Source organism: Bos mutus, chromosome 7 (assembly GCF_027580195.1).
Source record: "Bos mutus isolate GX-2022 chromosome 7, NWIPB_WYAK_1.1, whole genome shotgun sequence".
NCBI classification, from domain to species: domain Eukaryota; kingdom Metazoa; phylum Chordata; class Mammalia; order Artiodactyla; family Bovidae; genus Bos; species Bos mutus.
Genome location: NC_091623.1, coordinates 64,851,555 through 64,995,733, shown reverse-complemented (window position 1 = coordinate 64,995,733; position 144,179 = coordinate 64,851,555). Strand labels below are relative to the sequence as shown.

General features: G+C 38.4%; 1 protein-coding gene across 1 annotated transcript; it reads left to right on the top strand.

Moving 5' to 3' along the window:
* Positions 1 to 32,288: 32,288 nt before the first annotated feature.
* On the top strand, positions 32,289 to 109,135 carry SLC27A6 (solute carrier family 27 member 6). The gene is made up of 10 exons (XM_005909322.2): positions 32,289 to 32,967; positions 48,355 to 48,558; positions 61,561 to 61,719; positions 63,024 to 63,148; positions 83,108 to 83,302; positions 96,817 to 96,907; positions 100,362 to 100,560; positions 101,534 to 101,631; positions 102,733 to 102,863; positions 108,566 to 109,135. Exons 1-10 carry the CDS (start codon positions 32,439 to 32,441, stop codon positions 108,740 to 108,742), a joined length of 1,908 nt encoding a protein of 635 aa, XP_005909384.2. The 5' UTR covers positions 32,289 to 32,438; the 3' UTR covers positions 108,743 to 109,135.
* Positions 109,136 to 144,179: the final 35,044 nt, after the last annotated feature.

The following is a 144,179-nucleotide window of genomic DNA, read 5'->3' as shown; positions in this document are numbered from 1 at the left end:
TATCCTGGATTATTCAGGTGAGTCCAGTGTAATCACAGTGGTCCTCATAAGCTTGTAAGTGAAAGAGGGATGAAGGTGTCAGAATCAGAGATGAAAGAAGGGACCATGACCCAAGGAATTCAGTGACCTCCAGAACCTAGAAAAGTGAAGGGAAAAGATTCTCCCCTAAAGCCTCCAGAAAGAATACAGTCCTGCCTGCACCTTAATTTTAGCATAGCAAAACCCATTTTAGACTTCAGACCTCCAGAAAAATAACTTGTGGTATAATTGTACCTCAGTATCCATGGGGAATTGGTTCCAGGAAGGCTATGCATAGCAAAATTTGCAGGTGCTCAAGGCCCTTATATAAAACGATGTACTGCAGTAACTATTATCCTTTTCAAAATCTGTAGAATCTGTACTGAGGTCATTTCTCCCATTGTTGATAATAGTAATCCATGTCTTCCATCTCTTTTGCTTATAAGTTGTCTATAGATTTATTAATTTTATTGACCTCCTCAAAGAACCAATATTTAGTTTATTTTCTTTTCTGCTTTTTGTTTCCCTGAATTACTATCTGATGTTCATTATTTTCTTAATTCTGCTTATTTGAAGTTTAATTTGATCTTCTTTAGTAGTTTTTTAAGGTGGAACTCAAGGGCCTTGGTTTTCTTCTGTGCACTGTGTCTCAAAAATTTTTAAATGGTATGTTTTTAAATTTCCTTCTATTCAAAATACTTTCTTATCCTTTTTTTTAGTCTTTGACTCCTGGACTATTTATAAAATTATTGTTTAATTTCTAAATAGTTGCAGATTTTCCAGATACCTTTTTTCTTATTGATTTCAAGTTTAATTTTATTGTAGTCAGAGAACATATTGTCCATGATTTGAATCATTTCAAATTACTAAGACTTGATTTATGGCCCAGACTATGATCTAAAAGTATTCCAAGGGTATTTGAAAGTACTGTATCCTCTGCTATTGGTAGATGGAGTGTTTTATAAATGTAAATTAGGTCAAGCTGATTGACAGTGTTGCTCACATCTTCTATAGCATTATTGATCGTTTGACTAATTGTTATACAATTTATTGAATAGGGAGGTGTTGAAATCTTTATATTTGTGCATTTATCTATATCTCCTTGTGATTCTATCAATTTTAGCTTCATATATTTAAAAACTATTGTTAGTAAGTGAATAAACATTGAGCAGTTATGTCCTTTTGATGCATTGATACTTTTATCATATAAATGACATTGATAGTATTCTTTCCTCTTGAATCTACTTTGATATTAATATAATATTAATAATATCTATATATTCTGTGTTTTTACTTAACATACTCAGCCTGTCTTTTAGTTTCTTGAACATACGGAATACAGTTACACTTATTGTTTAATGCTTGCTTAATTCTATCACGTATATAATTTCTGCATCAATTTCAATGGGTGGATATATCTCCTTAAAATGGGTCATGTTTTCCTTTTTCTTTTCATACCTGGTAGTTTTTGACTGGATGCTAGGCAGTGTGAACTTAATTTACCTAGCTCTGAATACTTTTGTGTTAAGTATTGATCTATTTTTCTGGGAGTATTTCTTTAAATATTGATCTATTTTCTGGGATACAGGTAGGGACACAGATAGTTTGAAACTTGTTCTTAAACTTTGTTAGGCAGAATTAAAGCAATGAATAGTGTATTGCCAAGATTGCCCACTACTGAGATAAAACACTTCTGACTGCTCTACCAAATGTCCTGTGAATAGTGAGCTTTTATACTCTGGATGGTTGGAATAGGAAGTATTCCTGGCCCTGAGTGAACTTTCTACAAAAAGCTTTCTCCAGAGCTTTTTGGCTCTTTCCCGGTCTTGATACTTTATTCATATACATTCACTGATCTGAACTCAGTTGAAATTTTAAATAATACCCTCTATAGATTTAAAGTTACTCTGGGTAGCTCTTTCCTTCATGATACTATGTCTTGCGACCTCTAAACATGTTGGTTCCCCTAGGATTGAGTTCCATCTCCAGCTCAGAGTGACTGCAAGATTCCACCTAGCTCTTTCTTCTCGTCCTGTATTGGGCTCCCCTCATTTTCTCCCTATAACTCAAGGATCGCTGTTCCTCGCTGATGGACTTCCAATGTCTAGAAAAGCTTTTATTTCATATATTTTGTCCTGTTATCATTATAAAGTAATTTAATTAAACATTATTTTATCCACCATAGTGGTAATTTATGAGTACCAGCAACTTTACCTGTGGCAGTAAAATTGTTTGCTTTACCCAAATGCATTTTACCGTATACCAGGGGAAGATTGGATCTTCTTTTTTTAAAAACTGAAGTATAGTTACTATACAATGCTGTGTTAGTTGCAAGTGTATAGCAAAGTGATTCAGATATATATATATGTGTGTGTGTGTGTATATTCTTTTTAAGATTCTTTTCACTTATAGTTATTATAAGATATTGAATGTAGCTACCTGTGCTATAGTCCTTATTGTTTACCTGTTTTATATATTGTAATAGATATATATATGTATATGTTATATGTAATATATATATTATATGTTATATATGTTATATATGTAATATATATATTATATGTGTATATATATATATATGTTAAGCCCAAACTCCTAGTGGCTCTTCTTGAAGAAGATGCATTTATAAAAAAGGATAAACTCCAAGAGAATTAATAACAAACACTTGACATTAGTGGACAATTTTGCTCATCAAGTGAAGACATTTCCACACAAATCTTTTATCCTGTATGAGAAAGAAGTCACACCTATCAGGATGTCAACACAAGAGCACTCAGGCTAACCAAGTCTCACTACACTCAGTTCCATTCAGTTCAGTTCAATTCCGTCACTCAGTCGTGTCTGACTCTTTCAACCACACGAAGGGCAGCATGCCAGGCCTCCCTGTCCATCACCAACTCCCAGAGTTTACCCAAACTCATGTCCATTGAGTTGGTGATGCCATCCAACCATCTCATCCTCTGTTGTCCCCTTCTCCTGCCCTCAGTCTTTCCCAGCATCAGGGTCTTTTCAAATGAGTCAGCTCTTCACATCAGGTTGCCAAAGTACTGGAGTTTCAGCTTCAACATCAGTCCTTCCAATGAACACCCAGGACTGATCTCCTTTAGGATGGACTGGTTGGATCTCCTTGCTGTCCAAGGGACTCTCAAGAGTCTTCTCCAACACCACAGTTCAAAAGCATCAATTCTTCACTGCTCAGCTTTCTTTATAGTCCAACTCTCACATCCATACATGACTACTGGAAAAACCATAGCCTTGACTACACAGACCTTTGTTGTCAAGGTAATGTCTCTGCTTTTTAACATGCTGTCTAGGTTGGTCATAACTTTTCTTCCAAAGAGTAAGCATCTTAAATTTCATGGCTGAAGTCACCATCTGCAGTGATTTTGGAGCCCCCCAAAATAAAGTCTGTCACTGTTTCCACTGTTTCCCCATCTATTTGCCATGAAGTGATGGGACCAGATGCCATGATCTTCGTTTTCTGAATGTTGAGCTTTAAGCCAGCTTTCTCAGTCTTCTCTTTCACTCTCATCAAGAGGCTCTTTAGTTCTTCTTCACTGCACTAGGTAGCTCTTAATAAGAGAGACGTGTTGCTTTGCTGTTGATTTCACTCATGTATTGTTTGGACTGGCAAGTTGGACCGTGTAGCAGCACTCCTCACACCAATGTTCAATCCAACGCCTGTCTGCTCTGCTCACCAAAGCAGAGCCAAGTTATTGATACTGGGTAATGGTCTTATTTTGTAAATTTTTGTTTTATATCATAGTTGAATTATTTATTTATTTTTGGCTGTGCTGAGTCTTCCTTGCTGCATTGCGGTGAGTAGAGGCTACTCTACAGTTCCTGTGTGCAGGCTTCTCACGGCAGTGGCGTCTCTTGTGGAGCACGTGCTCTAGGGTGCACAGGGTTCAGTACTTATGGTACATGGGCTCAATAGTTGTGGTGCATTGGCTTAGTTGCTCTGCGGCATGAGGGGTCTTCGCGGATCATAGATTGAACCCACGTCCCCTCATTGGCAGGCAGATTCTTTATCACTGAACCACCAGGAAAGTACTGATTAGAGTTGCTTTATAATGTTTTGTTAGTTTCAGGTGTACAGCAAAGTGGTTTGCCTATGTATCATACAACTGACCACTGTGGCTATGTAAACACAGGATTATCACGTCATATATCCTAATACTTTAGTCTTAGTACTGAGGCTGGTGAAGGAGAGAGGCAACCAGTTAGGAACCTGTGGGTTAGTGATGGGAGAGAATGATGGAGGCCAGGGTTCAAGTCTTGGAGAAGGGAGAAGAAGGCAGAAATTTTCCTGGGATGTTAGCTTGGTCCCTGAGCATCATCCAAGGAATATCTTCTTTATTTAATGGAAGGTCCAGGTAGAATGCCCTGGAGAAGAAAATGACAACCCACTCCAGTATTCTTGCCTGGAGAAGCCCATGGACAGAGGAGCCTGGTGGGCTACAGTTCATGGGGTTGCAAGAGTCGGACATGACTTAGTGACTAAAGAAAGAGAGAGGTAGAATGATTATGGAGGTGTGAGAGCTATAGTTTATCCCTACCAAGACTCCTAAATATGTATTGACATGGAGCCTGTAGGCCTTATTGACTATGGTTTTCTATCTCTGATCTACCAACTTTGAACCCTTTTATTTGTCATGCAACTTCTCTAAATCTTGGCCTGCTGTGAGAATAACCATAATGACAGTGAAAAGGATAAAAATGTCACAATAGAGAAAACGTACTTATTAAATACCTGGAGAGAATTACAATATGTTAACTTTGTCCCAAAAAAGTAAGTAATACACTAGATAATAAACCAGTGAAATCCCCTTCAGTTTACTATTTATTTCTCATTGGCATGGGAGTGGGTACTAAATAGAACTATTTAAGTACATGGAATTTTTGGAAAGGATTTACCAAGAGAAGAATATGAGTTAGAATCTTATCATGTGATCTTAGAAGCCAGAGGACATAAAGATCTGAGCGTTATAATCTGAAAAAAAAAAGTGAAAGTTAGTCAATCGGTTGTGTTCTACTCTTTGCAATCCCATGAATTGTAGCCGGCCAGGCTACTCTCTCCCTGGGATTCTCCAGGCAAGAACACTGGAGTGGGTAGTCCTTCCATTTTCCAAGGGATCTTCCTGACCCAGGGATCGAGCCCAGGTTTCCCATACTACAGGCAGATTCTTTACCATTTGAGTCACCAAGGACCATCTGAGGATTATTTATATCAGGGGGTTGACTTGGGCAAACTTTGCTAATATGAGCATGAAGACCTATGTGAAAGACCACTGAGACCAGATCTCAGTGTGCTTCGGGGTGAAGAGCAGGTAAGAAAACTATTTAGCTCATCTAGTCTAGCTAACAATGTCAGGTAGGTATCACCAGGTGACCCTGAAGCCCTGATTGTACACTTGATATTGCTGATGATCTACCAGTACTATACCAGAACACAGGTAGAGCCACATTCATATGCTTCCCTGGTGAGAAATGACTTAATGAACATTCCCTCTGAGTGAGTGAGTGAAAGTCTCTCAGTCATGTCTGACTCTTTGCAACCCCATGAACTATACCATCCAAGGAATTCTCCAGGCCAGAATACTGGGTTGGGTAGCTGTTCCCTTCTCCAGGGGCTCTTTCCAACCCAGGAATTGAACCCAGGTCTCTCGCATTGCAGGTGGATTCTTTACCAGCTGAGCTACTAGAGAAGACACATTCTCCCTAGAGCCTTGTCAAAGATGGTCCTGAGTTGCACAAGACACTCCTGTGCCTAAGTTTTGACAAATTAGGTGACCAAATGACAGCAGCCAGGGCTAACTGCGCTTCTAACCTCCTCAGCATAAATCCCCTAGCCACAGGTTTTATCAGCATATCATTGCTGGAAGTCATGTCTTTTGTATTCCAGTCTTTAAACAAGGGTGTCAGTCACTGTTTTTATTCTGGTTCTCATTTTGTTGAAACAGAGCCACAGAAACTGGCATTGACTGCTTATTGGAAACTCACAACTATGATGAAGGGTCAGGCTTTCTACATCTGTTATTGAGTGTCTTTCATTAACAGTAAAATTTATTATTACATTTGTATTCTGTTCATGAAATTTCCACATTGAGAAAGGTCCATATTAGGCCTTGTGTAATCTTTCTAAGGGTTCAAAAGCTGATTTTAGAGTCAATAAGTTTTTCCTCTTGGCATGCATCAGAATTTCCTTGTCTGTAATCTTTAGGTTCTCATTTGATACTACATTATGCAATTCACGGATATCAACTATTAAAGAGCCAAAATTTGAATGTACCTCTTGTAGCAAATAAGAACACACATTCTTATAATAATTTGGGGAACAGTATCTCTTTGAAGTGTTTGTACTGTATTTAGAGGCCACGTTGCTACCATATTTCTCAACTCTGAAAAGATATGTTAATTTAATTTAGCTTTTGTTTTAAATGTATTGTTCTAATTTACTGTATGATATAGGCTGGAAATTTAATATCATCAAAATCATAAAACATATGAATTTTGAATTAAATAGTGTCAGGAAATGTTTAACAGGAGGATTCCTACATGCTATTTCTCATAAATTCTCTGTTCCTTATCTGTTCCTATTCCAAGAACGAGTAGAGCGGCACGCAGCTCTCAGGACTGAGAGATCATGAGAAACAGTATCTGTGTGGATTCCTTTCAGTAACTCCCTTCAGTGACTCTTCAGCACCAGGGACCTTGTATGTATTAGACTATCCATATTGTGGCTATTGATAAAATTTCATCCTATGTAATAGCTGAGTAATCATCTTACTAAAGATATATAAGCCTGCATTTCTGCTAATAAAATACCTTTGCTCCATCAGAGCTTGGGTCCCCGTGTCTTTCTCTCTCTCTCTTTCTTTCTTTCTCTCTTTCTATCTCTTTCTCTCTCTCCCCCTCCAGCTCTCTCTTTCACTTTCTTATCATCGACTCTGGACCACTAGTTTCTGGTCCATTAAAGGACCCCAACAAGTGGCACCCGAACAGGGACCCTGGTATACATGGTATTTCAGATGGAGTGACTCATGGCCTATTGAGGTCAGGACCTATTGAGGTCGATAAGTACTGAGACACAGGTCAAATGGCTGGAAAGCCCCATCATTTCTCTACTTTACTTCACCATTTGTTTAAAGCTCAGGGACTTTTGGTTTCACGCCAATGAATAGAGGCTTGCTTTCAAACAGTGGTTAAATGTAATCCTTGGTTCCCTGATAAAGGCAGTTTTGATTTAGAAATTTGGCATCGGATCAAAGAAAATGTTGAATGAGCCACCAGGCAGGGAAAAAATATTCCAATTGATTTCTGGCCCCTATGGGCTCTCATTAAAGCTGTAATTCTGCCATTTCAAGGTAAATTCTAGTCCTCCCAATATTTGACAACAGACAGAACACTTATTACATGAATATAAATTAAATGATAAAACTTTACAAAAGGCCCAATTAGAACAACATAAAATATTTCAAAATTTTCCTACAATCCTTACCTTGGCTGCTCCAAATGCTCCTCCTCTGCCAGCACAAATCCAAAGTCTCTCCTTTGCTAAAACCTAATGATTCTAACAACAACTCTCCTGAAACACTTTTTGACATCAAAACTAGCAATACTTTTTTAGATAATAATGATAAGTCCTTAGCACAGACTCATATTTGCAAAAAAATTGGCTCTTACTCACTCTTCTCCACAACAGAGGCTCTCTGAATTATTGGCTTTGCAATCACAAGTCTCTGAAGCTGATGGCTTTGCAATCACAAGTCCCTGAATTCTCTCTCTGCCTTTCCAGTTTTAAGAAATCCTGATACTCAAGGGCACATAATACCTCAATATGAATGTATTAGTTTTTTTACATGCAACAAATGAAAAAGGCTATAACTGTATATGGCCCACATTCGCCTTTTACTAAAGAGCTTCTAAATGCTCCGGCATCTTCTATTGGAAACTTTATTCCCTATGATTGGCGAATTCTAGAAAAGCTCTCCTTAAACCAGGAGAATATCTTGAGTGGACAATGTGGTTTCATGATATAGCCAGAGATCATGCTAATAAGAAGGCACTCCCCAAAACCAAATTACTTTTGAAATGTTAACTGACACCAGACAATTTGATACCATAGAAGCTCAAATGCAATCCCCTCCTTTGTTGCATGAACAATTGAAAACAGTGGCCCTTGAAGCTTGGGATCGAATTACTCCTCAAGAAGAGCCTACAGGTAGCTACACTAAAATATTACAAGGACCTAATGAAAATTATGCTGATTTTTTTAACTAGATTAGAAACTGCTATTTCCCACACTGTAATTGGAGAAAAAACCAAAAAATAGCTAGAGAAATTACTTGCTTATGAGAATGCAAATCAGGAATGTCAAAAAGCTATTGCTCCAATTCGTGAGACTGGGACTATTATTGATTATTTGAAGGCTTGTCACAATCTAGGGTCAGAAACTCAAAAGATGCAAATGCTAGCTGAGACAATGGCTGCTGCCTTTAGAAAGGGAAATAAAGGATGCTTTACATGTGGAGATAAAAACCATTTAAAAAGGGACTGCCCTATGAAGGCTAATAAAAAACTTCCAAGAATTTGCCCTCGCTTCCATAGAGGAATGCACTGGGCCAAAGATTGTAAATCTAAATTTGATATTGAAGGAAAATCTATTCCAAGAAACTCCAAGCAGGGGACTCCCCCAGGTCCCCGTCAACAAAAACCAGGGGCAAATTCTATCTTTTCCCTCAAAACCTCAACATCTGGCAATGCTGCCGTCAATATACCAGCCCTAAATTATTTTTTCCTTTACCCTCAAGCAATTCCTTCTAAAATACCTACTGGATTTTTTGGACCCCTGCCCCCACAAACCTTCGGCCTTTTACTTGGCCAATCTAGTTTGACTTCTAAAGGAATTACTATTCACCCTGGAATAATTGATTCCGATTATAAAGGAGAGATTCAAATTATGATGTCATCTTAGATTCTATGACAATTCAAAAAGGGGGACAAAAATTGCTCAATTACTTCTTTTACTTTCTATTAACTCCTCTAATAATGTACGGACAGGCAGATTTGGCAGTACAGATAAAAAACAATCCTTATGGACATCACTGGGATCTGAATATGCCCAATCAAATATAAATATCAAAATTAATGGTAAAAGATTTTCTGGTCTCCTCAACACTGGATCTAATAATAATATTACTATTTTTTCCAAACACTTATGGTCCAAATCCTGGCCTATACAAAAAATCTCTTGCCAAATTGCAGGAATTTTTCAAACCAAAGTATAAGAAATTCATCAAAATGTTCAAATCTACCCATATGAAGGGCCAAAAGGCCAGCCTGCAACATTAAGACTTTATGTGATAGATGCACCCGTTCATCTAATAGAAAGGGACTTATGCAATGGCAAACTCAGATATACATTCCACATTTTTCCTAGGGGCCACTGCTCATTTAACAAACAAAGCAATTATTAAAATAACTTGGAAGAATGACGAGCCTATTTGGACAGAGCAATGACCCCTTATGAAAGAAAAATTACAGGCTATTAAAGAACTTATAGACACACAATTAGAATTAAAACATATTGAGGAATGTTGCTCTCCTTGTAATTCTCCTATTTTTGTTATAAAAAAGAAATCTAACAAATGGCATCTCTTAACAGACCTTAGAAAAGTTAATGCATCTATGAAACCTATGGGTGCATTACAACCAGGGATCCCATCACCTACTACTATTCCTCAAAATTGGCACATTATCATTACTGATTTACAAGATTGCTTTTTTAATATATCTTTACACCCTTTAGACAGAGAGAAATTCACTTTCTCTCTTCCTTTTCCTAATCACATCGGGCCTCATAAAAGACTTCAATGGACTATGCTTACTCCTTGGAAGGAACGTTATGACCAACCTAGATAGCGTATTAAAAAGCAGAGACATTACTTTGCCAACAAAGGATCGTCTAGTCAAGGCTATGGTTTTTCCTGTGGTCATGTATGCATGTGAGAGTTGGACTGTGAAGAAAGCTGTGTGCCGAAGAACTGATGCTTTTGAACTGTGCTGTTGGAGAAGACTCTTGAGAGTCCCTGGGACTGCAATGAGATCCAACGAGTCCAACCTAAAGGAGATCAGTCCTGGGATTTCTTTGGAGGGAATGATGCTGAAGCTGAAACTCCAGTACTTTGGCCACCTCATGCGAAGAGTTGACTCGTTGGAAAAGACCCTGATGTTGGGAGGAATTGGGGGCAGGAGGAGAAGGGACAACAGAGGATTAGATGGCTGGATGGCATCACCGACTCGATGGACATGAGTTTGAGCGGACTCCGGGAGTTGGTGATGGACAGGGAGGCCTGGCCTGCTGCAATTCGTGCGGTCGCAAACAGTCGGACACAACTGAGCAACTGAACTGAACTGATGTTACCTCAAGGTATGCTTAACAGTCCCACTATTTGTCAAAATTTTGTAGCCAAGGCTTTACATCCAATGTGACAGCAATTCCCTCATGCATATATCATTAATAATCTACTGTAACTACATAAAAGAGAAATGATATTTTTGACATTGAATGGCCATGATTTCTTTAGACTCCAGAGAAAACTGATTAAAATAAAATCTTTTTTGAAATTGCAAAACAGGTTCTTCTTACACATGCAGTTAGGAAAAGGTTAACTTGTTAAAATACTTTTTTAGAGCTCCAATTCTGCCTGGGAAACAAAAACAGGCCTAAGAAAAAACCTAAAGGTAACTCTTATCATGTCCTTGGGATACACAGCCCACTCTATCTGGGACTCTAGCCATAAACAAATTGGTGGAACTCAGAAAAAAAAATATATATATATATATCAAAAAGATATTTTAAATTTCAAGTGGAAAACTATGTCTGTCTATCTAAAATTATCTATGTCTCAATGTATGTCTTTCTTTTTGGATAATATGAAGTTAATGAACTCTATTTAAATTCAAGTTTACGTGAACTAAAATATATTCAATATTAAATATAATGTTTATTTAAATATAAATATAATTTAAATAGATAATTTAAATATAATTGTTTGCTAATCTAATTGAGACATATCTTAAGTCATCAACATTGTATAATAATTTTATTATGCCTAGATTTAAGGTAAAACTAAATTTGTCAACAAAAAGGTAACTCTTTTTTTAAAATATAAATTTATTTATTTTAATTGGAGGTTAATTACTTTACAATATTGTATTGGTTTTGCCATACATCAACATGAATCCACCACGGGTGTATATGTGTTCCCCATCCTGAACTCCCCTCCCACCTCCCTACCCGTACCATCCCTCTGGGTCATCCCAGTGCACCAGCCCCAAGCATCCAGTATCGTGCATTGAACCTGGACTGGCGACTCATTTCATATAGGATATTACACATGTTTCAATGCCATTCTCCCAAATCATCCCACCGTCTCCCTCTCTCACAGAGTCCAAAAGACTGTTATATACATCAGTGTCTCTTTTGCTGTCTCGCATACAGGGTTATCTTTCTAAATTCCATATATATGCGTTAGTATACTGTATTGGTGTTTTTCTTTCTGGCTTACTTCACTCTGTATAATAGGCTCCAGTTTCATCCACCTCATTAGAACTGATTCAAATGTTTTCTTTTTAATGGCTGAGTAATACTCCATTGTGTATATGTACCACAGCTTTCTTATCCATTCATCTGAGGATGGACATCTAGGTTGCTTCCATGTCCTGGCTATTAGAAACAGTGCTGCAATGAACATTGGGGTACACGTGTCTCTTTCAATTGTGGTTTCCTCAGTGTGTATGCCCAACAGTGGGATTGCTTGGTCATAAGGCTGTTCTATTTTCAGTTTTTTAAGGAATCTCCACACTGTTCTCCATAGAGGCTGTACTAGTTTGCATTCCCACCAACATTGTAAGAGGGTTCCCTTTCTCCACACCCTCTCCAGCATTTATTGCTTGTAGACTTTTGGATAGCAGCCATTCTGACTGGCGTGCAATGGTACCTCATTGTGGTTTTCATTTGCATTTCTCTTTATATATATTTATACCTCTTTATATATATATATAAATATATAAATAAGATGAAAGCTTTTAGATAAACTCTATTAAAATAATTATATTTTAGAAATGATAAACTAAATGATAAAAGTTTATTAAATAGCTAGGTCATTTTCAAATAAAATATGATTTTAAAACATTAATTACTGAACACTAACTTCCTCTTACAGAAAAACTAAAGAGATTTTAGACTATTAATAAATATATATTTATATAAAAATAAAAATATATATTATAATATATAATATAATAAATATATTCACCAATCTATAAAATGCTAACATACGAGACACTTCATAGTTGCTAAAGAAAAGTAAGATATATGATTTTAATAAAAAGATATAAGAAATGGCAAATAAAAATATGAATACAAAAATATAAAAAGGTTTATGACAACGAAAAGAGAATTTTATGGCACATGGATATAACTCATTGCCCTGAACTTTCTTCCTCTTCCTTCTTACATGTCTCAATTGATACAAATTCTTCTTTTATATGGGCCACACCTCTCCGAGGTGAAACTACATGACATGTTATAACCCACCTGTTAATTGCTTTGCAATAATGAGAACACCTAATTAAAACAGACAATGGCCCTGCCTATATTTCTAAGCAGTTCAAACAATTTTTACATTCATTCTCTATTAAACAAATTACAGACATTGCTTATAATCCACAAACACAAGACATAATTAAACAAACACATTACACATTGAAATTACAAATAAAAAATTAAATAAGGGGGAATACACAGGAACACTTTTATCTTCCTTATCCAGAGCAGACATTACTAGATTCCAACGCAATATATTCTTTAAGCCTATAACTATTGTTAAAATAGCTTTATTTGTTTTAAATTTTTAAAACTTACCACAAGGAGATATTTTGACAAAAGCAGAAAAACATTTTGAGACATTGAAGGACACCTGCCTTCCTCTGCCCATTTGGTATCAAGATGGATTAACTAATCAATGGAAATCTAGGAAACTAATCTTACAGGGAAAGGGGTATGCTTCTATTTCTCCAGATGGATCCAATGAACTCACATGGCTTCCTCCTCGGAAGATTTGACCTAAGGAGGCCCCCAACATTCAAACTAGAGATGAAACAACAAAAACCCCGGAAGGAAGAAATTCCAGTACAAGCCATGGCGGCTTTAAAATTTACAAAAAACGCCGCACTGGGCGTCATTGACCTTATGACCTCCCCTACTTGGAGACAGATAAAACCCCTTACTAATCAAGCTGAAAATGTGATTTCTCAATAAGGAATGCCTTGGAATCCTGAAAATATTTTTGTCGCTATGCTTGCTTTGCTTGCTTTTGCTTCCTCTGCTCAGGCTGACTTGATTGATCACACTTATTGGGCTTATATACCGAACCTCCCTTTTTATTGTAGGTAAACAACAGAATGGGAAAGACTAGAGATCTCTTCAAGAAAATTAGAGATACCAAGGGAACATTTCATGCAAAGTTGGGTACAATAAAGGACAGAAATGGTATGGACCTAACAGAAGCAGACAATATTAGGAAGAGGTGGCAAGAATACACAGAAGAACTGTACAAAAAAGATCTTCACGACCCAGATAATCACGATGGTCTGATCACTCACCTAGAGCCTGACATCCTGGAATGTGAAGTCAAGTGGGCCTTAGAAAGCATCACTATGAACAAAGCTAGTGGAGGTGATGGAATTCCAGTTGAGCTATTTCAAATCCTGAAAGATAATGCTGTGAAAGTGCTGCACTCAATATGCCAGCAAATTTGGAAAACTCAGCAGTGGCCACAGGACTGAAAAGGTCAATTTGCATTCCAATCCCAAAGAAAGGCAATGCAAAAAGAATGCTCAAACTACTGCACAATTGCACTGATCTCACACACTAGTAAAGTAATGCTCAAAATTATCCAAGCCAGGCTTCAGCAATACATGAACTGTGAACTTCCAGATGTTCAAGCTAGATTTAGAAAAGGCAGAGGAACCAGAGATTGAGTTGCCAACATCTGCTGGATCATGGAAAAATCAAGAGAGTTCCAGAAAAACATCTATTTCTGCTTTATTGACTATGCCAAAGCTTTTGACTGTGTGGATCACAATAAACTGTGGAAAATTCTGAAAGAGATGGGAATACCAGACCACCTGACCTGCCTCTTGAGAAACCTATATGCAGGTCAGGAAGCAGCAGTTAGAACTGGACATGGAACAACAGACTGGTTCCAAATAGGAAAAGGAGTACGTCAAGGCTGTATATTGTTGCCCTGCTTATTTAACTTATATGCAGAGCACATCATGAGAAATGGTGGGCTTGAAGAAGCACAATCAAGAGTGGATTCAAGCTGGAATCAAGAGTGCTGGGAGAAATATCAATAACCTCAGATATGCAGAAAACACCACCCTTATGGCAGAAAATGAAGAGGAACTTAAAAGCCTCTTGATGAAAATGAAAGAGGAGAGTGGAAAAGTTGGCTTAAAGCTCAACATTCAGAAAATGAAGATCATGGCTTCCGGTCCCATCACTTCATGGCAAGATGAGGAAACAGTGGAAAGAGTGGCAGACTTTATTTTTGGGGGCTCCAAAATCACTGCAGATGGTGATTGCAGCCATGAAACTAAAAGACGCTTACTCCTTAGAAACGAAGTTATGACCAACCTAGATAGCATATTAAAAAGCAGAGACATTACTTTGTCAACAAAGGTCCGTTTAGTCAGGGCTATGGTTTTTCCATTGGTCATGTATGGATGTGAGAGTTGGACTGTGAAGAAACTTGAGCACCAAAGAATTGATGCTTTTGAACTGTGGTGTTGGAGAAGACTCTTGAGAGTCCCTTGGACTGCAAGAGATCCAACCAGTCCATCCTAAAGGAGATCAGTCCTGGATGTTCATTGGAAGGACTGATGCTAAAGCTGAAACTCCGATAGTTTGGCCACCTCATGTGAAGAGTTGACTCATTGGAAAAAACTCTGATGCTGGGAGGGGTTGGGGGCAGGAGGAAAAGGGGATGACAGAGGATGAGATGGCTGGATGGCATCACTGACTCCATGGACATGAGTTTGAGTAAACTCTGGGAGTTGGCGATGGACAGGGAGGCCTGGCGTGCTATGATTCATGGGGTCGCAGAGAGTCAGACACGACTGAGCGACTGAACTGAACTGAACTGTTAGAATGGACAGATATAGGACCAATTGTATCCACTAATGACTCAACACATATGCCCTCTCCTTGGAGCTTGGAGAAGCCCTCTTATCCTGAGGAAGAAGGAAGACTAATTAACATTTCTCTAGGCTATGAAATCCTTCCTTTATGCATGGGCCCAACAAAGTTATGTATTAATGTTAGTCGACAAACATGGGCTTTCGTCCTGCCTTCATAAAGGAACTTCCACACATTGCTTGGACTGTTTACTGCCCTGTCATTTTATAAAAACCATGTCAGTACTACCAAAACTCTAGGAAAAGGACAAAGTTAGAATGTAAGGGGTTTACTTATAAAGACTTTAAATATACTCCTATTTATTGAGGTAGATGTCACGCTAAATCAGGAAAATTAATGTTTGTGGCCAGTTACACCATTGTTGATTGGGGACCCATGTTATGTGGGTATCTAACTGCTCAGATGATATTAACAACATTATGTGTGATCTGCTACTCAAGTAGCATAGAAGGTTACTAACACTACAATGGAGCATTACCATGACAAAGGACTTCTTAGGTGGCTTGACGGTGAAATGGCCCCCTCGCCCTCGAACCATCCTTGATAAACAGATTGGGCCTGAACAATGGGACATTTGGAACTTGCTGCAAGCACCGAAGAACTTGGGACTTGGACTGGACATCTCACAGGGACCTATCATAGTCATAGAAACTATTTCTTTCATTATAATCAATCATATTTCATACAAGCTTGTGTTCCCCTTCCTTTTGTTCTAGCTGTAGGAAGCTTACAATTCAATAAGACTTTACGTTCTGCAACTTGAATAAATTGCAAATTTTATACTTGTCTTAACACTTCTGTTTCCTTAAGAAATGAATCCCTTTTGATTCTTTGATCTCGACATAGTCTGGTTACCAATAAATCTCCAGCGGCCCTGGGAAGAAGGCCCCATAGCTGGACTTGCTTCCCGGTTACTTATTAAACTGCTCCAGTGATCTAAACGATTCTTGGCATTTTGGGATTAATAGCTATTTGCACCACTCATGGCCGTCACTGGCATTGCTTTACAAACCTCAATTCAAACACATAATTTTATCCAAAATTGGACTAAAGAAGCTCATACTGTGTGGGCCACTCAGGCTCAGATAGATGAGGATATTTAAGATGAAATACAGGAATGAAAAACAGCCATCGAATGGGTTGGAGATCAATTAATAGATGTACAAAAACAGGTGATGCTAAAATGTGATTGAAATTCTACTCAATTTTGTGTTACTCCTGTTCAATTCAATAATAGTGCCTACAACTGGGAACGAATCAAATTTCATTTACTAAACATACATAATAATGCCTCTCTGAATGTATAATTATCACAAAAAGAAATCTTTGAAACTTTTTCTAAAAATCTGCCCTCTTCCACTAATTTGAAAACTTTAGCTGAACAACTAGCTGATCAATTATCTGGGCTAGACCCACGCAGATGGTTTCAAAGCATTACTCACAGCATTGGGTCTAGAACTGTAATTTTGGTGATTGCCTTGACAATTATATTTGTCATTTACCATTGCCTTCGTGCAAAAATTGTTAAATCTAAACAAACTCAAATGGTCAAACTCTTTTTACAAATATCATAAATAAATAAGGGGGAATTGTCAGGGAATTTTTAACAGGAGGATTCCTACATGCTGTTTCTCATAAATTCTCTGTTCCTTATCAGTTCCCATTCTAAGAACAAGTAGAACTGCATGCAGCTCTCAGGACTGAGATCATGAGAAACAGTATCTGCGTGGATTCCTTTCAGTGACTCTTTTCAGCGTCAGCGACCTTGTATGTATTAGACTATCCATATTGTGGCTATTGATAAAATTTCATCCTGTGTAATAGCTGAGTAATCATCTTACTAAAGATATATAAGCCTGCATTTCTGCTAATAAAATACCTTTGCTCCATCAGAGCTTGTGTTCCCATGTCTTTCTTTCTTTCTTTCTTTCTTTCTCTCTCTCTCTCTCCCTCCCTCTGGCTCTCTCTTTCACTTTCTTATCATCGACTCCAGACCACCAGATTCTGGTCCATTAAAGGACCCCAACAAAATAGTTTTATGTAAAATAAAAGAAAAATTTACATTTGATAGGCATGAAACACTTTGGTAATAGTGTTATAAAACAGAACCAAAAGCTTTTCAATATATTTCATGAACTAACTTGTACATATGTGAACTAACTTGTATAATATGAAAATGTTATACATAGTCTCTGATATTTCCAGTTCAATGAAAGTCATTAGTAACTGCTTTTGCACTTCCTAAATACTTTCATACATTGATGGTGAGCATGCCAATGATACAGCTGGTTTGGAAATTGGCAATATCTGGAAAAATCACAGATATGTTTACACTTTCACACAGCAATCTCATTTCTAGGAAGATATCCCAAAGTTACACTGGCAAAAGTATATACTATGTACACAGACTCATTAACTGTAACATTGTAATGGCAAAAGATTAAAAACCAAGTCTATCAGTAGAGAGTGAGTTGAGCAGGTTATGATAATAGCACACAGTGGAGTACATGCAAGTACACAAAAGAATAGGGATTTCTAAATAATGATAGCTTATAACCACAGGGATTATTAGGTGAAAGAAGCAAGGTGGAGATAAGTGTATACACTGTATACAGATACCTTTTATCATCAGTAGTGATGTGCTATTTCAGGACAACTAGATATGTTTATCTTGATGAACTACAACATAAAGTATATAGCATCACCTAACGTTGTTATGTTATAACATATTGTGTTATGTTATAGGTGATGCTGTATAGGCAGTCTCAGCCAAAAATGTTTAACCTGAATCCCATCAGGCCCTTGAATCTAGTTGTCAGCTTGTTTTTTTTTTTTTTTTTAATTTTATTTTATTTAACTTTACAATATTGTATTGGTTTTGCCATATATCAAAATGAATCTGTCACAGGTATACATGTGTTCCCCATCCTGAACCCTCCTCCTCTTCCCTCCCCATACCATCCATCTGGTCATCCCAGTGCACCAGCCCCAAGCATCCAGTATTGTGCATCAAACCTGGACTGGCAACTCGTTTCATATATGATATTATACATATTTCAATGCCATTCTCCCAAATCATCCCACCCTCTCCCCTCCCACAGAGTCCAAAAGACTGTTCTATACATCAGTGTCTCTTTTGCTGTCTCGTATACAGGGTTATTGTTACCATCTTTCTAAATTCCATATATATGCGTTAGTATACTGTATTGGTGTTTTTCTTTCTGGCGTACTTCACTCTGTATAATAGGCTTATATATATTTATACCTCTTTATATATATATATAAATATATAAATAAGATGAAAGCTTTTAGATAAACTCTATTAAAATAATTATATTTTTAGAAATGATAAACTAAATGATAAAAAGTTTATTAAATAGCTAGGTCATTTTCAAATAAAATATGATTTTAAAACATTAATTACTGAACACTAACTTCCTTCTTACAGAAAAACTAAAAGATTTTTAGACTATTAATAAATATATATTTATATAAAAAATAAAAATATATATTATAATATATAATATAATAAATATATTCACCAATCTATAAAATGCTAACATACGAGACACTTCATAGTTGCTAAAGAAAAGTAAGATATATGATTTTAATAAAAAGATATAAGAAATGGCAAATAAAAATATGAATACAAAAATATAAAAAAGGTTTATGACAACGAAAGAGAATTTTATGGCACATGGATATAACTCATTGCCCTGAACTTTCTTCCTCTTCCTTCTTACATGTCTCAATTGATACAAATTCTTCTTTTATATGGGCCACACCTCTCCGAGGTGAAACTACATGACATGTTATAACCCACCTGTTAATTGCTTTGCAATAATGAGAACACCTAATTAAAACAGACAATGGCCCTGCCTATATTTCTAAGCAGTTCAAACAATTTTTACATTCATTCTCTATTAAACAAATTACAGACATTGCTTATAATCCACAAACACAAGACATAATTAAACAAACACATTACATTGAAATTACAAATAAAAAAATTAAATAAGGGGGAATACAGGGAACACTTTTATCTTCCTTATCCAGAGCAGACATTACTAGATTCCAACGCAATATATTCTTTAAGCCTATAACTATTGTTAAAATAGCTTTATTTGTTTTAAATTTTTAAAACTTACCACAAGGAGATATTTTGACAAAAGCAGAAAAACATTTTGAGACATTGAAGGACACCTGCCTTCCTCTGCCCATTTGGTATCAAGATGGATTAACTAATCAATGGAAATCTAGGAAACTAATCTTACAGGGAAAGGGGTATGCTTCTATTTCTCCAGATGGATCCAATGAACTCACATGGCTTCCTCCTCGGAAGATTTGACCTAAGGAGGCCCCCAACATTCAAACTAGAGATGAAACAACAAAAACCCCGGAAGGAAGAAATTCCAGTACAAGCCATGGCGGCTTTAAAAATTTACAAAAAAACGCCGCACTGGACGTCATTGACCTTATGACCTCCCTACTTGGAGACAGATAAAAACCCTTACTAATCAAGCTGAAAATGTGATTTCTCAATAAGGAATGCCTTGGAATCCTGAAAATATTTTTGTCGCTATGCTTGCTTTGCTTGCTTTTGCTTCCTCTGCTCAGGCTGACTTGATTGATCACACTTATTGGGCTTATATACGAACCTCCCTTTTTATTGTAGGTAAACAACAGAATGGGAAAGACTAGAGATCTCTTCAAGAAAATTAGAGATACCAAGGGAACATTTCATGCAAAGTTGGGTACAATAAAGGACAGAAATGGTATGGACCTAACAGAAGCAGACAATATTAGGAAGAGGTGGCAAGAATACACAGAAGAACTGTACAAAAAAGATCTTCACGACCCAGATAATCACGATGGTCTGATCACTCACCTAGAGCCTGACATCCTGGAATGTGAAGTCAAGTGGGCCTTAGAAAGCATCACTATGAACAAAGCTAGTGGAGGTGATGGAATTCCAGTTGAGCTATTTCAAATCCTGAAAGATAATGCTGTGAAAGTGCTGCACTCAATATGCCAGCAAATTTGGAAAACTCAGCAGTGGCCACAGGACTGGAAAAGGTCAATTTGCATTCCAATCCCAAAGAAAGGCAATGCAAAAGAATGCTCAAACTACTGCACAATTGCACTGATCTCACACACTAGTAAAGTAATGCTCAAAATTATCCAAGCCAGGCTTCAGCAATACATGAACTGTGAACTTCCAGATGTTCAAGCTAGATTTAGAAAAGGCAGAGGAACCAGAGATTGAGTTGCCAACATCTGCTGGATCATGGAAAAATCAAGAGAGTTCCAGAAAAACATCTATTTCTGCTTTATTGACTATGCCAAAGCTTTTGACTGTGTGGATCACAATAAACTGTGGAAAATTCTGAAAGAGATGGGAATACCAGACCACCTGACCTGCCTCTTGAGAAACCTATATGCAGGTCAGGAAGCAGCAGTTAGAACTGGACATGGAACAACAGACTGGTTCCAAATAGGAAAAGGAGTACATCAAGGCTGTATATTGTTGCCCTGCTTATTTAACTTATATGCAGAGCACATCATGAGAAATGGTGGGCTTGAAGAAGCACAATCAAGAGTGGATTCAAGCTGGAATCAAAGTGCTGGGAGAAATATCAATAACCTCAGATATGCAGAAAACACCACCCTTATGGCAGAAAATGAAGAGGAACTTAAAAAGCCTCTTGATGAAAATGAAAGAGGAGAGTGGAAAAGTTGGCTTAAAGCTCAACATTCAGAAAATGAAGATCATGGCTTCGGTCCCATCACTTCATGGCAAGATGAGGAACAGTGGAAAGAGTGGCAGACTTTATTTTGGGGGCTCCAAAATCACTGCAGATGGTGATTGCAGCCATGAAACTAAAAGACGCTTACTCCTTAGAAACGAAGTTATGACCAACCTAGATAGCATATTAAAAAGCAGAGACATTACTTTGTCAACAAAGGTCCGTTTAGTCAGGGCTATGGTTTTTCCATTGGTCATGTATGGATGTGAGAGTTGGACTGTGAAGAAACTTGAGCACCAAAGAATTGATGCTTTTGAACTGTGGTGTTGGAGAAGACTCTTGAGAGTCCCTTGGACTGCAAGAGATCCAACCAGTCCATCCTAAAGGAGATCAGTCCTGGATGTTCATTGGAAGGACTGATGCTAAAGCTGAAACTCCGATAGTTTGGCCACCTCATGTGAAGAGTTGACTCATTGGAAAAAACTCTGATGCTGGGAGGGTTGGGGCAGGAGAAAAGGGGATGACAGAGGATGAGATGGCTGGATGGCATCACTGACTCCATGGACATGAGTTTGAGTAAACTCTGGGAGTTGGCGATGGACAGGAGGCCTGGCGTGCTATGATTCATGGGGTCGCAGAGAGTCAGACACGACTGGCGACTGAACTGAACTGAACTGTTAGAATGGACAGATATAGGACCAATTGTATCCACTAATGACTCAACACATATGCCCTCTCCTTGGAGCTTGGAGAAGCCCTCTTATCCTGAGGAAGAAGGAAGACTAATTAACATTTCTCTAGGCTATGAAATCCTTCCTTTATGCATGGGCCCAACAAAGTTATGTATTAATGTTAGTGACAAACATGGGCTTTCGTCCTGCCTTCATAAAGGAACTTCACACATTGCTTGGACTGTTTACTGCCTGTCATTTTATAAAAACCATGTCAGTACTACCAAAACTCTAGGAAAAGGACAAAGTTAGAATGTAAGGGGTTTACTTATAAAGACTTTAAATATACTCCTATTTATTGAGGTAGATGTCACGCTAAATCAGGAAAATTAATGTTTGTGGCCAGTTACACCATTGTTGATTGGGGACCCATGTTATGTGGGTATCTAACTGCTCAGATGATATTAACAACATTATGTGTGATCTGCTACTCAAGTAGCATAGAAGGTTACTAACACTACAATGGAGCATTACCATGACAAAGGACTTCTTAGGTGGCTTGACGGTGGAATGGCCCCCCCTCGTCCTCGAACCATCCTTGATAAACAGATTGGGCCTGAACAATGGGACATTTGGAACTTGCTGCAAGCACCGAAGAACTTGGGACTTGGACTGGACATCTCACAGGGACCTATCATAGTCATAGAAACTATTTCTTTCATTATAATCAATGATATTTCATACAAGCTTGTGTTCCCCTTCCTTTTGTTCTAGCTATAGGAAGTTTACAATTCAATAAGACTTTACATTCTGTAACTTGTATAAATTGCAAATTATATACTTGTCTTAACTCTTCTATTTCCTTAAGAAATGATTCCCTTTTTGATTCTTTGATCTCGACATAATCCATGGTTACCAATAAATCTCCAGTGGCCCTGGGAAGCAGGTCCCATGGCTGGACTTGCTTCCTGGTTACTTACTAAACTGCTCCAGTGATCTAAATGATTCATTGGATGGCTGATTTTTGGCATTTTGGGATTAATAGCTATTTGCACCACTGCGGCCGTCACTGGCATTGCTTTACAAACCTCAATTCAAACACATAATTTTATCCAAAATTGGACTAAAGAAGCTCATACTGTGTGGGCCACTCAGGCTCAGATAGATGAGGATATTTAAGATGAAATACAGGAATGAAAAACAGCCATCGAATGGGTTGGAGATCAATTAATAGATGTACAAAAACAGGTGATGCTAAAATGTGATTGAAATTCTACTCAATTTTGTGTTACTCCTGTTCAATTCAATAATAGTGCCTACAACTGGGAACGAATCAAATTTCATTTACTAAACATACATAATAATGCCTCTCTGAATGTATAATTATCACAAAAAGAAATCTTTGAAACTTTTTCTAAAAATCTGCCCTCTTCCACTAATTTGAAAACTTTAGCTGAACAACTAGCTGATCAATTATCTGGGCTAGACCCACGCAGATGGTTTCAAGCATTACTCACAACATTGGGTCTAGAACTGTAATTTTGGTGATTGCCTTGACAATTATATTTGTCATTTACCATTGCCTTCGTGCAAAATTGTTAAATCTAAACAAACTCAAATGGTCAAACTCTTTTACAAATATCATAAATAAATAAGGAATTGTCAGGAATTTTTAACAGGAGGATTCCTACATGCTGTTTCTCATAAATTCTCTGTTCCTTATCAGTTCCCATTCTAAGAACAAGTAGAACTGCATGCAGCTCTCAGGACTGAGATCATGAGAAACAGTATCTGCGTGGATTCCTTTCAGTGACTCTTTTCAGCGTCAGCGACCTTGTATGTATTAGACTATCCATATTGTGGCTATTGATAAAATTTCATCCTGTGTAATAGCTGAGTAATCATCTTACTAAAGATATATAAGCCTGCATTTCTGCTAATAAAATACCTTTGCTCCATCAGAGCTTGTGTTCCCATGTCTTTCTTTCTTTCTTTCTCTCTCTCTCTCTCCCTCCCTCTGGCTCTCTCTTTCACTTTCTTATCATCGACTCCAGACCACCAGATTCTGGTCCATTAAAGGACCCCAACAAAATAGTTTTATGTAAAATAAAAGAAAAATTTACATTTGATAGGCATGAAACACTTTGGTAATAGTGTTATAAAACAGAACCAAAAGCTTTTCAATATATTTCATGAACTAACTTGTACATATGTGAACTAACTTGTATAATATGAAAATGTTATACATAGTCTCTGATATTTCCAGTTCAATGAAAGTCATTAGTAACTGCTTTTGCACTTCCTAAATACTTTCATACATTGATGGTGAGCATGCCAATGATACAGCTGGTTTGGAAATTGGCAATATCTGGAAAAATCACAGATATGTTTACACTTTCACACAGCAATCTCATTTCTAGGAAGATATCCCAAAGTTACACTGGCAAAAGTATATACTATGTACACAGACTCATTAACTGTAACATTGTAATGGCAAAAGATTAAAAACCAAGTCTATCAGTAGAGAGTGAGTTGAGCAGGTTATGATAATAGCACACAGTGGAGTACATGCAAGTACACAAAAGAATAGGGATTTCTAAATAATGATAGCTTATAACCACAGGGATTATTAGGTGAAAGAAGCAAGGTGGAGATAAGTGTATACACTGTATACAGATACCTTTTATCATCAGTAGTGATGTGCTATTTCAGGACAACTAGATATGTTTATCTTGATGAACTACAACATAAAGTATATAGCATCACCTAACGTTGTTATGTTATAACATATTGTGTTATGTTATAGGTGATGCTGTATAGGCAGTCTCAGCCAAAAATGTTTAACCTGAATCCCATCAGGCCCTTGAATCTAGTTGTCAGCTTGTTTTTTTTTTTTTTTTAAATTTTATTTTATTTAACTTTACAATATTGTATTGGTTTTGCCATATATCAAAATGAATCTGTCACAGGTATACATGTGTTCCCCATCCTGAACCCTCCTCCCTCTTCCCTCCCCATACCATCCATCTGGGTCATCCCAGTGCACCAGCCCCAAGCATCCAGTATTGTGCATCAAACCTGGACTGGCAACTCGTTTCATATATGATATTATACATATTTCAATGCCATTCTCCCAAATCATCCCACCCTCTCCCCCTCCCACAGAGTCCAAAAGACTGTTCTATACATCAGTGTCTCTTTTGCTGTCTCGTATACAGGGTTATTGTTACCATCTTTCTAAATTCCATATATATGCGTTAGTATACTGTATTGGTGTTTTTCTTTCTGGCGTACTTCACTCTGTATAATAGGCTCCAGTTTCATCCACCTCATTAGAACTGATTCAAATGTATTCTTTTTAATGGCTGAGTAATACTCCATTGTGTATATGTACCACAGCTTTCTTATCCATTCATCTGCTGATGGACATCTAGGTTGCTTCCATGTCCTGGCTATTATAAACAGTGATGCGATGAACATTGGGGTACACGTGTCTCTTTCAATTCTGGTTTCCTTGGTGTGTATGCCCAGCAGTGGGATTGCTGGGTCATAAGACAGTTCTATTTCCAGTTTTTTAAGGAATCTCCACACTGTTCTCCATAGTGGCTGTACTAGTTTGCATTCCCACCAACAGTGTAAGAGGGTTCCCTTTTCTCCACACTCTCTCTAGCATTTATTGCTTGTGGACTTTTGGATTGCAGCCATTCTGACTGGAGTGAAATGGTACCTCATTGTGGTTTTGATTTGCATTTCTCTGATAATGAGTGACGTTGAGCATCTTTTCATGCGTTTGTTAGCCATCTGTATGTCTTCTTTGAAGAAATGTCTGTTTAGTTCTTTGGCCCATTTTTTGATTGGGTCATTTATTTTTCTGGAATTGAGCTATAGGAGTTGCTTGTATATTTTTGAGATTAGTTGATTGTCAGTTGCTTCATTTGCTATTAGTTTCTCCCATTCTGAAGGTTGTCTTTTCACCTTGCTTATAGTTTCCTTTGTTGTGCAGAAGATTTTAAGTTTAATTAGGTCCCATTTGTTTATTTTTGCTTTTATTTCCAATATTCTGGGAGGTGGGTCATAGAGGATCCTGCTGTGATGAATGTCGGAGAGTGTTTTGCCTATGTTCTCCTCTAGGAGTTTTATAGTTTCTGGTCTTACGTTTAGATCTTTAATCCATTTTGAGTTTATTTTTGTGTATGGTGTTAGAAAGTGCTCTAGTTTCATTCTTTTACAAGTGGTTGACCAGTTTTCCGAGCACCACTTGTTAAAGAGATTGTCTTTAATGCATTGTATATTCTTGCCTCCTTTGTCAAAGATAAGGTGTCCATAGGTGTGTGGATTTATCTCTGGGCTTTCTATTTTGTTTTAAATACAGGGGACAAAGAACATGTTAAAGGAGATATGGGGAAGCATCATACCAGTGCAGAAGTTAGGACACTCTGCGAGACCACTGGCCTGTTATCTCTAACTAGGAAATGTCCTGGGCAAAAACACAGAGGTTATGATGAGGTCTATTCAGATTAAAAAGAGAACTTGGAGCTTGAGTTGATTCTAGTTTAGACCAACTAAATCTTAAAGACATTTTGGAAGGAATTAAATATGGACTAAGTATTAGATGGCACTAAAGAATTGTCATGTATGGATGTGAGAGTTGGACTTGAAGAAAGCTGAGCACTGAAGAATTGGTGCTTTTGAACTGTGGTGTTGGAGAAGACTCTTGAGAGTATCAGTCCTGGGTGTTCTTTGGAAGGAATGATGCTAAAGCTGAAACTCCAGTACTTTGGCCACCTCATGCGAAGAGTTGACTCATTGGAAAAAACTCTGATGCTGGGAGGGATTGGGGGCAGGAGGAGAAGGGGATGACAGAGGATGAGATGGCTGGATGGCATCACCAACTCGATGGACATGAGTTTGAGTGAACTCCAGGAGTTGGTGATGGACAGGGAGGCCTGGTGTGCTGTGATTCATGGGGTCACAAAGAGTCAGACACTACTGAGTGACTGAACTGAACTGAACTGAAAGAATTGTTAATTTTATCTCATGTAACTATGGTACAGCAATTAGGTAGTGAAACATCCTTTAATCAGATATGCAGGCACCCAGAGGTATTTATGGTAGAAATAGTCTATGTCATCTGTAATTTAAATATTTCAGGAGAAGAAAAAAAAGACAGTTGAAACAAAATCGGCAGAACGTTAACAATTATAAAACCCAGGTGATAAGTATGGAGGCGGGGGACAGGCAGGTGGCCTTATGAAATCAAGTCTCCCTAAACCGAGCTCCCCTGCTGAGTTTGTGATTAATGTCTCAATCAAAAACTTTATTCTCTTTCCTGCTCTGCCCCCTGTTCCTCTCAGGATTGAGGAGTAGCAAAAGAAAAGGGAAGACTGAAAAGTAGGACTCTTCAGGGCCTTCCTGGGTACAAAAGCCCCTCCATATCCTCAGTTTCTTGTTTGTAGAAAAAGGCTTTGGTCTCCTAGGCCTTCCCCATCCTTCTGAGGAGTAGACTCAGTTCAGTTCAGTTCAGTTCAGTCGCTCAGTCATGTCTGACTCTTTGTGACCCCATGAATCGCAGCATGCCAGGCCTCCCTGTCCATCACCAACTCCCGGAGTTCACTCAAACTCATGTCCATCGAGTCAGTGATGCCATCCAGCCATCTCATCCTCTGTCATCCCCTTCTCCTCCTGCCCCCAATTCCTCCCAGCATCAGAGTCTTTTCCAATGAATCAACTCTTCGCATGAGGTGGTGAAAGTACTGGAGTTTCAGCTTTAGCATCATTCCTTTCAAAGAACACCCAGGGCTGATCTCCTTTAGAATGGACTGGTTGGATCTCCTTGCAGTCCAAGGGACTCTCAAGAGTCTTCTCCAACACCAAAGTTAAAAGCATCAATTCTTTGGCACTCAGCTTTCTTTACAGTCCAACTCTCACATCCATACATGACCACTGGAAAAACCATAGCCTTGGCTAGACAGACCTTTGTTGGCAAAGTAATGTCTCTGCTTTTGAATATGCTGTCTAGGTTGGTCATAACTTTCCTTCCAAGGAGTAAGCGTCTTTTAATTTCATGGCTGCAGTCACCATCTGCAGTGATTTTGGAGCCCCCCGAAATAAAGTCAGCCACTGTTTCCACTTTTTCCCCATCTATTTGCCATGAAGTGGTGGGACCAGAAGCCATGATCTTCGTTTTCTGAATGTTGAGCTTTAAGACAACTTTTTCACTCTCTTCTTTCACTTTCATCAAGAGGCTCTTTAGTTCTTCACTTTCTGCCATAAGGGTGGTGTCATCTGCATATCTGAGGTTATTGATATTTCTCCCAGCAATCTGGATTCCAGCTTGTGCTTCTTCCAGCCCAGCGTTTCTCATGATGTACTCTGCATATAAGTTAAATAAGCAGGGTGACAATATACAGCCTTGATGTACTCCTTTTCCTATTTGGAACCAGTCAATAAAGGTGGTTTATATTAAAATAGAAATGAGGCTACACTGAGGACTCAGAATCAGTGATAAAACACTATATAAGTGTTTTATCTTTTCCAAATGGTGTATTTCACCAACACTGAGGAAGTTATCATAAACAGAAGTATTTGGGTGAATGCAAACTGTTTTTAAAAACCATGAATAAAATACGAGTGTAAAGTGTCTTCCTGGCAGAATTCTGACTGGCAAGAGTTTTTTGGCATAGTTTGTAGTCTGTAGCAGAAATGATAATTAAATATTTAGTTTATTTGGGAATTGTTCCCCAGACTATTATTATCAAATCACTTGTTTCCTACTATAAAAATTTTATACTTCAGGAAGTGTTTAGTGTATCTAAGACATGTAATGAAGTTAATGCCTCCCAACTCTCTAACAACAAGCCTCATCATCTTTAATGTTGAGTTGACTTCATGTATCCTTGTGAGGAATAATAATCTGGGCAATAATTGTTCATTAATACACACAGATTGCAAGCTTCCCATTAAAAAAAAAAAAAACAACTCTGATCAGAGAGTAAAACACTAATTAAAACCTGAGCAAAAGTCTGTTCTTTAACAGAATTTTAAAGGGAATAAATCTTATACTCAGCATTTCTCACCCTCCTTTCCGCATCTTTCTTTCTCACACATTCTACTCCATCCCCACCCTTTGCCCATGTGGGCTGCAGTGTAGGAACTCAGTGCTTCTTGGCACAGTGCAAATACCTGCTGTGGTATTTTGGTGCCAACGTAGCATCATCTGGTGCCTTTCTAAACCTCTGCCTTTCCCCCCAGACCTCCCATATTTTAAAATGTGGCTGCTGTACAGTTTCACCAGAAAACATGAACACAAGTAATTGATCTGCACAAAGTCAAAAGTTTTAACTTACATTGATAAAACCCTGTGGGTGTCAAGATGAGCCATGGCTCATCATATGAAGCTCTGTTCAGTTTTACTTTGATCTACTCACTAAACAATTCACCCTCAACATAACTAAGGCTACAGAGGTGGGTAGGAGTGGATTAGAGAGGAAAGTCAAATCAGAAATGAGAGAGGAGTAGAGTAGAGCATATTTAGACTGAAAATAAGCGGAAGTTCTCTTCTACATTGATTTGTATTTAGTCACAATAATTATTTTCAAATTACATTAAAATGTATATATTTTTTTATTTCCTAAAGGGGAACCTGAGAAATATTGCATTGTTCTTGATCAAAAGTAATGTTAACAGAAATGTCTAGACTGTGTGTGTGTGTTTATTTCTCTTTATTTTAATTAAATGATAAGCTTACTTGTAATTACTGTTACTGCCTTTCCCCCATTTTGTGTTAATTAACACTTGTGATTAATGATTATATCTGTTTTTACTTAGCTGTCTTTGACACTATTTGAAAGTGAATCAACATCCCTGGAAAAAATGAAAACAGATTCACGGGCTGATGTAGAAATACACACAACACTTCTAGCTGTCCCAAGATGATCACTGATTACTTCTTTTGTGGTGAGATTTCAGGCATGGAATTGGCTCTGGCCAATATAAATTTTGGCAACATATGTTTTAAGTTTTCCTAATAAATCAAACTGTCTTACATTTATGATGCCAAATATTTTCTCAACTCACATATATTAGTAGTTATTGAAATTTTGTTCCATGCCCTGTGATCACGTTGCTGCTGCTGCTAAGTCGCTTCAGTTGTGTCCGACTCTGTGCGACCCCATAGACGGGAGCCCACCAGGCTCCCCCGTCCCTGGGGTTCCCCAGGCAAGAACACTGGAGTGGGTTGCCGTTTCCTTCTCCAGTGCATGAAAGTGAAAAGTGAAAGGGAAGTCACTCAGTCGTGTCCAACTTTTAGCGACCCCATGGACCGCAGCCCACCAGGCTCCTCCATCCATGGGATTTTCCAGGCAAGAGTACTGGAGTGGGGTGCCATTGCCTTCTCCGTGTGATCATGTTAGGAGATCCATAATATGAAAAATCAGTGTAACACATGAGTTTTTCATGAAGTTAATTTGATTTATTCTCAAAGACTGTCTTTTATTATAATGGTATTCCTTTTCTTCTTTTTAATGCTTTAATAAATTCTTCTGTTTATGAAACAATGACAGTAGATGATAATTGTTTTAATGTGAGCTTCATGTTTTTAATTTTACACATTAAAAATATGGCACACCTATGTTTCTTCACTCATTTTCCACTAGAGAAGGACAGATTTTACTTGTATTGGAATTCAAAAGTCTGAGACCAACTGCTACATATTCTATTCTCTGCTTCAACTATTGTTTTCTAGGAGGTGTCTGATTCAAACTAGAGCTAGGAAAGAAAAGCATAGAATGTCAAAGATGCTTTTCAAGTTGTAAACTAACTTCTCAGTTGTAAACTACTGGATACTAATACTTTTCTTCAAATGGAAAGGTGTTTCTGAATTGAAAAGAGCAGTGTTTCTGAATAACTTTAGAAAGGATTTTCTTGATCTACACAAAAGAGTTTTAACAGCCTCTCATTCTTTTAAGCTCTTCACTGTGACTTCAAAGTAATCATTTTCAGATTAATAAACCAAAGTCTGCCTTGGAGTTATAGTTTTTCATTTATTAGGAAATCTGAGGTTATCTAGAACCCAGCTGGAGAACATGACTGAAGAAGGAAAAGCTGACAAAGTGAGGCAATGCTTAATTATTTCAATATGTGCCTTTAAGAAGTGTGTATAAATGGTTATTTATACACACTTCTTAAAGACAGAGAGCTGGAATGGTGGTATATGCAAGGAAAAACATATGTAATTAAGTACCCCTCAGTTTATCTTCAGTAAAATTTCACCATTGTATAAAATTTATTGTTATTTTTAATTACCTGTTGCCTCTCCACTTCGCCCTCCCCCCTTTTAGAATCTTTAGTTTGATGTTCTGATCATTTTTTAAATGATCTCACTGGATAAAAATCATTTTACCCTTTTTTTAAAATGTGATTGTGAATATGGACTTAAGCTCTCACCTCAAACAGTACTTTTGGAAAATTTTGTAAAAAGCACTATCAAGGCACTCTAAGGATTGAACTTTAGTATAAATGTCAATACCAACCTACTAATATAAGTTTTCAAAACTACTTTTTGCATAACCTCAAAGTCACTTTGTGATGTTTCATGAACAAAGAATTCAAATATTCCTGCATCTGTCCAATTCATAAATATCTTTTTCGTCTCCTGTTTCCCTGTTTCCTGCCTATCCTCCCACCCCCGCCGCCCCCTCTCGCCCCCCTCCCCCCCGCCCCCGGTGGCAGCTTTAGTTTTTCTTTACTTTAATTCTTCCCCTCGCCTCTGTAGCCTCTAGTTTAATTTCCTTTATTGACCATTTATGGAATGAATGAACTCCTTGACTCGGTTCCAGGAGCCTGGCTGCCCTCTGCCCCATGCAGTGCGGCTTTCTCTCCTGGGACTCGGGTCGCTGCACACCAGCCAGCGGAGGACGGCCGGAGGAAGCTGCTCCAGCGACCGCGGTCCGATCAGGGTTGGCCCGGCGCCTGGTGGCGGACGGGAGGCGAGCCCCTCCGTTGGGGCTCGGAGGAGAGATACCCCAACTCGGGAACCTAGAAGGGGAGCTGCGATCCGCGCAGGAGGCAGCTTTTCCAGCGGGCGCTGCGGTCACCTGGGAGCAGCGCGGGGACCCATCTCGCCCGAGGGGAGCCCAGGGGGCGCTGGGCTGCTGCGCGGGCACAGCCCGGGCGGCACTGCGGGCCGGGGGATCCCACAAGACCTGGCGACACCCTGGACGGAGGCGTGGCCCCGACACCCTGCGCGGTTCTGCAGGATCCAGGCGGGAAGCCGCTGTGTATCTCAGTCTTCGCCACCCCAGCTTCTCTCGGCTCGAATTCAGCCTCCAAGTTGCAGGCACCGGAGAGCATCTGCCCCCGAGGGTGGTGGGCTATTCTCAGGAGCTTGAAAGGCACCGGGGACTGATCCAACTAGCCCGGAGAGAACTGGTAGGTGCCTCAGAACTCCGCAGGGCGCGGGCCGCCGTCGGGGTTCAGAAGTCAATGTGTGCTGTGCTGCATTCCTCGATCCCCCCCGGAGGCCCCTGAGCTTATCTCACTCTTGAACTGTTCACCCGCCAGGTGTCCTAGGACTTATCCCCAGCATTCTTTGGAGCAACTTCTGTGCAGAAGACTTTTAACTCAGTTTCGCAAGAGTTCTTCTCCCTCCCATAAAGGTTGGGGCGAACTGCAGGTGCTAGCCTTGCACATTGCCGACTGGTGGTCTCGGCAGAGAGGTGCCCCCGGGAGAGAACAATGGCAGAACCGGGATCTGGGCTGCCTTCTGGTCTTGCGGTCCCCACTTTCCTGCCGTGGCTAACAGGACTAGGGGCTGGAATGGTCTTCCTGAGCTTCTTGCAGAAACTCCTGTACCCTTACTTCTGGAGTGACCTCTGGTACCTGCTGAAGATGGTTCGCTGTGGACTTTGGACGACAGGGAAGCACGGACAGAAAGGGGAGCTAGTCACTGTCCTGGATAAATTCCTGATCCAGGCCAAGAAGCGGCCCCAGAAACCTTTCATCATCTACGAGGGAGACATCTACACCTATGAGGATGTGGACAGGAGAAGTAATAAAGTGGCTCATGTCTTGCTGAACCATTCCCCGCTGAAAAGGGGCGATACTGTGGCTTTGCTGATGAGCAACGAACCGGATTTCGTTCACGTGTGGTTTGGCCTGGCCAAGCTGGGCTGCGTGGTGGCCTTCCTCAACTCCAACGTTCGATCGGTCTCCCTCCTGCATTGCATCCGCAGCTGTGAGCCCAGGGTCCTCGTGGTGGGTGCAGGTAGAGTATGGGAAATGAGCTGCTTGAGCAGAATGGCAGCCCTGCCTCCTATCCCACCCCCACCGGCCTCATTTTTTTTTTTGTTAGAACCAATTAGCAACTAGTATCCTGGGTATGTGATGAAGTGTGGATGTTAAGGGTACAAGTGGTTTAATTTCCCCTTCCCTCACTTCAATCACTGTTGTAGATGACTAATTATCAGGACAGCTTCTGAAGAACTTTACTGAAATCTCAGACTTTTCTGAAATCTTATTATTTTAGCAAAGGGACAGGATGAGTCTAAGGGGCACATTTTACTGTTCTTGCTACCTTCAGTGAGTACAAGAACACAGAGAGAGCTTGGTAAGTTCTAAATTTTGTCAGATCTGACAAAATTATCTGATGTGAAGGAAGACAATCCTGTTTCATTGTGGAATACCTTCTGCCTCTAATAGTAGCACTATTGAATTTGACTGCCTTTGCAGAAGAAACATGTTTAATTAGAAGTGCATGAATTCCTGTCTTCATGTCTGCTCTTATTCTGCACTGCCTGCAAGCTAGGATTTGCCTGGCAAAGTTGGACTTCCAGCCAGTGGCAAGCTCTTGGCAGACTCTCAGTCTCTTTCTCCCCCATCTCCTTACCCCACCGGTGCATCATTTTATCTTTCTTTCCAGTAAGTGCTGACCTTCTTCCCCTCCCCTTGGATTTAGGCTTTGGATACGTATACTGACAGTGAACTATAAAGAAAAGTTTTTGGTTGAGTGCCTGACTAATGAAGAACCTAGGATGATAAGTTGCATAACAGGGAAAACGAAGTATGAAAATTGATAACTTATTTGGTATAATCTAAGTGGTTTATGCACATGTTTCTTTCATGAGGGTAGGAAGGTAGAGGATCATGGCAAAGACCTTAGTGAAAATATTTAAGTATTTTAGGTTAATAGATACATTCTGACACCTCATATGGACTTCTCAGATGACACTAGTGATAAAGAACCGGCCTGCAAGTGCAGGAGACATAAGAGATGCGGTTTCGATCCCTGGGTCAAGAAGACCCCCTGCAGGAGGGCATGGCAACTCACTGCAGTATTCTTGCCTAGAGAATCCCATGGACAGAAGAGCCTGGTGGGCTATAGTCATATAGAATCTTTAGATTCACAGAGAAATATGGGGGGATCTACATTTATATACCACTGATTTATAAAGTATAGTACTTTGTGTGTACCCTTTTTTATATAATAATTGTATATCACATGAAAATGAGTTAGCCAATATATAGTAAAAAAAAAAAAAAAGTTATTTATTCAAGGCTTTCACTTTTGCTTGTTTCCTTTGTCCTTCCAGCTCAAATTGTGACTAGATGAAGAAGCAAAATGTTTGTTCTTTTTAATTTATGATCATATTTTTAATGGAAAGGCATTTTATTTTAAATATAGCAGTGTGTACATGTCAATCCCAGACTCCCAAATGTGTCTTATTACTCTTAAGGACTGATTTTATCTTAAATTACTGGAGTGGATAAACCAGAAATCCTCTCGTGGTTTTTTTTTGTTTTTTTTTTAATTCAACAGTTATATCCTCCAAGATTGAAATTCAACTCTTCACCTTGGAAAAAGGTTAGCTAGTATAACACTTCTTTGAACTGTAGCAATAAGTAGAATAAAGGAGTCACACAGAGGTTCCACAACATGGTGAAGCAGTGTTTACCTCTCGTGCCATGGGCAGTGATAATATGAATACAGCAGGGAAAACTATCACAGTTCATCTTAGGATATATTCTGACATTTTAGTTGCTCATTCTAATTTCACACAGAGGTTCCATAACATGGTGAAGCAGTGTTTACCTCTCGTGCCATGGGCAGTGATAATATGAATACAGCAGGGAAAACTATCACAGTTCTTCTTAGGATATATTCTGACATTTTAGTTGCTCATTCTAATTTAGATTGCAGTTTCTGGAGCAAATCTGAACCTTAGATTGTGCAAAGAAAGAAGAGCAAACTAGAAGGGCCACAATATCTCTGAAAAGATTTCTGTGGCCATGATGTTGAGGTCAACCTGAGAAACATCTCATATCCTGTCTCCTGAGGGCCTCCTCCTGAAGTGTGTAGGGCTGTTTAACTCTCAGAATAGAGTTTTCAAACTTTGGTGTTGACTGAGCTGTTGCCCAATTAGGACCAACTAATTTTGCAGTTTTACTTGTGCCAGCTTTTGCTTTGCTTGCCAATAACTAATAGCATTGTTTCCTTATTTTTGTTTTTACCATTACCAGACAAGTTTTGTGTATGAAAGCCACATTGGGATGCTGGAATTTAAGCCAAACATGTTTAATTAATTTGCTCAGTAAGTAGGTACCTGGAGAATTCAACCTTAAATCCTAGTAACAATTCTTTATAGCACACCTCCAAAATATATAAATAGCATATGTTTCTTTCAAAGATAGGAGAATTCCCTTTTAGTTAACTGCTAGTTTTGTTTTGTTTTGTAAGACAGCATGGCTTCCATCACAGTCACTTTTCTGTATCTGAAGCTCTTACCCTGAAAACTGTATTCTTGGCATCTTGAGTCTAATCCATGAGCAATATATACATATAGTTTTTAAAACTTTACATTTCAGAGTTCTTAAATTCCCATTGGATGTTTCTAATGGAGATGTACTATTAAATCCTTATATCTCCAGCAAGAGTGTATTGAAGTGGAAAGACCAGACAGTGTTAGATAAGCTGGACAGCCCCAGGTCTCACTTCTGATCTGCCACTTCTTAATTGTGTGATTGAAAAACAAGGTCCTCAGCTGCTTTGAGTGATATTTTGCTTTGCTGTGAATTGGTGAAAATACCATCTCCTTCACAGTGTAATTCTGAGGATTAAATGGCAGTTTTGGTGAAATGACTAGCTGAGTCACTAGTGCATACAAAGTAAATCCTTGGTGAATCGAAATAATTGCTATTATCATTGTAAAGTCATTGGAGGCTTTTACTAAGGGATTTCACTTGAATTTTGATGGCACATTCTAATTTGGTATTAGCTACAAAAAAGACTAGTAAGTCATCTGTTTGGTCCAGGACGTTTAACACTTTGCTATGTTTTAGCAAAATTCATGTTATATAAAACCAGCGTCAAACAAGTTTTATAGGCAGGCCAGGTAATGTCCACGGTGGTCCGTGGTGATAGATGACATTACAATCATGACAGTTGCCCGATAGTTCTGTCTCCAGAATAAGAATAAACATTATTCTTGCTCTAGTGGTTGCTAACAAAGATATCAATGTTGCCATTTACTCAAGGCTGACTATGTAAAAGGTGTACCCAGTACCTTTGAAAGGCAAGTGCACAGCTATAGTTTAGAAACTAAGAGGGAAAGAAGTTCACTGAGGGTCTAGGGTGACACAGCTTAGTAGGTGCAGATCAGACCCAAAACCTGGTCTCTGATCTAAGACTCTGCTGTATTACACATTATAGGTTTCTGGGGCTGTTAATCCCCTTTTGCTATAACCATGAAAAAATTGCATTCCAGTTATATAAATATAGTAAAATTAAAAGTTGCCAGTGTTAAGACATCAGGTTTTTAATGCTCCTATCACTAGAAAAAATGTAAATGCTTATAAAACTATTATTCCTTTTTCTCAGTCTGAAGACTCAAAAATAGTTGCAAAGAAGTGTTACTGTATTTGTGTAGTTTGATTTAGAAGATGTGTCAAGTGGCGTCCCAACTTTCTTTGGAAAATTTCAGCACTTATTGAATATTAAATCATCTTAGATCAAACCTAGTCCTTTCCCCCCAATATTTCAACTCTGATTTTGCCAACAGTGCCTGCAGCCAATATTATCATCTACCTATATAGGCTTTTCTCTTTACTCAGTACAAACATGAAATGTTGAGGTATTTGTATGTAGTATTTAAAAGTTTATGTAATTATATCCTTTGACATATGTAGCAATAATAAATAAGTCTCTTCCATTTTTATAGCACTGTGTAAGTAATAAACTATTTTTAGATGCATTGCCTTATGTCATCTTCACCACAGCCATAGTCTGGTTCTAAAGAGGAGGGAAGCATGGATCGGAGTGGGCAAGTACATTGCTCAAGCTCCTGCCTTTAGGAGAGGCAGTGTGGGACGGGAGCCTGGATTTTCTGATGTTGAGCACACCTTTGTCTTTGTCCTCATTTCTGCTCCGGCCCATTTCCTCATCTCCATCTTTTCCCTTTCTCTTCCCTTCCCTCCAGGCCCCTCCCTCTGCCCTGCTGCTTTCCCGGAGCTCTCTCTGTCATCTTCCATCTGGTCATCTACTTGGTTTTGTTATTTTTCCCACCAATCCTCTTGCCTCAGGCACTGTGTGCCATGGCTCTCTCACTGACTTGGTGGAATGGTAAAGTTGTGTTTGCCAGATCACGTAGAGGTACTTGTGCAACTTGGAGGACTTGGCCAAGAGCTCAAATGTAAGCTCTTTGAGCTGAGGGAGTTTGTTCTGTTTGCTGCTAAATTCTTAGAACTTAGTGTAAAAGAGATGCTCAATAAGTAATTACTGTCTGGATGAATGAATAGGTGATCAATCTAATGAAAAACTTTAAGGTACACAAGGGGCATTCAGTAACTGTTTATTTACTTGCCTGTTTTTGCCCAGGAATTGTCCCCGTGCTGTTCTTCTGGTAGCTGATTTTGGCAGTAGATATATCAATGAGTTACTGGTTATGTTATTTTATATCAGTGTTGCTAAATGTTAGAATCATGACTCCCTGAAAGTCAAAGCATTTTAAGCTTTGTAGTCTTTAGTTTCTGGAGAAGGCAATGGCACCCCACTCCAGTACTCTTGCCTGGAAAATCCCATGGACGGAGGAGCCTGGTAGGCTGCAGTCCATGGGGTCGCTGAGGGTCGGACACGACTGAGCGACTTCACTTTCCCTTTTTACTTTCATGCATTGGAGAAGGAAATGGCAACCCACTCCAGTGTTCTTGCCTGGAGAATCCCAGGGACAGTGGAGCCTGGTGGGCTGCCGTCTATGGGGTCGCACAGAGTCGGACACAACTGAGGCGACTTAGCACCAGCAGCAGCTGCAGCGGTCTTTAGTTTCTAGACTTAGTATCCACAAAATTTCAGATTTACTTGCATTTTTGTATTTTCTGGGCTCAGCAGTAAAGAATCTGCCTGCAGTGTAGGAGACGCAGGAGATATGGGTTCGATCCCTGGGTTGGGAAGATTCCCTGGAGAACGGCATGGCAACCCACTCCAGTATTCTTGCCAGGAAAATCCCACGGACAGAGGAGCCTGGTGGGCTACGGTCCATGGAGTTGCAAAGAGTCGGACACAGCTGAAGCGACTGAACATGCGTGCATTCATGCATGCATGTAATTTGCACTCTCTCCTTTCTCAGTGTATCACATATTAAATCGTTATAATTATAAGTAAACAACTGAAAAGTATATATTAATATTACCCTGGACCTTTTTACTTTAGATTCAATAGGATGTTGTGTCTCAACCTTCTGGGAAGGGTTTTGTTTCTCTTCACAAGAAGTACACTCTTATGTTGGTTCTCTAAACTTAAAATAATGCGTGCAGCATTGCCCTGTCCGTTTTCATGATCTGTTGCATTCACACTGTGCAGGAGCAAATGTTCCAGTTAACAATCAAACCATTGTAATTCTCCAAATGACTTTCAACCGTAAAGACATCTGCTTTTCAAAGACCAAGAGGAATAGTTAGAGGAAAAAATAAAAACCCTTTAAGTTCTATAGAAAGTAAGACATATTCAGATAGATGAGATGTGGCTCATGTGAACCTGTACTATTTTATCCATGTACTATGCTAGCCTCGACATATCTATTTTCATTTTCAAGGCATTTCTATACTTTTAAGTAGAGTAGACTGAATGGCTGTTTTGCCTTTTTTTTTTTCCTCTCATTTTAGACTCAGCTAGGTCAAGGAATACCTCCAAAAAAAAAAAAAAAAAAAAAATATATATATATATATATAATTAATTTTGATTGTTCATGATTTACTAGTTGGAAAAGGTAGTATTCTAAGGATGATTATTTTCTTCACTGATCATGAGGAGTTCTTATATACAGTTTATGCTGAACACGTGTTTGCTATAAGGGAATGAAACTTGAATACTGACAGGAGCAAAAACAATTTAAAGAGGGACTGTGCCTCCTCAGCGGAGAAGGCAATGTCACCCCACTCCAGTACTCTTGCCTGGAAAATCCCATGGACAGAGGAGCCTGGAAGGCTGCAGTCCATGGGGTCGCTGAGGGTCGGACACAACTGAACGACTTCACTTTCCCTTTTCACTTTCATGCATTGGGGAAGGAAATGGCAACCCACTCCAGTGTTCTTGCCTGGAGAATCCCAGGGACGGGGGAGCCTTGTGGGCTGCCATCTCTGGGGTCGCACAGAATCGGACACGACTGATGCAACTTAGCAGCAGCAGCAGTGCCTCCTCAGAGAAGTTGCAAGCCCGAACTGGAAAAACACACATCTAAGTAATAATTATTTATTGGAAATATGATGTGTTGCATTAACAACAAACGAAGTATTCTACATTTTACTTTCTTGCACAATTTTGCCTATAATAAATATACTGTCTATGCCCTAAAAGATGTGGGGACAGCTGAAAATGAAACCCGGAAACCCATTTACAAACTTGTGTGTACCCATTCAGAGCAGTTAATAAAATTGCTTCAGGGAAGAATATGTTATCATGAATGAATAATTATGCACTTCCTAGGGCTATTATTATCAGTAAACTATTATTTGTAAAAATAACTGACACATCGTTGATGATGAGATTAGTGTCTGGCTTGATAAGAACTATTGTTATCTACATCATGATATATATTGCTTTAGGATTGCTTACTTAAGCATCAATTTTCTTAGGCACCATAACCTGCCCAGGTGTTCTGTGAGAAACCCATTGAGCTGTTGTTAAGCAACAGATGGTAGCTAAGAGCGTGTGATGAGATCTACAATTTCAATTTGGTTTCTGTGTAAATATTGCTTTGTAGGATGGAAACCTCACATTAACCATGTGTAGTTGAATTTCATATTAGTTTTAGTAATGCATAAAAGTTTATTTTTTAATATAAATTTATTTATTTTAATTGGAGGCTAATTACTTTACACTATTGTATTGGTTTTGCCATACATTGACATGAATCCACCACGGGTGTACATGTATTCCCCATCATAAACACCCTTCCCACCTTCCTCTGGATCCCATCCCTCTGGGTCATCCCAGTGCACCAGCCCCAACCATCCTGATCATGCATAGAATCTGGACTGGCAATTCATTTCACATATGATAATATACATGTTTCAATGTCATTCTCCCAAATCATCCAACCCTCACCCTCTCCCCCAGGGTCCAAAAGACTATTCTATACACCTGTGTCTCTTTTGCTGTCTCACATACAGGGTTATCGTTACCATCTTTTTAAATTCCATATATATGCGTTAGTATATTGTATTGGTGTTTTTCTTTCTGGCTTACTTCACTCTGTATAATAGAGTCCAGTTTCATCCATCTCATTAGAACTGATTCAAATGTATTCTTTTTAATGGCTGAGTAGAAGGCACTGGCAACCCACTCCAGTACTCTTGCCTGGAAAATCCCATGGATGGAGGAGCCTGGTAGGCTGCAGTCAATGGGGTTGCGAAGAGTCGGACAGGACTGAGTGACTTCACTTTCACTTTTCACTTTCCTACATTGAGAAGGAAATGGCAACCCACTCCAGTGTTCTTGCCTGGAGACTCCCAGGGACGGAGGAGTCTAGTGGGCTGCCATCTCTGGCGTCTCACAGAGTTGGACACAACTAAAGTGACTTAGCAGCAGCTGCAGCAATACTCCATTGTGTATATGTACCACAGCTTTCTTATCCATTTGTCTGCTGATGGACATCTAGGTTGCTTCCATGTCCTGGCTATTATAAACAGTGATGCGATGAACATTGGGGTACACGTGTCTCTTTCAATTCTGGTTGCCTTGGTGTGTATGCCCAGCAGTGCTATTGCTGGGTCGTATGGCAGTTCTATTTCCAGTTTTTTAAGGAGTCTCCACACTATTCTCCATAATGGCCATACTAGTTTGCATTCCCACCAACAGTGTAAGAGGGTTCCCTTTTCTCCACACCCTCTCCAGCATTTATTGCTTGTAGACTTTTGGATAGCAGCCATTCTGACTGGCGTGAAATGATACCTCATTGTGGTTTTGATTTGCATTTCTCTGATAATGAGTGATGTTGAGCATCTTTTCATGTGTTTGTTAGCCATCTGTATGTCTTCTTTGGAGAAATGTCTGTTTAGTTCTTTGGCCCATTTTTTGATTGGGTCATTTATTTTTCTGGAATTGAGCTATAGGAGTTGCTTGTATATTTTTGAGATTAATTCTTTGTCAGTTGCTTCATTTGCTATTAGTTTTTCCCATTCTGAAGGCTGTCTTTTCACCTTGCTTATAGTTTCCTTTGTTGTGCAGAAGATTTTAATTTTAATTAGGTCCCATTTGTTTATTTTTGCTTTTATTTCCAATATTCTGGGACGTGGGTCATAGAGGATCCTGCTGTGATGTATGTCGGAGAGTGTTTTGCCTATGTTCTCCTCTAGGAGTTTTATAGTTTCTGGTCTCATGTTTAGATCTTTAATCCATTTTGAGTTTATTTTTGTGTATGGTGTTAGAAAGTGTTCTAGTTTCATTCTTTTACAAGTGGTTGACCAGTTTTCCGAGCCCCACTTGTTAAAGAGATTGTCTTTTCTCCATTATATATTCTTGCCTCCTTTGTCAAAGATAAGGTGTCCATAGGTGTGTGGATTTATCTCTGGGTTTTCTACTTTGTTCCATTGATCTATATTTCTATCTTTGTGCCAGTACCATACTGTCTTAATGACTGTGGCTTTGTAGTAGAGCCTGAAGTCAGGCAGGTTGATTCTTCCAGTTCCATTCTTCTTTCTCAAGATTGCTTTGGCTATTCAAGGTTTTTTGTATTTCCATATAAATTGTGAAATTATTTGTTCTAGCTCTATGAAAAATACCGTTGGTAGCTTGACAGGGATTGCATTGAATCTATAGATTGTTTTGGGTTGTATACTCATTTTCACTATATTGATTCTTCTGATCCATGAACACGGTATATTTTTCCATCTATTAGTGTCCTCTTTGATTTCTTTCACCAGTGTTTTATAGTTTTCTATATATATGTCTTTTGTTTCTTTAGATAGCTATATCCCTAAGTATTTTATTCTTTTTGTTGCAATGGTGAATGGAATTGTTTCCTTAATTTCTCTTTCTATTTTCTCATTATTAGTGTATAGAAATGCAAGGGATTTCTGTGTGTTGACTTCATATCCTGCGACTTTACTATATTCATTGCTTAGCTCTAGTAATTTTCCGGTGGAGTCTTTAGGGTTTTCTATTTAGAGGATCATGTCATCTGCAAACAGTGAGAGTTTTACTTCTTCTTTTCCAATTTCAGATCAGATCAGATCAGTCGCTCAGTCGTGTCTGACTCTTTGTGAGCCCATGAATCGCAGCATGCCAGGCCTCCCTGTCTATCACCAACTCCCGGAGTTCACTCAGACTCACGTCCATCGAGTTGGTGATGCCATCCAGCCATCTCATCCTCTGTCACCCCCTTCTCCTCCTGCCCCCAATTCCTCCCAGCATCAGAGTCTTTTCCAATGAGTCAACTCTTAGCGTGAGGTGGCCAAAGTACTGGAGTTTCAGCTTTAGCATCATTCCTTCCAAAGAAATCCCAGGGCTGATCTCCTTCAGAATGGACTGGTTGGATCTCCTTGCAGTCCAAGGGACTCTCAAGAGTCTTCTCCAACACCACAGTTCAAAAGCATCAATTCTTCGGCGCTCAGCCTTCTTCACAGTCCAACTCTCACATCCATACATGACCACAGGAAAAACCATAGCCTTGACTAGATGAACCTTTGTTGGCAAAGTAATGTCTCTGCTTTTGAATATGCTATCTAGGTTGGTCATAACTTTCCTTCCAAGGAGTAAGCGTCTTTTAATTTCATGGCTGCAGCCAACATCTTCAGTGATTTTGGAGCCTCCCAAAATAAAGTCAGCCACTGTTTCCACTGTTTCCCCATCTATTTCCCATGAAGTGATGGGACCGGATGCCATGATCTTCATTTTCTGAATGTTGAGCTTTAAGCCAACTTTTTCACTCTCCTCTTTCACTTTCATCAAGAGGCTTTTGAGTTCCTCTTCACTTTCTGCCATAAGGGTGGTGTCATCTGCATATCTAAGGTTATTGGTATTTCTCCTGGCAATCTTGATTCCAGCTTGTGTTTCTTCCAGTCCACCGTTTCTCATTATGTACTCTGCATATAAGTAAAATAAACAGGGTGACAATATACAGCCTTGACGTACTCCTTTTCCTATTTGGAACCAGTCTGTTGTTCCATGTCCAGTTCTAACTGTTGCTTCCTGACCTGCATACAAATTTCTCAAGAGGAAGATCAGGTGGTCTGGTATTCCCATCTCTTTCAGAATTTTCCACAGTTTATTGTGATCCACACAGTCAAAGGCTTTGGCATAGTCAATAAAGCAGAAATAGATGTTTTTCTGGAACTCTCTTGCTTTTTCCATGATCCAGCAGATGTTGGCAATTTGATCTCTGGTTCCTCTGCCTTTTCTAAAACCAGCTTGGATTCCTTTTATTTCTTTTTCTGCTCTGAATGCTATGGCCAAAACTTCCAAAACTATGCTCAACCGTAGTGGTGGGAGTGGGCACCCTTGTCTTGTTCCTGACTTTAGGGGAAATGCTTTCAATTTTTCACCATTGAGGATAATGTTTGCTGTGGATTTGTCATATATAGCTTTTATTATGTTGAGGTGTGTTCCTTCTAGTCCTGCTTTCTGGAGGGTTTTTTATCATAAATGGATGTTTGATTTTGTCAAAGGCTTTCTCTGCATCTACTGAGATAATCATATGGTTTTTATTTTTCAATTTGTTAATGTGGTGTATTACATTGGTTGATTTGTGGATATTGAAGAATCCTTGCATCCCTGGGATAAAGCCCACTTGGTCATGATGTATAATCTTTTTAATGTGTTGTTGGATTCTGTTTGCTAGAATTTTGTTAAGGATTTTTGCATCTATGTTCATCAGTGATATTGGCCTGTAGTTTTCTTTTTTGTGTGTGTGGCATCTTTGTCAGGTTTTAGTATTAGGGTGATGGTGGCCTTATAGAATGACTTTTGGAAGTTTACCTTCCTCTGCAATTTTCTGGAAGAGTTTGAGTAGGATAGGTGTTAGCTCTTCTCTAGATTTTTGGTAGAATTCAGCTGTGAAGCCATCTGGTCCTGGGCTAAAAGTTTAAAGTTAAATGTTTGCCAGTGTTTTAAAACACTATGCTATGAGCAATTACCATTGAAAATATTAGTTTGTTTTATGTAGAATAAAGTTATTTATGGAGTTGGAAATGGCAACCCACTCCAGTATTCTTGACTGGAAAATCTCATGGACAGAGGAGCCTGGTGGGCCACAGTCCACGATGTTGCAGAGTCGGACATGACAGAGCGACTGAGCACAGCACAAGATAATTTTAAAACAATGTCTGTAAGTCAGGCAGAGAAACACAAATATCATATGGTATCACTTATATGTGGAATCTAAAAAGTGCTTCAAATAGATTCAAATGGACTTATTTACAAAACAGAAACAAACTCAGAGACATAGAAAACAAACTTACAGTTACCAAAGAGGAAAGGAGGGAAGGGATATATTAAGACAGTACTATCCCTAAAGCAGTTAATCAGCAAAGTCCTGCTGTATAGCACAGGAAGCTACATTCAATACCTTATAATAAGCTATAATGAAAAAGAATATATATGTATGTATGACTGAATCATTTACTGTACATCAAAAACAAACTAACACAGCGATGTAGATCAACTATACCTCAATTAAAAAAAAAGTTTTTAATGCAGAATGAATAACATAATTCACACTAATGGTATATTCAAGGAATATATTACATTTTTACTCATTGATTTCATAGTCTCAGAAATGTGAATGAAACATAGCAATGGTATAGAAACAAGAAATTAATTTGTACAAACAGTGGTAAATGTTTATAAGCAGAGATTGTAATTAACCTCTTTTTATGCTTGCAACCCCACCTAAACCAATGCATGCGAGAAACAGTGTGTATTTCTTGGAAGAATGTATTGCTTTGAAAAGAGAGATTCTGTCTTCTCCTGTGTTGTAGACTTTGTTAAATCTCATGGAATTTTCATCTGTCTCAATTTCTTATGGTAACTTACTATTACTACCTGCACCTACAGTGGATCCCATGAGTTGGATTCCATATCCAGCAACTATGATTGTGTGCCAGGCACAGCTGGTGAAAGGGCAGAGCAGGACAGCCATTATTCTTCTGAGGTGCTTACAGTTCTGTAGCTTTCAGTGGTAGGACACTTCACTAAGAGTAAATCTTCACGAAACACAGCCAAGTCTTCATGAAGTATTTAAACAAAAGCTATTTTCGGGGGGGGGGCAGAAATAAATATGTAAAATTTACAAAGTGACACTAAAACTTGCCATTTTATTGAGAAAGCCTGACAGTGACAAGTAAATAATGATCCTTTATCCCCTACAAGATTTTTCAAATATCTATCTCAATTTTCACTCTCCTCATCCATACTTCCTACCACTATTAAAGAAATAACTTGTTTAGATAAAATTCTGTTTGTTAATTCTAAATGTCTCAGCTAAGTCAATTTCATTATAATCCATGAAGGAGATTAAATTGTATCTCCTCTGATTCCTAGAAATCCACTCACTTCCTTTTTCTTGTAAAGGTCATCACTCTTAGTAAATACTATGATTTTTTTAGACTCTACAGTTCCAACAAAGATTTTGATCCACAGTTAATCATATTGTAACTTTCTTGGCACCTATTTTGCCAATTTAGACACATATATTATTAAGAACATATAAAATTTATCTTGTTAATTTACAGTTCCAGGTGACAGACTTAAAGTTAAGGGAATGAAATGGGTTAGTTCAGACTTGTACTTATACATTCAAAATGCCGGAAAGAATCATTTAAGCAAAATCTAGTGCTAAAAATTAAGAGAAAATACAAAGTCCAGATCATTTGTTTGTCTTGCTTTTTCATTTATTTATGACTCATCCTTCCCCCAGCATTCCTTATGATTTTTTCACTTCTTCTTCTTACCAAAGCAATCTGTATAGAACAATATGCTGTGTATGCTCAGTAGAGAAAGATTTTTCTCTGGAATCTGACATCTTATTTTATTTGAATTTGTTAAAAAAAATAAAAATTAATGAAAAATATTTCAATCGCCAATTTGCCTCCCCAATCCTAACATGTCAACTCCTTACCATTTTTCTGTGTTTCCTTAGTTTTCTTGTGAGTTTCCTAGTCCAATTTGACATATTTCTCTTGCTGCTTCTTTGTAATCAATCTGGATTATAGATTTTGAGGAAGTAAATCATGAGTTTTTTTCCAAATGTTTTGTATTTATAGTAGACCTGAGTCAGGACTGACAGATAGCTTTTTGAAAGAACCAGACACTTCTTTACATTTCCAGAAATATGTTTAATGCAGCACCCTGAATTTAACTTTAAAATAGAATATATCTAGTGATTATTTTTTAATTCTTGTTTAAAAAGTATTTTTAAAAAGTACTTAGATGGACAGGTCTATAATTATGTGGACTTTACCATTCTGACCAGGGTATATTTTACATTTAGTTGTATTTTTTATCATTGGCTTCATTTATGAGGTAATATATAGATTTTAGAGTTAGTTAGACTTAGGTTAGACTAACAGTTCTATTCACCAACTTGTGACCTTGGTTGAGTTAGCTTCCCAGGGCTGCTGTAATAAAATAACACAAACTGGGTAAGCTTAAAATACAAAAATTCATTCCCTTTCAGATATGGGGACTAAAAGTATACAATCAAAGTATCTGCAGGCCCATGTCCCCTCTGAAGGGTCTAAGAAAAAAAAATCTTCCCTGTCGTCTTCATAACTTCTGGTGGTTGCTGGTGATCTTAAACATTCCTCACATTAACTCCAAAAGGCCACTGCTTAATGTCCCTGTGGATGTTAACATAGATTTTAAGATAAATAATGTAGCACTCAGAAATCCCTTTTATCTCAAAAAATAAAACTGCAGCACCCATGTAGAACATGAAAGAGGACATGGTTAAAGATCCATGTTAAAGGAAGGGAGCATTACATTTTAAAAGAATTTAAAGAATATTAAGAACTGTTTGTCTGTCTACTCTAGGGGAAAAAAAAAAAAAAAGATGCCTCACTCACTTACACGTCATCCAGGAATGATGATGCTCTGCTTCTTTTGTGTCCCATAGAGTGCCAGGTACCCTCACACTAAATATTTCCTCCTCAAGGATTTGCACCCACCTTCCAGCTCCCTCCTTTTCTACCAGTATTGTCCTGGAGAGATGACAGTGTCTCCTACATTGCAGGTCAGATTAAGAAGGTCTAGTCAGTCTCCCAGAGGTCCTCAACACAGTCTCCCCTATACAATCACGCTTTAGTTATCTGTACAGTAGATGATTCCTGAGATGAGTATCCCTTTGCCTTTCTCAAGCCTGGACTTCAACCCAGACCCTTGATACTGTGAAGACGCCTTAGCTCTTCAGGCCTGAAGACACCTGCGCTTGCAGTTTTCTACTCTTTTGACTTCTTTTTTGCTTGATGCTGGTTCTACTGAGGCCTTGGATCGCACTGCTACTGTACACTGTGAATCCTGCCACCTTTTCTGGAAAGTGTTCTTTTCCTTCTTTTGCTTTCAAAGACCTTTTACCTTTAATAATTCTGATCCAGAGGAAAGAGCATCTCTAAATCTCCTCCTTTAACTTTTCACTCTGAAATGGCATCTAAGGCAGACTCTTGTGAATCCATAATCTGGAATCTTGTGCTTCCGGAGCAGTCAGATGTTTCTCTTGGATTGTTGCATTACAGTGGAGCTGAGCAGTGACAGACAGATGGCTTTTTAGAATAATGAGATACTGAGTTGTATTTCAGAAAGAATGTTCAGAAAGAATGTTCAGATGTTCAGGGCAGTGTCCAGAATTTAAATTTAAGGCAAATTACAGAAACAGAGTTTTATTTAAAAAATTGAGGGGAAAAAAAACACAGCCTGGATAATGGGATCTCCAAATTTCAGTTTGAATTGGTTTTTTTGCATTGATGAAATTAGGTAATAACTAGATTTTCCTTTAAGTTGGTCATGTTGAAACAGAATCATAAAATGGCTAGGATGTTACTTATCCAATGTGAAAAGGAAGTTGGCATTGTATTTACATTTCATCCCTGTTCCAACAGGCAAAAGAACACACAAGGTGAGTGGTTTGAGATTTATGTCTTATTTACTTATTCCTAATCCTTTGATTTTTAGGTTTTCTAGAAACTATAGAAGACATTCTTCCAAGACTCCCAGAAGGTATCAGCATTTGGGCAATGAAAGACTCTGTTCCACAAGGCATAATTTCACTCAAAGAAAAACTGAGCACAGCATCTGACTGTCATGTGCCACGCAGCCACCATGCTATCTCAAACACCAAGACTCCTTATCTTTATATTTTTACTTCTGGAACAACAGGTATGATCCATTTGTTCGTGAAACTTAAAAAGAATGCAGTGTATTATATTTGAAAAGCAACCAGTTTGGACAAATCTTTGCCGTGTGTAGCTGTAACTGAGCAAAGGACTTGAGTACCCAAGGTATAGAAAGCCAAACTCTGATAGCAGGAGATTGCAGAAAAATAAGGATTTATTGCAGCCCACCAAGCCTCAGATCCACTTCAACTTGACCTTTGAGTTGGGGGTTTCTTAAAGGAGAAGAATAAAGAAGCTAGGGTTAGTCATCATCTTGTGACAGTTCTGTGACAATTTGGGGAGTCAGGATGACTCTGGTTTACAACTCTCTGGCAAGGTGGTCCTTGGCTTGAGGGTCTGTGAGCTCATCTTGCCCTGGAGAAACAATCTGTTAACAATAGCTGTGATAATCACTTTAGTGCTTTATCTATGTCATCAGCAACAGCATTTAGTCATCTGATGCTGGTTGATTACCTTTCAGTTCCCTGGGGATTGAGGTCAGAGGGGACAAGAAAGGGAACAAAGCTTTGGATAGAGAGTTCGTAAAAGAATTTGGTTTTAGTGGGGCTCAGTTTCATAGCTACCAAAAATCTGAGAAAGCGTGTATCCAAGAAAACCTGGGTTTTTTTAGATCTTTGAACTCTCAAACTTGGATGGAAAATGTAATAGCTTTACCTTTAGCTTGGCAAGTCACCGTGTTCACTTGGCCATTGTTGCAAGTGGAAAGATTTTCAAGTTTGGTAGTACAAATGGCACTGGAATATCTGAAGACTTGATCCAGCCCAGTTACTCAGAGTGTGAAATTTGGACTGCTTCTTTGGCAGGATCTTTGCTAGCCTCCCTTAGATGCCCGATATATAAATGAAAAGATGTTTAAATGTTTGTAATCATCCTTCTGAATTAAAAAATCCATTAGTCTACTTTAAAACAGGTTTCTCTATTCTTGTATAAAATGTTAATTCCTAAACACAATCCAAGTATAGAGCTACCATTGAAAAACCTGTAGTAAGCTCTCCTGGTTTTCCTTGGGTTGACTGGAACATGTGAGAAATAGGAAATCTTGAGATCTTTGCACGTTTGGGGGAGGTTACAAATAAGAATCAAGAAACTAACTTTCCTTTTATCAGGTAAACAACACACACACTCTTTGCGACACAAAGAATAATGAAACTACCTGGGAATTCAAAAGAAATGTTAAACTTAATTGATTCTGAGAAAAATTGAATGGTATTAATGGTAGTTTGAATAAACTTTTGTAATTAATTTGAAGATGACCAGGAGTTTGAACTGAGATGTGTTAAAAGCAGGGTACAGTCCATGGGGTTGCAGAGTCGGGCTTGACTGAGCGACTTTCACTTCACTTCAAAAGTTTTGGTACTTATTTTTTTTTTTTTTTGAGATTTACGTTTTATCTTTTATTTATTTTTTTAATTTAAATTTACTTATTTTAATTGGAGGCTAATTACTTTACAATATTGTATTGCTTTTGCCATACATCAACATGAATCCGCCATGGGTGTACACGTGTTCCCCATCCTGAACCCCCTCTCCCACCTCCTTCCCCATACTGTCCCTCTGGGTCATCCCAGTGCACCAGCTCCAAGCATCCTGTATCCTGCATCGAACCTAAACTGGCAATTGGTTTCATATATGATATTATACATGTTTCAATGCCATTCTCCCAAATCATCCCACCCTCTCCCTCTCCCACAGAGTCCAAAAGACTGTTCTATACATCAGTGTCTCTTTTGCTGTCTTGCATACAGGGTTATCGTTACCATCTTTCTAAATTCCATATATATGCGTTAGTATACTGTATTGGTGTTTTTCTTTCTGGCTTACTTCACTCTGTATAATAGGCTCCAGTTTCATCCACCTCATTAGAACTGATTCAAATATATTCTTTTTAATGGCTGAGTAATACTCCATCATGTATATGTACCACAGCTTTCTTATCCATTCATCTGCTGATGGACATCTAGGTTGCTTCCATGTCCTGGCTATTATAAACAGTGCTGCGATGAACACTGGGGTACACGTGTCTCTTTCCCTTCTGTGTGTGTATGCCTTGTGTATTTCCCTTCCCTTGGTGTGTATGCCCAGCAGTGGGATTGCTGGGTCATAAGGCTGTTCTATTTCCAGTTTTTAAGGAATTTCCACACTGTTCTCCATAATGGCTGTACTAGTTTGCATTCCCACCAACAGTGTAAGCGTACTTATTTCTTATGCACAGGTAGTATGGTAAGCAAAACTACTATTGCATAGTAAAGTTTTCTTACTTTGTTCTTTCCTTTTTTCTATTTGGAGGCTAACAATAATCTCTCTTATCCTGGAGATACGTGGTACTTTTCTGTTGTTGTTGTTCAGTTCAGTTCAGTTCAGTCGCTCAGTCGTGTCCGACTCTTTGCGACCCCATGAACCGCAGCACACCAGGCCTCCCTGTCCATCACCAACTCCCGGAGTCCACCCAAACCCATGTCCATCGAGTCAGTGATGCCATCCAACCATCTCATCCTCTGTCATCCCCTTCTCCTCCTGCCCTCTATCTTTCCCAGCATCAGCTCTTCACATCAGGTGGCCAAAGTATTGAAGTTTCAGCTTTAACATCAGTCTTTCCAATGAACACCCAGGACTAATCTCCTTTAGGATGGACTGGTTGGATCTCCTTGCAGTCCAAGGGACTCTCAAGAGTCTTCTCCAACACTACAGTTCAAAAGAATCAATTCTTTGGTGCTCAACCTTCTTTATAGTCCAACTCTCACATCCATACATGACCACAGGAAAAACCATAGCCTTGACTAGATGGACCTTTGTTTGCAAAGTAATATCTCTGCTTTTTAATATGCTGTCTAGGTTGGTCATAACTTTCCTTCCAAGGAGTAAGCATCTTTTAATTTCATGGTTGCAATCACCATCTGCAGTGATTTTGAAGCCCAGAAAAATAAAGTCAGCCACTGTTTCCACTGTTTCCCCATCTATTTCCCATGAAGTGATGGGACCAGATGCCATGATCTTAGTTTTCTGAATGTTGAGCTTTAAGCCAGCTTTTTCACTCTTCTCTTTCACTTTCATCAAGAGGCTTTTTAGTTCCTCTTCACTTTCTGCCATAAGGGTGGTGTCATCTGCATATCTGAGGTTATTGATATGTCTTCTGGCAATCTTGATTCCAGCTTGTGCTTCCTCCAGCCCAGCGTTTCTCATGATGTACCCTGCGTATAAGTTAAATAAGCAGGGTGACAATATATAGCCTTGATGTACTCCTTTTCCTATTTGGAACCAGTCTGTTGTTCCATGGCCAGTTCTAACTGTTGCTTCCTGACCTGGCTACAGGTTTCTCAAGAGGCAAGTCAGGTGGTCTGGTATTCCTATCTCTTAAAGAATTTTCCACAGTTTATTGTGATCCACACAGTTAAAGGCTTTGGCATAGTCAATAAAGCAGAAATAGATGTTTTTCTGGAACTCTCTTGCTTTTTTGATGGTCCAGCGGATGCTGGCAATTTGGTCTCTGGTTCCTCTGCCTTTTCTGAAACCAGCTTGAACATCAGGAAGTTCATGGTTCAGGTTGTTGTTGTTACTCTGTTTAAAACAGCTCTTATAAATGAACTGGGAAATGCTAATGTGTATCAAGTTGTCAGCATAAAGATGACCTGACTTAACTTTGAAAGAGACAATAAAATTTTGGAAATTATCTTTGAAAACTTCCAACAGAAGGTACTTGACAATTTGTCTTTATGCTGTTTTCTTATAAAAAGTGACTCTGGTCTTCAAAACAGTCTTTACCACTCTCCTCTCCCTGCAACCCTCCTCACCCCAAAGAGAATAGTGGGGAGCAGACTATTAACAGCTCCCGTCTTGAAGATTAAAACCAGTGTTTGATACATTTGCACAGCAGGCTGAAAGCAAAAGCACTATTAATTTTATTTGATATTTATTCATATTAAAGTTATACAGTACAAAGATGAAAATGCTAATAGTTTTAGAAATATTAGAGAGAAGTACCCTGCTAACCTATTCTCAAACCAATTGCATTCGGTATTTTTCTTGTTATTGTCATTCAGTCACTAAGTCGTGTCCAACTCTGCAACCCCATGGACTGCAGCATGCCAGACTTCCCTGTCCTTTACCATCTTCTGCAGTTTGCTCAAACTCATGTCCATTGAGTCAGTGATGCCATCCAACCATCCCATTCTCTGTCACTCCTTCTCATCCTGCCTTCAGTCTTTCCCAGTATCAGAGTCTTTTCCAGTGAGTCGGTTCTTTGCATCAGATAACCAAAGTATTGGAGCTTCAGCTTCAGCATCAGTCCTTGCATTGAATGTTTGGGGTTGATTTCCTTTAGGATTGACTGATGTAATCTCCTTGCTGTCCAAGGGACTCTCAAGAGTCTTCACCAGCACAGATCTTTCTGTAATCATCTCCATATATCTAAATAGCTTGAGAATTTTATTGGGTACTTCATAGGTGCACCCCCAAAAAATAGGTACTGCTTGTCCACAATGGAAGATGAAAATTTTATCTTCTTTCTTTACCACTCTCTCCCTCCAACTCAGATTTTTTCCTCTGATACACATACTTTCTCTCTCTGACATCACTCTATATATTGTTTCATCATAAATATTGGTTTGATTAGTTATCCATATCATAACTTAGTATTGATAGTTTGATAGTTATCAGTATCATAACTATTTCTAGCTGCCTTCTATAGTATAATAAAATTATATTTGTTTCCTTTCATGTAAAACTCTCCCCAATCTGGAATTGATCATCTGTTTTTTCATTTGCTTGCTTAGTTTTCTCTACATCTATGACCAGTTTGTACCCATCCTTCTATCAAAAAGTAACTCACCTTTAGACATTGAAAAGCTTGTCTGTATTTTGTCAAGCCTATATTCTTTCTGTTGTTTTTGTTCTATTTTGTTTTGATTGGGGTATAGTTGCTTTAGTTCCTCTTTAGTTCTTTAGTGAAGAGGAACTAAAGAGCCTATTGATGAGGGTGAAGGAGGAGAGTGAAAAAGCCAGATTAAAACTAAATATTAAAAAACTAAGATCTTGGCATCTGATCCCTTTCATTTCAGTTCAGTTCAGTCGCTCAGTCATGTCCAGCTCTTTGCGACCCCATGAATCGCAGCGCACCAGGCCTCCCTGTCCATCACCAACTCCTGGAGTTCACCCAAACTCATGTCCATCGAGTCAGTGATGCCATCCAGCCCTCTCATCCTCTGTCGTCCCCTTCTCCTGCCTCCAATCCCTCCCAGCTTCAGGGTCTTTTCCAATGAGTCAACTTTTCGCATGAGGTGGCCAAAGTTTTGGAGTTTCACCCTCAACATCAGTCCTTCCAATGAACACCCAGGACTGATCTCCTTTAGGATGGACTGGTTGGATCTCCTTGAAGTCTAAGGGACTCTCACGAGTCTTCTCCAACACCACAGTTCAAAAGCATCAATTCTTCGGCACTCAGCTTTCTTCACAGTCCAACTCTCACATCCATACATGACCACCAGAAAAACCATAGCCTTGACTAGGTGGACCTTTGTTGGCAAAGTAATATCTCTGCTTTTGAATATGCTATCTAGGTTGGTCATAACTTTCCTTCCAAGGAGTAAGCGTCTTCAGTCCCTTTACTTCATGGCAAACGGAAGGGGAAAGGTGGAGGTAGTGACAGATTTCCCCTTCTTGGGCTCTAAAATCACTGAGGATGGTGACTGCAGCCATGAAATTAAAAGAAACTTGCTCCTTGGCAGGAAAGCTGTGACAAATCTAGACAATGTGTTGAAGCAGACATTACTCTGTGGACAAAGGTTCATGTAGTCAAGGCTGTGGTCTTCCCATTGGTCATGTATGGTTGTGAGAGCTGGACCATAAAGGAGGCAGAATGCCAGAGAATTGATGCCTTATGTGGTGCTGGAGAAGACTCCTGAGAGTTCCTTGGACAGCAAGAAGATCAAACCCATCAATCTTAAAGGAAATCAACCCTGAATATTCATTGGAAGGACGGATGCTGAAGCTGAAGCTCCAGTATGTTGGTCTTCTGATGCAAACAGCCAACTCATTGGAAAAATGCCTGATGCTGGGAAAGACTGAGGGCAGAAGGAGAAGAAGGATCAGAGGATGACTGGATGGCATCACCCATGCAATGTACATGAACTTGGGCAAACTTTGGGAGATGGTGAAGGACAGGGAGGCCTGGCATGCTGCAGTCCATGGGGCTGCAAAGAGTCCGACACAACTGAGCAACTGAACAACAATGACAACATAGTTGCTTTACATTGTAGTGTTAGTGTCTGTTACACAGTGAAGTGAAGCAGCTAGATGTGTATATATATTCCCTCATTTTTGGATTTCCTTCCCATTTAGGTCACCACAGAGCATTGAGTAGAGTTCCCTGGGCTATACAGCAGGTTCTCATTAGTTTTCTGTTTCATATGTATTAGTGTATATACGTCAATTCTCGATCACATCTTTCGCAAAGCTTTCCTCCCTACGATTTCAATCTTGACATGTCCTGGGTTCATTTCTCACCATCACCCTGAGAATTCCCTTCAGACCTTCTTTCCAATCCCCTGATTCTTGGATTCTAAATTTATTTCCTTTGTTTACTTTTCATTTTATCACTGCACTTATTTTAGCAGCTGCTTGTTAGTAGGTAAGTTGAAGTTCTCACATGCTTGAATGTTTTTTTCTAGTTAAGAAATGATATTGGTGCAGGGGTTTGAAGGCATTGCTTTTTTTACCTTCTGTCTTCCCGTATATATATTGAGAAGTCTTTTTCTTCTGCTTTCATATCCTTTACGTCAACCTGGTGTTGTTTTTCTTTCTTTTGGCAGGGGTGGGGGTGGTGGGTGGCAAAAGGGAGGAATTTTTAGAATTTCATGAGCCTTCAGTATTCTATGATTTCAAGATTATTTGTACTGGGACTAGTCTTATTTATCCATTTTGCTGGTAAATTTGTCAGCCTTTTAAATCTAGAAACTCATGTCTTGCAATTCTAGGTACTCGAAAAATTTTTTAAAGATGTCTGCATATTCTTTTCTTTATTTCTATGTTTTTCTGCCCATTCTCTCCTTCTATTATTTTTTTTTGTTGTTCATTCTTTTATCTTTGGATCTCTAACTTTTTAAAGCTTGGCCTCCCTGAACTGTTATTAATTTTCTCATCTTTTCTATCCTATTTTCCTTCTCTTACCTATGGGTTTACTTTTTGAGAGATTTCTATTTTAGCTCTATGTTCTCTGAATATTTCTCATTTTGTAGCATGTTATTTTTGTATTCTTGATACTTCATTGTCTCATACCTCTCAGAATATTAATATTTTTTTTTAAAATTTCTCCTCTCTACCTTGTCTCTATTTTCTCTAATGACCTTTTACCTTTTATTTTACAGTGACCTCTGTTCTTTAGAGGATTTCCTCAAATATCTGTTGACCTTTGGCTGCTCATGTTTAAAGTTTAGCCGTCAAAACACACATACCAAAACAAACCAAATCCTAACTGGAAGCTCTGTGTGACTGAGTGGGATTGTGAGCTGGTTAGTTTCAGTGTCCAGGACGTTTTCTTGGCAGATTCATGACTATCAGTTTTACTTCTAGGTGCTTTATATTCCTCAGACCAGAACCTTGAAGGGAAAACTAGTAAACTATAAAAAAGGACCTGGAGGAGAATGCCCACTTTCTCTTATTCCCGTGATATGTTCAGTCTCTCTCTTTCCTGATGTTTCCAGAGGCTCATCTTTTTCCAGAGAATACATATCAGATCTTTACCAGTGTGGGGGAAGCAATCTGGTGCGGTAATTTCATTTTATTTTTTACATTTTAAAATGTAAAAAGCATTTATTGACATTCTTTCAAATTTGGATTGTGAATGATCCTATACAGGAAAAGTTACACAAATATCATCTCTCTTTAGCTTAAAGTTCTGAGCAACTTGGGGTCTTATAGAGAGCAAAGCAACATACAGAATTGGGCATTCAGTAGATGTCATGCTTTATAAATACAAAACTGTCAAAAAATGTAGCAAAATCACATTTGCTACAGACTAGGATCCTTGGACTCTTTAATCAATAGAAAACAGAAAGGGATCAGATGAGGAATTCAGGCAAGGCTTGATTGGGACTCATGCTGCCGCAGCACAGAGAAGTAAAAACAAGTAACAAGCGCTCCTGCTGGCTCCCTAACTAGGAAGGGCAGGCTGGTTCCTAAAATGGGGTGCGGGTAGGGGTGGATTGTTGGGCGGGGCTGCAGGGGTAGCTTAAGTGGTCTGCCCACCCCCTTGGAGGTGCTGTTTACAGGCATCATGGACAGTAACCTCCTTTTGCTCCTGGCACCTCAGAAATGGCAGTTGATTTGTGCCCCTTTTGCATGTTTTTCATAATTGCCTCAACTGTACATGCAGCGGTTTTTAGTCCCTTATAGTTTCTTCTATTCTGTCACTTGAGGTGCAGGCAGCCCAAGGAAAGGATCACAGGCCCCAGATCCTAGCCTGTCTCATGTTGAGCCTCATTAAAGATTGAATTGATGTTTTTTATTTAAAAGCATCTCTCTCTCTCTCTTCCTTGATCTCTCTCTCTCTAAACTGATGTTTTGCAGCTCAAAACCCAGAGCTGGATTAAGTGATAGTAGTTGTAATGATCATGAGAATTTATATTAGTATTGCCCATTATCATAAAAATCAAGCAGATTTTCTCAAACAAAAAATCTTATAATGTTGATAATGAAGTAAGTGTTGATGCAAGTTAGGGAGTGATGTAAAGAAGTGAGACTTAGAAAAGTTAAAAATGATGGGAGCAGAGTCTGCTCACTGGCCCTTTCAAGCAGGTTGTATGGGAGCCCTTTGGATGACATCAAACCTTTCCTAATCGTTTTGCTACTGTGAAGCTCACCAAAATATTATATTCATCAACCTAGGGACAAACTTAGAATGTCTCTGAGTAAGGAAAAACTGAGGTCAATTTTTATACCATTCGTGTCTTTGACCTGGGAGATTCTGTAAGATCTTGATGAGCAAGAGAGCCTTCCCTTATTTGTGACTGGTGGAATTGCTTCTTAAACAGAACTCCCATTTAGCTCCCTCTTTATAGTTCCATATTGATACTCCACTCTGGGAGGTACCTAGTCCCCAAGTTTCTGAGCCTTGCTGGGACTTTGTGGGAGCAAATCAACTTTCTTTCAGGCTTGTCTTCTTGGGTCTGATGTGTCAGTTGTCCACCTGCCTTTCTAAAATCGTGTTGCTATCACCTCCAATTCCATTCTTTTTTGCTTTAAGGGCCTATGTATGTGTTCAGTCTGCCAGTATCTACTTCCGAGGTGGCTCGTTGAGTTTCATTAGGTGCCTCAAGATCTCCAGGAAAGGCTTTTTAACCCTGGACAGCAGCCTTGTGGTCAGCCACTCCTGCAAGCAGTGGAAGGAGGAAAAAGATGGACCTGCCTTCCAGGCTGCACTGGGACTGGTTGCAATCACCATTAAGTTTATTTCCTTTTGTCTTGCCTGCTTAATCTTAGGGGTTCTTTCCCTTTTCCAAAATCATCCCCAGATTCCCAGATTTTTTCATCCCTACTCATAAATTGGTTTTCTCTTACTAGCATATCTTCTTCCTTCTTCCTGCTAATCACCAATTCACTGGACAGAGCCTCACTCCCACCTTTATGCCTGGACCACATCACAGTGGTCTCCCCACATCTGTGGGCGTGTGGAGTTTTAATGCTTGGGATCCACGGAAGGTTAGAAAAGCAGAGGATTTCAGAGACCATCTAAGGAAACATTTTTCCAAGCTTGTGCCACACATATCCCTTCATGTCTACAAAGAAAAAAAATTAAACTTGAAGAGGTGCTTTATGACCACAGGGGTTTGAGAAACACCATTGAAAAAAACAGTAACATTTTTGTACAGTTAGGCCCCTCAAAGGCTTTAGTATGGTAATGAACCAACTCTTCCAAGAGAGACTCTTAAGTTGCAGTTTTAACAAGCTTCATTTATTCTGTTGGCTCTTTCTTTAAAACTTTAAGCTTCATGAACCTTTGATCATTTTCACTGTTGGATAAGCTCCTATCTGTTGTCTCCTTTATCAAAAAGTCTGAGTACCTTAAATAATTTATAATAACTTTTATAATAAGTTAATGAGATCATTATTCACTTAAAACTAACCAAAAAAGGAACCAAAACATGAGTAATTTGTTTGTTACTAAAGCTCATTACAGGAGTGACATAAGCACACAGGTGAAAAATAACTAGATAAAGCATCCTTCATTTTTTGACACACCTCCACCTGAAAAATTATTTTTAAAGCTGGGCTGCCATGAGATCAGGAACAATATGGAAAGTACAGAATATGGTAACTGAAGATCAGCAGGTAGGAACTTCTCAGAGGCAGAAAATGCATAAATATTAGATTCTCTGGACAAAGATGAGAAAAGCAATTACAGTATGAAGAATCAAGGATGCTAGTCTCACTCAAAATCTTTATAATGGCTTTGACAAGAAATTTTGGAGGGATTCTCTATCCATGTGGAGGACAAGGAACTCTTTCAGGTTGTGAGATGCCTAGCTATCATAAAGAGCCACGGAAATTTCTTTTGAAAAAACTTAATAAATGAATTTTAGTTAGGATTGTAGGCAAGGCCATGCCAATTTTGTGTCTGAGACCAGTCTCTTCCAGTTGATGACACTGAAGCACAAAGGCTGTCAGAAAATGTCAAAGCAGGTGCAGCAACAAGGCAGACATGAAGCTCACTCTGGAAGAGTGTCCAGAGGTCACTGTAGACTGGGGTTTGCAGTCACATGTGCTGCTTTCACTAAAAATCCCATGACGACCTTAGTTTTATTCAGTAAATAGGTCAAACCAGAGAAAAAACTGTGTAATTGGGGCATTTTTATAGCAAATATGGCTCTTTGAAGCTTCCTAGATAAAAGAAATGCAAAAAAGCAAAGTGGCTGTCTGGGGAGGCCTTACAAATAGCTGTGAAAGGAAGAGAAGCAAAAAGCAGAGGAGAAAAGGAAAGATATAAGCATCTGAATGCAGAGTTCCAAAGAATAGCAAGAAGAGATAAGAAAGCCTTCCTCAGCGATCAATGCAAAGAAATAGAGGAAAACAACAAAATGGGAAAGACTAGAGATCTCTTCAAGAAAATTAGAAATACCAAGGGAACATTTCATGCAAAGATGGGCACAATAAAGGACAGAAATGGTATGGACCTAACAGAAGCAGAAGATATTAAGAAGAGGTGGCAAGAATACACAGAAGAACTGTACAAAAAAGATCTTCACGACCCAGATAATCAGGATGGTGTGATCACTCACCTAGAGCCAGACATCCTGAAATATGAAGTCAAGTGGGCCTTAGAAAGCATCACTATGAACAAAGCTAGTGGAGGTGATGGAATTCCAGTTGAGCTATTTGAAATCCTGAAAGATGATGCTGTGAAAGTGCTGCACTCAATATGCCAGCGAATTTGGAAAACTCAGCAGTGGCCACAGGACTGGAAAACATCAATTTTCATTCCAATCCCAAAGAAAGGCAATGCCAAAGAATGCTCAAACTACCACACAATTGCACTCATCTCACACGCTAATAAAGTAATGATCAAAAATCTCCAAGCCAGGATTCAGCAATACGTGAACCGTGAACTTCCAGATGTTCAAGCTGGTTTTAGAAAAGGCAGAGGAACCAGAGATCAAATTGCCAGCATCTGCTGGATCATCAAAAAAGCAAGAGTTCCAGAAAAACATCTATTTCTGCTTTATTGACTATGACACGGCCTTTGACTGAGTGGATCACAATAAACTGTGGAAAATTCTGGAAGAGATGGGAATACCAGACCACCTGACCTGCCTCTTGAGAAACCTATATGCAGGTCAAGAAGCAACAGTTAGAACAGGCCATGGAACAACAGACTGGTTCCAAATAGGAAAAGGACTACATCAAGGCTGTATATTGTCACCCTGCTTATTTAACTTATATGCAGAGTACATCATGAGATACGCTGGGCTGGAAGAAGCACAAGCTGGAATTAAGATTGCCAGGAGAAATATCAATAACTTCAGATATACAGATGACACCACCCTTATGGCAGAAAGTGAAGAGGAACTCAAAAGCCTCTTGATGAAAAAGGAGAGTGAAAAAGTTGGTGTAAATCTCAACATTCAGAAAACTAAGATCATGGCATCTGGTCCCACCACTTCATGGGAAATAGACGGGGAAACAGTGGAAACAGTGTCAGACTTTATTTTTCTGGGCTCCAAAATCACTGCAGATGGTGACTGCAGCCATGAAATTAAAAGATGCTTACTCCTTGGAAGGAAAGTTATGACCAACCTAGACAGCATATTCAAAAGCAGAGACATTACTTTGCCAACAAAGGTCCATCTAATCAAGGCTATGGTTTTTCCAGTGGACATGTATGGATGTGAGAGTTGGACTGTGAAGAAAGCTGAGTGCTGAAGAATTGATGCTTTTGAACTGTGGTGTTGGAGAAGACTCATGAGAGTCCCTTGGACTGCAAGGAGGTCCAACCAGCCCATTCTAAAGGAGATTAGTCCTGTGTGTTCATTGGAAGGACTGATGCTGAAGCTGAAACTCCAATACTTTGGCCACCTCATGCAAAGAGTTGACTCATTGGAAAAGACCCTGATGCTGGGAGGGATTGAGGGCAGGAGGAGAAGGGAACGACAGAGGATGAGATGGCTGGATGGCATGACCAACTCGATGGACATGAGTTTGGTGAACCCCGGGAGTTGGTGATGGACAGGGAGGCCTGGAGTGCTGCGATTCATGGGGTCACAAAGAGTTGGACACAACTGAGCGACTGAACTGAACTGAGATTTCAAAGTCTTATATAATTTTATAGTTTTAATTCTCTGGGTAGTTCCAAGATTCTAGAGATTGGCTAAAGTCTGTATGGCCCCTTTTACCAAGCATATAGACCATTTTGATGTATTTTTGTCTTGGTTGCTGTTGTAGTTGATACCAACACAGTATCTTTTCTGTTACATTTTTTTTTTTTTTCCTTTTCTTCCAGGTCTACCAAAAGCAGCTATGATTTGTCATCTGGCAGCTATGAAGAGTTCTACTGGATTATGGGCTTTTGGTTGTACTCCTGATGACATCATTTATATAACTCTTCCTCTGTATCATAGTGCCGCATCTCTTGTGGGAATTGGTGGATGTATTGAATTAGGTACGCTTTCATTGTCTGTTTGAATACGTTTTCACAGTGTCTAATAATTAAAACTTGTCTTCATTAAAGTTTGAAATGCTATTGGTAGAATTCAGAGTAATTGTGTGCATGTTATACAGCTATAAAATGTTTACTAAAAGGACACAGCTTCATCACCCTTTGGAAAGAGCAGTGCTGTGGGAATTTGGCCTTGTGGTTGGAACTGGCTGTTGACAGGATTTCCTTCTCCATGTGATCTCTCACTGTTTAGTGGCCAAGCCCTGCCTCCTTAAGTGGAGGTAGGAGCTTTCCCAATCAGAAGCCTAGTATTTCTTAAGTCTTAGCTTTGGAAGTCACATGGATCATTTTATCTGCATTTTGCTGATCAAAGCAAGTCACAAGCCAGCTCAGAATCAAGATTTGACGAGTGGGGAAATAGACCCCACTTCTTGAAAGAAAGAGTGTCAAATTCACATTGTGAAGGTAAGTGCAGAGGAGGAGTTATTGAGGTTATCTTTGCAAACATTGTACTCCAGATACCCAAGAAGTCATTTAGTGGAACTGACAACTCAGTATATTCCACTGATAATCATGCTGAGATTATGTGTCTGTTACTAGCTCACTCAGAAATAATTTTTAGAGATCACTCATCATGATTTATATTTATATATATATATATATATATATATATATATATAAAATACTATAAAGTAATTTTGTAGAATGGTATGTTTAAAATGTGATAAATGTCCACAGTAAATAAAGATGAAGGTCAAGACATTAGCGTTTTCCTTGGAACATATTCATATGACTTAAAATTGTTATTAAAATTAGGTTGTTAAAATTAGGTTCTCCAGTCATCAATGGACCTTTTTGTTGGTGCTTTCTTACTAATTCTACCTTGCTAACTCAACCTCAAAATATATGAGGCTGCTTTAAAATTTTTAAAAATAAATACTATGTATATATTCAAGGTCAAAAGTAAGTGAATATTCTTGGTCTCTGTGAAGAAGGATGAGCCTTATCTATATTCATTCTCTACTACTTATAATTGTCCTGTTTATTTTGACTGCTTCTTTCATCCCATGTATTGTAAGAAGCATATCTACAGTCAAATATAGAATTACAGCATGAATATTTTTAGAAGATTTATTGGACTGTAAGATTAATGTTTTCAAATGAGCTTGATATAAATGGCCGCTGATAGATTATAAAAGCCTTGAAAGTGAGCAAAACTCTTCTGGACGGAGCAACGTCATTTGTGTTTTATGTTAATTCTGCCCTTGAATTTTCTCCCTTGTGCCTTTTTATGCCTTTTCTCATAGGTGCCACTTGTGTGTTAAGGAAGAAATTCTCAGCAAGCCAGTTTTGGAATGACTGCAGAAAGTATAATGTGACTGTGTTTCAGTACATTGGAGAACTTTGTCGCTACCTTTGCAAACAACCTAAGGTAAGAGAAAAAGTAATTTCAGAAAGAAAAGGTATTGAGAGATAATAATTTTTGTTTGCTTATACTCCATTTTTTTTCCAGAACATAGTTTAACTGACTTACAAGGATATATGCAAAACCCCAAAATAAAATAAATATAAAACAATCAAAGAAAATAAAAGAAGAGCTATTTAGGAATGTACTAATGTGCTTTTTATTGAGGCAAGGGAAGAGAGACTTGCAATCCGGTCCACTTCATGCTTATACTGATTAAAATGTCTGTAAACAACAACAAAAAAATTTCTATAAACATAGCATGCATCTGATTATGAAATTACTTTCTGTTTACAGAGAGCAGTTATTCCAAGGGTTGAATTAGATCATCTTTTACAATGTTGGTCTTTTAAAAAAAAACACAAAAACTAATGACACTGATTATACTTGTTTTTCTATTTTTTTTTTTGAACAAGTGATTACATTAGAACATTTTTTTGTTTGGTTTTGCTGTAGACTTAAAAAGAAATGTTGCTTTGCACTTTGCACTTATCTTCCCGCTAAGGTGGTCATTTTCATGACCTTTTGATAAATCACCCCTTCTGAAAACAGACAGGTAGGGACAGTTGTGTAAGCCTGAAGGCTGTCTTTATATTAGTTGGTTTGCTTTTTTGCCTTCAGGAGTTACCGTCCTTTTCCTGGTCTCATTTGTATTTCAAGATGCTTATTTTTCAACTATCTGATGGTCTAAACATACTTGAGGCTACAAAGAAGGGACTCTGTAATCAAATCTACACCAGCCCCCTGAAGGGTGCTAGTAAAGGATGCCTCACTATGCAAGGTGGAGCAGCAGAGCCTGACTGATGCCCTGCCCTTGACCTTTGAGAGAAACACATTTTCTAAGACATGTCTCACTCATTGCCTTTTCCCATCTTCACCCTGGCTTAAGGCATGGATGGTGGACTGGAATGCCTTCTCTGGCAGCTAAAATATGGACATGTAATCCTTCCTTACCCACAGCACAGCTGAGGCTAGACTGGAGGCATTTAAATAAGACTGTATTAAAGATATGGAATTACACAGGAGAAAGAACACAGAGAAGAATCTGAAACTGGAGAATCTTATTTACAAAATGCTTGTCATTTTAAGCTTGGAGTTTACCATCGTGAGATCTCCCATCTGACTCCTGACCTGTGTCCTGTGGGAGAGGCCATCCTACCCTTTTGTCTGGTCAAGAGTGCTTCAAATCCCTATGCATTCCCCACGTTCATGGCTTAGACAAGGAGTCTCATAAAAGTGTTTCAGCTTTTTGACTTTTATTCTTCTCCAGGAGAGTTTGCCAGTGTCAGAATTGTGGTCTTACCTGAAGATTCCCAGTAGAATAATTATAGGGGTACAGACTGATTTATTTCTTCTTACAGATTTTATTGTATTTTTCGATGATGTGACACCTGAACTATTTGAGGAATTAATGCCCTCCAGTAAAATGAAAGGCTTTTTCAGTGCAGGACATCGTAAGCACTACCTAACAAACTTCTTCATAGCATTTCTAGACCGTGGCCCCAGACATTCCTATTTCCTCTCATCCTTTATTAGCAACACGAACTTTTGCAAGATCATTTGCTCTGTAAGTCATTATTACATGGTTGGATACATTCATTAAATTTTTTCTATAAGTTTTACCATCTTAAATGATGCTATATTTAGTATCCTCATGGAATATAGTCGGTGTGGGGCCTCAGAAGTGAAGGTAGTCAAAGAACACAGACGTTTTGGTGAGTTTTACGGCATGTTTCCAGATTGCTGTTCAGAGTGATTGATGTGATTTAGAATCTCATTGACAATTTGGAGTATGCCCACTGCACAGTCTCTTATTGATACTGAGTGGTATTAAAAATAAGGGTCTTCCAGTGTCCTTCACGGAAAGCAAGACACTAGTTGTTTTTGTCATTGTTGTTGTTAGTAGCGCTTACATTTTATTTACGTGGGTAACACTTAAAATACATTATGCTTTGTAAGTTTCTGCAAAAGTCCCTGTAGGATGGAGAACAGGGAGAAAAGACCAGTCTCCCTGGCTCACTGTTTCAGATATAGTGGATGAAACCCAACTTGCTTGGGCTTTGTAGTAATATTGTTCAAGCAAAGAATGTTGTTTCTTTTTTAAAAAAATGAGGAAAAGAGTTTTAATTTTATTTCTAGTTTAATAAACTAGAAGCTAACATATTTTTGATTTCTTTGTTAAGATTACTGGCAAAATGGGGGAGCTTTTTAACTGTAGCTCCCTTTTAAAATACCTCTTTTACTTATTTATCTCTTTGGCACATGTTTTATCTTATTCATTTGAGCTCCTATTTCGTATAATAAATTAATTAAGTTTGTTATATTTGCTATAAGCCTTTTTTCATGATGTTTTCCTTTGACGTTTTTAAGCGAGGTGAAATATTCTTTTCTCTTCTCTAAACTTGTACTGCGCTGATTTGGGAGAAATACTGTAGCTGAAGAAAATTTGAGAGAACTGAATTGAGAGCAGAACTCCTGGTTGTTTAGTTAATTATTTTAATTCTTAAAGTTCTTTGAGGAAAGACTCATGTTTGTGAAATAATCTGTAAGCACTTACCCAAAGACAAGTTGATGAGGAGAGAGGGAAATAAACATATTTGCTGAAAGGAAAACGTAACGATTTTTTTTTGAACAGAGATACATTGTATTACCTAATCTTCTTTGTTGATTTCTCACAGACAGAGTACAAACAGTTCTTGGCATTAAAGATTGGGAAAAGAAGAAAGTCATTTTGTTATGACATCTTATCCCTTCAAGGGGATCTTGTTCTCTTGCTGCCCAGTGTTCCTTCCTTTCAATGAACTTCCCTGAAAGGAAGTGGCAGTGTGTGCTGAGCAGCCAACACAGCAGTGGGTTCAAGTCGGGCCACAGAGTTAACAAGTGACACAGTCCACACACCTTCAAAGGAAGTAAATTGCACGTCTCATTAGATGTGGTTTTAAGCTCCAGAGATATTTAATAGACATATTTAAAAGAAAGCAAAACCACATATTCTCTATATCTAGAGTTGCTGTCCATCTCAGGGTAAGTAATATATTCTGGACATTCACCTGAAGGCAGAAGCCACAGTCTGAGTTGAGTGTTTGTATGTAGTTGCATAAAAACCTCCTAGAGTTGACTGTCCCTAGCTGGAAGCACTTATCCACCCCCAGACTCAACCCCATCATTTTTCTCTTTTTAAAAACTTTAGTTACAAAATTTCCTTTGGCATAAACATTTGGATGTGCCTCAAACTGCTGGCAGCAGCACTGTCCTTAAAGAAAATCTAAAAAAAAGTATCTGAGGTACTCGCTCCTCTTAGTCATGGAGTGTTGGAATTATCTTCTTCCCCTGAGACTAGAAAAGCAGCTCTTTCCCCATCTTCCAATCTTACATATTTTCTACATTACTGAAGGCCATCATACATTTTATCATAGATCTAGCCCTATATTTTCTTAATATTAGGGCTTTTCAGGTGGCACAGTGTAAAGAATTTGCCTGCCAATGCAAGAGACACAAGAGACACTCAGGTTCAATCCCTGGGTCAGGAAGATCCCTTGGAGGAGGAAATGGCAACCCACGCCAGTATTACAAAAGTGATTACAGATAATGATAAATATTACGGAGAAACAAAACCTTTTGAGGTGATGGAGACCAATGAGTGGTAGGAGTGAGGGATTGCTGATTAGATGGAGCGGTCAGGGAAGACTTCACTGACATGGTAACCTGAGAGCTGAGGAATCATGATGGTGTGGGTGGGATACTGCCAAGGCAAAGCTAGCGGACTGCAGTCATGATGGAATAAACTGAAAACAACGCAGCCCACAGCGGACACACCACTGAGTGTTTAATGAGATGCAAACTGGCTGGGCCATCCATGGACCAGATCTTACGGGGCTCAGTAGATCCTGGAGGTGAAATTTGGATTTTGTACCCTTCAGAGCATTTGGGAAAAGATGAAAGTAAACTAGAAAATATACCCATTCGGGAATCCATTTTGAAGGAAAGATAGCAAGATAATAAGATTCCCATTAGTTCAGGAATAGGGAGGGAAGAGTGAAGAAGATTGCAGTTCAAATGTCTAGGCAATTGTGAACTATCTGTTGAGATAAGGAAAACTGAGATTCAAGAAGTGAAAATTAAATATCTTTTGGACATGTTAAGTTTGGTGTGTTAGACATCCAGTTTAAGTAGTAAAATAGGCAGTTGAATGCAGGAATCTGGAGCCCAAAATGTACAGGGAACGGGGCCTAATTAACAAAGCCCTCTGTTATGATGCATATGTATTATGCCTCTTTTTCAAGTTAACATTATAGTCTATCATTTACACTATATAGTTTGTCTATAGCTCTCAATGTGGAACACCCACATTTTGACATTCTCAAAGCATAGCTTATATTCTTTAGTATATGTACATTTGTATGTATGTTTTCTATTAATTATATCCTATTTCCTTATATTATTTTCTTAAAATTTAAGAAATTTACTGGGAACTAGAAAATATACTTATGATTCTGAATATTATAGTGAATATTAACATTGAATATTAAACTTTGACAATATTAAAACTTTGACAAAATAGTTTATGCTCAACTCTCATCATGAAGAGAGACATTTTAAAACATTTTAAACGTATTTGATATATTTATTGAATATTTTTCATTAAATATTAAATATTCTTCATTCAATTCTGTATAGATTATACTAAACTTTCTTTTTAAAAAATTTTTATTATTATTTTTTTACATTACAATATTTAGTAATGTTTAGACAGTCCTGAAGTGAACCCTTAAGTGTTTGCTGTGTTTTTTTGAAGGTAGCAAAATGAAAATGTTGGCATTGATGATGTGAGATTTTTTAAGACTTCATTATGAAAGGGAACCTGCTGTACTTTCTCCAAAGAGAATCCATCATTTCTTTCAAGCTTTAAGAGGTTTCCTTCCATGGACAAAGAAGCCTGGCATGCTACAGTCCATAGTGTCACAAAGAGTCAAACACAACTGAGCAACTAACACTTTCACTTTGTCATATTTAGATAAGATGTAAGGATAAAGACAATTCAATAGTACTCGAGAATAAAATTCCAATTCTTGTGGTTTTGCAACCCTATGGACTGTAGCACGCCAGGCTTCGTTACCCAAGGGGTCTCCAGGCAAGAATACATGGGTCGGTTGCCATTTTCTTCTCCAGGGGATCTTCCCAACCCAAGGTTCGAACCCCCCTCTCATGCATTAGTGGGCAGATTCTTTACCACTCAGTGACTAAATGATGCTGACTTAACCTAGATCTCTTGAACTTGTATATTGGTTTTATCAGTTATGTTTTTAATGGGTCTGAAGACAGTTACAGGCTCTCATTGGCATTACCTTGTCCCTGATTCAGGGCATTACTATTTATTCTTTTCTAATTGAAAAATGAATATTTTTAAAGCATTTTTTCTTTTATTGTGTTTTCATTTTCTTAGTCTCTGTATTACTTCAAGTGTTTTACCATTAGGTTTTCCCCATTTCACATCTTGTGAAAGATGTAGTTTGTCAAAGAATTAAGCTTTGGAAACTTTGATTATCCCATGTAGTAACTTCCAAAGAATGACACTTTAAAATTAATGTGAATTGTAGTTGTTATCAAGATGTTCTGATTTAGTTTCATTGCCATTGTCTTCTTGACAGCACTCAGAATAATTGATTTTATCTCCAAGATCCAGTTGTTTAAAAATATTTAGTACTTTTTAAATTTTTTCTTTTCCTCAGATATTTGAAGCATATTTTTACATGGTTGAGAAAATCAGCTCTCTTTTAAAACCCAGTTTTTCTTTAATAAATCAGAGACGTGTTTACTATTCTCATACTAAATATGAAAGCTTTAGAAAAGTTGGCAAGGAACCAGAACTTTCTTTTCTGCTGAGAAGCTACAAATATATAAATATGAGGGACTAATATTTAAAAATAGCTATTAGCAACCTAAATGTTGGTAGAATTAGAAGGGAATTAATGTTTTGGAAAGTTTTAGAACTGTGTATATATTAAAGGCTTTTTATAAATGCATTTTTAATACTTACTGATTCATAGTTCATGGGTAGTGGTACATATAAAGCATACATGTCTTTTTTCTGTCTTATCTATTATACATTTGCTGCTGTCATTTCCACTAGAATACATATATCCTTTTTTACTGGATTTCCCCACAAGTTTGCTTTATATGGAAAGCCATCAGGTAGTGTGTTGGCTGTGGAATCAAAAGACACAGGCTCAGTTCAAGCTTTTATTATGTGACTCTCTACTGGTCTCTTCTCTTGGAGCCACAGGTTCTGTCTTTATATTTGTTGTTGTTGTTCAGTTGCTCAGTAACGTCTGACTCTTTGCGACCCCATGGACTTCAGCACACCAGGCTTCCCTGTCCTTCACAACCTCCGTGGGTTTTCTCAGACTCATGTCCATTGAGTCAGTGATGCCATCCAACCATCTCGTCCACTTTCGCCCCCTTCTCTTCCTGCCTTCAATCTTTCCCAGCATCAGGGTTTTTCCAGTGAGTCAGCTCTTCACACCAGGTGGCCAAAGTATTGGAGCTTCAGCTTCAGCATCAGTCCTTCCAATGAATATTCAGGGTTGATATCCTTTGGGATTGACTGTTTTGATCTCCTTGCTGTCCAAGGGACTCCTAAGAGACTTCTCCAGCACCACAGTTCAAAGGTATCAGTTTTTCAGTGCTCAGCCTTCTTTGTGGTCCACACCCATACATGACTACTTGGAAAAACCACAGCTTTGACTTTTGCCAACAGACCTTTGTTGGCAATAATATCTCTGCATTTTAATATGCTGTCTAGGTTTGTCATAGCTGTTTTTCCAAGGAGGAAGTGTCTTTTAATTTCATGGCTTCAGTCACCATCTGCAGTGATTTTGGAACCCAAGAAAGTAAAGTCTGTCATTCTTTCCATTGTTTCCCCAACTATTTGCCATGAAGTGATGGGACCAGATGCCATGATTTTCATTTTTTTGAATGTTGAGTTTTAAGCTAGTTTTTTCACTCTCCTCTTTCACTTTCATCAAGGATTTCTTTAATTCCTCTTTGCTTTCTGACATAAGGGTGGTGTCAGCTGCGTTATTGATATTTCTCCCAGCAATCTTGATTCCAGCTTGTGCTTCATCCAACCCGCCATTACATGATATACTCTGCATATAAGTTAAATAAGCAGGATGGCAATATACAGCTTTGATGTACTCCTTTTCCAATTTGCAATTAGTCTGTTGTTCCATGTCCGGTTTCTAACTGTTGCTTCTTGACCTGCATACAGGTTTTGCAGGAGGCAAGTAAGGTTGTCTGGTATCCCCGTCTCTTTAAGACTTTCCCACAGTTTATTGTGATCTACAAAGTCAAAGGCTTTAGTGTAGTCAAAAGTTAATTCATGTTTTTCTGTGACATCTTATGGAAAAACCTGAATGAACTTTTTGGCTAACCCAATATAAAATAGATAACAGTACCTACTTCTCCTAATTTGCCCATTGATTCTAATCATCCAGTTATAAGATGTGAAAAAACGTGAAGTGATAAGCCAAACACAAGTGGAAGGATATTATTTTTAAGCAGAATGTGGTAATGTTTTTCATGAATGTCATTATAAAATTAGAATAATTTTGTAGTGTTAAAAAATATTTGGCCTTTGAATAATAAAAACCATGCAACATTGATTACAAAAATCAATTTAGACCATTATTATTTTAAAATAAAGCTTTACTAATGTTAAAATGTTAACAGGTTTATATTGCACTTGTCACACAAAAACATTAGAAATAAAAATACAAAATCGGAAACCCTGAAAATATTATACCTGTTTCCTCTTGGGGTATATCCTGCTGTTACTATAAACATGGTGTATTAGTTGGTTTTCCTACCTTCCATATTGATTTAACATTTTAAAATTTATATTCAAGATTATTTATTTTACTATTTATTTGCTATTTTCCACATTGCCTCTTCCTTTAATAATCTGTTTCTAATGTCCATGCTATGGACATATGAAGTCAAGGTCAGAAATTGTGGATCTCTGCCTTTCTAGTAAGGCTTACCAGAAAATACAAGATTCTTTAGCAAATTATTAGCAGCCTGAATTTTCCAGCAGATGACTTTATTCCCAGTGAAAGAAAGACAATGGATTTAAATAAAAAAGAGAGTTCTAAGTCCATCTTTTCCATTAATTCATCATGTGGCATCAAGCAAATCATTTAATTTCTTTGCACCTTGGAGTTAGGGAGCTTCACATTCAAGCCTGTCTTCCCTATCTTATAAGCTCTGTGATGATGGGCGAATTGTTCAGCTTCTCTGAGCAGTCCCCACAGCAGTCTTTTCATCTACAGGATGAGTATAATAACAATTACATCCAAAGCTGACGTAAGTATTAATGAGACAGAAATTGAAGTACAAATGGAGACAGATGGGCCATAATGATGGAGTCTCCTGGAAGAGGAGACAGCCTTCTCCAAAGAGGCCTCATGAGATGTTTTTGTTATTGTAACAAATGTGCCAAAGTTGTTCTAGTCTCCAGCCTGACAGGTTCGCAATCGCATCTATCAGCCCGTATCTCTATATTAGACTCATATAAACCAGGCTCAGGAATGCCAGTTTATAGCTTTAAATTGGCTCTATTGCTGGGATCTTCCTCAGTCTTCCTGACCTCTAAATGGTAGCATGTCCAGAACTCTCAGTCAAGCCTTTCCCTTCTCTCTCTCCCTGGACGTGTTCCCAGCTGAAAATACCATCTACAACTTAACTCTCAAAAGTGTATCTGCAGCTCTGTCATTAATCTTCCTTGCAGCTGCTCTTTTTCTCACACCTCCACGAGCACATCCTGCAGTTTCAACGTTTAAATATTTCCAGACTCAAACCTCGTCTTACTGCCCTGCTGCTCTCATCTGCATTGGCACAACTTCCTGCCCTCCAAATCCCAGCAATGGCCTCTTCTGAACTCCATTTTGCCCTTCTAACTTCAATTCTTATGTAGCAGTTGGAATGATTCTGTTAAAATGTAAATCAGATGTTACTTCACTATTCAAATCCCTGTGATAGTTTTCCTGGAGGAAAATCCAGATGCCCTTAGCATGGGGCCATACAGCTCTGTGGGATCTGCTTGCCCTGCTAGGATCCCCCACCCCCACCCCGACACACACTCTGCTTGTTTCATCCACCCCAGCCTCAGTGGCCTCCTAACTTTTTCTTCAATGCACCAGGACTCTCAGTTCCTCCCCTTGAATGTTCCCCCCAGATATTTGCATGTCTCACTCTCTGGCTATTCAGATCCCCTCCTCCTCCTCCTCAGAGAGGGCTTCTCTGGCCACAACCCATATTTATGTCTGGTACAAGTCACCTTCCCAACTCACGTGGACCCCACACTCAAAATCGGGTTGTACTGTTGAGACTGATGATGTCATACGTGCACTAAGAGAATGTGAATGGATTTATTACTCACATAATGTGACTTTCTGGGGAGAGGAGGACAAGGGGCCCAAGCAGGTCAAAAACTGACTTGGGATAGCAGAGGAAAGAGACCAGTTCAGCTTTTATTGTACTAAGAGGCTGGCACTAGGGTGAGGGACCTTGTGCACGTAGCGTTGCTCATGTGCTTTGAACTTCCTGTTGCTGCCAAAGGAAGGAGCCCTGGCCATTCTCAATAGTTTGCTCAGATTTAGGGCAGAAGAGGAAGGGGGATGGGGGTGGTTTGAAATCTCTCCACAGTCAACCATAAAGAATGGAGTCAGGCTCTTCACTACAGTCTCCTAGTTCTCTTTCACTGCCTTATTTTCCTCATAAAACATATCACCTCATTATATATTTCATAGATAATTTTTATTTGTTGTCATTTAATCTCCCCACCCTATGATATAAGTTCCAGGAAAGCAGGAGGTTTATCATTTTTATCTATAGTTATATCCTCAGTACTCAAAATGGTGCCTGACATCGTAGTGCTGAATAAAAAATAGTTGTATTAGTTTTAAAAATAAAGTAACAAATATGAGAAGACCAGTTGCTGGGACATACAAGTGTTCATGATCGGCACAGCCTTTGCCTAGTCCCAGACCTGAAAGGGAAGCTCAATTGCAGTGAGAAAGTCAGAGTTCCTGGGGAGGACAGAGTCCAGGGAGAGTTCAGAAAAATCACAGTCGGCATTATTGCCTAAAAGGGCCTGAGGCCATTGCTGCACTCAGCAGAAATTATCTTGCGTTTTTCAGAACATTCATTAGTGACTCATGGCAGTTGTGGCTCAGGTGAACTTTTTCTGGGTCTCCAGGGAAGATCGTCCTCCCTTTTAGGTGAGTGAACTCAGTCATTTGGGTTAGAGGTGAGTCTTGTCACCTCCTGAAGCTGGTCTTTCTCTACAAAGCCACTTTGCAGCGCCGCTGGTCTGAAGCATTGCTTTCCTCCCATTTTCAGTTCTCCCAGTGCTGCCAGGATAGAAAGCACCTGTGCAGAGTGATCTACAAATGGCAATCTTGATTACTTATTATTTTCTAGAAAATGAGTGGAAATGAGCCCACTAGGTGTCACGGTGTGATTGGAAGGACTGATGCTAAAGCTGAAGCTCCCTTGATGCAAAGAGCCAGTTTATTGGAAAAGACTCTGATGCTGGGAAAGATCAAGGGCAGAAGGAAAAGGGGGTGACAGAGGATGAGATAGTTGGATGGCATCACTGACTCAATGGACATGCGTTTAAGCAAACTCCGGGAGATAGTGAAGGACAGGGAAGCCTGGCGTGCTGCAGTCGATGGAGCTGCAAAGAGTAGGACTTAGGAACCAAACAACAATGTGTTAGAGCTTTTTGTGGTAACACTTGCGGTCCCAGAGGTCTTTTCTTACTGTTATTTATGATGTAGATTGGTTTGTTGAACTGATGACTGTCATCTCTGAAATCGTGGCTTGCCCATACCCAGACTGGAAAGGCAGCTTGACCATGACTTTTAGGGGCAGCTGAGCCTATACTGTCTTAGCAATAGGGGACTCTGCTTTCAAATCCTCTTAGGTCCTTTCTGGAAAGAGTCCCCTGGCCTCTCCCCTCCACCATTCCTTTCCTGCTTCAGTATAAAATCTGCTCTTTTGTGCCTGTTTTCTTGTCAACAGGATTCTCTCTTACCCTGTTTGAACTTGAGTTTCTTTGTCCCTGTTCTGTGACACCCACTGGGCTTGCTGTCTGTATTTTTCCAGTGTGTAGTAGTAGAGTGTCCATGAAAGAAGCAAACTGTTGGAATGTTATAGTCATTCTTCTTATCACTGGGATGCGTGGGTGTGATACTTGTATATGTGTGATTACAGTGGGTTTTGGAGAAAAGAGGTCTTCTGTTAAATAGAATCAAGATGGAAGAATTGTAATCCCTAACACAAGTTGTATGTTTTTGATGATCCTTTACGAATTACACCATACTTTTGTTTTGTCCCTTAAGTCACTGCTTATCCAGGGCTAAAAGGCAGAAAAGATTTGCCCCTTTGTTTTCACTGTGAGTTGTTGTTTTTTTTTTTTTTTGTCGCTCCATCTATCAACAGTCTTTGTTTCCTGAGAAATCAGGGTTGATACACAAAATTACCTATATTAAAACAGAGCCTCCAGAGTTTCACTTTTCATAAGTATATAAAGAGGCTATTCAGCCTGGGTGTGTTGTAGATTCACTGAATAGGATTAAGCACGTGGTCTGGAAGAAGGAGGCTTTGTTTCTAAGAGGCATTGTTAGAGACCTGTATATTTCAGCACAGGAATAAATCTGTGACTGGTAGGAGGTAACTGCAGTTTAGCCAGTCCCTCAAATACAGAAGCTCAACAGACACTCCTGGAAAACAGCTCCCAGAGGATATTTTGAAGAAACAAGAGCCTTGGTACAAATTACTGTGACTCCTCCACTGCTATGGGCACATCGTTGTGATGCGTGGCACTGAAAGCCAGAGGGAAACCATCTACTGGAAACTGTGACCCTGGAATGTCAGCATTGAAAGCTCTGATCCATTGAGCAGGTTCTCTCTTAAATTTCAAATGGGATAAAATGTGTCTGTTCTGTGTACAATGAAGTGGCTTACTCTGTGTGTGCACCAGTGTATAAACACTTGAGCCCTTACTGCTAAACTAGAATTTCCTTTTTTTATTACTACTAGTTTTATGTATTTATTTATCTTTGGCTGTGCTTGGTCTTTGTTGCTGCGAGGACCATTCTCTAGTTGTAGAGAGCGGGGCCTGGTCTCTAGTTGTGGTATGAGGGCTTCTCATTGCAGTGGCTTCTCTGGTTGCGGAGCACAGGCTGTTGCAGGCTTCAGCAGTTTGGGCTCCCAGGCTCTAGAGCACAGTCTCAATAGTTGTGGCACACAGGAATAGTTTCCCCACGGCATGTAGGATCTTCCCAGATCAGGGATCAAACTCGTGTCTCCTGCATTGGCAGGTGGATTCTTTACCACTAAGCCACCAGGGAAGCCCAGACACCCAGGATTCAATTGTTTTCTATTACTAAAATCATGGGGAAAGGCTTGGGAAAACAGAGCAAGAGCTGTTGAGGGGTTTTGAGCTGGTTTTCTCCCTGCTCTCCTTCTTTCTTTCCTTCTGTCCGTTCCTCCTTCCTTCCTTCCCTCTCTGCCCACGGAGCATGTAGGCTTTGATGAGTTCACATTCTATCTCTGTTTATTTGATGTTTGACTTTGGACCTGAACTTCATTATCCCAGTGTGCAAAATGGGGATAATGCTTCTTATTTCATAGAGTTGTCATGGTGATTAAAATGAGATAATATAATAACCTGGTCACGGGATACAGACATACTCCCTTGCTTCTTCTGACATGACTGCAGGCTTGTCTTTTGTTCCCGTCCCACACTGTCCAGATTTCTGCTTTGCCCTCTCTCTTGGACTCTCTCTCTTGGTTTCTGATCGTAAGTCTCTCTATTTGCATGCGTCTCGTTCTGTGTGCCTGCACGCTGATGCCTCTGTGTGCAGCTGTGCGTCTCTGTGTATGTGCTTCTCTCTGTCTTCCAGGATATCTGTGTCTAGTTTATATCTTTTTTTTTTGGCTTTGTGTGTGTGTGCATGTGTATTTGTGAGAGAGCAAACACCCCTCGGTGTGCATGCGTCTTTGTCACCATCTCTCGCTCTGTTTGTGTTGTGGATCTCTGTGCTGTGTAACTGTGTCTCACTTTACACCCCTGCGTGCGCGCGCGTGCGCGCGTGTGTGTGTGTGTCTTCAACTGTCTTGAGTGTCTCTGTGTTTCTGTCACATGCAGATGGGTCTCTTTCTGCCTCTGCATATGTCACTGTGTCCATGTTTCTATGTTGCTCTATTTCACTCTGTTTCTTTTTTTTTCATATTCTCTCTCTCTCTAACTTTTACTCTCTGCCTTTCCTCTTCCATCTGTCTCTTTGTCTCTGCCACTCTGTGTCTTTCTTTTGTGTATGTGCCTATGTAGGTGCTATGTGTTCATTTGTTCATTTAATTGTGCTTATATTTACGCATGCTTTCCTCATCCTGTTCCCAACACAGCCTAGATATCCAGTGACATTTAGGTAGTAACCTCATAACTCAGGAAGAAGGGAAAGGAATTGGAATTTTTCCTAAAAGAAGTCTTTAAGAGACTTTTAGACAGAGAGGAACTTCTTTAAATGATAGATGGGCATTAGGAAGATTAAGACTTCCCAGATGACACTAGTGGTAAAGAACCTGCCTGCCAGTGCAGGAGATGCAAAAGACAAGGGTTCAATCTCTGGGTCGGGAAGATCCCTTGGAGGAGGGCATGGCAACCCATTCCTGTATTCTTGCCTGGAGAATCCCATGGACAGAGGAGCCTGGTGGGCTGCAGTCATGGGGTTGCAAAAAAGAATCAGACACAACTGAAGCGACTTGGCACGCATGCATTAGGAAGATTTGGTTACATTTTAGATGATTTACCACTGATTTCACAAATCACCTTCAAAAAGGACACACATGAGATTAAGTGTGATTCACAACCTCAGACCCTGCTCTCAATTTCCATATCAGTTCAGTTCAGTTGTTCAGTTGTGTCCGACTCTTTGCAACCCTGTGGACTGTAGCACACCAGACTTCCCTGTCCATCACCAACTCCCAGAGCTTGCTCAAACTCATGTCCATCGAGTTGGTGATGCTATCCAACCATCTCATCCTCTGTCATCCCCTTCTCCTCCTGCCTTCAATCTTTCCAGCATCAGGGTCTTTTCCAACAAGTCAGTTCTTAACATCAGGTGGCCAAAGTATTGGTGCTTAAGCTTCAGCATCAGTCCTTCCAATGAATATTCAGGGCTGATATCCTTTAGGATTGACTGATTTGATCTCCTTGCAGTCCAAGGGACTCTCAAGAGTCTCAATTTTCATATATGCCAGGGTATGCTTGAAGTCTCCCTTTACCAATCTTGATAATTTTTTCTTCTGCACATTTGTCTTTTTGCTGACCCTCCTTTACCATTTCTCTGACCATATAGTGGGTTCCCCCTCTTATCATCTTTTATCTGGATCATTTCAACTGCTGTCTGCTGCAAAACTCTCAGTCCGTCATGCCATTGGTACCAGTTTACTGTTGTTATTACCTCAGGCTCTGCTTGATACCTTCCCTTGGCTTCCAGTCATCTTGCAGGGTCACCAAGAGAGCTTCCCAACATCACTAGGTGGGTAGGATTTTTTCAAGGCTCATCTGAACAACCTTTTGCCCACCAACCAACGTGCTTGTATACATAAGAAACTCTTCACCTGCTTTACAAATAAAACCAACTCCCCTTTATTTCCAGTAAGATACAGCCCTTCTTTTAGGAAGAAAACATAGAATGAATCTGGATGAAAGGCTTAATGAGCTAATTTGTAGCACCAGTGTGTTGTCCAGTTTACCAGGTGGTGTTTGCTATGTGTTAACATTAAGTTGTTGCTTTTCTCACTTTGTGTATAATTTAGGGCAGAGGTCAATAAGCTTTTTCCATAAAGCACCGGGTTAGTAATTATTTTAGGATTTGTGGATTATGCTGTCTGGCACAACTACTTAGTTCTGCAGCTGTATTGCAAAAGCAGGGTAGACAATTCAAATAAATGGGTATGATTCTGTCCTAATAAAACTTATTGACTAAAAGAGGAAGTAGGCTGGATTTAGCCCCAGGTAACCCTTGATAACATCTTGATGGCATTTATGATAACATCTCCCTGGGTATTATATATCTTTAAAGTTTCCACTCCTGTGTAAACTAGTCTTTTAAAAGCTTCTGTTTCTCTTCTCCCCTCACGTCTCCATATATGTGTATATATGTGATTTTGTGTGGGCATATGCCAAACATAATTATATAGTTTGGTCTTGCTCCAGAGCTTCATATATTTTTATATCATTATTATAAATAAAAGAATAATATTATTTTCATTTATATATTTCCACGCTCATGATTTTAATCAGTTAAACAAAAATCTGAATAATGTCATTGAAACTTTAGATTATATCTCAATAAACTGTAAAATAACTGTAATTTATATACCTTATGTTAATTATGTCATTTGTATTTTACTCTTAGGAGTATATGCATACCAGCAACAAAGGAAATATTCAGTCTCTTTTTTCCCACAACACTAAATAATGAATCTGTTGACCTTTCTTCATACCCCTCAAAGCATGATCTTCTGGGTTTTCTTTTAAAGGAAAGAAAAGTAGAATAAATATTTAAACACTTTAAATAAATACATATCTGAAGAGTTAAATATGTGAATTTAATATTTCTGGATAAAAGCCTTATCCTAGTTTTGGTGATTTTATTTTCGATATCATTGAATGACTCTGAATGAATATTCTCACTTATTAATAGTAAGCTTATACAGCTATAGACCACACAGGTTAAAATCTATGTAATTGGGTTTGCAAACAACCTTCTTACTGGTATGCCAGTTCATTTTATAATTAATGATACTTGCTAAAACTCGTCTCTTACCTGAAAAGCATCCAGGAGTCATGCCGTACGAAAGATTGTTCTCTGTTAAAGCAGAATAAATCCTAAGATTTGCAGGACTAATATTTTATATACGAAGATGGCAGTGAAAAATTCTTAAGCTGGTTCCATGCCAGGTGGGCAGTATTGGGCATGCCCATGGGAGGAGGAACCAGGACAGAATTGCTCCTGGTTGTATTTAGTGGTAGAGAAGAATCCTCTGTCTTGGAAGAAGCTACTGTGATTGAGGGACGTTTTTGTTTGTTTATTCATTGTGTTTCGTTTATCAGTGGAATATTTACCTTACGAGTTTAAAGGCCTAATGAAATCAGCAAGTCGGATTCTGATGTATCCACAGCCCTTGGCTCTTATTTTATTTTTTTAATTTGATTTTTATTTTACTAAACTAGTACTTTTACAATTTAAAAAAATCAGATAGTACTCTCAAGAGAAAACGGTACCCAATGCTGTCAATACTTGATCTCTAGAGGTAAATATATTTAATTATTTTAAGTTATTTTGATTATTATTTACTTCCGTGTTTATTTTTTTTTAAATAATTGTATTTATTTTTGGCTGTGCTGGGTCTCCACTGCTGCCCAGGCTTTTCTCTAGTTGTGGCGAGCAGGGGCTACTCTCTAGTGTGGTGTGTGGGTTTCTCATTGCAGCGGCTTCTCTTGTGGAACATGGGCTCTAGGGTACCTGGGCTTCAGTAGTTGCAGCGTGTGGTTCAGTAGCTGTGGCTCCCAGGCCCTAGAGCACAGGCTCAATAACTGTGGCACAGGGCTCAGTTGCTCTGTGGCATGTGGGATCTTCCTGAATCAGGGATCTAGCCCATGTTCCCTGCATTGGCAGGAGGATTCTTTACCACTGAGGCTCCAGGGAGGCCCCTACTTCTATAATCCTTAATAAAACATGTATGTTACTACTTCTTGATTTTTCAGTTTTAGCTGTCATCTGCTGCCCTTCCTACTCACAGTCATTCATGCACACATATGTTTCTTCTCCCTCTGTGGCACCAATCTAATTATATTAATGTTTTAAAATATTTTGTTTTAAATATGTTTTAAAATATGCTGATAATTAGTTGTTTTCATTTTAAAAAGTCATATATAGTTTGTTCATAGCATACATACAATGTAATTAAAATATAATGAGAATTTTTAGCTTTTTATCCCTGATGCTAATTGACTTCTAAAATTTTGTTTTCTAAATGCTTGTTACTAATTCATCTCAAAACTTTCCATTATAGCTGAAATTTCTGAACATGATTTAATAACACTTCAAGTATTTTTAATCAATTTTATTCATTTTTTCTTGAAGATATTCCCCTAGGTATCATAAAAAATCAGTCATTGTTCTACCAAATGTAAACAGTATTCTGATTTCTACCTCTGCAGATTAGTTTGGCTCTGAGATCTCACCACTTAATATTCAGGCTTGCACTGAATCTACTGTTTTCAATAGATTCCTACACCTGAAATGGTATCTGGTTGGCCTTCTTCAGAGAGTAAGTCTCAAGTATTTGACCAATGCGCAGAGGGCAAACTCCCAGATACATTGTCTGTATTAGGATGTCTCCGAGTGCAACTGCTTCCTACACAAATTTGCAACCAAGATTTCTGCCTTCCTCATGTTTTTTTGTTTTTTGTTTTGATGCTTTGTTGACACACTCTGGAGTGTGTATTGTGTTCCCAAATGCAGGCTTAGGTTCAAACTTATCCACTCTGCTTAGTCACATGCCTCTTATCTCTTCACTTTTCAGGTTGAGAAATTACCTTTCCCATTCTCTGTGTTCTTTAAAGTTAATAGATTAAAATCTCCTTTAAGACTGAGAAGGAACTGAGATAAAGAATGTTCATTGGGCCATTTTTAATTGTGTCAGGGACATTGTGTTCTCTACCTTATTATTATTGCTGACTTATTATTATTTCTTGTTATTTTATATTACTTTTGTAAGGATAATGGTACATCAGAGGGAATCATGGTTTTACCATGACTAAGCTGATATTATATCCTAACTGTAACTTTTTAATTGAGGTATAATGAACATAAACATATTAGTTTTAGGTATGCAATATAATGATTCAGTATATTGTATGTATTGCAAATTGATCACCAGTGTAAGTCTAATTAACATTCAAGACCATACATAGTTTCAAATTTTCTTTTCCTTGTGATAAGAACTTTAAGATTTACAGTGGCCCTTGAACAACATGGATTTGAACTGCAAAGGTCCACTTACTCGGAGATTTTTTTCAGTAGTAAATATCATAGTATTACATGATCTGCTGTTGTTGAATCTGGGAATGTGGAACTGATGATACTAAGGACCAGCTAGAAGTTATGTTTGGATTTTCTACTGCATGGTGGGTCCTTGTCCTTAATCCCTGGTTGTTTGAGTCAACTCTGGTGCCTCAGACGATAAAGCATCTGCCTACAATGAGGGAGATCTGGGTTCAATCCCTGAGTCAGGAAGATCTCCTGGAGAAGGAAATGGCAACCCACTCCAGTATTCTTGCTTGGAAAATCCCATGGATGGAGGAACCTGGTAGGCTGCAATCCATGGGATCGCAAAGAGTCGAACATGAGTGAGCAACTTCACTTTCTACTCTCTTAGCAACTTTCAAATATGCAATTCAGTATTGTTAATTATAGTCACCACGCTGTGTTGTGCATCCCCAGGACTTGCTTATTTTATGACTAGAGATGTGTACATTTTGACCCCCTTCACCCGTTTTTGCTCACTCCTTACCCTGCCCCTGGCAACCACCAATATGTTTTCTGTTTAGGGTTTTGGGGTTTTGTTTTTGCTGCTGTTTGTTTGTTTTTCAGATGCCACATATATATGAGATCATACAGTATTTATCTTTCTGTGTCTGACTTATTTCACTTAGCATAATGCCCTCAAAGTCCATCTATGTTGGCAAGATTTCATTCTTCTTTGTGATGGAATAATATTCACATGTATCTATCTCACATTTTCTTCATCCATCTGTTGATGGGCATTAGGGTCTTCCATGTCTTGGCTTTTGTAAATAATGCCACAGTGAATATTTGTTATTGATCTTCAGTAGCCATTCATGTCTGACTCTTTGCAACCCTGTGGACTGCAGTATGCCAGGCTTTCTTGTCCTTCACTCTCTCCTTGAGTTGTATCCATTGAGTCAGTGATGCCATCCAACCATCTCATCCTCTGTCGCTCCCTTGTCCTCTTGCCTTCAACCTTTCCCAGCATCAGTATCTTTTCCAATGAGCTGGCTCTTCTTATCAGGTGGCCAAAGTATTGGAACTTCAGCTTCAGCATCAGTCTTTCCAATGAATATTCAGAGTTGATTTCCTTTAGGATTGACTGGTTTGATCTCCTTGCTGTCCAAGGGACTCTCGAGTCTTCTTCATTCAGCACCACAGTTCGAAAGCATCAATTCTTTGACACTCAGCCTTCTTTATGTTCCACCTCTCACATCCATACATGATTACTGGAAAAACCATAGCTTTGTCTATATAGACCTTTGTCAGCAAAATTTCTTTGTCTCTGCTTTTTAAAATGCTGTCCAGGTTTGTCATAGCTTTTCTTCCAAGAAGCAAGCATCTTTTAATTTCATGGCTGCAGTTACTGTCCACAGTGCTTTTGAAGCCCAAGAAAATAAAGTCTGTCACTGTTTCCATTTTTTCCCCATCTTCATGAGGTGCACTTTATTGGATCACATGGTAGTTCTGTTTTTAAATTTTTGAGGAACCTCCATTCTGGTAAGGAAGAAAATATATATCAGGGAAAATAAGACTTCAGCATCTCAAATTTAGGAAGAGATTTTCCCAGATATAGGAAAATAAAAGCTGTATTACTCTGGGCCAGTGTTAGCTCATTAGCTACGGGACCCAGTTATGCCACAGACTTACATGAATTTTTTTACTCCTTTCCATATACAACTTACTTCTGGATTGTTGCCATTTAAGTAATAGCAATGACAGAAAGAATTGGGAATTGAAATTAATAAATTAAGAGGAAAATGTTTTCTTCTAACAGAGGGAAGGAGAAAAGGATCATCGGGTGCGTTTGGCAATTGGAAATGGAGCACGCAGTGATGTATGGAGAGAATTCTTAGACAGATTTGGAAATATTAAGATGTGTGAGTTTTATGGAGCTACTGAAGGAAACATTAACTTCATGAATCACACTGGGAAAATTGGATCAGTCGGGAGAGCGACTTTCTTCCACAAAGTAAGTACAATAAAAAAGAGATATATTGAGATCTGCTAATCTCTCTTCTAGACTTTATACTGTAACTTATAGTAAATATTATCACTTTTTTAAAAAAAATTAAGAACTCCTCTAAATAACATAGTTGCCTCTAGGTAAACTGTGGTGCCATAGATTATGAAAACCTTGCCTATCTCCCATCTTTTTCCTCTGTAATATGGGGATAATGATAGTTCTTTTGCTCAGTTTTCAAATTTCACGATAAAATGTATAAACAGCAAGCATAGGTCCTGATATATATTAATTTGATTCTTTTCATTTTCTGTGTTTTCCATCCACAATTTCTACTGTCATTCATTTTTATATCACTCAAAAATTATATGTAGGCTTCTAATATATAGTTTCCTTAAAAACTATGCCAAGATATTACTAACATTTTAAAAGTAGCCAAGGAATTACCTTCTTAGGAGTAAAACACAGCTGATTTCGCAATAGCAACCATGGAAGACAAAATATAGTGGACAGATACCTTCATCTTGCTTGGAGAAAATAATTATCAAATACAATTTATATTCAATAATAATATTTTTAAAGAATAAAAATGAAAATTTGAAATAAGCAAATCCTCAAGGGGAAATAAGCAAATCCAGAATCACAGTAGAATATTTTATCTCTTTGATAGAACATGCAAAAATTTTTTCAATGATATAATGTATTAAATAATACAATAAAGAAACTACTTGCACTGATGAACATACATAGGACACTGAATTTTAAAACTGCTGAATATCCATTATTTTTAAGCATTTACAAAACATTCACAAAGATTACAGGACCACTTAGTGAATTCCAGCAAATTTCATAGGATCAAATATATATGGATTATGTTCTCTGATAACAGCTTAATTAAGATAGAAATGTTTAAAATAACAGCTAGATCTTTTCCTAAATATTTGAAAATGAAGCATCTCTAAATATCTATAAGTCAAAGAAAAATTATAATAGAAAAATAAAAAATAGAAAATAATTTAAGCCAAATGATAATGAAAATGTTACATTGAAGAATAAGAATAATAACTGAAGAGTGAAAATTAGTGAGCTAAATATCCATTTTTATAAGTTAATTTTTAAAAACAGCTAAAACAAACTCAAAGAATATAAAAGGAAGGAAATGATAAAGAGCATAATTTAAAGAAGTAGAAAAGAAGCATTTAGTGAGTATCAAAAGAGATAAAAGTGTAATTTTTAAAAGTAAAGAAATAGATTCAAAGCTGGTATTAATTGCTCTGATATTTGAAACTTAAATAAGGTACAAACTGTTTTTATAAATATGTTCTTTGGGATTGTGAAGGTCTTATTGACACTTTAGAAATTCATGTGAATTGTGAACAAATATAATTGGTGGAATAATAAGTGCTGATATTATCAAGTACTACATTCTTTATGATTAGTTTTCTCAGTGGATTGCACTGGTTCCATTAAAAATTTGCTATTAATATTAAACATTTTTGGTGAAGCTGAGTCATTCCTAAGTAATTATGTAGTAGGAATACAATGAAGCTTGACTTCATTGTAATTTTCTAATATATTAAAGTCCCTGTCAGACTGTTATAATGCATAATACAGGAAGTTATGATTGTCTCTAGTTTATTTGGAAAAACTTCTGATTTTTTTTTTTCAGTTTGGAAATGGAAGAAAAAAAAGTACCTATGAATTCTAGTCTTTTATCATTCATTTGCATATTGTTTCATTATGTAACAGGCAATCAGAAAAAAATTAGACCAATAATTGTTTCATAATTATATGAGGAAATTTGATAAGTGTGTCTCTCAAAAATTTAAACCTATTGGAGGCTTACAGTTACCCTCTCAGAAAGAAGTCAGCCTCTAAACAGAGGTAGGATGTTATAACCACAAGAAAAAGATAAAGTAGCAGCACAAAGTTCCTGTGACCCAAATGTCCTTCTTGTGTGCTGTGTTTCCTATTTATTTAAATGCATGAAGGGAGGTGTGTCCCATAAATGGCTCCAAAGCAAATAATATAAAAAATTTGGTGACAGTTCAATTGAGAGACATCCACATAAAAGTTGTAGACTGACTTCTCCTTTTCTATGCCCAGTAATTATAACTGGGAAGGAACAAACATGAAATCGAAAGAAATAAAACTTGAAAAAAAAGAAGGAAGAAATAGAATCTAAATAAAAAACTGCTAAAAAAAATATGGATGAATATCAAAATAAGTCCCCCCAAATAGCCAGAAAATGTTTAGAAAAATGATTTCCCATGGTTCAAAAACTTGTAATTATATTCTGTTTAAAAATAAGAGCTCAAAGGAAAGTGCAGGAAAGGCATAAATCAACCAAAGGAGTTGAATAGTAGCCATGCTCAACCCAAAGGAGAAAAATATAAGGGAAAAATGAAAATGTTACAGAGCTAAACATCACACTGAAGGACTTAAAAATAAATAAGACTGTAAACACTACTAGGGAGCAAGATGGATGGGATTAAGGAGTCACACAAACAATATAAAGAATAAGCAAATAATAATATAAAATACATGAAAAAGATAAAATGAAAACATAGACAATGATCTGACATGTGCTTAATTTGTGTTCCTACAGAAAAAAAAAAAAAAAAAAAAACTCAAAGTGAAAAAAACTACTTGAAACCTAATAGAAGAAAACTTCCTGAAAATAAAGATTTGAATGTTTAGCAAAAAGAGCACATATTTCAGGGTGGAATATATGGTACAGAATGATTATCAGAAAATATTTTCCAGTGAAATTACTAAATATAAATTGAAGAACCATAAGCAGATGCTAAGGCAGAAAAAGCAAAAGATGTACAAAGTAGAGGGTGAAGATATGAAATGGCTCAGGCATCTTTCAAATGAAAACATCACACCCAGTTCCCCCCCGAAAGGGAAAGTAATGTTTTCAGCTAAGAATGCTAGTTTAATGAAGTTGTCCTGCAAATCCAAATGCAACAAAATGGCATCCTCAAACTTGTAAGAAATCAGAGAACGTAATTCCTATGTACTTACAGGAATATACTACTGCTTTATATTCACTGAATGAAAAATTCTGGTGAACATGAAGATAAAGCAGTCTTTAGAAATGAAGGAACCACCTTCTATTAAAAGGTTCGATTGAATCCAATTAAATGTAGAAGATTTAAAACTCTGAATTACATTTGTAGATGGAATGGAAATGTAAATCCTGACAATATAGAAATATTCATGACTAACAAAAATGGGAATTGGGTGGGAAGAAAGAAGAAGGTATAAGTGCTAATTATCTTCATCTTTCATGGTGGTAAATCCATAGATACAAAAAGTAAAGTATGAGATTTGGTAAAAAGGCTTCTTTCCTTCACATTTATATAAACATTTTTATTGTCTTAAAGTAAGCATCTTTTGAGCTTTCCTGGTGGCTCAGAGAGTAAAGAATCTGCCTGCAATACAGAAGACCCAAGTTCTATCCCTGGGTTGGGAAGGTCCCCTGGAGAAGGACATGGAAACCCACTCCAGTATTCTTGCCTGGAGAATCCCATGGAGGAAGGAGCCTGGAGGGCTGCAGTCCATAGGGTTGCAAAGAGTCAGACAGGACTGAGCAACTAACACTTTCACTTTCAAGCATCTTTTAGAGACTAGGAAATTTATCCAACTGTGAAGTTAGAAAAAAATTCACAGAGGACAATCTTCACACCTGACTTCAGTTGCAGTTGGGGGTCCCTAAGACCGCCTTTAATAATTTTTGATAATTCACTACAGAAAACTCATCAAAAGTTGATATAATAGTTATATGTATTTCCAGGTCAGGAAGCTTACCCAGTCTTGATGTCCAGAGTTTTTTGGGGGAGTGGGGGTTCTCAGTCATTTAAATCTAGTTGGCTGCTTCTGTAATCAGCCTCCATCTCCCGTCCTTCAGGAAGTCAAGATGTGTGACTACAAACCTCTGTCCTACATAACATTATTGACCTGGCTCAGAGACCCACTCTCAACAGTGTAGTTACTATCTGGCTGCCCAAGGCCCTTAGGCAAGTAAAAATAGTACTATCCATCGTGATATTGCAAGGACTTAAGAGATTATCCCATCGCTCTGGGTTGTCCCAGTGCACTGGCTTTGAGTGCCCTGTTTCATGCATCGAACTTGGACAGGTGATCTATTTCACTTATCAGATTAGATCAGATCAGTCGCTCAGTCGTGTCTGACTCTTTGCGACCCCATGAATCGCAGCATTCCAGGCCTCCCTGTCCATCACCAACTCTTGGAGTTCACTCAGACTCACATCCATCGAGTCAGTGATGCCATCCAGCCATCTCATCCTCTGTCGTCCCCTTCTCCTCCTGTCCCCAATCCCTCCCAGCATCAGAGTCTTTTCCAATGAGTCAACTCTGCGCATGAGGTGGCCAAAATACTGGAGTTTCAGCTTTAGCATCATTCCTTCCAAAGAAATCCCAGGACTGATCTTCAGAATGGACTGGTTGGATCTCCTTGCAGTCCAAGGGACTCTCAAGAGTCTTCTCCAACACCACAGTTCAAAAGCATCAATTCTTCGGCGCTCAGCCTTCTTCACAGTCCAACTCTCACATCCATACACGACCACTGGAAAAACCATAGCCTTAACTAGACGGACCTTTGTTGGCAAAGTAATGTCTCTGCTTTTGAATATGCTGTCTAGGTTGGTCATAACTTTCCTTCCAAGGAGTACCAGCTTAGTTTTGTTGATTTTTGTTATAGTCTCCTTTGTTTCTTTTTCATTTATTTCTGCCTTAATTTTTATGATTTCTTTCCTTCTACTAACCCCAGGGATCTTCATTTCTTCTTTTTCTAGTTGCTTTAGGTGTAAAGTTAGGTTATTTATTTGATTTTTCTCTTGTTTCTTGAGGTAAGCTTGTAATGCTATGAACCTTCCCCTTAGCACTGTTTTTACTGAATCCCATAGGTTTGGGGTTGTTATGTTTTCATTTTCATTTGTTTCTATGCATATTTGATTACCTTTTTGATTTCTTCCATGATTATTTGGTTATTCAGAAGCATGTTATCTAGCCTTCATATATTTGTATTTTTAATAGTTTTTTCCTGTAGCTGACATGTAATCTTACCACATTGTGATCAGCAAAGATGCTTGAAATGATTTCAGTTTTTTTGAATTTAATAAGGTTAGATTTATGGCCCAGGATGTGATCTATCCTGGAGAACATTCTGTATGCACTTGAGAAAAAGGTGAAATTCATTGTTTTGTGGTGAAATGTCCTATAGATATCAATTAGGGCTAACTGGTCCATTGTATCATTTAAAGTTTGTGTTTCCTTGCTAATTTTCTATTTGCTTGATCTATTCATAGGTGTGAGTGGGGTATTAAAGTCTCCCTTTATTATTGTGTTACTGTTAATTTCCCCTTTCATACTTGTCGGCATTTGCCTTACATATTGCAGTGCTCCTATGTTGGGTGCATATATATTTATAATTGTTATATTTTCTTCTTGGATTGATCCTTTGATCATTATGTAGGCAATCTTTTCATCACTTTTATTTCAAAGTCTATTTTATCTGATATGAGTATTGCTACTCCTACTTTGTTTTGGTCTCCATTTGCATGAAATATCTTTTTCCAGCCCTTCACTTTCAGTCTATATGTGTCCCTTGGTTTGAGGTGGGTCTCTTGTAGACAACATATATAGGGGTCTTGTTTTTGTATCCATTCAGCCAGTCTTTGTCTTTTGGTTGGGGCATTCAACCCATTTACTTTTAAGGTAATTATTGATAGTTCAGTTCAGTTCATTTCAGTTGCTCAGTCATGTCCAACTCTTTGTGACCCCATGAATCTCAGCATGCCAGGCCTCCCTGTCCATCACCAACTCCAGGAGTTTACCCAGACTCACGTCCATCGAGTCAGTGATGCCATCCAGCCATCTCATCCTCTGTCGTCCCCTTCTCCTCCTGCCCCCAGTCCCTCCCAGCATCAGGGTCTTTTCCAATGAGTCAACTCTTCGCATGAGGTGGCCAAAGTACTGGAATTTCAGCTTTAGCATCATTTATGATCCTATTACCATTTACTTTGTTGTTTTGGGTTTGAGTTTATAAACCTTTTCTGTATTTCCTATCTAGATAAGATCATTTAGCATTTGTTGAAGAGCTGGTTTGGTGGTGCTGAATTCTCTCAGCTTTTGTTTGTCTGTAAAGCTTTTGATTTCTCCTTCATATTTGAATGAGATCCTCACTGGGTATAGTAATCTGGGTTGTAGATTTTTCTCTTTCATCACTTTAAGTATGTCCTGACATTCCCTTCTGGCCTGAAGAGTTTCTATTGAAAGATCATCTGTTATCCTTATGGGAATCCCTTTGTGTGTTGTTTGTTGCTTTTTCCTTGCTGCTTTTAATATTTGCTCTTTGTGTTTGATCTTTATTAATTTGATTAATATGTGTCTTGGGGTGTTTCACCTTGAGCTGATCCTGTTTGGGACTCTCTGGGTTTCTTGGGTTTGAGTGGCTATTTTCTTCCCCATTTTAGGGAAAGTGAAAGTGAAATGAAGTGAAAGTGAAAGTCGCTCAGTTGTGTCCAACTCTTTGTGATGGAATTCTCCAGATCAAAATACTGGAGTGGGTAGCCTTTCTCTTCTCCAGGGGATCTTCCCAACCCAGGTCTCCCACATTGCAGGTGGATTCTTTACCAGCTAAACCACAAGGGAAGCCCAAGAATATTGGAATGGGTAGCCTATCCCTTCTCCAGCAGATCTTCCTGCTCCAGGAATTGAACCAGGGTTTCCTGCATTGCAGGAGGATCCTTTACCAACAGATTTTTGAGGGAAGCCCCTGTTTTAGAGAAAATACTTGATGAGATAATAGTTGAAAAAAAATTTTTTAGGGAAATTTTCAACTATTATCACTTCAAGTATTTTCTCATGCCCTTTCTTTTTATCTTCTTTTTCTGGGACTCCTGTGATTCAAATGTTGGGGTGTTTAACATTGTCCCAGAAGTCTCTGAGGTTGTCCTTATTTCTTTTCATTCTTTTTTCTTTTTCCCTCTCTGCTTCATTTATTTCCACCATTCTACCTTCCACCTCACTTATCCTGTCTTCTGCCTCAGTTATCCTAATATTGGTTCCCTCCAGAGTGCTTTTGATCCCAGTTATTGCATTATTCATATTGATTTACTCTTCATTATTTCTTCTAGGTTCTTGTTAAACATTTCTTGCATCTTCTCAATCCTTGTCTCAAATCTATTTATCTGTAACTTCATTTTGTTTTCAAGATTTGGGATCATCTTTACTGTCATTATTCTGAATTCTTTTTCAGGTAGAATCCCTATCTCCTCCTCTTTTGTTTGGTTTGGTGGGCATTTATCATGTTCCTTTCTCTGCTGAATATTTCTTTGCCTTTTTATTTTGTTTAGATTGCTGTGTTTGGGGTGGCCTTTCTGTAGGCTGGAAGTTTGTGGTTCCTCTTTATTTTGGAGCCTGCTCCCTTTGGTGGGGTTGGACTAGTGGCTTCTCAAGGTTTCTTGGTTAGGGGAGCTTGCATCTGTTTTCAGGTGGGTGGAGCTGGATCTCTTCTCTCTGGAGTGCAATGAAGTGTCCAGTAGTGAGTTTTTGGGTGTCTGGGTTTGGTATGGCTTTGAGCTGCCTGTCTTTTAATGCTCAGGGCTGTATTTCCTGTTTTCTGGAGAATTAGCATGTATGTCTTGCTCTGGAACTTGTTGGCTCTTGGGTGGAGCTTGGTTTCAGTATATGTATGGAGGCTTTTGGATGAGCTCTTGTCTATTACTATTCCCTGGAATCAGGAGTTCTCTGATGTTCTCAAGTTTTGAGGTTAAGCCTCCAGCCTCTGGTTTTCAGTCTTATTCTTACAGTAGCCTCAAGACTTCTCTACCCATATAACACAGATGATAAAACATCTAGGTTGATGGTGAAACAATTCTATTCTCCACAGTGAGGGATACTCAGATATTCACGGAGGACCAGGAGGAGAAGTTAGTTAGTTAGTTCAGTCGCTCAGTTATGTCTGACTCTTTGTGACCCCATGAATCGCAGCATGTCAGGCCTTCCTGTCCATCACCAACTCCCAGAGTTTACCCAAACTCATGTCCATCAGTTGGTGATGCCATCCAGCCATCTCATCCTCTGTCATCCCCTTCTCCTCCTGCCCCCAATCCCTCCCAGCATCAGGTTCTTTTTCAATGAGTCAACTCTTCGCATGAGGTGGCCAAAGTATTGGAGTTTCAGCCTCAGCATCAGTCCTTCCAATGAACACCCAGGACTGATCTCCTTTAAGATGGACTTATTGGATCTCCAGAGGGGGAGTCAAAAGGGGAGAGAGCAATCTAGCCAATAATCAATTCCCTATGTGCTCTCCACAGTCTGGAACACCCAGAGAGATTCATAGAGTTACATGGAGAAGAGAAGAAGAAGAAGGGTGATAGAGGTGATTAGGAGGAAAAGAGCGGGGAGTCAAAAGGGGAGCGACCAATCTAACCAGTGGTCAATTCCCTAAGTGTTCTCCACAGCCCAGAACACCCAGAGAGATTCACAGAGTTAAGTAGAGAAGAGAAGGGGGAGGGAGGAGATAGAGGTGATCTAGGGGAGAAAAGGAAGAGTCAAAAGGGGAGAGAGCAATCAAGCCAGTAATCACACCCCTAAGTGAGAATGGATACTGAAGATAAGATTCTTAAAGGTACAAAATTGGTAACAAATACCAAAAAGCAAAGAATAAAAATCTAGAGTTTAGACCCTCAAGAATACAATATTAAAAATACAAAACAAAATCAATCACAAAAATTATAAAAAATATATACATGAAATTTGCTTTAAAAATAGGATCTTTTTTTGTAAGGTAAGAGTAGGTTATAAAAATGAAAATTAAAGAAGTAATAAAGAACTTAAATTAAAAAATTTTTTTAAGTCGTAATAGTAAAAGTATATCTAGGAATTTCTCTGGAGCTGTTGTGGGCAGTGTGGGGTCAGTTCAGTTTCAGATAATTCCTTGTTCCAGCTTGTCCTTGTTCTTAAGGTCTATAGGCCCCCTCCAATGCTTGCTACTGCTGCTACTGCTAAGTCAATTCAGTCGTGTCCGACTCTGACTCTGTGAGATCCCTGAGACGGCAGCCCACCAGGCTCCCCCATCCCTGGGATTCTCCAGTCAAGAACACTGGAGTGGGTTGCCATTTCCTTCTCCGATGCATGAAAGTGAAAAGTGAAAGTGAAGTCGCTCAGTCGTGTCTGACTCTTAGCGACCCCATGAACTGTAGCCCACCAGGCTCCTCCGTCCATGGGATTTTCCAGGCAAGAGTACTGGAGTTGGATGCCATTGCCTTCTCCACCTCCAATGCTTAGTCAATGTTAACTGCAGGGTTTTAATCTGTTGCACCTGTCACTTCCAGAGTGGTTCCCTCTTCTTTGTTTATTTTGGCTTCCTCTGTTCGAAAATCTTTTGGTGTCTAATTTCCGGTGTCTGAGGGGGTGAGGGTGGTCTCTTATTTAGGTTCATTTGTTCACTTGTGTTGTGGGGAGGGAGGAACACTGCAAACAAATATCACTGGCATGTGTGGGGAGTGCTCACAGTGGATGGACCACACTGGGTTTGCCCCAGCACACAGCGGCATATGCTTTCCAGGTCTACACTGATCAGGCTCCAGGGTGCTCTGCAGGGCACTGTCCACAGCGGGCCCTGCATTTCACGTACTTCCCAGGTCAAAGCTGCTCAGGTTCAGGTTCTCAGGTACTCCTCAAGGGCACAGACTCAGTTGGGCGTGCATTTTGTGCCCTTCCCAGGTCTGAGCAGCTCAGATGACCAGGTGCTTGGTGAGCGCACTATCCCAGGTAGGCTGTACATCTTAATCACCTCCCCGGCCCTGGCCGCTTGGTTTCCCGGCTGTGCTGTGAGAGCATCATCTCAGGTGCACCATGTATGTCCTCTGAGGAGCTGATATCAAGCTGTGACCCTTCTGGCAGATGTCAACCATCCAAGATCCCAGGAAGACATGGTTAGCAACTGAGAGCCTGCTCACAGTTTGGTGGAAGATGCTGATCTCTGGGTCTCTGGAGCTGAGATTGGAGCAGCCCCTTGCCTTCAAGCTCTGGCTGTCGCTTGCATGCTTCTCTGCCTCCGGCAGCGGGGAGGGACCTGCACGCAGCCGGCTTGCTCTCCTTTGGTGTTTGCTCAATCCTTTGTTAGTGCTCGGGCCAGGCTGTGAGTTAGAGCCTTTTTCAGGTCAAATTCTCTCTCTCTCTTTTGTTTTCCCTCTCTGGAAATCCCACAGTTTGGGCTGCTATCTCACATTAGCTCCCTCAGATTATCCTCAGGGCATTCAGGCCTGGTCCTTACCGTAAGAACTGATAATGCCACCCACACCCCCCTGTCCAGCCCCTGCTCGCTGGTGGCAGATGCGAGCGTCTGGGCTACTTCTCTGCTGGGAGTGCGGTTAGACGCCTATTCTGTGGGCTTTTTTTTTTTTTTCTTTCCTCTTGGTTATGTTGCCCTCTGAGATGCCAAAACTCCCCACAGACCCGCCTCTGAGAGGGTTTCCTGCTGTTTGGAAATTTCTCCTTCACGACTCCCTCCCCAGGTCGGGTCTCCATCCCTAACTCTTATGTCCCTCTTTTTGTCTTTTATATTTTGTCCTTCCTCCTTTTGAAGAGAATGGGCTGCCTTTCTGGGTGCCTAGTGTCCTCCGCCAGCATTCAGAAGTTGTTTTGTGGAAGTTGCTCAGCATTCAAATGATCTTTTAATGAATTTGTGGGGGAGAAAGTGAACTCCCCATCCTATTCCTCTGCTGTTTTGGGACTCTCCCTCACAAATGATTATTTTTTAAATATAACTCTGTGAACCAATCAGAACTATGCTGTTGCACCTAGAAATACGTATTCATAATGGCCCAACTCTATATAATATTACATGTTACTATATATAAATATATAACAGATGGGAAGTTTATATTTGTGTGTGTAGGATAAATGAGCTTGTAATGTACAGGTTTAGGCAATGTAGTATAATGTTGAGGCCAAACATCCCAAATTGGAATCACTGTACCTAGGGACTTAATTCTAGCTCTGCCACTACGTGACTTTTTGACTTTGACAAGTCACTTTCTCTGGATTCAAAGTATACTCATGTATTAATAGAGGAAATAATTTTTGTGTTCCCTTTCCAACTTCTGAATTTACAAATTTGAATATGCAGAAGCATACAGGTGTGGGAACTCTAAGGCCAGTGTGCACAGCCACGCAGGTGAGTGCCACACAGTTCTGGGGACCCATTGCCTAGACAGTTACAAATGAGATCCCCTGCAGCCGTGTTCTAGACAGGCATACCTTTTCCTATACCTACACCTGTATGTATACATTCAGGAGATATTAAAATGTGGTATCTACTTTTTATTTTTGTTGTTACCATTTTTGTAACCTCTGGGACCTCTTGAAGATAAAGAAAAAAAAAGTAGAAATCCTTTTAGCTGAGACTTAATACTGGCTACTTCTAGAAGATGCTATGATATGTTTAAATTTCATTTGTATTATAAAATTACTTGATTTCTGACCATCAAGTCCCCTGTATCCAATAAGGAGTGCACTGACAGTGATTTGATGCAGAATGAATCTTACTCATGCATGTGGTTGCTAAATTAATCTCAAAGAAATAAAGTTAAAGCTGATATTACCAGTTTGCTGGGCAAATTTTTCAAGATATAAAGCATGCTAAAACAGGTAAAACAGGAGAGAGAAAGATGGGTAATAAACAAAGTTCTGTTCTTGTTTGGCCAAAATGACAAATGCAATTCTGGAGTTTCTGGAATCTTTCTTCTTACCAGTTATTAGGAAGCGGCCAGTCTCTTGTTATGCCAATTAAAGATGAAAACCAACAAGATGCAAGCTTGCATTGGAACAAGAATCTTTATGTCTAGAGTAACAATATATTTTGCTTTGCTGTCTCTTTCATTGGTCCCCATCTTAAAACAGGATAATATTAACTTCTACCTCATAGTGTGTTTAATGATTAAACTAAAAGCTCTTTGCACAGTGACTGGAAAACAGTAAGTACTCAGTTACTATTGTTTGCTCTCCTTTGTATTTAATTGAAATTCATTAGCTCATTTGAATTGTGATTGTGGTCACATGTTGATTATCCAGAGATAGTGGTGTTTAGTCTTTGATAGTAAATAGTATTATTACATTGAGCTCATTGATCTTATCCATCTTTTCTCCTTTGTTCTATGTTAGTTTCTCTCTTCTTCCTCAGGCTCCTCCTTCTCTCTTGCTCTCTTTTATTTGTCCTTCCTAGTTTTTGTTTGTTTGTTTGTTTTTTGTTCTTTAATTTATTACCTTCGTTTTAGTTTACTGTGTGCTGGTTCAAATAAGATTGCTTTTTTAATTGATTGGGAAAACCTCAATTTTCTTATGTATGACATGAGGGAGTTGGATTGAACCAACTTACAGTTCTCTCCCACGCTCAGATTTTGAGGCTCTGTGAATCTGTATGATATGGTAATATGAATGTTACAGGAGCAGAGGAGAAGGAAATATGGAGAGTCAAGGAGAGATGTCCAACTAGCTTGTTTCCTGGGGTGATAAGTGTGTTCCAAAAAATTCCCATCCTACACAATAGCGTGCAGAAGTGCTGAGGGTTAAAGACATTAGGGTGAAAGACTGGGGAAAAGGCCAAGGTAAATGACAAAAACAGTACTTTTAAGGCATCTAATCCCTTCTCAGAGGATGATAAGTTAAAATATACAGCAAAATCCTCGCATTCACATAGTATCTATTTTGTTGTTTAGTCACTAAATTGTGTCTGACTCTTTTTGCAACCCTATGGACTATAGCCTGCCAGGCTACTCTGTCCATGGGATTTCCCAGGCAAGAATACTACAATGAGTTGCCATTTCCTTCTCCAGGAGATCTTCCCAGTTTACATTTTAGTTCTATTAAAATTTCCATTTCAAAGGATGTTTTGAAAGATTGCAAAAAAGAGAAGGCAAGAAAGTGGTCCTCTTAACTGTATGTGATTTAGTGCACAGATTACTTCCTGGTATTCATTCAAGATTAAAACTAGTAAAACTTTTCTAAGGTAATATGCAACATAAAAGAAGTGAAAGTGAATGCCAGTACAGGAGTGCTGGTTACTAACAACTTCAATTTTGATTTTGAAATATTCATTTAATTTTTTTTACCAGGAAAGCTTACTTGTCTTTAGTAAATCCACATTCTAATTCTGTATTTCAATTGTTCTTGTTGTTGTTCAGTCTCTCAGTAATGACTGACTCTTTGCCACCCCATGGACTGCAGCACGCCAGGCTTCCCTGTCTTTCACTAATCTCCTGAAGCTTGCTCAAACTCATGTCCATTGAGTCGGTGATGCCATTGAACCATCTCATCCTCTGTCATCCCTTTCTTCTGCTTTCAATCTTTCCCAGCATCAGGGTTTAAAGTTCAGTCAATTGACACAAACAGTATTTTAACTGACTGAACTTTAAATCTCCTACCAGTGGATGTTACTGCACAAATAAATTACTAAATTTTGTTTTTGTTTAATTTTGCTTTTGCAGCTTTTTTTCACTTTTCACTTGATAAAGTATGATTTTCAGAAAGATGAACCCATTAGAGATGAACAGGGCTGGTGCAGTGATGTGAAAAAAGGTAAGGTTATTGTATTTGAAGATGCCTCTTCAGGTAAATTTTCTGAATTTCTCTTTAGTTACTGAATTTAGAAAAGAAAGAGTCGTTATTTATGATATGTATTTGGATTTTTAGTGCAAGAAGAATGGTTTAATTGTTAAAAGTTAGAGGCCCCATGTGGGTCACTCAGATGGTAATTACAAAAATCTTCAAGTGATTACTGTTGGGCTTAAAGTTTTCTTAATCCACCACTCCTACAGTCGCATATGTCTAATGTCCTATGTCATCAAGATATAAAAATGAATGGCACTTTATAATTCTATGTACAGAGGAAAGCAAGACAGACTTGGATTTAAATCTGGGCTCTCACACTTAGAAACTGTCCAACTTTGGGCAAATCACTTAACTCATCAAAGTCTCATTTTCTTTATATGTGGGATAGTAGTGACAATATTTTTTCATTAGGTTGCTGTTGACAGCTAAATGAGATGATGTTTGCAGAGCCCCGTGGAAGGCCTGGCATGTAGCTTGTTACCTCCCTCCCTATCTCTTCGTCATCCAGCTCCTCCTTCTCCAAGCTAGTCTTTCTTATAGTTTTGGGTTAGAAAATTTTTAATCAAAGCAAGTGCCCCAATTAACTAGCAGCTGCATATAATCAAGGTGGAAAATTAAATGTAGAGATGTGCCCTTAAAATTGCTTTGAGATCCAGTCTGAGAAAATCAGGCCAAAGTTACTTTTTATTGCCTCATAATGTTTCAACTGCATTTCAGAAGATGACTTCAAATATGGAGATAAAGTTCATAGACCTGTTCCCTGCCTCCCCTCCGCCCCACACTACCTGAAAGATTGGACAAAAAGATGAGCCTTATCTATTAAAAAGCAAATACTCCATTCCTCTGAATTTCAAGTCTAAGAGCATTTATCAAATGTTTTTTTCTAATTCAACTCCACAGACAGTGTCTAAGGGAAAAGTCATTTCTGAGGAGACTGAAAAGACCTTTGTTTATCCCCACTTTTCTAGTGTGTTTTATTTATTATATGTATCATAATATGTGATATTGGAACTTGGATCCCCAAACTGCTTATGAAATCTCAGGGTTTTTTAGAAGCAGATTGTCACCAAATATCCACTTTATAATTTTGCAGTTCTTGAAAAGGATTGCTCAGTTTTTTTCCCATTAAAGCGTTGTGTCTTTCTCTGTGCTTTCACTGCAGTGAGGCATGGGTTTTATCGCTCCCTAGTCAGGGAACCAAGATCCCATATGCCACGCAGTGTGGCCCCTCCAAAACAAAATCATTGTGTCTTTCATAAATTATTCCTAAGAGGGAAAGATAAGAATACACTCTAACCTTTTTAAGCATTTGCAGTAATTAATTTGTCAGGTAAGGAACTATCACCTGTGTCCTGAAGAAGAAAAAGAAAAAAATATAAATTTTAAGGAAAATATAAGAGGCTTAGAAAATTCTGAAATGTATATAGGAAATGTAGATTGATGGAATAAGCAAGGGGGGAGAACCTTTGGAGTCAGATGAAAGTGAAAGTAAAAGTTGCTCAGTCGTATCCGACTCTTTGCGACCGCATGGACTTTACAGTCCATGGAATTCTCCAGGCCAGAATACTGGAGTGGGTAGCCTTTCCCTTCTCCAGGGGATGGGATAGAACCCAGGTTTCCCACATTGCAGGTGGATTTTTTACCAGCTGAGCCACCAGGAAAGCCCAAGGATACTGGAGTGGGTAGCCTATCCCTTCTCCAGCGGATCTTCCCAACCCAGGAATTGAACTGGGGTCTCCTGCATTGCAGGTGGATTCTTTACCAACTGAGCTGTCAGGGAAGCCCTGGAGTCAGATGGAGGGAAGCATGGAGTCAGATGGAGGTGGTTGAAAAAAACTTCAACATTTGGCAGCTATGTGAAAGTGAAAGTCACTCAGTTGTGTCCAACTCTTTGGGACCCCATGAGCTATACAGTCCATGGAATTCTCCAGGCCAGAATACTGGAGTGGGTAGCCTTTCCCTTCTCCAGGGGATCTTCCCAACCCAGGGATCGAACCCAGGTCTCCCACATTGCAGGTGGATTTTTTTACCATCTAAGCCACAAGGGAAGCCCAAGAATACTGGAGTGGGTAGCCTATCCCTTCTCCAGCAGATCTTCCCAACCCAGAAGTTGAACCAGGGTCTCCTGCATTGCAGGAAGATTCTTTACCAACTGAGCTATTTTTTTCCCCTCAGTTTCTTCACCTGTAAAATGAAGATAATAAGAGGGCCTGACTCAATAGGTTTCTGATGAGACTGAGATGGAATACATATGTAAAGTGCTCAGAATAGTGACTGGTACCCAGAAAGTGCTCCTACAGTGTACCGATGGCAGTGATGATGATGATGATGATGGTATTGGTGATGACACTGACAGTGAGGGGTCGCTGCTGAAGCAGGGCAGGCGAGTTTCAGCAAATGGCTTGTGTGCCCTGGGAACCCTCAATGTCCAGAAGGAGTGAAAGCAGTAAGAGTTGGAAAGAGTGTTAAAATAACAGAAACTACTTTAGAGTGTGCTGGAATATAGCCTCATCAGACGCATCACACAGATGTTAACTGTCTTCACAGTGGCCAGAGTAAGTCATTGGCCTTGAAATCTTCTGGGGAAGTGATTGCTGGTCTCCTTTGTCTTCTACTATTAGACGTAGCTTTTTACCTTTCTGAATGCTGAGCAATATCTTGATTAATTTGACTATACCTGATTAAAAATTATTTTAGATAATGTGTCTAAATATAAGTAAAACCAAAAAAATTCATGGCTTATCTCCTGTCTTTTGAGGATTTCCAGAGGAATAAACATTTTCTTAAACTTTTAATAGCATATCAATTAAGTCAAATCTAATATTATACAGAAAGATCATAGAGACTTGAATTTGAGTTCTAGGCCCCTTCCTTTCTATCTGTTGAATTTTACTAATATACTTCACTCTTTTGGGCCCTAGCACCTTCCCTGTGAAATAGGGATTATATTGATCAACTTCAAAGAATCTCTCTGAAAAAGTAATGACAGTTGCATTTCTCATGGGGCTTGCTCCATAGTAAGTGCCCAATAAATAAATATTGCCATCATCATAATCTTATTTAAAATTATATTTTAGTTGTTATTTATATTATGGCCATTATTATTGGTGTTAGAATCTATGTATTCCAAAAACATAGCCATTAGTGTATCCACTCAGGATGTAAAATAAATTTAAAATTACTTTTTTTACATTCTATTTCCTTTTTGTTAGCTTTTCCAGAGTTATTTATATTTTGGTAGTCTGTAAAAGGGTGTGCTAGACTTAGGCACCCAGAGTAATTGATGTCAAATATTATAAAAATAAGTTCAGAGGAAGGAAGGATAAGCTACACTGGATGTATTTGTCACATGTAACAAGGTCCACACATAGTGTGTGGAATAATACTTTTAATCACATCATTGAAAATGCCTCTTTCTCAGGGGAACCCGGACTTCTCATTTCTCAAGTGAATGAAAAGAATCCCTTCTTTGGCTATGCTGGGAATAAGAAGCAGACAGAAAAGAAACTGCTTTGTGATGTTTTTAAGAAAGGAGATGTTTACTTTAACACAGGAGATTTAATGGTCCAAGACCAGGAGGATTTCCTTTATTTTTGGGACCGGATTGGAGACACTTTCAGGTATGGAATAGCATTGGTTGCAAAGCTTGGTTTTCGATTGTGAACACTGCTCTGAGGGAGGCTCTGTAGAAACACTATACACCACCTGCTCTCTACCTTCAGGGCACAGAGTGCTTTTATCTCAGTAATGGCTCCCGGTTTAAAAATTCACTGCCCATCTGTTTCTAGATTGAAACATATGTTACATTTTGATGTCATTTTTATAATTAACTTAGTGAATCACTTGGATCACTTGGGTCCAAATCAGTGACTTCTTTTTTTTTTTAAGAATATAATACAGGCAGACTGATGTGAAGTCTAAATTGTAGGGTTAAAACAGAAAAACAGTCAAATACTGTCTAATTCTTGACTTCATGGCAAAAATAAAGAAACAGCAAAATTTATCTTTCTTATAAGTTTTTTTAATTCTTTATCTTAGGCTTATTAATTTATTTTGCTTTCTAATCAATGACTGTAGAACAGTGGACGACCAGATTATAGACAGTCCAGAAACATCCTTTTTCCTCACCTTCTTTGTGTCACGTTAGAAGGGCATCTTATGCAAAATCATTTTTAAAAAAATATTCATTTGTATGCATTAAAAGAGCCAAAGAGGTTAATCCCTAGAAATTAAAGAGGTGCAATAAACTGAAAGACTCTAACTTTCCTTTCAGGTTTTCTATCATTATAGATAGAGAATGCTTTGTACAAGCAGAGAGATTTGTAGTTATTTTTATGGCATTTAAAAGAAAACATTTTACAGTAAGCAATTTATACCAATAAGACAACAGATAAAGTAATTTTAACTGAGAAACAGATACTGATTTTGCTGACTTACAAAGTTCTTCCTTAGAAATGTCTTTCATTTTGAAAACTGCCATTATTTTTGGTAATTAGGTGCCTACACAGAGCCAAATGCAGGGCACTGAAACTTAAAACTGGGTGCCTCGTTCTTAACATATAGGGGTACTAACTGGAACTTGTTTTTTTTTAGGTGGAAAGGGGAAAATGTAGCAACCACAGAGGTTGGTGCTATCATTGGGATGCTGGATTTCATACAGGAAGCAAATGTCTATGGTGTGGTTGTGCCAGGTATGAATAGATGTCAGGTTTGGGAGGGATTCTTAGAATGAAATGAAACTTTTCTTTCATTTGCAACAATCTTGCTAATTGAACATTTCATTTTTCACATATTAAGATGTCTTAGTTTGGGCTGGCAAAGTGATGTCATAACCCCAAGCTAGCAAACTGCATGGTCACACCTGGGGAATGGTACCAATTGCATTTTAATGTATGTGTATATTTTTAAGCAAGATCTTTTGAAAACTATGGTCAAGTTATTTAGTGCTAGAAATAGTTACAGCTTTTCAGTGGCCTATTATTTTTCTCTTGATGATGAGAAAAATGACTAGAATTTATACATACCACAATGTGTAATGACTAGATGACTAGGGTTTATACATACCACTAAACAGGAACATGTTCTAATTTGAATGTTTAATAACATTGACTTGTAGTTAAGTTGAATCTTTTTCAGAAATTATTTTAAAATCTGTTTGGCCTCAACTTTATAAATATATATATGAATATTGTCTCATTTTGGTGAAAATGGCAAAGAGAAGTAACAAACTTGAAATTTGGATGTGCAGGGGATACTGGTGGTGGGGATGTTTGGATAGAGCAGCAAAAAAAAAAAAGTCTGTTTAATAGTCTCTGGGTCCTGGGGAAATGCTACAAGAAATTCTGAACCCCTGGGGAAAAAGATGGGATGTTAAGCAGTAAGCAATTTGTGGATTTAGTCATGGAAATATTAGTCTCTAGTTTCTTGTTTTTTTTCATTGATACTTAACATGACAAAAAATATATATATATTTGTCTTTAAAATGTTTCCTGTTAATATTTCATATTAATAGTAATGGCATACAAATTATGAGTAATTTATTGTGTTTTCTATTCCATCTATTTCATTTTTGAAGTGTAGGTAATTAAACATAGATTCTGCACTTTCTCTTTCCTAAATCATTTCTAGAGAGTAAATCATAAGCTCAAGACCCACTCATTCATGCTACTGTTGCATTGTTATTAATGTAATAGATGTAATGTCTATATTTGTAACAGTGTATAATGAACAGGATTTTTTTAAAATTCACCTACTGCTTGTAAAACTAACTCTATTACAAACTTTTTTTTCAGGTTATGAAGGAAAAGCAGGAATGGCTTCTATTACTTTAAAACCAAACATGTCTTTAGACTTGGAAAAAGTTTATGAGCAAGTTGTTAAATTTTTACCAGCTTACGCTCGTCCACAGTTTTTAAGAATGCAGGTAATTTTACCTACCCCTAAAATTTAAGACCAGGAATTTACAAGATAGTTTAATTACAAAATAATACTTACCACTTAGACAATATGTTCATTTTGTTTTTATTAGAAAATTTCAAGAACAATGAAAAGTATTAGGATGCTAATTTATGCCATATTTGAAGCCTAATTACAGACAGTTCAGTTCAGTTCAGTTCAGTTGCTCAGTCATGTCCGACTCTTTGTGACCCCGTGAATCACAGCACGCCAGGCCTCCCTGTCCATCACCAACTCCCGGAGTTCATTCAGACTCAAGTCCGTTGAGTCAGTGATGCCATCCAGCCATCTCATCCTCTGTCGTCCCTTCTCCTCCTGCCCCCAATCCTTCCCAGCATCAGGGTCTTGCACAATAAAATGCTAGCATCTTTGCCCTTGTCCTATTTGTTGCCCTCCTCCTCTTCAATCTGGATAAACGATGGTCCCCATGATGGTGGCAAGACAAACCCACATCTTACACATGCTTTTGTGCTTTGTGAAGATATTTGATGCTGTATACCTAAAATTAGATTCCACCAGGCCGCCTCAGAGTATCTGCAGAATGTGTGTAGACCCTCAAGGCAATTGGCTTTAAGCAATTTTGCTTTTAATTTTTATCCTCATTCTGTCCAGTCTCCCTCAGTGACTATATATCTTCTGGGAATTCTGAACTCATTTGTTTTGAAAGGTGTGTGTGTGTGTTAGCCGCTTACTCGTGTCCAGCTCTTTGTGACCCCATGGACTGTAGCCTACCAGGCTCCCCTATCCATGGGATTCTCCAGGCAAGAATACTGGAGTGGCTTGCTATTTCCTTCTCCAGGGGATCTTCCTGACCCAGTGATCAAACCTGGGTCTCCTGCATTGCAGACAGATTCTTTACCATCTGAGAGAGAAGTCCTTTGCGAGATGGGCCCTCTCTTGTTAGGTTGCTGGAGAAATGTCCAGTAAAATTTACTCAGCTACTAGGTAACTTTGCAAGCTCATTTATTCAGCCATTTATTCATATAATATTGTGCCTCAAAAATAACTTCCCAAAACTAGTCCTCAACATCTCTTAACATCAGTTCGGTTACTCAGTTGTATCTGACTTTTTGCAACCCCATGGACTGCAGCATGCCAGGCTTCTCTGTCCATCACCAACTCCTGGAGCCTACTCAAACTCATGTCCATTGCATCAGTGGTGCCATCCAACCATCTCATCCTGTTGTCCCCCTCTCCTCCCGCCATCAATCTTTCCCAGCATCAGGGTCTTTTCCAATGAGTTGGTTCTTCGCATCTGGTGGCCAAAGTATTGGAGTTTCAGCTTCAGCAACAGTCCTCCCCTTGAACACCCAGGACTGATCTCCTTTAGGATGGACTAGCTGGATTTCCTTGCAGAGACTCTGAAGAGTCTTCTCCAGCACCACAGTTCAAAAGCATCAATTCTTTGCACTTAGCTGTCTTTATAGTCCAAGTCTCACATCCATACATGACTACTAGCAAAACCATAACTTTGACTAGACAGACCTTTGTTGGTAAAGTAATGTCTCTGCTTTTTAATAAGCTGTCTAGGTTGCTCAGAGCTTTTTTTCCAAGAAGCAAGCATCTTTTAATTTCATGGCTGCAGTCACCATCTGCAGTGATTTTGGAGCCCCCCCAAAATAATTCTGTCACTGTTTCCATTATTTCCCCATCTATTTGCCATGAAGTGATGAGACCAGATGCCATGATCTTGGTTTTCTGAATGTTGAGTTTTAAGCCAACTTTTTCACTCTCTTCTTTCACTTTCAAGAGGCTCTTGAGTTCTTCGCTTTGTGCCATAAGGGTGGTGTCATCTGAGTATCTGAGGTTATTGATAGTTCTCCCAGCAATCTTAATTCCAGCTTGTGCTTCATCCAGCCCAGCATTTTGCGTGATGTACTCTGTATATAAATTAAATAAGCAGGGTGACAATATACAGCCTTGATGTACTCCTTTCCTGATTTGGAATCAATCTGTTGTTCCATGTCTGGTTCTAACTGTTTCTTCTTGACCTGCATACAGATTTCTCAGGAGGAGCGTCAGGTGGTGTTGTATTTCCATCTCTTTAAGAATTTTCCACAGTTTGTTGTGATCCACACAATCAAAGGCTTTGGCAAAGTTAGCAATGCAAAAGTAAATGTTTTTCTGGAATTCTTGCTTTTTCGATGATCCAGCAGATGTTGGCAATTTGATCTCTGGTTCCTCTGCCTTTTCTAAAACCAGCTTGAACATCTGGAAGTTCATGATTCACGTACTATTGAAGTCTGGCTTAGAGAATTTTGAGCATTACTTTGCTAGCATGTGAAATGAATGCAATTGTGCAGTAGTTTGAGCATTCTTGGGCATTGCTCTTCTTTGGAATCGAAATGAAAACTGACCTTTTCCAGTCTTGTGGCCACTGCTGAGTTTTCCAGATTTGCTGGCATATTGAGTATAGTACTTTCACGGCATCATCTTTTAGGATTTGAAATAGCTCAACTATTTCTTATCTTAACATAATCATGTAGAATTTTACTGGGTATATGTGTCATATCACTGTTAGATCCCTAATAGAGCAACAGCTGACTTAATATTGTTTTTTTAAAATATTTGCTGAGTGATCGCTGTGGCCAAGTCACTGCTTGGTCAATGAGATGTACCATCTAAACTGTCACAGATACATCTCCATTGACATCATATTTTAAGAGCTTTTACATATATTATCTCAGATTATTTTTATAACAATGCTCTGAAATGATAAATGTAGTCCAAAGTGCAAGTCGCTCAGTCATGTCTGACTCTTTGCGACCCCATGGACTTTACAGTCCATGGAATTCTCCAGTCATTATGAAAAAGAAGTAACACATTTTTAATTAAAATTTTTGAAATAATTGTAGATTCACATGCATGTGTAAAAATCAATACAGAAAAATCATCTGTGCCTTTTACTTAGCTTCCTCTAATGGTACCATTTTTCATAATGATTATTGAATATTGATAATGATACAGTCCACTCATCTTATTAAAATTTCCTTTGTTTTTACTTGTACTCATTTGTGTGTATGTGTGTATCATTCCATACATTTTTATAACCTTTATGGCTTGTATCAATTACCATAGTCAAGATGTGAACAATTCCACTACCACAATGCTCCCTCTTGTTACCCTCTTATAATTCCACCCAGCTCTCTTCTGTCCCTCCCATCTTGCCCCAGAAGAATATATTTTAATGGAGTAGAAAGTTGATGGATCAAATAATATTTTAAACATGTACCTCCAAGGGCAACTTAAAATTCACGATCGTTAATCAGAAGAAATATTTTGGGCACAAGACTCCTCCAAAGATTAAATCAGTCTTGTACAAATTTAGAAGATATTTTAGAATCATTAAACACCTAAAACACATGATCCATGAGTTTTATGTTTATTATAGTATTTGATATAATGTCATGCATAGTGCATGATAGTTGGCAACACAATTATTTAATAAATAAATAAATAATTTAATAAATAAATTAATAAATGATCTGATCTAAGTAATGCAAAAGTATAAGTTACATCTGGCAAAATGAATAGGATGACTATCTTATTAAAATTTTATTTAGCACATATTTTAAAAGGATCTTTTTGCCAATGAATGTACAAAAAATTTTTAAATGTGATATTACTCATTATGGCCAAGATGCAGTTAAACCGGTCCTTTCAGTCTGCTTGTGGAAGAACAAATTGCTATCATCACTCTAGAAAACAATTTGGTAAATGTGTGATCACACTCTTAGAATCTGCATATATTTTGATTTTGTAATTTCAGTTCCAAAAATTTACTCTTAGGACATAACTAAAGATGCACAAATGTTATGTATAAAATGTTATTCTTTATAGTAGTAAATTTTTTTTTCTGTTCTCTTTAAGTTCAATAACAAGTGTAAGGTTAATTAGCATATTATAATTAGAGGAACTCTTATGAAACCATTAAATTGTGATATTTTGATGAAAATTACCTAATCTGGAGAAAAATATCTAGTATAATGTTTTTGTTATTTTTTAAAAAAAGGCAGAACATCAAATTTTATGTAGTGAACTTCTAGTTTTCTAAAAGAGAAAAAATAATATATGTTTCTACACAGTTACATCTAATTCTGTGATGACAGTGCAGGATAGGGGACGAGATTAGAGAAGAAGGTTCAAAGAGAAGTAGATTTAGTAGAATTAGCTCATCAGATCAGATCAGTGGCTTAGTCATATCCAACTCTTTGCAACCCCATGAATCGCAGCACACCAGGCCTCCCTGTCCATCACCAACTCCCGGAGTTCACTCAGACTCACGTCCATCGAGTCAGTGATGCTCATAAGGATGTGTAAAAATGGCCAAACTACTCATAGAACCTGTGAGTTATATGGACCCTACATGTTATCTGACTTAAAACAAGGTTGCTTCTTTATGCCTGAAACTACCACACAGATCCTTTAAAGTCCTTGTCGCCTTTAAATTCCTTAAAGCAAAGATTCGTAAGCTTTCTAGATCCATAGCACCTTAGTAATTATTTCATAGCACTCTTGGGTCAAAACCTACAGCCTCCCTGTGGCGTCTGTCTGCAATGCGGAAGACCCAAGTTCAGTCCCTGGGTTGGGAAGATCCCCTGGAGAAGGAAATGGCAACCCACTCCAGTATTCTTGCCTGGAAAATCCCATGGACGGAGGAACCTAGTGGGCTACAGTCTATAGGGTCGCAAAGAGTTGGACATGACTGAGCGACTTCACTTGGGTCAAAAGAAATACCTAAGCATTCATTTATTCAGTAGTTAGGACAAAGTAAAATAAATATTTAGGTCTAATAAATTAGTTGCTATTTTTAAAGATAATGCATATAAGTGGAAAGAAAATGCTTTTATTTCATATTTAAATAATCAGATGTATTAAGGAGATGTTACGTTGGGTATTACACAGCTCCTCAAATTTTGGAGTTACATTATATTGAACAGGACCAGACTAATTCCATACTCCACATTGATTTTTGGTTATGCTTGCTTTTTATGATAGCAACCACTGAAAACCCTATTTCCCAGAGACATGGCATGATGGGAAAAAATGTATCACAAACTAATATTGAAACTGTGAACTGTGAACTGTGAACCTCGAGCCAGTAGTTTTCTATGTGATATCAGATGTCACTGGATTTACCTTGAAAAATTTAAATATCCCATGGAGACCCTGGCAATTCACTGAGGTACCATGAAGCACCTCGGTGTATAGTTTGGGAACCCAAGTTTTAGATTATTTCTTATACTCTCTGGTTCTTGCAGGATTATTCCTTGTGGAATAGATTGCTGTCTTTTGTAACTTTTATCTCCTTACAGTCTAGAAGCATTCTTTGTACATGATATTGTATTGATGTTGGACTGGAGAGATAAATCTATATGTTTTAGACATGTTTGTAATCAGTTGTAATCAATTAGTAACTATATTCATATTTCTTATATATTGAATGAAGTTTACAGGAAAATCAAGGTAAAGATTTAAGTGTTCTAAAGGGCACTTAGAATTAAAAAATCTAAAAACTTTTAGTGTTAAATTATTAGTAGTAAAAATAGAGATGCTTACTGGACATAAAAATGTTATAATTAAATATTATGCTCTGTATTGTTGAATATTTTATTTGTATATTATAGGTAATGTTAAATGATTCCACTAATCCAGGTCATTGCTTTATAGGAAAAGATGGAAGCAACAGGAACATTCAAACTACAGAAGTTTCAGTTGGTGGAAGAAGGATTTAGTCCATTGAAAATTTCTGACCCACTTTACTTCATGGATAACTTGAAAAAATCATATATTCCCTTGACCAAAGAAATTTATGATCAGATAATATTAGGGAAGATTAAACTTTAAGATGTTTTTATATATGGGATTTTCATATGCTGCTTAGGAGGAATGAGAGGAGAGTGATTCTTTAATATGAAAAGGGGAACTGACATTAATTATGCATGTGCTGTATTTCCTTAATATGAAACCATTTTTCCTTAAGTAATAATTTACATTTGTCTCAATTGATAACAAACTTCAGTTGATTATTCCTTTTATCTATTTGGGGATCCAGTGCATAAGTAAATATCTGCCTTAAAGTTTTTAAATAATAAATAAGTGGTTAACAATTTAGACACATGCTAAAAATGTACATATTAATATTTAAAATCTAGTTTTGAGTGAAGGGTTGAATTTTACTCAAATATTTGATTTTTATGTGCCCTGTCTTACAACTCAATAAAGCTATCCTTATTGTGAGTTTTGAGGTTTTGTTTTGATGTTTTTAATTGTAAATTTTCATTCAAAGGAAGGTAACTGACTAAATGCATGCATTCCTGTATCCCGTTTCCTAAATTCACATGAAGAGGCTAGAAGAAATGTAAAAATATGAAACAATAAAGCAGGAAAACTGGTAAGCCCCAAGCATTTAGGAATTTGGGGAAGATATATAAATGGGATCAAGTTGATGCTAAAATCCAACAGAGCTATTCTGGTGGCGGTTTAGTTGCTAAGTCATGTCCAGCTCTTGCGACCCCCACAAACTGAGCCCACTAGGCTCCTCTGTCCATGGGATTTTCCAGGCAAGAATACTGGAGTGGGTTGCCATTTCCTTCTCCAGGGGATCTTCTGGACCCAGGAATCAAACCCAGGTCTCCTGCAATGCAGGAGTCCTGCATTGCAGGCAGATTGTTTACTGACTGAGCTATGAGGTAAACCCTCAACAGAGCTATAGAAACCACTAACAGTACAGGGAAATGATAGACTAGAATAGGACCCATGTGTTAACACCAAGATCAGATGCATAAAGGCTTGAATGTGAACAGGTTTTCTGAGTAGTTAACCAGGAAATGTATCACAAGAGTTGTGTAATAATCACAGTGGTACTTATCTCCATCTGAAAGCACCAGGCTCCAGTGTTTGCCTGAAGCCAAAAGCAGGTGAAAGACTCTCTTATCAAAATAAGCTAACTTCCTCAGGAGTGGGTGGTGGAGCTGGTCTTAAAATACTGTATAGCACAGGGAACTCTGCTCAGTGTTATGTGGCAGCTTGTATGGGAGGGGTGTTAGGGGGAGAATGAATACTTGTACATGTATGGCTGAGTCCCTTTGCTGTCCACTTGTAACTCTCGCAACATGTTAATCAGCTAAACTCCAGTACAAAACGAAGTTAAAAAAGAAGAAGAAGAAGAAAAAAAGCAGGCCTAGCAGGCAACTCCTTTGCCCATAAACCTAATTCTGTGTACAACCAGAAGGAAAGTTAGCTTTGCATTCTGTTGCTTCCCCATGCTAAACGTTTATTTTGGCTGGAAGAGAAGTTGCAGATAGTTCCTTTTTGGCATTGTTAGAAAAATGTATATATTATAAAGGTAAAATATTTTTTTAATGTAAAGATTAATCATAAGTAGCATATAAACAAAGGTCACACTTTCTAATGATTTAATGAAAGAGAAAATAATGTCAACTTTGAAAAAATCCATAATTTTAAGAGAAAAATTTTAAATCAGTAGGAATAGAAAAAGTTAAATAAATCTAAGGGTATCCATGCTCTTACTATGTAAATGAAAATGGATTATTGTCTTTATTAAAAATTTATTAAGTAAATGAAATTTTATTTAATTTTTGTATTGGTTATCTGACTGTTATTTACCTTTCCCATTAAAAAACTGTTTTGCTTTTATGTTTATATTTTTAACTTTAGATTAAAATGCTATAACTTTGAATGAATTTTTTTTATACTAATTCATAGCTCCTTAAAATCTTTGAAGACTAGATTGAGAGACAAGATGGTGGAGTAGAAGAACATGAGCTCTCCTCTTCTTGTAGAAACACCAAAATACAACTAACTGCTGACTAACCATCAACAAAAAAACAGTGGGATCTACCAAAAAAGATGTCCTGCATCCAAAGACAAAGAATAAGCCACAACAAGATGGAAGGAGAGGTGCAACCATGATAAAATCAAATCCCATACATGCCATGTGAGCAACCCACAAACTGGAAAATAATTATTACACAGAAGTTTTCCCACAAGATTAAAAGCTCTGATCCCTACAGCAGGCTTCCTGTACTGGGAGTGGTGGGGGGCAAGGAGTGGTCTGTCAATGGGAGGAGGAACCCCCAGAGGATCTGGCTCTGGTGGTCAGTGGAGTTGGAGCTCAGGAATTCCACAGGACAGGGGGAAACAAAACACTCTTGGAAGATGCATACAAAGTCTCATGCACACCAAAGCCCAGGGGAAAAAGCAGCAACTTCATAAGAAACTGGAGCATTCCTATCTGCTAGTATTGGAGGATCTTCTGAGAAGGTGCAGGTTGGAGGGTGGCATGGGGGGCGGGTGCAGTTCACTGCTGGGACAAAGACAGTGGCAGCAATAATTCTGGAGAGTACTCATTAGTGTGAATCCTTTTGAAGATCATCATTTTCTTATCAAGATGTAATGCCACACAGCAGTCTGTAGGCTCCAGTGTTGGGACTCGTCAGGTTAAATAACCAATAGGGAGAGAACACAGCCCTACCCATCAGCAAACAGGTTGCTTAAAGTCTTCATCAGCACTCAGCTACTCAATAAATAAGCTCCCTGACACAGCCCTGCCCACCAGTGGGACAAGACCCAACTTCACCCACCACTGGGCTGTAACCAGTCCCTCCCACCAGGAAACCTGCACAAACCTCTTAGACAGCCTCATCCAGCAGAGGGCAGACACCTGAAGCAAGGAAAACTACAACTCTGCAGCCTGCAGAACAAAAATCTCAGTCATAGAATGTCACATAAAATGAGACAGCAGAGGAAGATGTCCTAGATGAAGGAACAAGGTAAAATCCCAGAGCAACTAAATGAAGTAGAGGTAAGCAATCTACTGGAAAAAGAATTCAGCATAATGATAATGAAGATGACCCAAAATTTCAGAAGAAGAATAGAGGAGCAGATTGAGAAGATAAAAGAAATATTTAACAAAGACCTAAAGAACAAACAGAGAAGAACAATACAATAACTGAAATGAAAAATACACTAGAACAAATCAATAGCAAAGTAACAGAGGCAGGAGAATGGATAAGGAACCTGTAAGACAGAATGGTAGAATTTGCTGCTATGTAACAGAATAAAGCAAAAAGAATGATTAGAAGCAAAGAAAGTCTAAGAGACCTATGTCAGGCTGTGTCAGTTCAGTTCAGTTCAGTTGCTCAGTCATGTCTGACTCTTTGCGACCCCAATAAATGCACCTAAATTTGCATTAAAGGGGTCCCAGAAGGAAAAGAGAGAGAGAGAAAGGAACTGAGAAGGTGTTTGAAGAGATAGTAGCCAGAAACTTCCCCAACATGGGAAATTAAACAGTCACCCACGTCCACAAAGCACAGAGAATCCCAGGAAGGATAAACCCAAGGAGGAGCATGCAAGACACATAGCAATCAAGGTGACAAAAATTAAAGACGAAGAAAAAACATTAAAAGCAATGTATAATGTATAAAAGAATTCCCATAAGGTTACCAGCTGATTTCTTAGCAGAAGCTCTGTAGGCTGAAAGGGAAGGGCACAATATATTTAAAGTGATGAAAAGATAGAACAACCAAGAATAATCTACCAAGCAAGGCTCTCATTCAGACTTGACAAAGAAATCAAAAAGGTTATAGACAAGCAAAAGCTAAGAGAATTCAGCACCACCAGACCAGTTTTGCAACAAGTACTAAAGGAAGTTCTCTAGGTGAAAAAGAAAATGCACAAGTAGAAACAAGAAAATTATGAATGGAAAAGTTCACTGGTGAAGACAATCATATAGTAAAGGTAGGAAATAATTCATACACAAGTATGATATCAAAACCAGCAATTATGAGGACAGCACAAATGCAGAATATTGGAAATGCATTTGAAGTGGAAAGACCAGCCACTTAAAACAATCTTGGCTATATATAGACTGTTTTATCAAAATCCCATGGTAACAACAAATTGAAAATCTACAATGGATACACACAGAAAATAAAAAAAGAATCCAAACATAATACTAAAGTTAGTCATGAGATCACAAGAGAAGAGAACAAAGGAGGAAGGGAAGAAAAAAGACCTATAAAAAATACATCCAAAACAATGAACAAAATGGCAATAAGAAAATACATACCAATAATGGTCTTAAAGAGATTAAGTGCTCCAACCAAGAGAGATAGACTGACTTAATGGATATATAAATAAGACCTGTATGTATGCTACCTACAAGAGACCCAGTTTAGATCTAGGAAGACATACAGACTGAAAGTGAGGAGATGGAAAAAAGTATTCTATGAAAATGAAAATCAAAAGAAAACTGGACTGGTAATACTCACATCCAACAAAATGTATTTGGAAATAAAGACTGTTACGAGAGACAAAGAAGGAAACTGCATAATAATCAAGGGATCAACCCAAGAAGAAGATATAACAATTATTAATAAGTATGTACATAGTATTTCAATATTTAAGGCAGATACAAACAGCCATAAAAGGACAAATCAACAGTAACACAGCCAGTGTGGGGGCTTTAACACTTTCATCAGTGGGCAGATCATCTGGACAGAAAATCAATATGGAAACACTGGCTTTAAATGACACATTAAGCCAGATGGAAGTAATTGAAATTTAAAGAGCATTCCATCCCAAAGCATCAGAATACACATTCTTCTCAAGAGCGCATGAAACGTTCTCCAGGCTTGATCACATGCTGCCCAACAAAGTGAGCCTTGGTAAAATTAAGAAAATTGAAATCATACGAGACATCATTTCCTACCACAACTCTATGAGATTAGAAATCAACTACAAGAAAAAAAAAACAACTAAAAAACACAAACATGTGGCAGCTAAAGAGTATGGAAGAACTGATGCTGAAGCTCCAATACTTTGACCACCTGATGCAAAGAACTAACTCATTGGAAAAGACCCTGATGCTAGGAAAGATTAAAGGCAGGAGGAGAAGGGGATGACAACCAGATGGTTGGATGGCATCACTGACTAGTTAGACATGAGTTTGAGCAAGCTCTGGGAATTAGTGAGGGACAGGGAAGCTTGGTGTGCTGCAGTCCACGGGCTCACAAAGGGTCAGACATGACTGAACGACTGAACTGAGCTGAACTAAACAACCAATAGATTACTGAAGAAATCAAAGAGGAAATCAAAAAATACCTAGAGACAGATGAAAATGAAAACACGTGATATAAAACCTGTGGGACAAAAGCAAAAGCCGTTCTGAGAGGGAAGTTTATAGCAATACAATCTTAAATTATTTACTTAATAATTTACTTGAATTATTTACTTAAATCTCAGTAAATAAAAATCTCAAATCAACAACCTTAACCTTACACCTAAAGTGACTAGAGAAAAATAACAAAATGCATAATTAGTAGAAGGAAAGGAATTATAAAGATTAGAGCAGAAATGATTGAAATAGAGATGAATAAAACAATACAAAATATCAATGAAACTGAAGGCTGGTTCTTTGAAAAGATAGATAAAATTGATAAACCTTTAGCCAGACTCATCAAGAAAAAGAGGTAAAGAGCTCATATCAATAAAATTAGAAACTAAGAAGAAATTACAATGGACACCATGGAAATACAAAGGATCAAAAGAGACTATTCAAGTGGCGCAGTGGTGAATAATCCACCTGCCAATGCAGGAAACACGGGAGATGCAGGTTTGATCCTTGGATTGGGAAGATCCCATGAGAAGGAAAAGGCAGCTCACTCCAGTATTCTTGCCTGGGAAGTGGACAGAGGAGTCTGATGGGCTGCAATCCATAGATCAGAAAGGGCTGGACATGACTTAGTGACTAAACAAAAGCAAAATGCAAATAATAATTATAGCACAGACAATGTGAAATTCAGTGGAAAAATTATAGATATTTATGAAGCACTACGAGAGAAATCTTAAAGTTCTTTACAAATTAGGAAACTACAACTTAAAATAAGGATGAGATATTTTTTACCAATGAGAGTTGAACAATTATGAAGATTGGATGGGTCTAGAGCTAGCAACATACTGAAAATAAAACTCTTATAGGTATTGTTGGTAGGCCTATAAATGAGTGCAACTTTCTGGAGAATAGTACCTGTCAGAATATAAAATGCATATAACTTTGACCCAGCTATTCTACTCCTAGGAATAAAAAGTTATTGATAGTGAGCCAGTATTTATGTTAGATTAGATTCAATTCAGGGCAATATTATTAATTGAAGACAATCTAAAAATAGAGAAAACTAAATAAATATGGGTAGAATCTATATTTTGTGATGCTCTGCAATGACTGCAAAGATGTGACTAAAAAGTCAGTATGTGCTAACGTGGAATCATTTCCATGTTATATGAGTAAGTATAGAGTTTGCAGAGAGTATCATTTGTTAAAAATACATTGAGAAATACAAATATTTGCAAGGACATTTTCAAATAGACTTAATTGATTAAGAAGTATAGAATTGGATGGGCAGTGGGTGGGTTTTTACTTTTTACTCTATATCCTCTGTGTCATTTGAATTGAAAAACTCTGCTTATGTATACTTTTAAGAGAGCTTAAAAGTTAACAATCTTGACATCTCTAAGGAAAGCATAAGACAGATAGCAGAGAATTGAATTGTGTTATTACAGGAGAAAATGTAATATACTCAACCTTTCTCAGTAGAAATAATTTTTAGGTTGTCATTTTCTCTTTCAATATATTTTACTTCCCTGTAGATTATATCACTTCTTGACATTAAATAAGATGAATTAAGACAGTTCAAGAGAAGAATAAAAAAAATTGGTATTTTTTATAAACTTCATACATGAGTTTTATCTTCTTGAGGAAGCACACTCTGGCTATTAATTCTGCCTACATTTCAGTTACTTTGCAAGTAAATTTTAAAATATATAACAGAAACCAAGTTTGAACCACATTTTTGATGATCTTTCATGATTTGTTACACCTGTTTTTTTTTGTTTTTTGTTTTTTGCTGGTGAAAGGATTTATCATTGGGGCTGTAGTTTTCAGACCGGAAAGCTCTGGGTAACATTTTCACCAAATTAAAAGTCAAAGTTAATATGCAATATTAAAAATGTCTGTGGAGTTTATTGACCTCTTGCAGTGCTCTCATTGTCTTTTCCTTAGTCAGAATTTTGGTTTCCTGATTTAAACTGACATTTCATCCGTGTAAACTATTTGACTCACTTCCTTCTGGAGAAAGGGGCATAGCTGTATGATTACCATCTGTGTACTCTATCATATTTCAACAATAAGGTAAAAGGGTTAAAGTGTGATTGCATTTCCCAGTCAGCACAGCCTGACCTTGTGAACAGAGATGATTTCTCCTCTTCATCTGATTACTACAGGAAGCCCTTATTGCCACAGTCCTCAGCGTCCAACAAGAGGCCATGATTCTCAGGGTCAGAGTGAGCAACAATCATTTGTGCATCTTTTAATATGTAGATTCTCAGGTGCTCCCCCAACTCTACTGAATCAGGAACTCTGTTGGATATAGGTCCTGGGAACTTGCATTTTAAATATCTCCTCTAAGATTCAGTCCCAATCTTCATTAAACCAACTGGTTGCTCATGTTTTCTTTACTATATCATACTTCTCCATGCTTTCCCAATCTTCCAGTCCACATCCACCCCACTGCATTCAGTTGATAGCCTACCTCACACTTATTGAGAATATACAAGTCACCATCTGGGAACAGTCATTTTCATAGCACTTGAAAAACTGTAAGTCCACATGCCACTTACTTTTATTTTTCTTGCTGTGGAATGGACGTTCCTTTTACTATCAAAAGCTCTTACCTTCTATGTTCTGGAAGTCATCTTCTCTTCCCCAACTTAAGAATTCTTTCTGATTATCTTCCTTTTTCTGCCGAATTTAATCTCTCCTCTCTATTCAATTATTTTCCTCAGTATATAAATATGACCTGTTATTTCCCACATTTAAAAAGACTTCCTGTTTCTAGAGCTAGACTAAACTAGAACTAGGTGATTTTAAAGTATGTGTAGAAAGATAAACAGGCGAAAGTATCTAAGATAATTTTGCAAAAGGATGAGCCATGAGGGATAATGAGGCACGCTATGCTATGCTATGCTAAGTCACTTCAGTCGTGTCCGACTCTGTGCGACCCCATAGACGGCGGCCCACCAGGCTCCCCCGTCCCTGGGGTTCTCCAGGCAAGAACATTGGAGTGGGTTGCCATTTTCTTCTCCAATGCATGAAAGTGAAAAGTGAAAGTGAAGTCGCTCAGTTGTGTCCAACTCCTATCGACCCCATGGACTGCAGCCCACCAGGCTCCTCTGTCCATGGGATTTTCCAAGCAAGAGTACTGCAGTGGGGTGCCATTGCCTTCTCCGATAATGAGGCATATCTCATATTAAAACATTTCATAAACACTCAGCAGTTAAAGCAATGTGTTCCTGGTTCATGGATAGACAGGTCAGCCAATGGAAAATGATCAAAATGTTGAAACAAAGACAAGAATTTTAATGATGTGGATAACCATGATGATGTGGTCACTCACCTACAGCCAGCAATCCTGGAGTGTGAAGTGAAATAGGCCTTAGGAAGCATTACTATGAACAAAGCTAGTGGAGGTGATGGAATTCCAGCTGAGCTATTTCAAATCCTAAAAGATGATTCTGTTAAAGTGCTGCACTCAATATGCCAGCAAATTTGGAAAACTCAGCAGTGGCCACAAGACTGGAACCTCAGTTTTCATTCCAATCCCAAAGAAAGGCAATGTAGACTTACATTTTTCAAGTACTATGAAAATGACTTTGTTCCCAGATGGTGACTTGTATATTCGCAAATTACCATACAATTGCAGTCATTTCATATGCTAGAAAAATTATGCTCAAAATTCTTCAAGTGCTCAAAATTAAAAAAAAAAACAAAAAAAGCTCAAAATTCAAGCTAGGCTTTAACAGTATGTTAACTGAGAACGTCGAGATGTACAAGCTGGATTTAGAAAAGGCAGAGGAACCCAAGATCAAATTCCCAACATCCGCTAGATCATAGAAAAAGCAAGGGAATTCCAGAAAAATATCTACTTCTGCTTCATTGACTACACTAAAGCCTTTGACTGTGTGGAACACAACAAACTATGGAAAATTCGTAAAGAGATGGGAATACCAAACTACCTTACCTGCCTCCTGAGAAACCTGTATGCAGGAAAAGAAGCAACAGTTAGAACTGGACATGTAAACACGGACTGGTTCCAAATTGGGAAAGGAGTACATCAAGGCTGTATATTGTCACCCTGCTTATTTAACTTCTATGCGGAGTACATCATGTGAAATGCCAGCTGGATGACTCACAAACTGCATCAAGCTTGCTGAGAGAAATATCAACAACCTCAGATATGCAGATGATAACCATTTTAATGGCAGAAAGTGAAGAGGAACTAAAGAGCCTCTTGATGAAGGTGAAAGAGGAAAATGAAAAAGCTGGCTTAAAACTCAACATTCAGAAAATGAAGATCATGGCATCCAGTCCCATCACTTCACGACAAATAGATGAGGAAAAAGTGGAAATAGTGACAGATTTCATTTTCTTGGGCTTCAGAATCACTGCAGACAGTGGCTGCAGCCATGAGGCTCGCTCCTTGGAAGAAAAGCTATGACCAACCTAAATAGCATATTAGAAAGCAGAAACATCGTTTTGCTGATAAAGATCCATATAGTCAAAACTATGGCTTTTTTCAGTAGTCATGTACAGGTGGACCATAAAGAACATTGACAGCCGAAGAATTGATGCTTTTGAACTGTGGTGTTGGAGAAGACTCTTGAGAGTCCCTTGGACAGCAAGACAATCAAACCAGTCAAGCTTAAAGGAAATCAATCCTGAATATTCATTGGAAGGACTGATGCTGAAGCTTAAGCTCTAATACTTTCACCACCTGATGCAAAGAGGTGACTCATTGGAAAAGACCCTGATGCTGAGAAAGGTTGAAGACAGAAGGAGAAGGGGGTGACAGAGGATGAGATGGTTGGATGGCATCATTGACTCAATTGACATGAATTTGAGCAAACTCAGGGAGATAGTGAAGGACTGGGAGGCCTGGCTTGCTGTTCTTGGGGTCACAGAGAAATTCACAAACCAAAATGAAAATATAAAAATATTTGACGACATAAAAGGAAAGAAGAAAAAATGAGGAGACAGCAGAGGGAGATGATGGGGAGGAAATATGAAAGAGAGAGAAGAAGAGAAGTTGGAGGAGGAAGAAAGAAAAGAGAAATTCCAGTTTGGGGAAAAAAATACCACAAAATCAAATGACAAATGAAAAACTAGGGGAATATCTGCAACTCACATCACAGATAAGGGATAATCTCTTAAAGATCTCTTAGAAAAGGTAAGTCGTGTGGTACATATACACAATGGAATATTACTCAGCTATTAAAAAGAACACATTTAAGTCAGTTCTAATGAGGTCAATGAAACTGGAGCCTATTATACAGAGTGAAGTAAGTCAGAAAGAAAAACACCAATACATTATATTAACACATACATATGGAATTTAGAAAGATGGTAATGATGACTCTATATGCAAGACAGCAAGAGACACAGATGTAAAGAACAGACTTTTGGACTCTGTGGGAGAAGGCGAGGGTGGGAAGATTTGAGAGAATATCACTGAAACATGTATATTACCATATATGAAATAGATCACCAGTCCAAGTTCCATGCATGAAACAGGGCACTCAAAGTCAGTGCACTGGGACAACCCAGAGGGATGGGATGACAAGGGAGGTGGGAGGGCGGTTCGGGATGGGGGGACACATGTACCCCCATGGCTGACTCATGTCAATGTATGGCAAAACCCACCACAATATTGTAAAGTAATTAGCCTCCAATTAAAATAAATACATTTTTTTAAAAAAGAAAAGGTAAGTAGTACAGTTAACAAAAACAGACAACAACAAAAAATAGATGAAGGTTATAAACATAAATGGTTTGGAGAAAATAATTTTTTAAAGTGTATAAAAAATGTCCTTGCTTATTTATAATAAGAGAAACACATACATACTGAAAGTACACTTCGCTTCTATTTTGCACTTATATTGTCAAAATTCAAAATTTTCCCAACAGTTGGCAAGGGAATAAGAAAACAGGACTTCATATATTGCTAATGGAAGTATAAAATTATATAACCCCACAGAAATCACTCTAGCAATATCTATAACTTTATAAAGCAGGTATCTTTGGTCTAGTGATCTCATTTCCGGGAATTTATTCTAAGAGTTGTACCTGGACATATACAGAAAAATACTTACGAGGTCACTGACTTGGGCACTGTCTGTAGTAGTACAATACTGGGAACGATCCAGTGTACTTGTCTCCATCAGTTTAGATCTCAGTGGATGGTCTGAGTTAGATAAAAAAATTGGAATTGCCACATAAATAATATATTTAGAATTAAGGAGCTCCAAGGACACTCAAGGAGCTCAAGTAGCAGAATGAAAGGTGACACAAGAGCAAGTTCAGAAAGCCTAGGACCAAAGTATAAAGAGAACGAACAGAGCTCAGATGGAGGTGGAAATACAGGAGTGATCAGAGACGTAAGGGGTGGAGTGCTACATTGTCACAGACTATGAAGGTAAAGTTCAACAGTGTAGAATGATTCTGATTGACCTAGAAAGACAAGGCTAGAAAGAAAACTGTTACTCGGGTTTGGCAAAATAGGTATCATTAATGACTTCAGAGGATGAGATGGTTGGACGGCATCACTGACTAGATGGACACAGGTTTGGGTGATCTCTGGGAGTTGCTGATGGACAGGGAGGCCTGGTGTGCTGCAGTTCATGGGGTAACAAAGAGTCGGACACGACTGAGCGACTGAACTGAACTGAACTGAATGACTTCAACAAGAGTAGTTTTTAACTGGTGGGGAGGCAATAAGACAGATTCAAATAGGTTGAAGAGTGAATGGTAGAGGAGAAAGTGGAGATAATTTTATGAAGTTTGCATTAAATGGGGACAGAGATGAAGAACTTGAAGAGTACATGATATCAAGAGAGAACTTAAATATTTGTATTTTCTTTTAAATAGACCATATTGTTTTAAATAAAGCAAAACATAAAGCAAGATGAAAAAAATACATGGTAAGTCTTGGTTTCATCCTCATTTGTCTCTCACCCATGGTAGGGAATCATTTTTATTTAGTTCTTGTGATAACTTTCAGTATGTCTTTATGACAATATAATAAATATAAATACATATCCTTATTTCTGTGCCCATTTCAAGCATATAAAATGCTATTCTGTTTTCCATTTAATAATGTATATGGGAGATCTTTGCAAATTAGTATGCAAGGAGCTTTCTTACTTTTTATAATAGTTTTTGATGCAAATATCATTGTTAATTTAAGTAGCCCAATGCCCCCCTCCTCCCCAAGTGTCCTTAGCACACTCTCAAAAACTTAGACCCAATTTTAAGAGAAATTATAGATGTAAGAAAAGTCAAAATTGCCTGAAATTAAGTGTTGCAATCTTGCCTTTTAAAATGGAAATTAATTCTGTCTTGAACTGAAATTTAAATTCTCTAACTATTAATTCTTGACATAGAATTATAAAGAAGCCTCTCTATAGAAAGGCATTCAGAGGACTGTTTACTGACTGTGCTTCTTGGGGTCTTCTAGTATGATTCATGGAGCAGATCTCTTAGGATTGACAGCTATTTTACTTCTTTCCATTTGTCTGTGAATTAGGTCTGGAATAGGAAGAACAGCCAAGGGATTACTATGGCCTCATTGTGCATGATGAATGAACAAGGAAGCCATTATCAGTAACGGTGTGTCAAAGAAAGACTTGTGCTGACACCGAGCTGCCAAGTGTGGAAATGGAAATAGGTAAGACATTTGCTATCTTTATTATCATAGCTCTTTGTGCTACTTCTTGAATGTACTATTATCTGTAAGTGGACATCTGAGCCAAAAAATGACGTTTTATATAGATATGTTTTATATATAAATTGTCCATAACTTAATGGAAAGTTAAAGCAATTCTTCATATATTAAGAACTGCAGCATGGAGACCAGATATTATATTCTCATGCAGACATCTTAAAATTATTGAGGATGATACATGAAAGCTTATGCCAAAGAGGCAATAACATAATGAAAAATTGCTATCAGACTGAGTTTAGCAAACAAAAAGGAAATTCTTTTTTGACATTGCCAAGAAAGTCAGTAAGGGAGAAATATGAACTAATTGGTTTATAAAAGCTAATGATCAAACCTATGCCTATAAATCCTGTGTCAAATATTTTGGTGAATGATAAGCAAGCCAAACTATTAAGCTCAAAAAGGAAATCTATGAATGGTCAACTGTTTTTAATCTTCAGTTAAAAAACTGTTAAAAAACTGTTTTTAATCTTCATCAAAATACCCAATTTTACTATTTAGTTGCCTTCAAAACCTATTTAAATAAAAAAATATTATTTGACTCTTTTAAGATCTAATTGTGTGCTATATGAAAGCATGAAAGACATTTAGCTCAAATTGAGTTTTGTAGTAAAATGAATGAAATTTTCATAGGCTATGTGGGAAAGTTCTGTATATAAGGAGAGCAAAGCAATAATACAGACTTCTTATATGCTTTCATTAGACATTAGTTACTGACACAGTACTAAAAAAAAAAAAAGACAACATGTAGACAATAACTCATAGATAACCCTATTCTTATCATGAAAAAAAATTAAGAACTTTTTACAAAATACATGTCTTGTATTCCTTAAAACTATCACAGTCAGTAAAAACAAGGAGTTTAATTAAACAGCAATTAAATGAATGGATAATATATGGTATATTTATTTACTTTTATTTAGCAGACCCCTAAAGAGAGAGAAATTGCTTGATTGGGGAGGTTTGCAGGAGGGGCACGGGAAGGAAAGAATCGGATATAAGAAATTTAGAAAAAGCCTGCTTGAAGCTCCATGCTGAGGGAATAAGCCCCCAGGGTATAACTGGCAAGAGACAGAAGTGGGGGTCTCTACTAGAAAAAAGAAGTTCATAAATGAGCAATCTGTTTAATTTCTTAAATCTGTCTGAAATGCTGATGATAGTGATGATAATGATGGTTTTCCCCTTCTAGTTATAAGATCTGTGTGATTGATCTCATGGGGTAGAAGTGGTTGGTCTTGCTATTGCCTTTACTAGTGACTTGTTAAGAACAGAAATGAGCTTCATATTCTAATTAATGAGAAACCAGGGCAGGTTTTCTGAGAAAGTCCTTCCTTACTTTTAATGGAGAACTATGGAAAGCCAGACTCTCCAGCCAGACATGAATGAATGAGGATGCAGGATGCCATTACTGTTGATGGCAACATTGTTGATGACATTCTGTTACAATGATGAGGGGAATCAAGCTAAAACAAACAAGCAAAAGAACCTGATACCTATGTTTTTACAGGGCTTCCCTGGTAGATCAGCTGCAATGCAGGAGACTCTGGTTTGATTCCTGAATGGAGAAGATCTGCTGGAGGAGGGATAGGCTACCAACTTCGGTGTTCTTGGGGTTTCCTGGTGGTTCAGATGGTAAAGAATCTGCCTGCAATGCCAGAGACCTTGGTTCAAACCCTGGGTTGGAAAGATCCCCAGAAGAAAGTAACAGCTACCCACTCCAGTAATCTGGCCTGGAGAATTCCATGGACAGGGGAGCCTGGCAGACTGCAGTCCATGGGGTCACAAAATGTGACTGAGCGATTTTCACATGGAAGAACAGAGTTTGACAACTGCAGAGAAATGGAGATAAAGCCCTAATTGGACCACTCCACAATTTGTTCTTTTTCTGGATTGTTAGTTATAGGAGGCAATAGATTTCTGTTAGTTTGAGCAGAGTTCCTGTTACCTATCATTGAAAGTATCCTGAAGAGATCACTGTCTACTAGGAATCACATCAGGGACTTCCAGGAAAGCAGCTAAGTCAGGTTCACGTGCAAGTCAAGCACAGAGTCTGATAGTAGTGAACCATAACCAGAAGGAAAAAAAGGAGAGTAAAATTAGAAGCGTCCATTATTATGGAAAAAAATCACTTACAAGAACACATTTTGCTACATATTACCTTATATAAATTGTACTTTAAAGATGGATTAAATATGCTTTCAAATGCCAAAGTAAATTACACGAGTGAAGATATTGGTGTACTTCTTTGCTGCTGGCTGGTGTTAGTAGCTGGCACCCTAGTTCCTGAGTGCCCAGAATAGCAGGGGTTGGCCTGTGTGGCCCAGACAAGCATGCCCATGCTGCCAGCTTCAGACTGTTCCCTTTACAGAACCATAGCATTACTTTAATCATAGGGATAAGTAGATTGTATACTTATACCAGGAGACTATAAGGCTTTTATATACTGGTGCCTGGATCCTTTTCCTGTTACTATGTAGAATAAAACTTACGCTGTGCTTTGAAAAATACAATCCTCTAGCAAGAACACAAGCATTACTTTAGCAACCATTTGTTTGTTGTTTAGTTGCTAAGTTATATCTGACTCTTTGCGACCCCATGGACTATAGCTCGCCAGGCTCCTCTGTCCTTGGGATTTCCCAGGCAAGAATACTGGAGTGGGTTGCTGTTTCCTACTCCAGGGGATCTTCCCGGCCAAACCCAGGTTTTCTGAATTGGCAGGTGAGTATTTTGCCTCTGAGCCACCAGGGAAGCCCCTTAGTGACAATATAAAAATATAAGTTTAAGAAAAAGAGAGAAAGAGAACTCCAGTCCATAATATTTGATAGGTTATAAAAATGAGTGGATTTTTGCCCCAACACTTTCCATTCCTCATAGCATTAAAAAAAAAAAAAAACTTAACATTTAACTTATTTTAAGAAAAATGTTAACTTCTAACTTCTACCAAATGTTAAAAGTGAGTTTAAATATTAACTGACATTCAGAGTTATTATTCATTGTATTTTACTGATCTTGAAAGTAAAGGTAATCTACCAAAAGCTAGTGCATGTTAGAAAGATGTAAATAAAATTAAGGCTGTGGTGGACAAAATAAGGTCTCCCCCACATACACCCTAAGGTGTCTATGTCCTAATTTCCAGAACCAGTGAATATGCTACCTTAAATACAAAAGGTTCTGAATTTGGAAAACATAGATCCCTCAGTTGATCGCTGTTTCCACAATAAATTGGTTGCACTGACCTGGAAGAGGGGGCCACAGCTTTTCTCGGTTTCTCAAAGTAGGTCTAGAACCTAAGAAAATTTAAGAAAGAAGCACTACATTAGAACCATGGTTTATTGTTCAATTTAATAAATGGTCTTTAAATCTTCAGTTATCATTAAAACTGAATCTGTATGAAGATGTGAAATAACTGAAACTTCAATGACTGCTCATGAGTTCTTTCTGACCCGCTGAGATGTCTGAGTTGTTCACGCTTACCACACAAGGATGCTGTCATGGATGCTCTGGATCTCCTATCAGCATAGTGAGTGAGAAAGCTCAGTAGTGTCCGACTCTTTGCGACCCCATGGACTGTAGCCTACCAGGCTCCTCTGTCCATGGAATTTTCCAGGTAAGAGTACTGGAGTGGGTTGCCATTTCCTTCTCCAGGGGATCTTCGTGACCCAGGGATTGAACTTGGGTCTACTGCATTGCAGGCAGATGCTTTATCATCTGAGCCACCAGAGAAGCCCTCCTATCAGCATAGTGTTGGTAACTAATGGACTCTGGGATTTGTGGTCAGACACCTTGGTAGCCATTTAACTTAACGTGTTCTAGTTTAATTCTTGGAGCTTCCTGGGTTGGGGGAGGGTCACAAAGAGTCTCTCCTGAAGCACATGACTAATCAGAAGTGATCTGGGATTTCAATGCACATCAGAATTTTCACTGACTCCAGGAAGTTAAATGGTGATGGCATTGGGTGGGTGGCTGGGGAGTGAGTGGGGGTTTCTCAAGTAATTCACAAGGAGGCAGATATTTTGAGCAACTAGGTCGAGCTGGGCAGTGGTTCTCAGGAGTGGTTCTGGAGCTGTGGCAGCAGCACATGAGAAGTTGTTAGAAATGCAGTTACCTGGTTCTTCTCCAAACCTACTGACTCAAACTCTGGAGGCAGGCCCAGCAGTGTGTTTTAACAACCCTCCAGGTGTTCATAAGATGAAAGTTGGTGAATCATTGAGCTAAAGCATAATATCCCTAACCTATCTGTTGAATATTTTGCATTGATTTTTGTATTCAAGAAACAATATTCAAAGTATTGGTTTTTCAGGATGGGAAGAGATAGGGAAGGGAAAGAAGGAAGGCAACATAAGTTAACAGAAGATGGAGAAATTAATTTGATTTCCTTTTTATCACTGCTTTTCTCTCCTTGTGTGTGTGTGCTAAGTCGCTTCAGTTGTGTCCGACTCTTTGCAACCCTGTGGACTATAGCCCACTAGGCTCCTCTGTCCATGGGATTCTCCAGGCAAGAATACTGGAGTGGGTTGACATGCCTGCCTGCAAGGGATCTTCCCCACCCAGGAATAGAACCCGCATCCCTTATGTCTCCTGAATTGACAGGCAGCTTCTTTACCACCACTGGTGCCACCTGGAAAGCCCCTTTCTCTCCTTAAAAAAAATGTTAATACAATGCTTTCCTAATCACTTGTGGCTGCAAATAAATGCTTCTTTCTAGGGCACTGGGTTTTAACCTAGGAGCTAGGAGACTGTGAGAAAGCTTCCAGGGCCTTATGAGCCTCTTAGACATTTTTCCTGGGATAGATTTTCATCATCAGGTCAATAGTTCAGTCTTAGCTAATTTCCCATAGTCTGAACAACTAAACTTATATTACCAAGAATAACAAGGTCAAATTAGATTAAAGCAAATTACATTGGGAGTGGCTTAGGACAAATTTCAATAGACATCACCATCTGATTTAAAATTCTTGGCTATCCTAACTTGACTTATTCACTCAACTCCAGTGTGACCTTTCTTAGTGTTAACATTCCACTGCTGCTGCTAAGTTGCTTCAGTCGTGTCCTACTCTTTGCGACCCCATGGACTGTAGCCTGCCAGGCTCCTCTACCCATGGGATTCTCTAGGCAAAACTATAGGAGTGGGTTGCCACGCCCTCCTCCAGGAGATCTTCCCGACCCAGGGATCTAATCTGCATCTCTGATGTCTCCTGCATGGGCAGGCAGGTTCTTTACCACTGGTGCCACCTGGGAAGCCCTTCACATTCAACTAGGTGTGCCTAAATCTAAGCTCACCATATGACAAATGCTAAATAGAAAAGGAGGCTGGGATAACACTTGTAGACCAGGCAAAGAGGGATATGTGATCTCTGACTAAATTGCAAAAGTTAATATGAATGGAAGATTCCTAGGTGCAGCGAGTTGTAGTGAAAGCTTCAAAAGCCCTTTTCTGAGCTCTTATGTTGTATCATATCTTTAGTCATGTCCTCTTCTTTGACTTCTGCTGTCTCAAATATTCACCCTATCCTGAGGGACTGTATGTACTTAAAGTCTCAGGGTAGCCTAACTGATGAGAATATAACCTTTGTGGAACATGAGCAATTCCCTTATATCCCATAATTGTCATTCAACCTCAATCTTGTGTGTAAGATTTTTATTAAAATCTAATTATTGGATTTGTTCACAGTATAATTTATCTTACTTAGATACTTTATTATGTGGATGACTATTATAAGTTGTCATTCCTCATAATTGTAACATTTACATTAAAATCAACTTCTACTGAGTTTTCAGAGTGCAGCTTAATCAATGTTATCTTGCTCAGCTAAGGGTCTGGGTCATGCATCATCTACACAACTCATCTTCTATAAACACATTCACATCTGTATCTTCCTTAAGCAATATCACCTATCCTCAGTTGTTAAACATGTCCTTCTACTTTATATCCAACCACTTTCTCTTACTTTCTGTTAAGACCCCCTTTCTCACTTGGTATTTTCTCCAGCAGTTATGAATATTTCCTCCTGTATGTATCCTATCAGTCTCCTGAGCCTTCCTCAGTCTCTAAGTTTATTCTTCTGGAGGAAGAAAAAGAAACCCTCCCTCAATCTTGCGTTTCTTTACAGGTGCCATCCCATCTCACTGTGACTGAGACAGTGAAAGTCTTGAAAGTCTACTTCGACCTTATTTCCAGTTATTTACTTCTTTTGCATCTTAACTCAGTGATATCTTATTTTTGATGCCAAAATTGCTCTCTAAAAGTCCTTACTGATCAACATATTGTTAAATCCAATGACTTTGTAATATTTTCTGTTTAGATATACAGACTTTATTTGACATCTTTGAGTGTTTATTTCTTCTTGAAACTCTCAGATCTCTCCACTTCTAAGACACTACTTTCTCTGGCTTTTCTGTGTTATCTCAAAGTGCTTTGCCCCTCTTTCTCAACTTAGTTCTTAAATATTGATGCATCACAGGATTTCAACCTACTACATTTCTGGTAACAGTAAATGGCACCATTATCCATCCACACAATTACTCAAGTCAGAACCTTGTGTCTTTTTAGAGTCAGAAATTGCTCCTTTGGCGGTCACATAGTAATATCTTAAAATGTATCTCTTAGATGTCTCCCTGCATCAGTTATCCATCCCCTGTGCCCTTCTCAACATTTCTAATTCATTCTCATTATTCAATAGTCAAAGTTTTTTCTTTATCAGGAAATCTTCCTTAATCCATAGTTTCTGAACAAAACTGCATTAAGCATAACTTGAAGTATTAAAGTAACTGAGTCCATCTCTTGCCAATTGACTGCACATTGCTCATTCACACTAAGAAAAGCAACTGAAAGCCTTTGAGTTATTTAAGACTAACTTCTATTTATTTAAGTTCTGGTAGCTGTCTCATTCAGCCTGTTAACTGGCTATACCATCTGGCTTTGTTTTCATTATCAAGAATAGCCAAGCATAAAGTTGTGAAACTGAGATGGGAGAAATATTCATGAACCCCCAATTCAACATTATTTGCATACTAGGAAAACTGCCAGCTATTCTAAAACAGCTGCAAAGAGCCATAGCAGATCCTAGGAATACCAAGAGATAGTGGAATTTGTCTTCTACACGTATCTACCTTAATTTCTATCCTTCCTTTTAGCTTCATAGTATTCCTATCTTGTTTCTTCTAACCTATAAATATTTGGAGTCCACTTGCCCCATATCCCCAATATTTTATTTGTGCTCCCTATGTTTTTCCTAGTGTTAGCTAAGGTAAAGGAAGTTGATGTTAAACATGTTTGCATAAAACTTATGCCTGTTTTAATATTGATAGAATTGGGTATGAGGCATTGTGTACCATGAATCTGTTAAATGCTTGACTTATAAATATTAAATAAAGTATTAATTATTGAATTCAGAGATTCTGACTTTCAATGAAGTCTTATGCTATTCTATTAAAACTCTTTGTTTTAATAAGTTTAAGAAATAAATAAACCATTTAAACTAGATTACAAAAAGATGAAATGATAGTCCTTATGCACGAGAAAAACAAAAGGGGAATTATCTTTGCTGGTAGTAGCAAATTAGGTAATTAAGACCACTCTTCTCACTGAAACCAGCTAGAAAACTTGCATAAAATTTGTTATAAAACATTTATTTGCAAAGATCACTATCCTAACAAGACAGTAAAACAATTAGTGGCTGAGAAGACACTGAGAATTAAGTCCTGAGAATTAAGTCTTGACACAAATGCAGAGACATGCAGCATCTCTTTGGGATTTTGGCCCAGGGGTCTTTGATCTGCCCTGAAGTTGTGGTAGGGAAGCTGAGCAACACAATGGAAGAAACTGGGAGGATATAGGACAAAAGTTATCCTCCAGAACCCACCAGTGATGGGGAACCTTATACACCCCCAATGGTATAAATAAAGGCACAAAAATTACATTCTAGAAATTAGGGTAAACAGAATGAATCAGCTCCTGCGGAGACTATAGAATAGCTTTAAGACATCTGAGATGTTCTGAAAAATCCCAACCCTAGCACTTAGTAATTACATTTAATGTAATTAGTATTTGAAATTATAACCAGTTTCAATAGTATTTGAATTAAAACAGCATCTTGCTACCTTCTTTCTACATAGTGTGTCTCTTTGCTTTTCCTTTCTCAACTGTTATTACTTCTTTAAACATAATCCTATTTATTTGCCACTAGCTTAAATTTCGGAGAAGGCAATGGCACCCCACTCCAGTACTCTTGCCTGGAAAATCCCATGGACAGAGGAGCCTGGTGGGCTGCAGTCCATGGGGTCGCTAGGAGTCAGACACGACTCAGTGACTTCACTTTCACTTTTCACTTTCATGCATTGGAGAAGGAAATGGCAACCCACTCCAGTGTTCTTGCTTGGAGAATCCCAGGGACAGGGGAGCCTGGTGGGCTGCCATCTATGGGGCCGCACAGAGTCGGATACGACTGAAGCGACTTAGCAGCAGCAGTAGCAGCTTAAATTTATCTTGATTAATATCTGAGTTTCTTGAATCTAGCGATTGAAGCCCTTCATCAGTTTTAAGAAATTCTTAGTTGTTATCTCTTTAAATATTCCTTTTGGCCCATTCTTTCACTCTCTCTCTTTTTCCTTTCTAGGACTTTAGTTAAATGTGTGTTAGATCTTCAGAAAAATAAAACTTACTTAAGCTGATGCAAAAGAAAATGGTAAATCTGAATATCCTTCTATTAAGTAAATTCAATTTTTAATTAAATGTTTATCATACAGTTAAATTACTTATGATATTATCATAGCATCAAAAACAGAAAAACAAAAGAAAAAAGAAAATAGGAAAATCATAAACATACCTGTATGCATGTAAATTTCTGATTTATGAGAAAAGTAGCACTAGAGAGTGGTGGGAAAATTATATTGATTTCAAAATATTATGTTATGAAAATTGGATATCCATGTGGGAAGATAATGAAACTTGTTTTGACATCATGCCACAACCAAAAATCAATACGTTGATTGCAAATTTCAGTGTGAAAGCAAAAACAATAAAATTTTTAGATAATGAGAGATTATGAACTCAGGATGTGAAACATTTGAATAGAACCAAAACACTAACTATGAAGATGGCTAATATCTCTAATTCAGTTCAAATTAAGACCATATGTTTCTCTAAATTTATCACTAAGAAGATGAAAATTCAAGCCACAGATTATGAGAGAACATGTACACATGCAGAGAGCTCACTTTTTATTGAAAAAGAATGTGTAACATTAAGTATATGGCTAGAAAGGGCTTCCCACATGGTGCTGGTGGTAAAGAACCCACCTGCCAATGCAGATAGATGCAAGTTTGATCCCTGGGTCGGGAAGATCCCCTGGAGGAGGGTGCAGAAACTCACTCCAGTATTCTTGCCTAGAGAATTCCACGGACAGAGGAGCCTAGTAGGTTGCAGTCCATAGGGTCTCATAGAGTTGGACACAACTGAAGTGAGTTAGCATACAGGCATATGGCTAGAATAGCAAAACTCGTTAACCCTGTATTAAACTTATCTTTGAATTTTACCTTGCATGAGCATGGATATTTTTATATTGCAATCGTAACTCACATAGATGTAATGGATGTAAGTAATAAGCTATTATGCGTAATAAACTTTGAAGCTAATGTATATTAATATTTTAAAGAAAAGGAATTTTACTGGTACACAAAAAGTATGGCATAAGTGATAACACTTGGAAAATATTAAATAAATTAGTTTTACCATTTTATATTTTATGGCTTCCATTACAAAAATTGAATAGATTAAAGCAACTCAAGTACAAGAAAAGCTTTCAGATTTAAAATTTTGATAACATTTTGTGAAATTAAAATTTCCCTGAGGTAAAGCCTTAATGTTTAAATTAAATTTACACCAAATTATTTAGAAAGTAGAAGAGTAAGCCCATAGTCATACAAACTAAAAATATATGGTTATAAATAATGGAAAAATATTTCTAAACTGAAGATGAAATTTTCATGTGTTAGTTTAAAATTCCAGAAGAACGTGACCTTGAAACCATACCATTCAAATTATAATTTGATTGTTGTTTGAAATTCATCATGGACTACTACTGTAATTAATCTTAATTAAAACATTTAAGCCTCAAAGTTATTAGATATAATGTAAGATTATGATCACAGGAACTAGATTCTGTTTCATATTCTGCCACTTATACGATATGTGACCTTGGATACGCTTAACTTCCCTGTGTCCAAGTGCTCTTTATTATATAAAGATACTTATGTGACAAAGGTTATACTTTTTAATTTATAATACATTTTACATATTTGTATACCTGATTTATGCATGTGTACGTTTACAGGAATACGTAAGAAAATGGTAAGACACTCCTCTACGTAAAATTGTTTTTTCAGATTTTATGTTCACTGTTAGCCATCCACATAAACTTTATCTCAGCAGTTATATTCTACACAGCAAAAGAAATACTTCTAGTCCAAAAGGGTTAGTTTTATCTTCATGATAAATAGTCACCAAAACCAACTAGTTGTCAGGCACTATGTTTGATGTTCTTCTAAATGTAAGAATATGTGAACAATTATATTGTTTCATTTTAAGAACTTTTCATAACTGTCATTTAGATGAGCGCCAGCACCAACAGACATGAATCACCAGGTGATGTATTTAAGACGCAGACTCTGATTTTATAAGTTTCAAGACTCACGATTCTGCATCTCTAACAAATTCCCAGATGATCCCCAGGCTGCTGGTGCAAAGATCATGCTTTGACAGCAGGAGCGAGTCTCCTTCACTGACTTCTGTTTAAAAGCTCCCCGTGTGTTTTTCTTTTCAATTGCTTATTCCCCCTGGTGTTTGGCAGTCTGTATTTCTTTCAGGGTTATTTCATTATTTCCTGGTGTCGCTCCTCTTGAAGTTTAATATATATATTAAAAGATATCCCCATACTTTCTCATCTATAATTTATTTTTCAGCCAATTGTGCCATCAGTTAATGAAAAGAGTTGCTCTGTGAAAATTCCCCATCCTTGTAAAAAAAATATTCCCTTTCTTTTTATAGATCTATCTTCAGTAGAGGAAAAATCAGTTGGGACCAAACAAACTAGATGCCAGAAGCACAGACACTAGACTTCAGTCCAAATGAGCTCAGGGGCTTATAGACCACACAGGCAGGACAAGGGGGAAGAAGACGAGGTGGAAATAGATGAGAAATACATTTGCTAAAGGAGTCTGGAGTTTAAATTTAGCCAGCCCCACAAGGGAATTTAATTTTGCAGATCTAGAAAGCTATAGACATGCCTGGGATAAAAGTAAACTATGTCATATCCTGGTGCCTATCTTTATACAGACTACATAGGAGTTTTAACTTCATCATATTAATTTGGCAAAGTATTGAGTATTGGAAGGCCCTTGTGTCTATCTTTTCCAGGTATTGCCCTAGTTTAGCATGAATAAAATGCCTGACTGATCATGCTTATTGGTAAAAGTCACAGAAGAATTACCACTAAACTAGTATTTTTCAGCAGTTCTTAACTTCCTGAACTAGCCTCCTATTGCTTCCAGCATTAGTCCATGCATACCCTAATGTATGGTATGTGTGTGCGTATGTGTATGTGTGTGCTGGACTTAAACTTGTTGACAGGTTTCCATTTCTAGAGTAGCTACATCCAAATTTGAAGTAGAAACTGATGACTATAATGCAGAGATCCAAGATATTGAGCTTAATGTCATGACTGAGTGGGATTTTTCTTTTCTTTTTTGGTTCTACCATGCAATATTCAGTTTATTTAGTTCTCCAACCCAGGATCAAACTCATGCTCCCTACTTTGGAAAACTGGAGTCTTAACCACTGGACCACCAGGGAAGTCCCAGGAGTAGGATTTTTGGATTGTCTTTCTTGGAGTAGGGGTAATGTAATCTCTTTGTGGGGCAAAGAGTGAGCCATTGAACCAAGGTTTTTATAAACAGAGTGACAGATATAGGTAGTCACTATGCTCTTTGCCAAAGATCTCCAATTTCTTTCCAGGCATATCATGGAAAGTCTGTCAGTTATAGGTGGCAATGAACTTTGCTGGGGACAACCAAGTGTGGTCAGAAATGATGTATACCAACTTGGGGAGAAGGCTCTGATCACAGAAGCTTTCACCTCCCAAATAACTGCATTGGTCAGAGCCTTCTCTAACCCATACTGAATATGTAATATACATAAGAAAAAAATATTTATTGCGTTAAGTCATTATTCTAGGGGTTGTCTTTTACTGCAGCATAAACTCTCACCTATTCTGACTCAAGCAGATTTTAATTTGGTCAATTTCTGTTCTCCTAATCTTTTCTGACTCTTCTCCTTCTTACATCTCTCTCGTGCCTCCCTCAAGCTTAGAGAGAGTTCTTTCAGTCTGTACCTCATCAGCTGTGAAGAATGAGTAGGCTTTTTCAGAGTCTTTCAGTAAGTCGACATATAAGGAGCCACCAATATCTACTGTTAGGGTCAACCCTGGGAGATGCCACACTATTCAAGTGAAATTCATATAGACAATATAAATGATGTCTCTATCATCTGGAAATGACTCACATTAGCTAATGACTGACCTTCTAAGTGCTGGCCACATGTTTTTGTTGTAAATACTATTAACTGATGGACTATAGTCATTATCTAAATTAGCAGATATTTAAGCCTGGATGAGCAATATGAAAATCTTTGACAATTGGCAACATGTTTAGATTCTGTTGTGTTTACCTGCAGGGAAGATGAACAAGAGATTCAGTGCAATTGCATACATGTGTACTAAGTCACTTCTGCCATGTCTGACTCTGTGCCACTCTATGGACCATAGCCTGCCAGGCTCCTCTGTCCATTGGACTCTCCAGGCAAGAATACTAAAGTGGGTTGCCATGACCTCCTCCAGGGGATCTTCCCAACCCAGGGATCAAACCTGTGTCTCTTGTATCTCCTGCATTGGCAGGCAGGTTCTTTACCACTAGAGTCGCCTGGGAAGCCCATTAAGCGATAACCATGTAACAATTCCTCTAGTAAGTGATTTAAATAGGTTAAATTCCAATTAATCTTCAAATCCCCTTGAGAGATGATTACCTCAACTAAAAATTAGACAACGTGTAACTTGGCTAAGAGCTCCAACTTACGAGGACCAGAAAAAGTGAGTGAAGTTGCTCAGTCGTGTCCAACTCTTTGCGACCCCATGGACTGTAGCCTAACAAGATCCTCTGTCCATGGGATTTTCCAGGCAAGAGTACCAGAGTGGGTTGCCATTTCCTTCTCCAAGGGATCTTGCCGACCCAGGGATTGAACCCGGGTCTCCCTCATTGTAAACAGACGCTTTACTGTCTAAGCCACCAGGGAAGTCCATGAAGATCAGAAGCCAACATTCAAATCTGGATATATCTATCTGTCCTTGACACTTACGTGGTCTGAGTTCTGGGTCTATATCCCCACTACATTGTTTTTTTTTTTTAATATTCAGTTTTATTTCTTTTGAAAGATTGATGTGGCAGAGGCTGTTCATTAATCAAAGAAAGATTAGATCCTCTTGTATCTGAGTACATAGCTTGATTACATTCCCAAGCTCTCTTTCAGTTAGGTGAATGATGAGTTTTCACCAATGGAAGGTAGGGGAAGTTATGTCTGTCACCTCTGGGTTAAAGCTTTAAGTGAAGGTAGCTTCCCTGTGCTCTCTCTCCTCTTCTCTTTGCCAGGTGCAGATGTTGGTGGCATAGGGGATGGCAATGCTTTAGAATGCATTTAGAAAGAAGTCTCCTCATTTCTAAGTCATCTCTAAGTCAGCTTGTCTAGGAAAGTCACTCTAACCAGGCTACCTGAGTACTTACAAAAGTGAGAACTTAACTTCTTTTGTGTTTAAACCATTTACATGTTTGGAATCAGTTACAGCACCTCAACTTACAGCAACTTATGCAATAGAATTCTTAGATCCGAGATCATTAATATGTTTAAGATTTGTGATACATGATGTCAAGTTGTTTTCTTAAAGGATTGTAATAATTTACATGCTGACCAGAAATATATGAGGAACTGTCATATTGCACCTATCAACATATATTTTAAAAAATATTTTAATTCTGTGATTATTAGTCTTTGAACACATCTTTCCAGTATTTTGTAGAAAAGCAATACCTGTGGTGTCTCAGAACTGGTAGGACAGCATAAGGCTATAAACTGAAGTGCATGTGAGCTCTCACGCTAGTCTGGCCAAGGGAGAATGAGATTTTCTGGAAGGAAGATGTGGCCTTTGGGCCAAGTGACCTGACTCTCAGAGTGTGGTGATGTGAAGAACTATGAAATTTATTTTGGTGAAACTAGGTTTATGGGGAAGAGAAATAGAAAATGATTTCACTAAAAAGGTGCTATAAAGAATGTAGACTTTGAGAAGGGTATAGATAGCTTTCTGGAAGGACCCCTAGAACATGCATACAGAGATGGGCTTAAGCAGCCTGCCCTGAGCAAGACGCAGAGATGGATGGGTCAAAGATTTCAAGGGGCAAAAACCTTCTGGTCTCCATAGCCCAAAGGTTCCAAGATTGTCTGCCAGACGTGTGACAAATCTGATGCCATAGGATGTTTAATCTAGAAAACCTTCTCCTGGGATCTGTGAATTGCTTAAGAAGGTTTAACTGGCTGAAATATTGAGAGTACAGAATCTAGAAAGCTTTTCTAGAAGGGTCTGTCTTCAATGTTAAAAATGATAAGGAGTACCTGGCTTATTTGCCGCTTATTGTTAACAGTGGTGTTCCTTTGATGGATTGGTTAAACGTCCATTCATTCAGCAAATATCTCAACAGAATACAGTTTGTACAGCATACTTTTCTCACGTTACTCTAAAAGCCCTGCACTTAAATTGATTGTGTATGTATGAAAGGATAAAGTACACACTAGAACAAGGAGTCCTGCCAAAGATGAGAAAGTGAGGGAAATTCTATAATCTAGGAGAAAACTTTAAAGGAGAAAACTCTTTTCATTTGATCTCTGTCTTGGCACTTTCAGCTGGGGAAGTACTTCTATAGGAATTATAGAACTTGGGTTCAAATCCAGATACTGCCATTTAATGACTATTTGTTCTTGGAAAAATTGTATATTCTCTCTGTCTCCATTTCCTCATCAGTAAATGGAAATAATAACTGTATTTCCCTCAATGGCTGTGTGAATTATATGAAGTATAATGTACTGTGCATGTCTGAATCATGACTTTCACAGATATGTGTGTGTGTTATTCACTCAGTTGTGTCCGATTCTTTGTGACTCCATGGACTGTAGTCCACCAGGTTCCTCTGTCCATGGGGTTCTCCAGGCAATAACACTGGAATGAGTTGCCATTCCCTTTTCCAGGGGATCTTCTCGACCCCAGGATTGAACCCAGGTCTACTGCATTGCAGGCAGATTCTTTACCATCTGCGCTACCAAGGAAGCCTAGCTTCCACAGGTATCTGGTCCTAATCTCTGGAACCTGTAAATGTCTTCTTATATGGCAGAAAGTGACTTTGTAGGTGTGATTAAGTTGAGGATCATGAGATGTGGAGATTATCCAGGTGGCCCTAGAAGTGACCACATGTATATGCATGTATCACATGGAAATATAAGAGGGAGGAAGATGTGACTACAGAGAGACATAGGAAAAGGTGATGGGAAGATGGAAGTAGAGATTGGAATGATATGACCACAAGCCAAGGAAATCCAATACCCACCAGAAGCTGGAAGAAGCAAGAAGAAAATTCTCCTCTAGAGTCTCTCCAGAGAGAGCATGGTCTTGATTACATCTTAATTTCAGTTCCAGACTTAATGGAAATGAGGGAATCAATAATTTAAGGCTTCCCTGATGGCTCAGCTGGTAAAGAAGCCACCTGCAATGTGGGAAACCTGGGTTTGATCCCTAGGTTGGGGAGAACCCTTGGAGAAGGGAATGGCTACCCACTCCAGTTTTCTGGCCTGGAGAAGTCCATGGACTGTATAGTCCATGGGTGCACAAAGAGTCGGATATGACTGAGCGACTTTCACTTCACAGAGGCAATATGTGTTACGCGAGTGGAGCAAGTACAAGGCTTCCCAGGCTTTTTCAATCGCATTGCTCATGTGTTGAAAACATTGCAAGTTTGCTAGTAGAGTAATGGAGTGGAAACTGGGGCAATTACCATCTGCTGCCTTCACTAAGCAAAGTCAGAAAAGGAAGACTAGACTTGCCTAAACTTGCGGTAGTTTATAGCCCTTATTCTTCATTGTCTATCAGAAGCTATTCCCTCCTTCTTCCTTTGTACTAAAATACCTGCTTCTACTAATATTTCTTTTTTTTTCTTTTTTTTTTAATTTTATTTTTAAACTTTACATAATTGTATTAGTTTTGCCAAATATCAAAATGAATTCGCCACAGGTATACATGTGTTCCCCATCCTGAACCCTCCTCCCTCCTCCCTCCCCATACCATCCCTCTGGGTCGTCCCAGTGCACCAGCCCCAAGCATCCAGTATCATGCATCGAACCTGGACTGGCATCTCGTTTCATACATGATATTTTACATGTTTCAATGCCATTCTCCCAAATCTTCCCACCCTCTCCCTGTCCCATAGAGTCCACAAGACTGTTCTATACATCAGTGTCTCTTTTGCTGTCTCGTACACAGGGTTATTGTTACCATCTTTCTAAATTCCATATATATGCGTTAGTATACTGTATTGGTGTTTTTCCTTCTGGCTTACTTCACTCTGTATAATAGGCTCCAGTTTCATCCACCTCATTAGAACTGATTCAAATGTATTCTTTTTAATGGCTGAGTAATACTCCATTGTGTTTATGTACCACAGCTTTCTTATCCATTCATCTGCTGATGGACATCTAGGTTGCTTCCATGTCCTGGCTATTATAAACAGTGCTGCGATGAACATTGGGGTACATGTGTCTCTTTCCCTTCTGGTTTCCTCAGTGTGTATGCCCAGCAGTGGGATTGCTGGATCATAAGGCAGTTCTATTTCCAGTTTTTTAAGGAATCTCCACACTGTTCTCCATAGTGGCTGTACTAGTTTGCATTCCCACCAACAGTGTAAGAGGGTTCCCTTTTCTCCACACCCTCTCCAGCATTTATTGCTTGTAAACTTTTGGATCGCAGCCATTCTGACTGGTGTGAAATGGTACCTCATAGTGGTTTTGATTTGCATTTCTCTGATAATGAGTGATGTTGAGCATCTTTTCATGTGTTTGTTAGCCATCTGTATGTCTTCTTTGGAGAAATGTCTATTTAGTTCTTTGGCCATTTTTTGATTGGGTCATTTATTTTTCTGGAGTTGAGCTGTGGGAGTTGCTTGTATATTTTTGAGATTAGTTGTTTGTCAGTTGCTTCATTTGCTATTATTTTCTCCCATTCTGAAGGCTGCCTTTTCAGCTTGCTAATAGTTTCCTTTGATGTGCAGAAGCTTTTAAGGTTAATTAGGTCCCATTTGTTTATTTTTGCTTTTATTTCCGATATTCTGGGAGGTGGGTCATAGAGGATCCTGCTGTGATGTATGTCAGAGAGTATTTTGCCTATGTTCTCCTCTAGGAGTTTTATAGTTTCTGGTCTTACATTGAGATCTTTAATCCATTTTGTGTTTATTTTTGTGTATGGTGTTAGAAAGTGTTCTAGTTTCATTCTTTTACAAGTGGTTGACCAGATTTCCCAGCACCACTTGTTAAAGAGATTGTCTTTAATCCATTGTATATTCTTGCCTCCTTTGTCAAAGATAAGGTGTCCTTTTGTGCGTGGATTTATCTCTGGGCTTTCTATTTTGTTCCATTGATCTATATTTCTGTCTTTGTGCCAGTACCATACTGTCTTGATGACTGTGGCTTTGTAGTAGAGCCTGAAGTCAGGTAGGCTGATTCCTCCAGTTCCATTTTTCTTTCTCAAGATCGCTTTGGCTATTTGAGGTTTTTTGTATTTCCATACAAATTGTGAAATTATTTGTTCTAGCTCTGTGAAGAATACCATTGGTAGCTTGATAGGGATTGCATTGAATCTATAAATTGCTTTGGGTAGTATACTCATTTTCACTATATTGATTCTTCCAATCCATGAACATGGTATATTTCTCCATCTATTAGTGTCTTCTTTGATTTCTTTCACCAGTGTTTTATAGTTTTCTATATATAGGTCTTTAGTTTATTTAGGTAGATATATTTGAAAGGATAAATAAAATTGACAAACCATTAGCCGGACTCATCAAGAAACAAAGGGAGAAAAATCAAATCAGTAAAATTAGAAATGAAAATGGAGAGATCACAACAGACAACACAGAAATACAAAGGATCATAAGAGACTACTATCAACAATTATATGCCAATAAAATGGACAACGAGGAAGAAATGGACAAATTCTTAGAAAAGTACAACTTTCCAAAACTCGACCAGGAAGAAATAGAAAATCTTAACAGACCCATCACAAGCACAGAAATTGAAACTGTAATCAAAAATCTTCCAGCAAACAAAAGCCCAGGTCCAGACGGCTTCACAGCTGAATTCTACCAAAAATTTAGAGAAGAGCTAACACCTATCCTGCTCAAACTCTTCCAGAAAATTGCAGAGGAAGGTAAACTTCCAAACTCATTCTATGAGGCCACCATCACCCTAATACCAAAACCTGACAAAGATGCCACCAAAAAAGAAAACTACAGGCCAATATCACTGATGAACATAGATGCAAAAATCCTTAACAAAATTCTAGCAATCAGAATCCAACAACACATGAAAAAGATCATACACCATGACCAAGTGGGCTTTATCCCAGGGATGCAAGGATTCTTCAATATCCGCAAATCAATGTAATACACCACATTAACAAATTGAAAAATAAAAACCATATGATTATCTCAATAGATGCAGAGAAAGCCTTTGACAAAATTCAACACGCGTTTATGATAAAAACTCTCCAGAAAGCAGGAATAGAAGGAACATACCTCAACATAATAAAAGCTATATATGACAAACCCACAGCAAACATTATCCTCAATGGTGAAAAATTGAAAGCATTTCCTCTAAAGTCAGGAACAAGACAAGGGTGCCCACTTTCACCATTACTATTCAACATAGTTTTGGAAGTTTTGGCCACAGCAATCAGAGCAGAAAAAGAAATAAAAGGAATCCAAATTGGAAAAGAAGAAGTAAAACTCTCACTGTTTGCAGATGACATGATCCTCTACATAGAAAACCCTAAAGACTCCACTAGAAAATTATTAGAACTAATCAATGACTATAGTAAAGTTTTAGGATATAAAATCAACACACAGAAATCCCTTGCATTCCTATACACTAATAATGAGAAAACAGAAAGAGAAATTAAGGAAACAATTCCATTCACCATTGCAACGGAAAGAATAAAATACTTAGGAATATATCTACTAATATTTCTACAGGTGGCTGTGTGAGCCGCTTCTGGCCAATGACATGCCAGCAGAAGTTTGTGCAGGATTTCTGGAAAGGATTTTTTTCCTTCAACAACTTTCTTTCCCTTGTGCTGCCCTTGCTGTCAGGCACTGAATATAATTGTGTGATGCTTGGAACTGCAGTGCCTATCATGGGGCCAGAAGAGGCAAGGCGAGAGAATTAGATGCCAACCTTAAACCAGACATCACTGCAGCCACCACCCTCCTCTGGACTTGTAGTTATATGCAAATGTAAATCCTTTGCCAGGAATTTGATTTCCTGCAAGTAAAAGTGTTTCTAATAGATACAATACATATAAGTAAATTCAGATCATCAATAATTTAGGTTCAGGGACCTTGGAGCACAGAATGATGTAACTGTATTACAACATTTTTGGGGAGAGAATGGGAAATAACTTTGAATTATTCAACCAGAGAATAAAAAAGAATGTTAGGGAGAATGATTAACCTGTTAAATTTAGTTATTCACTGGTTTGTTCAAGTGTTTACTGAGTTGTTTTTGACTGGTACTGAGCTACTGGGAATACTTTTATGAAAGAGATGAACAAAGTATCTGCCTTTGTGTGGTGTGTACACGTTATCAACAGATTTATGGAAAAGATAAATACTGGATGGCAAGTGCTAAGAAAAAAACAAAGACAGTAATATGGTGAACAAATGGGGGTTCCATTGATAGAATCTCCTCTAGATCGAACTAAAAGATGAAGAAGGAGCCCAGCAGGGAAAATCTTGGAAAACAATGTTGCAAGCAGAGTAAGTGCAAAGCTTTGAGGCAGGAAAATTTCTAGAGAATTCAATGTTGCTGGAGCAATGTGGTATAAAGATAGAAGTAAGGTGAGCACAGAGAGATAGTGCCTAAGTCAGGCTTTGTGAGCCCTACCAGACTAAGGTAGGAAAGTGGATTTCATCTCACTTTAAGTTGGAATCTACTTTTTCACACTTTCAATGAGGGTTTTCAAGCAGAGAAGTAGGACGTTTTCATTTATGTTTTCAGCAGTTCACTCTGTTTGGAGCATGGGCTAGGGGCAAGAGTCAAATCAGGGAAACCACTTGGCAGTAATCCAACTAGAACTGTTATGCTTCAACTAAGAGGACTGCAACCTGAGTTGGAACATTTGTTGGTAGGAACAGTGGACTTTGCTCATAAAATGAATGTTGTGGTACTGAAGGGGGATACGTCAAGATGGACTCACAGGTCTCTAGTTTGATCATTTCGAGGCAGTCTCACTTTCTAAAATAGTGCCACTTTCTAGGATGGGGGAACACTTGAAAAAACAATTCATAGAATGAAAAATTTAAAGTTCTGCTTTGACCATGGTATGTTTGAGAAGTCCTGGGGACATTGGTGGAGAGGTCAAGCAGGCAGTTTGACACATGAATCTGAAGGTCAAGGAAGGAGTCAGCACTGGAGACTACAACAACTTGATTGTTGTAACATCTAGATGGTATGCAACTGATGGGAATAGATCATAATCATTTGAGAAAACTGTGCAGAGAAAAGAGGATTCAGGACTGAGGCCTGCTGTGTGCTGACATTTAAAAGTCAGATAATGAAAGAACAACACTTTTAAAATAAAGGCTGGTGAGAACAGTCAGTGAAAAGGAAAATCAGGGGAATATAAAGTAATGGCAGGTACAACCTAAAAAGGTTTCACAAAGCAGAGAGTGATCAGAGATGTGTTGAATATATTTGAAAAGTCTGGTAAGTTCAGGGCATAGGCAGGTCTTTTGCAATAGACATGGTCACAGGATTTGGCAATAAGATCACTGGCGACCTTGACAAAAGCAGTAGACTGAGGAAGGCAGAAAGCCATGGTGGAGTGAGTTAAGGAGTAAATGGAAAGAGAATTAGAGTCACCTTTCCCAAGAAGTTCTTCTGTGGAGAGCAGAGGAAGGGGTTCATATTTATAGGAGAAAAGGAAAAGAGTTAATTCATTATCACCTCACTTCATGTCTAATCTCTCACTGAGAGATCAGTAGAGAGGGAGAAAGTGTTTATGTAGGACAGCCGTGGAGATGACTGGGAACAGAAATCTCTAAGAGATGGAGGAGCCCTTGAGAGGAGCAAGGATGCTTCCTTCAGCTTGTGAGGAGGGAAGATGTAGATGGTAAATGCTGTGCTGACCGAAAAGTTCTCTATACAAGGGCATCTTATATTAGGGACTTGAGCATCCACTGCAGCCATGAAATTAAAAGACACTTGCTCCTTGGAAGAAAAGTTATGACCAACCTAGACAGCATATTAAAAAGTAGAGATGTTACTTTGCCAACAAAGGTTTGTCTAGTCAAGGCTGTGGTTTTTCTGGTAGTCATGTATGGATGTGAGAGTTGAACCATAAAGAAAGCTGAGCACCAAAAAGTTGATGCTTTTGAACTGTGGTTTGGAGAAGACTCTTTAGAGTCCCTTGGACTGCAAGGAGATCCAACCAGTCCATCCTAAAGGAAATCAGTCCTGAATGTTCACTGGAAGGACTGATTTTGAAGCTGAAACTCCAATACTTTGGCCACCTGATGTGAAGAGCTGACTCATTTGAAAAGACCCTGAAACTGGGAAAGATTGAAGGCAGAAGGAGAAGGGGACAATAGAGGATGAGATGATTAGATGGCATCATCGACTCAATGGACATGAGTTTGAGTAAACTCCAGGAGTTGGTGATGGACAGGGAAGCCTGGCGTGCTGCAGTCCATGGGGTCGCAAAGAGTCAGACGTGACTGAGTGACTGAACTGAACTGAACTGAACTGAAAAGAGTATTCACAGATTTTGGTATCTGGGATGGGGAGTGTCTGGGAACTAATCCCCCAGGGAAACCACGGGATGAATGTGCCAACTTTTGTCAAAGAATGGTGAATCACAAAATTGCATTTGCCATGCATGACAAGGCCATCTGCAGCAGAGCAGTGATGACAAGCAAAAATGTGATTAAGGACTCCACACCAGCCATAACTGAACTTAGGGAAATTAAAGCCTAAGTGTAAATAGTGATAAAATTAATTAGGACTAGTGAGATGT

What these genes read in the sequence shown, in the direction of transcription:
- SLC27A6 (XM_005909322.2), top strand. Translation starts at nt 32,439, where the DNA reads ATGGCAGAACCGGGATCTGGGCTGCCTTCTGGTCTTGCGGTCCCCACT. An exon ending in GGTCCTCGTGGTGGGTGCAG is followed by an intron (nt 32,968 to 48,354) that starts GTAGAGTATGGG and finishes TTTGATTTTTAG; the next exon opens with GTTTTCTAGAAACTATAGAA. An exon ending in ACCTTTGCAAACAACCTAAG is followed by an intron (nt 63,149 to 83,107) that starts GTAAGAGAAAAA and finishes TTCTTCTAACAG; the next exon opens with AGGGAAGGAGAAAAGGATCA.